Below are 107,456 nucleotides of genomic sequence, written 5' to 3'. Positions count from 1 at the left end.
CCAACCATTCAAGATTAATTGTCAGATTTAACAGAAGATCTCTTTGTTTCTTGGACCTAGAACAAGCATCTCTGTTTTGTCTGAGTTTAAAGTAAACTTTTCAGCCATCCACTTCCTTATGTCTGAAACACAGGCTTCTAGCGCAGGGAAATTTTGGGCTTCACCATGTTCATTGAAATGTACAGCTTGTGTCATCCGCATAGCATGAAAGTTAACATATGTTTTCGAATAACAAGAGGTAATCGAATAACAAGAGGAAAAATATATAGTGAAAACAATAGTGGTCCTAAAACGGAACCTTGAGGAACACCGAAATGTACAGTTGATTTGTCAGAGGACAAACCATTCACAGAGACAACTGATATCTTCCGACAGATAAGATCTAAATCAGCCAACTTGTCCGTGAGACAATTTGGGTTCAGTCTCTCCAAAAGAATGTGGTGATCGATGTGTCAAAGCACACAAGGTCTAGTAGCACGAGGACAGATGCAGAGCCTCGGTCTGACGCATTAAAAGGTCATTACCGACTTCACAAGTGCAGTCTCAGTGCATGATGGTCTAAAACCAGACTAAGCATTTCGTATACATTTTGTCTTCAGAAGGCATGAGTCTGCCAACAGCTTTTCAATTTTTTTGAGAGAATGGAAGATTCGATATGCCGATAGTTTTTATATTTTCCGGGTCAAGGTTTGGCTTTTTCAAGAGAGGCTTTATTACTGCCACTTTTAGTGAGTTTGGTACACATCCGGTGGATATAGAGCCGTTTATAGTTCAACATAGGAGGCCAAGCACATGAAGCAGCTCTTTCAGAGTTTTAGTGAATAGGATCCAGTATGCATTGAAGGTTAGAGGCCATGATTATTTCATCATTGTGTCAAAGATATAGTCTAAAACACTAAGTGTCTCTCCCGATCCCAGGCCTGGCAGAGCTGTGCAGATCCAGGACAGCTAAGCCCTGGAGGAATACGCAGATTTAAAGAGGAGTCCGTAATTTGCTTTCTAATGATCATGATCTTTTCCTCAAAGAAGTTCATGAATTTATTACTGCTGAAGTGAAAGCCATCCTCTCTAGGAATGCTGCTTTTTAGTTAGCTTGCAACAGTATAAAAATAAATTTTGGATTGTTTCATTTTCCTCAATTAAGTTGAAAAGTAGGATGATCGAGCAGCAGTGAGGGTCTCTTCGATACTGCACGGTACTGTCTTTCCAAGCTAGTCGGAAGACTAGCTTGATGCTCCTGGTTGGGGTCTGAGCAGATTATTTGTTGCGATTGCAAACGTAATAAAATGGTGGTCCGATAGTCCAGGATTATGAGGAAAAACATTAAGATCTACAACATTTATTCCATGGGACAAAACTAGTCCAGAGTATGACTGTGGCAGTGAGTAGGTCCAGAGACATGTTGGACAAAACCCACTGAGTCGATGATGGCTCCGAAAGCCTTTTGGAGTGGGTCTGTGGACTCTCCATATGAATATTAAAATCACCAAAAATTTGAATATGATCTGCTATGACTACAAGGTCCGATAGGAATTCAGGGAACTCAGAGAGGAACGCTGTATATGGCCCAGGAGGCCTGTAAACAGTAGCTATAAAAAGTGATTGAGTAGGCTGCATAGATTTCATGACTAGAAGCTCAAAAGACGAAAAAGTCATTTTTTGGGGGTAAATTGAAATTTGCTATCGTAAATGTTAGCAACACCTCCGCCTTTGCGGGATGCACGGGGGATATGGTCACTAGTGTAACCAGGAGGTGAGGCCTCATTTAACACAGTAAATTCATCAGGCTTAAGCCATGTTTCAGTCAGGCCAATCACATCAAGATTATGATCAGTGATTAGTGCTCCCTGTCATGTACTGCATGGGGAGTCAGGGATACTGAGAAAAGGCTCTGCCTACCTGCCAGGTCTAGTGGGTCGATGACTAGCTGTGACGGCAAGGTCATGCCTTCTACAGTCAGACCTGAAAAATTGTTGTCGCACAACTGGTCCAAGCACACCAAGACAGTCTGGAAGAGGGCACGACTAAACCTATCCCCCTCAGGAGACTGAAAAAATTTGGCATGAGTTCTCAGATCCTTGAAAGGTTCTACAGCTGCACCACGAGAGCATCCTAACTGGTTGCATCACTGCCTGGTATGGCAACTGCTCGGCTCCAACCGCAAGGCACCACAGAGGGTAGTGCGTGCAGCCATGTACATCACTGGGGCCAAGCTTCCTGCCATCCAGGCCCTCTATACCAGGCGGTGTCAGAGAAAGGCCTTAAAAATTGTTAAAGACTCAGCCACCCTAGTCATAGACTTCTCTCTGCTACCTCACGGCAAGCGGTACCGGAGCGCCAAGTCTAGGTCCAAGAGGCTTCCAAACAGCTTCTACCCCCAAGCCATAAGACTACTGAACAGCTAATCAAATGGCTACACAGACTATTTGCATTGCCCCCCCCCGACTCTGTACCGGTACCCCCTGTATAAAGCCTCTTTATTGTTATTTTACTGCTGCTCTTTAATTATTTGTTACTTAATTTCTTCTTTTTCTTTAGGTATTTTTCTTAAAACTGCATTGTTGGTAAGGGCTTGTAAGTAAGCATTTCACTGTAAGGTCTACACCTGTTGTATTCGGCGCATGTGACAAATAAAATATGATTTTGAACTAAGAATTCTCATACTGAAGAGCACAATTACAACAATAACAAACCACTGAATAGCATTACAGAATATTATTCAGCCATTAGCCCATCCAACCACCTCAGAATGTATTACAGAAAAATTATTCAACAGCTATCTGCACTCACTAATTTAGTTTAGTTTATTAATTCGACCATTTAAAAAAACAAGCACACATAAAACTTAAAAGCCATACATGCACATGAATAAAATCATTGAGGATAACACACAATAAAGTCTGGGACTTATTTCCATTGTGGTCCTCTTGAGACAAGATGGCTATACAAGATCGAACACAGTATGGCAGTGAAATATAAAACAAAAAACATAAAAGAACATCTATCTCATCATTCCAGTTACATCATAGGGGTTATTCATATGGGCACAGAGGACAACAAACATATTTTTACTTTATTTTTAAAGCTGTCCAGAGAGGACGTTGTTTTTATAGGCAGAGGCAACTCATTCCATTCTGAGGCTCCAGTATACAAGAAAGTACCTTTCCAGCATTACTCTTGAACCTGTATAAGCACACATCAGCAACACCTGATCTGTGCTGTGATTGTGTGCATCCCTAACACGAGGAAAGTAATCACTTAAATATCTGGGCGCAGGACCATAAATACTCCTGTAAACAAACCTAGTCTAATCTGGGACAACCTAGCCTCAACAGGCAGCCAGTTTTAGTTCCTGAAAGCAGCTCCTGCCTATGTGAGTACGTGGACTCACCTTCAATACTACCCTGATCAACTTATTCTGGGCTATCTGGAGCTTCCCCTTCATAAGTTTAGATAAGCCTCCAAACTAGGAAGTACTACCATAGTACATAGTAATGTGGGACAAGGCTGTCGTACTACTACCACGACCAACTAATAATAACCAAGGCTGCCAAAAGACACCAAGAACTGCGTTATTAAGCCTTTCTATAACAAAGGCCAAAAGCTGCCGAGCCAATAGACCACTGGGCATAAACCTCCCAGTCCGCAGACACAAAACAATGCCCTGGCCAGACAGTCAGGACCACAGTGACACCCGTAGCTATCTGAGATGTCTGCACGCATGGCCACAAATAGAAGCTAATTGCTGCTGAGACATCAYCTGAAGCAACAGATTATTTTTAGGGGCTGTTCAGTGGAGRGAGAGATCTGATCCCAGACCAGAGRAGARGAAGGYGAAGGAAGGGAATTGATGGAYKTTTGTGGAAGGGGATTTGTCAGGGATCAGGGAGAAGCGGAGTGGGGAACACAGTGGGCCCATGTGCACAGCTGAGACAGCCACACATCGCAGCCACATCAGCCTGACATCMGCCTGACTACTCCCTTCAGCACCAATCACCTCACTAAGTTCCTGTCGTCACCGAATTGGGCTGGAATCGGAAAACATCTCCACATGTCCTGCTGCTGTGCCAGTACAAATGAACCCATTTTGACATCAGTGTCTTTGTTCTCTGCATATTTCTCCCAGTAAAATAACCTCATCTGTGCTGTATAAAGCATAGCATTATTATTATATATCTTATCTAMGGCTTCTATTTCTATGTTCTAGAACATGTTCAGTGTCTCCAGCCTTGAGTTATGGCAACAACATCAGGTGATATAATTAAGCAATAAGGCCAGAGGGGGTGTGGTATATGGCCAATATACCACGGCTAAGGGCTGTTCTTATGCACGACGCAACGCAGATTGCCTGGACACAGCCCGTAGCTGTGGTATATTGGTGATATACCACAAACCCGAGGTGCCTTATTGCTTTTATAAACTGGTTACCAACGTAATTCATATTTTTTTGTCATACCCGTGGTATACTTAAGTGATAATGCCCGAGAAGCCGGTGTTTGGAGGATTAGGCCCAAGACAAAGTCGAGGGCCGGCAAACCGTGCCAATATCATCCAAATAACGGCTTCTCYGGCATTATCACTTAAGTATACCACGGGTGTGTTACTTAGATGAATTTATTCATTCTGTATCTATGGACGCTACCCAGTCGTTCGTTCTAAATGCCATACTGGCTGGCAGCGTTCTTATCCCTTGCTTGCTAGCTAGCCAACTACGACTAACTTACAGCCACGTCAAACGGTGCAGCCAGAATAACAACACTGTAGCTGCATTTGCATAAGCTGTTTTCTAGTGACATTTATTTGGATACATCCATAACAATGAGCTAATGAGGTGCGATTTCACCTAGCATAGAAAATGTGGTCTCTATGTCAGGACACTGTTGTTCAGGAGCTAGCCAATCACTGAAGCTGGAAAGACTGCAAACTAACTGCACTTCGTTTCGTTTGGCCTGTTTTCTATTGATATTTATATATCCATAAAAATGATACTGATTCATGATTTCGACTGGCTGAGAAAAGCTGCCTGCCTGTCTGTCTCATCCCGACTCCTGACACGACCATTACTATGCGACAGCTGGAGATATATTGATATTGAATATTGAAACATTGCTGCAAATGTCAGAGACAGACAGAAAGGTTTATACAAATCTCCACTGTTGAAAACTAAATGTTAGTCTAAAAGAAATGTGAGAAAATGTCTAAATGCTTTTGATAACAGAGATCAAGTTTATAAATTGCCTGGCTTGGCTGATAAGATAGTGGATTGCAGTCAGATGGAACAGAGTGAATAGGCATTTTAACATCATAGATTTAGCCYGTGGTAACTTGTGGAATAGACACTGGCTTGAATGCGGTTTTAACCAATCAGCATTCAGGATTAGACCCACCCGTTGTATAAGGTCTGATATACCATGGCTTTCAGCCAATCAGCATTCAGTGCTCAAACCACCTCGTTTATAATTGGATTGTGATCACAGTAGCATTTCGAATTGGATGAGGTACCCATGAGGAGAGATGGTTTCCTGTCATAGCAGATAGCTGTAGTACATGGAGTAGAAGAAAGATGACGTCGCCACATTCTGTCACATGTACATCTGTCAACTCAACTACTCCAAATGGCCCAGAGGCTGAGGCACTACAATGTACACGCTAACTCCACAATCCACACTAGCCTCTAATCTACAAACATCAGAATCCTCCTAAATTTAACAAAAATTGTTGGCGTAATCAGATTAATTCATGGTGGGTTTTAATTGGTTGCTGTCAAGAAATACCAGGCTTAGGAGATACGTRGTCAGTAGAGATCCATAACTTATCAAAAGCTGATTAAAACGACGCATCCTCCACTCATCTGTGCTAGTGAAGAACACGCACGGAACTGTGTGTGTGTAGTTGACAGGATTGTGGCATTTAATTGTGAATGTGTGTGTGTCGGTGTGAGATGAGAATCATACGCAAAAGACATGGAAGGAACTATGACCCTTTCAAGGTAGGATGACATCTCTGTACCTCACAAGTAGCCTAATGCGGCTACATTTGAACACGCAAGAGGGGTGACTAACTATGGTGTTAACACTATAACACCAGCAGTATATCACACACAGGCTTTTTATTGATGCATTGTATTTTACCAGGCAGATCAATTAAAAACCAATTCTTATTTACAATGAAGGCCTGATGTAACATATTTATCTTCAACCATCCATGAGTTCTACTGGAGTAGACTACACGGTGCCAGCTGGTGGTGATCCATGGTAGTGGTACAACCATCACGACTGGGTGAGTAAGATGAATTGTTGCACTCTTGCAGTAGCCTAAGCCATAGAGATCTAAATCTGAGAGGTCCCTCTCCAGCAATGCTCCTCCTGTCTTTTCAGCAGTACTGTAAATGTGAGATGGAGTGACGGCCCAGTGTAATAATGGGTCCTGACAGCTGAACAGAACCGCATAGCCTTGGCTGAGAGCACCCTGTGTTGTGTAACCAGCCCATTGTTACCACTCTGGACAGTCAGCGCCATTAACATTCATAGGAATCAAAATGAGCCAGTCAGCCAGGGCCATGGACAACTGTTGGCTCCTTATGTGCAGCAAGCAACAGGGCTGGCGAGATAGGATGAGGGATGTAAACAGAAAGACACATGGGCAAAGAAGGAAGGCTTTGAGCCAGAAAGATAGAGACAACAGCTGAAGATAATTTAGTCAAATTTGTTTTTTTCTTTACAAAAAAAAGTATAAAAAATACACAGACAGCACAGGTAAAGGCCCGTAAAGCTGTTCCATTTGAGTTGGACTGTGTGCTCTGCTCAGTTCAGGTTCATTCTGTGTGTGCCCTGTTCGCAGCAGAACATCACTGGAGGCAAATGGAGGAACAGCCACTCCAGAGAGGAGAGAATGGAGAAGAGAATGATGAGAGGAGCTTTAGTCTATTTGACTGACCACTGGAAATGGAAACAGATCAGCTGACACAGAACACTGCAGKTTCACACCTTGAAGACTATTTTGGCACATCAGCTATATCGGTTGTCACACCCTCATAAACACTTCTACATTCTAAAACAGAGCTGCGTGTGAGAGAATTATTTTAGGCTCAATCTGTGAAGTCACAGGTTCTGACAAGCATTTCGCTACACTCGCAATAACATCTGCTTTATTGGTATGTGACCAATAAAATGTGATTTGAAGACCACAGGACCAATCCATAGTTAGAATACCTTATTCACAGTTCAGCCAAATAAGATTAATTGGCCCAAATGTATGTATGAACCCAGTGGGTATGTAAAGTGTGTGGAATGGCTGTATTACCTCTGTGTAAATGAATATTTACTGTGTGGGAATGTGTGTGTAATAGCATAATGAGTAGAGGTTCACTTCATATGGAACAAACACCCAGGGCATCCCCAGTGGCCCACTGCCCTGCTGTTACCMCTATCATCCAGGACATTCACATGACTGAATAGTACCCAGGTGCTTTCAGAGGGGAGCCCCATCTCCCTGTGATGTCAGTGTGGACTGTTGACGTTCTTTCCACACTAATCAGATGGAATGATTTATTCATAATCATGATAGCATAGTAAACATTGAAAGCACTGACAGTTAAACCCAAGGCCTCTCGCACAGCATGCACATACCCAACCCCAGTGTTCGCTTCACACAGACACTAAAACATTCTTATTTTTTAATCCTTTAAATATATTTTAATATAAAACAAGCCCACATATGATGAATCGACCATGTTGAGAACTGCCCCTCCCTCCCCTGTTCTGTAGTCCTGTGTTGAGTTGGAGATAGAGCCTCAGCTGGGAAGGGCCTTTATGCACTGGCCTCTTTTCTTAACTGTTCACACTCTCTTTCACGGACATAGAAGTACCTGTTCTGGAGCCGGAGGGAGATAACTTCACAAAGCAAATGAACAACCAACCTCCAAGACAAACAAAAAAAGATTTCTTTAAAAAAAAGGAATAAAAACAGAATAGTCTGAGTGGAGGAGTAGGTTCTGGAGGCTGAGGGGATCTGGAGTTCTGTATACTGGAGGCACTTTGGCACAGAGCCAAGGCCCCAAGCAAGGCCCCACACAGGAGGGTGAGGGACAGACAGCATGCAGCACCACACTACCAACCAACACAGAGATACAGGAATGATCATGGCACAGAGAGAGAGAGGAGAGATTGAGAGCACCTGACAAACATGTGGAGGAAAAGGCCAGCCTCCCCATTATCATCACGTTTTGGAGAAGAAAATCAGAAAAGCGTTTGAGGAGGCGACAACGCCACAGTGGAGAGACTGGGAGAACAGGAGGAGGAAGGGGGTAGAGGGAGGCTGATGGACTGGACAGAGGAGGAAGACAACCAGCTGACAGAAAGCTATACATCACATACACAGGACTTCAGTTCCTTTCTTTCAGAAGAGTAGAGGGGGAAGGTTACACAGGGGAGGGTTCACTACAGTCCCAGAGGAAAACCGGTGCAGGTCAAGTATCAGGTAGGGTGTGGCCCGCAGGCAGATGAGTTCCGGTCCTGCTCCAGTTAGTTTCCCCCAGCCTGGACGCTCCCTCCCTCCCTCCGCTCTAGTCTGCCGTGTCTTCCCTCCCTGCCCCTCACAGGTAGAGCTCCTTGGCTCTGATATGCGACAGCTTGTCTCTCAGCATGCGGAAGGAGGGCCGCAGCCCCACGTCCAGGGTCCAGCACTGCTTCATGACGTCGTAAACCACCACCGGGCAGCCGTCGGGGGCGTCCATCTTGTAACCCTTCTCCACCCGCGGCACCACCTCCTTCAGGGGCTGAGGAGCAGAGACTGTCTCTTATACAAATCTAGATGTGTATAAGAGCATCTTGTAACCCTTCTCCACCCGCGGCACCACCTCCTTCAGGGGCTGAGGAGCAGAGAGGAGGGCGTTATCAACCCAACCACTTTACTAGTACGTTCTAACATCCTTCCCTGTCTGAACAGTGGCGTCAACCTATCTGCCTGTGCACAAGCTTCACAGATATTAAATGATATGAAATACATCACTCATCAAGATAGACATTTTTTCCTTGCATTGGAGAAGGCAATACAGATAAAGCTGCTGCCCCCTGCTGGAGTCACCTCACAATGTCATACTTACAATTCTGGGGTAAGGCACACGCCCAAAGGAGTAGATCTCCCATAGCAGGATACCATAACTCCACACGTCTGACTTAGTGGAGAACCTCTGTGGAGGGAGCAGAAAGAGGTCAACTACACAAGACACCACAGACACAAAGACAGAGCTTAGGCTACACTATTTAAACATCCTCCCATCTACACTCCCTCCTTCGTCCAATCCCCTCTTTTTCAACCCTCACCTTCTCTCGCAGGGCTTCGGGGGAGGTCCATTTGACGGGCAGTTTGGCAGTGTCCTGTGTGGACGAGGCCTCCTTGGTCAGACCAAAGTCGCTGACCTTGGCGATGTTGTCGTCAGACACCAGRACGTTCCGGGCCGCCAGGTCTCTGTGCACAAAGTTATTGGCCTCCAGGTATTCCATGGCTTCACATACGTCACTGCACAGCAGATGTGAGAGACAGATAAAGAGAGAAACAATGTATCACTCAGCTAAGACAAATAACTCATTTCATTGTAGATAAGTGATACCAATAGCCATTTAAAATACTTTGGTTTCTGGCATCCTCTCCAGGGAAATCACATTATAATTGAATAAAGAAATCCAATACTGCAGAACTTCCTGAGGATGACTTACAGTGAGAATTTGAGTAAACAGTCTCCTCCCAGCACGGTCCGTCCTCGAGAACGGAGGTAGTCCACTAGACTGCCCTGTGGTGGGGGGAGAGAGGGATGGCTGTCAAACTGGGCAGTAGGAACAGACCCCATCATAAAGGGACAGTGGACTCCAGCCCACGGCCTAGATAGAGTAGTCCATGGTACAGCAATAGACTAGACTGAAGTACCTTGGCCATGTACTCTGTGACGATGTAGAGACTGCCCCTCTCCTCTACGATCACCCCCAGCAGCTGAACCAGGTTGTTGTGCCTCAATTGCCTGCAGGGAAGAGAGAGGGTTTTTAGTGACATAGCAACACACTAAGGTATACAGACACAGAAACACAGTCATAAGGTAGAGAAAGTGGTTAAGACCATAAAAACAGAATGGTTGAGACTTACGTCATGACGGAGGCCTCAGCGATGAATGCCTGGGCCGTGGCGTCGTGTTTGATGCACTTCACTGCCACCTTGGTCCCTCTGTAGTCCCCCACCATCACATCTGAACAGATACATAGAGATGTAACACTGGACAACGACACACAGACCTCACACGGGGATGGAAAGAGACGCTTCTTTATCAGCACTGGTCTCAGTTAGGGTCTTTACCTCCAAACTCCCCTTTGCCAATGGTCTGGATGAGCTTGAGTTCCTTTCTGTTCAAGGCCCAGCCGCCTGTGGAGCAGCAACAGAGAGAAAGTCAGACTCTGGTTCCAGCAGAACTAATGAAACATCATTCTTCCCCAGACAGAGCAAAGCACAAGTTTAAAGACTTACTGCTAATTCAAGTGATTAAGCCCAGGTTTCCTGTACTACAGAAGATGAAGACAGACTGAGTCACTGTGTATTCTTACAGACCAAGAGTGACTCAGAATGTAAACACAAGGTTAGTAAAGTGTTCTTACTCCTGGAGAATTCATCCTGGGCGGCCACCGTTCCCTCCATCAGCTTTGGCTTGATGAGTCTGGTACAGAGGCCGTCAGCGTCTTTAGTGTAGTGCTGAATGGAGATAGGCGAGAGAGAACATGGTGAGTTGGATAGTGTGTATATTAACAGGTTCTGCATAGTCACACTGAGGAGGTAGAACTGCATGTCAACCATATGTCAAAGACCAGACAACAAAGTGCGGGACTCAAGGGTCTCAGCAGTCTGGGGTGAAAAGGATGCTGGGATTGGAGGGCTAGAGGGGACTCTGCTAATTAACAGGAGAAGCATGGGAACTGTGTTTGGTGGTGAGGGATCACTAACCACACCTTCACTTTAGATACACTCACATAATCCTGTCGACACCGACTGATCTACATGTGATCAGGTTAACCAGTCAAACACACCGGCCATCTTTTTGACCTATGATTAGTTTGTTAATCAATGGAGAAGCACCCAGTCATTGAGTGTAATCTGACTGCCACTGTCTGTTTTACATGTGAGTAGCATTCACAACCACCAGAGGGCAGCATGGTATAGGAACTATTGCCTCTGTACAAGCTACTAAACAAATATATTCATGTCAACACTGTATTTGAGCTTTAAAAGACCCATTATCAAATTAACAATTTTTTTCTGCATATTTGCAGTCATGAAACCAAGGTTATATAACTGATAATTGGACAATACAAAAATACTCAATGTGCCTGAATACACACTTGAATCTCCACACATAAGTACCCACCATCCATAACAACCCAAGTACTTAACATGTGATTGACTAATCCCTTAAATGCAACAGTGTTTGATTTCCATTATGTGGTTAACACCACAAATCCCACTGGATGTGGGTCTATTGACAGGGAAGGACAACTTGTGTGGAGCCTGTTGTGACAGGCCAGTGGAGAGTAAGGGGAAAAAGAATGAGCTAGAAATCACAAGAATGTGAGAAATACAGTCACAGGCGCAATATTAGAGAAAGAGAGCGAGCGAGATTTGACGATTACCGATTGTTAAGAAAACCTGAAATAGCCATGCCTGATTAATCGGTCGACCTCTACTTACGATATAGCATCATGATACTTAGGTGCCGATTCTGTATGTATTGTGATTTGATACTGCAATTTTGTTTGCTTTTTGATGTTCCAAACATATAGCTCACTATATGTCTGCTGCAGAGAGACAAGAGAGCATGAGAWAAGGAGTTTTGATCAGTCAGGGAAATAAAAGTGCTGAAAACATGTTGGCTCCCTATTTAAACAWGGCAGYACAAGCTATAGGATGAAAAATAAAAAGGTACAGCCGACTAGCGCTTGCTAACGTGATCTCAAATCCATACTTGGAGAAAAAATAATATTGATTTCTCCCCGATCAATAACCTCCACCCCCTTTGCCTTCTCTAACTATGTGACTAAGCGTCATTGACGAGTACCTTACCACCATACAGGATAGGCAGAGTGGGAGGGATTAGCCTAAACAGTAAGAAATAGGGAGCGTTTGGGACTGACAGGCTGACACCGCCTTACCTCCACCAGCTGCATGAGGTTCTGGAAGAACTCCTCCTCGTCGATGCTGAGCTTGCCGTTGTGGTAGATGATGCGGTAGTGCTCAACCTTGCCGTCACAGCTGACACACAGGGTGTAGTCCCCGGGGTAGTTGGTGCTCTCCCTCGCCAGGAACAGACCAGTCTCTGGGGGGTAGAGGAGGCGCTCTGCCTGCTCCCGCGTTATCTTACCATGGAACCATCTGGAGATGGACACGAGGAGGAGAGGAGAGAGGGGGAGGGACAGGACACAGAGATAGGGCCTTAATGGACTACAGAAAATTACCATACCAAGGTCATCAAAATACATAAAAGGGCAAAAAAAGAATMTATAAGTAGAGGGGAGATCTACTCATTATTGCAAGTGTGCAATGTTGGCGATGTAACACGCATACAAAGCCCTGTATTAAAAGAGTTAATAAACAGTCAGCCATAGACAAGGTAAAGGGGACAACAGCAGTAGATCAGCATAATGTAAGGCAGTGGCATTTCTAGGCAGTTGTGCTTAGAGCAGTGGAGTGAGCCTGTCTGTGTCTCAAGGAGCCAGTGAGAAAGTGCCTTGGCGTAAACAGGAAACGCAGACACAGAAAAACACACATGGGCAGGCAGAGTCGGAAACTGACACAGGCTCTGCAATAACAGGAAAATTCAAAGCAGCTCAGGGCAGGCAAGGTGCCAGGCAGGGCCTACCAGACCTTTCTATTCACAGAGAGGTGAGACCACACAGAGGAGAGAGGCTTTTAGAGAACAGCACAGTGTCTCTCATCCCCTCAGAACAGTCTATGAAACCTGCCCCCGGCTGACCGCAAGGCAAGCTGCAGGACACTGGACTTAGAAAGCTCTCTTAGGGAAAACACACGTGGTTCCCTTCTTTGTTTTTGCTCAAGCTATTAAACACGGCCTCCATCTCACCTCATGTACAAGATCTACAGGCTTCTACTGGATAAACTCCACCCCTTGCTTGGCTTTTTCCTTAAGATCATTCATCTCTTATCTGTAGTAGACCCGAACACAGAAGCAGTATGGAAACAGGAGCAGCATGAGGTCCACAGGGGTCTCTCTGGGGGCTGGTGAGTTAAGGGTAATCAAAGTTTGTAATTGATTTACACACTTCCCTTCCTCCCTCTGTTGCCCAGCATCAAGACAGACKGAGCAGGGCCTGTGCAAAGCGGCTTAACGCGGAGGGAGGATTGAGTTGATTAGATCAGCGGAGCTGCTTCTCCATGGACAGCAGCCTCCTTAACTCCCATTAATCTGAGAGCAGGCGCCAGTAAGCCAGCAGTCAGCCAAACACTGAGTAACCAACAGCCAAAACACAGGAGGAGCACACAGGACCTACCAGCCAAACATATGACCAACCAGTCAAACACAGGAGAAGCAACCATTCAGACTATTTAATGAGGAAGCAGGGCATGTAATATGCCATTTATATGTTTCAGTTTGTGCCATTCATTAGGGAGAACAGGCTGCTAGAATTAAGGGAGAAATCGAGTAAGGAAGGACAGTGGGGAAGGAGGTAGGAGAGAGAGACTGCAGTGAGCAGTGGACGGAGGCCTTTTGCCAGTCTTCTTTAGGGTGGTGCTGTAACCCCATCTCCCCAACAGAGTAGATTACCAGCAGGTGGCAGCAGTGAGCTGTGAGGTCAAAGAGCAGCATCTCTCAGGGTGTGGAGACCAACAGACACAAGAACACAGCTGACACTTAGTTATATAAGCCAACAGGGAGCGTTTTCCCCAAGACATCTGTTACCAATTCATAATAACATAACCCCCCTCGGACTCACACCACTAACCACTCCTCTCTGAGGGGATCCACAGGGCTGATGTATCATTGGCTGTATTTACAGAGTTTGCTCTCTTACAGCTGAAGGAGAGTATGAGGGCAGTGGACTCTGCCCAGTCCCTCCACTAGTGACCTCTACTTCTTAAGGACAGCAAACCCACTTACTCCCTCTAGTCAGTTCCCTGTCCAGTGGAGTAGCCTTGTCTTTGTCCTTCCTTGTAACACTTGACTGGTTACCCTTCACCACACTGCTTGAGCTTTCCTCTGCTCAGCTGGGCAGTTAAGCTCAGAAGATTGAGATGGTGGGGGGAGAGAGTCTGCAGTGTGTTGTGTGTCGTGTGTGTGTGTGTGTGTGTGTGTGTGTGTGTGTAGACAGAGAGAGCAGCACAACCTCAGTGTGGTTTTTTTTGGTCCAACACAATTTGAAAGTGCAGGATCAACTTGCAAGCCTTGTCCTGATGTCTGTGGTGTATCTGTGTGTGTCTGGTGTCTTAGTCTGTGCTGTGTGTAGTCTGTACTGGTGTGTGTGTGTCTGTCTGTGTCTGTCTGTGTGTGTGTCCTGTCTGCTTTCTCTGTCTGTTGTCTGTCTGTGTCTGTCTGTGTGTGTGTGTGTCTGTCTGTGTGTGTCTGTCTGTGTGTGTGTCTGTTCTGTGTGGTGTCTGTCTGTGTGTGTGTGTGTCTGTGTGTCTGTCTGTGTGTGTCTGTCTGTCTGTGTGGTGTTGTCTGTCTGTCTGTCTGTCTGTCTGTCTGTCTGTCTGTCTGTCTGTGTGTGTCTGTCTGTCTGTCTGTCTGTCTGTCTGTCTGTCTGTTGTGTGTGTCTGTGTGTGTGGTGTCTGTGTGTGTGTCTGTGTGTGTGTCTGTGTGTGTGTCTGGTGTGGTGTCCTGTGTGTCTGTCTGTCTGTCTGTCTGTGTGTGTCTGTCTGTCTGTCTGTCTGTCTGTGTCTGTCTGTCTGTGTGTGTTTGCCTGTCTGTGTGTGTCTGTCTGGTGTGTGCCTGTCTGTGTGTGTCTGTCTGTCTGTCTGTGTGTGTCTGTCTGTGTGTGCCTGTCTGTGGTGCTGTCTGTCTGTCTGTCCTGTCTGTCTGTGTGTGTCTGTCTGTGTGTCTGTCTGTGTGTCTGTCTGTGTGTCTGTCTGTGTGTCTGTCCTGTGTGTCTGTCTGTGGTGTCTGTCTGTCTGTGTGTGTGTCTGTCTGTGTGTGTGTCTGTCTGTGGTGTGTGTGTCTGTCCTGTGTGTGTGTCTGGTGGTGGTGTGGTCTGTGCTGTGTGTCTGTCTGTCTGTCTGTGTTGTGTGTGTGGTGTCTGTCTGTCTGTCTGTCTGTGTGTGTGTCTGTGTGTGTGTGTCTGTGTGTGGTGTGGTGTTGTGTTTGTGTCTGTGTGTCTGTCTGTGTGTGTCTGTCCTGTCTGTCCTGTCTGTGTCGTGTTCTGTGTGTGTGTCGTCGTGTGTCTGTGTGTGTGATGTCTGTGTGTGTCTGTCTGTGTGTGTCTAGTCTGTGTGTGTGTCCTGGTGTGTGCTGTCTGTGGTGCTGTCTGTGGTGTTGTCTGTCTGTGTGTGTGTCTGGTGGTGTGTGTCTGTGTGTGCTGTCTGTGTGTGTGTCTGTCTGTGTGATGTCTGTCGTGTGTGTCTGTCTGTGTGTGTGTGCTGTTGTCTGTCTTGTGTGGTGTCTGGATTGTGTGTGTCCTGTCTGTACTGTCGTGTGTCTGTCTGTCGCTGTCCTGGTGTCTGTGCTGTGTGTCTGTCTGTCTGTAGTTGTTGTCTGTCTGGTGTGTGTGTCTGTTTCTGTTGTCTGTTTGTCTGTTGTGTGTGTCGTTGTCTGTCTGTCTGTGTGTGTGTTCTGTCTGTGTGTGTGTCCTGTGTCTGGTGTGTTGTGTCTGTCTGTCTGTGTGTGTCTGTCTGTGTGTGTGTGGTCTGTCTGTGTGTGTGTCGTGTCTGTCTGTGTGTGTGTCTGTCTGTGTGTGTGTCTGTCTGTGTGTGTTGGGTGTCTGTTCTGTTCTGTTCTGTGTGTCTGTCTGTCTGTCTGTCTGTCTGTCTGTCTGTCTGTCTGTCTGTCTGTCTGTCTGTCTGTCTGTCTGTCTGTGTGTGTGTGTGTCTGTCTGTGTGTCTGTGTGTGTGTGTCTGTGTGTGTGTGTGTCTGTGTGTGTGTCTGTGTGTCTGTCTGTGTGTGTCTGTGTGTGTCTGTTCTGTCTGTGTCTGTCTGTGTGTGTCTGTCTGTGTTGTCTGTTGTGTCTGTCTGTTCTGTCCCTGTCTGTCTGTCTGTCTGTCTGTCTGTGTGTGTCCTGTCTGTGTGTGTCTGTCTGTGTGTGTTCTTGTCTGTGGTGTGTCTGTTCTGTGTGTGTCTGTCTGTCTGTCTGTGTGTCTGTCTGTGTATGTCTGTGTGGTGGTCTGTCTGGTGTGTGTGTCTGTCTGTGTGTTGCCTGTCTGATTTGTGTCTGTCTGTGTGCTGTCTGTGTGTGTGTCTGTCTGTGTGTCTGTCTGTGTGTGGTGTCTGTCTGTTGTGTAGTGCTGTGTTGTTCTGTGTGTGTGGTGTGTGTCTGTCTGTGTGTGTGTCTGTCTGTGTGTGTCTGTCTGTGTGTGTGGGTCTGTCTGTGTGTGTGTCCGGTCTGTGTGTGTGTCTGTCTGTGGTGTGTGTCTGTCTGTGTGTGTGTCTGTCTGTGTGTGTGTTGTCTGTGTGTTTTCTGTGTGTGTCTGTCTGTGTGTGCTGTCTGTGTATGTCTGTCTGTGTGAGTCGTCTGTGTGTGTCTGTCTGTGTGTGTCTGTCTGTGTGTCGTCTGTCTGTCTGTTGGTGTGTGTGTTGTCCCTGTCCTGTGTGGTGTGTGTGTCTGTCTGCGTGTGTCTGTGTCTGTCGCTGTGTCTGTCTGTCTGTGTGTGTCTGTCTGTCCCTGTGTGTCTTGTCTGTGTCTGTGTGTCCTGTCTGTCTGTGTCTGGTCTGTCTGTCTGTGTCTGTCTTGTGTCTGTCTGTGTCTGTGTGTGTCTTCTGTCTGTCGTCTGTCTGTGTCTGTCGTCTGTCTGCTGTTGTGTCTGTCTGTGTCCTGTCTGTGTCTGTCTGTCTGGTGTCTGTCGTGTCTGTGTCTGTCTGTCTGTCTGTGCTGTGTGCTGTCCTGTGTGTCTGTGTCTGTCTGTGTGTCTGTCTGTCTGTGTGTGTCTGCTTGTCTGTGTTGTCTGTCTGTCCTGTGTGTCTGTGTGTCTGTCTGTGGGGTGTCTGTCTGTGTCTGTCTGTGTGTCTGTCTGTGTGTCTGTCCTGTTCTGTGTGTCTGTTTGTCTGTGCTGTCTGTGTCTGTCTGTCTGTCTGTTCTGTGTCTGTCTGTGTCTGTCTGTCTGTCTGTCTGTGTCTGTCTGTGTGTCTGTCTGTTCTGTCTGTTGTCTGTTTGTCTGTCTGTGTGTGTCTGTCTGTCTGTCTGTCTGTGTCTGTCTGTGTCTGTCTGTCTGTTGTTGTCTGTCTGTGTGTGTCTGCTGATCTGTATGTGGTCTGTCTGTCGTCTGTCGGTGTCTGTCTGTGTCTTGTCTGTCTGTGTCTGTGCTGTCCTGTGTCTGTCTGTCTGATCTGTGTCTGGTTCTGTCTGTTGTGTCTGTCTGTGTGTGTTGTCCGTCTGTGGTGTCTGTGCGTCTGTCTGTGGTGTGTCTTGTCTGTCTGTGTGTGTCTGTCTGTCTGTGTGTCTTTGTCGTGTGTCTGTCTGTCTGTGTGTCTGTCTGTGTGGTGTCTTGTCTGTGTGCTGTCGTCTGTGTCCTGTCTGTGTGTCTGTCTGTCTGTGTGTGTGTCTGATCTGTTGTCTGTCTGTGATGTGGTCTGTCTGTGTTGCTGTCTGTGCTGTGTGTGTGTCCTGTGTGTTGTCTGTTTCTGTGGTTGTCTTCTGTGTGTCTGTTGTGTGTCTGTCTGTGTGGGTTGTTGTGTCTGTCTGTTGTGTGCTGTCTGTCTGTGTGTGTCTGTGCTGTCTGTGTGTGTCTGTCTGTCTGTGTGTGGTCCTGTGTGTTCTGTGTGTGTGTGTCTTGTGTGTGTCTGTCTGTGTGTGTGTTGTCTGTGGTGTGTGTCTCTGTCTTGTGTGTGTTGTGTCTGTCTGTTGTTGTTGTGTCTGTGTGTGTGTGTGGTGTGTGGTCTGTCGTGTGTGTGTCGCTGTCTGTTCTGTGTGTGTCTGTCTGTCTGTGTCTGTCTGTGTCTGTCTGTCTGTGTCTGTGTGTGTCTGTCTGTCTGTTGTCTGTCTGTTGGTCTTCGATGTGTCTGTCTGTAGTGTGTGTCTGTCATGTGTGTGTGTCTGTCTGTCTGTGTGTGGTGTCTGTGTGTGTGTCTGTCTGTGTGTGGTGTCTGTCTGATGTGTGTTGTCTGTGTCTGTGTGTCTGTCTGTGTGTCTGTCTGTGTGTCTGTCTGTGTCTGTCTGTGTCTGTCTGTGTTGTGTCTGTTGTGTCTGTCTGTGTCTGTCTGTGTCTGTCTGTCTGTCGTGTCTGTCTGTCTGTCTGTGTGTGTCTGTTGTCTGGTGTGTGTCTGTCCTGTGGGGTGTCTGTCTGTGGTGTCTGTCTGTGTGTGTGTCTGTGCTGTGTGTTGTCTGTCTGTGTGTGTCTGTCTGTGTGTGTCGTCTGGTGGGTGGGTGCTGCTGTGTGTGGTCCTGTGCCTGTGATTGACCGCACTCCTGGCCTCCAGTTTTATCATTTGCATAAATCTAATTTTTTCCTCTTTTGAAATAGCATAGCCCTTCAAAGAGACAGATTCAAATCGGCAGTGCCACTTAGCCCCACCCACATTGGCAGGCAGCCACCAGAGAGCAGACAGAAACAGAGAGAGGCGGTAAAAAAATAACAAATATTACCAACGTCTCCTGTCAGGCCTTTGTAACACCTCCCTTCTAAGGCACCATTTGTCCTACCTTTAATTATACAGTGAAACATGGGAACTTCTCACAGGTAAGGGCACATCTACGTGACAGAGCAGGCAAGGTACTTCCGGCGCCGAAAAGAGATGGCCGCCTCGCTTCGCTTTCCTTGGAAAATATGCAGTATTTGTTTTCTTATGTGTTATTTCTTACATCGGTACCCCAGGTAATCTTAGGTTTTATTACATACAGTCGGGAGGAACTACTGAATATACGATTAACGTAAACTCATCAATCGTTCCTACCAGGAATATGAACTTTCCCGAAACGGATCCAGTGTTTTGCCTTCCACCCAATAGACAAGGATCTGAATCCCAGCCGGCGACCCTGTGCGACGCCGAAAAAGGGGCAAAAACGAGGCGGTCTCGTGGTCAGGCTTCGAGAACGGGCACATCGCGCCTCCACTCCCTAGCATACTACTCGCCAATGTCCAGTCCTCTTGACAATAAGGTTGATGAAATCCGAGCACGGGTAGCATTCCAGAGAGACATCAGGGATTGCAACGTGCTCTGCTTCACGGAAACATGGCTAACTCAAGGGACGCTAACGGAGTCGGTGCAGCCAGCTGGTTTCTTCATGCATCGCGCCGACAGAAACAAACATCTTTCCGGTAAGAAGAGGGGCGGGGGGTATGCCTTATGATTAACGAGAAGTGGTGTGATCATCATAACAACACACAGGAACTCAAGTCATTCTGTTCACCTGATCTAGAACTCCTCACATATCAAATGTCGACCGCATTTATCTACCAAGGGAATTCTCTTCAATCATAATCAACAGCCGTATATATTCCCCCAAGCAGACACATCGATGGCCCTGAAACGAACTTTATCTGAATCTCTTTATAAACTGGAAACCACACACCCTGAGGCTGCAATTCATGCGTAGCTGGGGATTTTAACAAGGCTAATCTAAAAACAAAACTCCCTAAATTCTATCAGCATATCGATTGTGCTACCAGGGCTGGAAAACCCTAGATCATTGTTTATACTAATTTCCGCGACGCATATAAGGCCCTCCCCCGCCCCCCTTTCGGAAAAGCTGACCACGACTCCATTTTGTTGATTCCAGCCTACAAACAGAAAACTAAAACAAGCTCCCGCGCTCAGGGTCTGTTCAACGTTGGTCCGACCAATCTGAATCCACGCTTCAAGACTGTCGATCACGCGATTGGAATATGTTCCGCATCGCGTCCACAACAATATTGACGAATATGCTGATTCGGTGAGCGAGTTCATTAGGAAGTGCATTGACGATGTCGTACCCACAGCAACGATAAAAACATTCCCAAACCAGAACCGTGGATTGACGGCAGCATTCGCGTGAAACTGAAAGCGCGAACCACTGCCTTTAACCAGGGCAAGGTGACCGGAAGCATGACACGAATACAAACAGTGTAGCTATTCTCTCCGCAAGGCAATCAAACAGGCTAAGTCTCAGTACAAGAGACAAAATCGAGTCGCAATTCAACAGCTCAGACACAAGAGGTATGTGGCAGGGTCTACAGTCAATCACGGTATACAAAAGAAAACCAGCCCCGTCGCGGACCAGGATGTCTTGCTCCCAGACAGGCTAAACAACTTTTTTTGCCCGCTTTGAGGACAATACAGGTGCCACTGACACGGCCCCCTACCAAAACCTGCGGGTCTCCTTCATGAAGCCGAGGTGAGTAAAACATTTAAACGTGTTAACCCTCGCAAGGCTGCAGGCCCAGACGGCATTCCCAGCCGCGTCCTAGAGCATGCGCAGACCAGCTGGCTGTGTGGTTTACGGACATATTCAATCAATCCTTATCCCAGTCTGCTGTTCCCACATGCTTCAAGAGGGCCACCATTGTTCCTGTTCCCAAGAAGCTAGGTAACTGAGCTAAACGACTACCGCCCGTAGCACTCACTTCCGTCATCATGAAGTGCTTTGAGAGACTAGTCAAGGACCATATCACCTCCACCCTACCGGACACCCTAGACCCACTCCAATTTGCTTACGACCCAATAGGTCCACAGACGACGCAATCGCAACCACATGCACACTGCCCTAACCCATCTGGACAAGAGGATACCCATGTGAGAAATGCTGTTCATCGATTACAGCTCAGCATTTAACACCATAGTACCTCCAAACTCGTCATCAAGCTCGAGACCCTGGGTCTCGACCCCGCCCTGTGCAACTGGGTCCTGGACTTCCTGACGGGCCGCCCCAGGTGGTGAGGGTAGGTAACAACATCTCCACCCCGCTGATCCTCAACACTGGGGCCCCACAAGGGTGCGTTCTGAGCCCTCTCCTGTACTCCCTGTTCACCCACGACTGCGTGGCCATGCACGCCTCCAACTCAATCATCAAGTTTGCGGATGACACTAAAGTGGTAGGCTTGATTACCAACAACGACGAGACGGCCTACAGGGAGGAGGTGAGGGCCCTCGGAGTGTGGTGTCAGGAAATAACCTCACACTCAACGTCAACAAAACAAAGGAGATGATTGTGGATTCAGGAACAGCAGAGGGAGCACCCCCCTATCCACATCGACGGGTCAGTAGTGGAGAAGGTGGAAAGTTTAAGTTCCTCGGTGTACACATCACGGACAAACTGAATTGGTCCACCCACACAGACAGCGTTGTGAAGAAGGCGCAGCAGCGCCTCTTCAACCTCAGGAGGCTGAAGAAATTCGGCTTGTCACCAAAAGCACTCACAAACTTCTACAGATGCACAATCGAGAGCATCCTGTCGGCTGTATCACCGCCTGGTACGGCAACTGCTCCGCCCACAACTGTAAGGCTCTCCAGAGGGTAGTGAGGTCTGCAAGAACGCATCACACAGGGCAAACTACCTGCCTCCAGGACACCTACACCACCCGATGTCACAGGAAGGCCATAAAGATCATCAAGGACAACAACCACCCAAGCCATGCCTGTTCACCCCGCTATCATCCAGAAGGCGAGGTCAGTACAGGTGCATCAAAGCAGGGACCGAGAGACTGAAAACAGCTTCTATCTCAAGGCCATCAGACTGTTAACAGCCACCACTAACATTTAGCGGCCGCTGCCAACATACTGACTCAACTCCAGCCACTTTAAAAATGGGAATTGATGGAAATTATGTAAAAATGTACCACTAGCCACTTTAAACAATGCCACTTAATATAATGTTTACATACCCTACATTACCCATCTCATATGTATATACTGTACTCTATATCATCTACTGCATCTTGCATCGTTATGTAATACATGTACCACTAGCCACTTTAAACTATGCCACTTTATGTTTACATACCCTACAGTACTCATCTCATATGTATATACCGTACTCTATACCATCTACTGCATCTGCCATGCCGTTCTGTACAACCACTCATTCATATATTTTATGTACATATTCTTTATCCTTTACACTTGTGTGTGTGTTGTGTAAGGTAGTAGTTGTGGAATTGTTAGGTTAGATTACTGTTGGTTATTACTGCATTGTCGGAACTAGAAGCACAAGCATTTCGCTACACTCGCATTAACATCTGCTAACCATGTGTATGTGACTAATCAAATTTGATTTGATTTGATTTGAGGTACTGTCGTGTACTTACGGCATAAGACTGAGTTTTCCCCCTGACTTGACCCCTTCCCTTTTCTGGACGTAGTTAGCTGGGATGGTGCCCTCTCTGCCCACTGTGTTCTTCGCTTTGTACCAGTTGGGATCCTGAAATAGCAGCAGAAACACCCTTTAAATGTGGGTATGTCATTTTAGGTGAGAATTTAAAAAATGGGTCCAATCCTTAAGAGGTTTTAACACCGTTGTATAATACCTGTATAACTACACAAGTCCAGCACCATAACGATTTTACACTTACATTTCTACAGTATAGAAAGGTGAGCCTTGCTTACCCTGGTGACTCCAATTATGGTCAACACATCTCCTTTACAGAAAGGCAGGTCCTGTTCATTTGTCGACTGGAAGTTGTACTTGGCTACACACTCTGTGCCAGGCAACCATGGCACCTAGGTCACGAGTGAAGAGGAGATGTTATAAATGCTGAGATTATCTGTGACTACAGTAAAAGGTTAGTCATAGCTTTGACGAGTGAATTGCATTTATGTCGTCATTGACACTCTAGGGAGAAATTCAATTGCAATAGGGTTACAATAACACATTATTACAAGCATTTAAAAAGGTCTACTATTCAAATCTTAAATAAGCACGCACCGTTCAAAAAATGTAGAACTTAGAACAGATATAGCCCTTGGTTCACTCCAGACCTTACTGCCCTTGACCAGCACAAAAACATCCTGTGGCGTACTGCATTAGTATTGAATAGCCCCCGCGATATGCAACTTTTCAGGGAAGTTAGGAACCAATATACACAGGCAGTTAAGAAAGCAAAGGCTAGCTTTGTCAAYCAGAAATTTGCATCCTGTAGCATAAACTCCAAACAGTTCTGGGACACTAAAGTCCATGGCGAATAAGAGCACCTCCTCCCAGCTGCCCACTGCACTGAGTCTAGGAAACACTGTCACCACCGATAAATCTACAATCATGTTAATAAGCATTTTTCTACGGCTGGCCATGCTTTCCACCTGGCTACCCCTACCCCAGTCAACAGCTCTGCACCCCCCACAGCAACTTGCCCGAGCCTCCCCCATTTCTCCTTCATCCAAATCCAGATAGCTGATGTTCTTAAAGAGTTGCAAAATCTGGACCCCTACAAACCAGCTGGGCTAGACAATCTGGACCCTCTCTTTCTAAAATTATCCACCACAATTGTTGCAACACCTATTACTAGCCTGTTCAACCTCTCTTTCGTATCGTCAGATCCCTAAAGATTGGAAAGCTGCCGCGGTCATCCCCCTCTTCAAATGGGGTGACACTCTCGACCCAAACTGTTACAGAACTATATCTATCCTACCCTGCCTTTCTAAAAATTATTCGAAAGCCAAGTTAACAAACAGATCACCGACCATTTCGAATCCCACCGTACCTTCTCCGCTATGCAGTCTGGTTTCCGAGCTGGTCATAGGTGCACCTCAGCCACGCTCAAGGTCCTAAACGATATCATAACCGCCATCAATAAGAGACATTAACTGTGCAGCAGTCTTCATCGACCTGGCCAAGGTTTTCTACTCTGTCAATCACCGTATTCTTATCGGCAGATTAAACAGCCTTGGTTTCTCAAATGATTGCCTCGCCTGGTTCACCAAATACTTCTCAGATAGAGTTCAGTGTGTCAAATTGGAGGACCTGTTGTCTGGACCTCTGTCAGTCTATGTGGGTGCCACAGGGTTCAATTCTCGGGCCGACTCTTCTCTGTATACATCAATGATGTATCGCCAGCAGCTGTCTTGCTGCTGGTGATTCTCTGATCCACCTCTATGCAGACGACACCATTCTGCATACTTCTGGCCCTTCTTTGGACACTTAACAAACCTCCAGATGAGCTTCAATGCCATACAACACTCCTTCCYTAGCCTCCAACTGCTCTTAAATGCAAGTAAAACTAAATGCATGCTCTTCAACCGATAACTGCCCGCTCGTCTAGCATCACTACTCTGGATGGTTCTGACTTAGAATATGTGCACAATTACAAATACCTAGGTGTCTGGTTAGACTGTAAACTCTCCTTCCAGACTCACATCAAGCATCTCCAATCCAAATCTAGAATCGGCTTCCTATTTCGCAACAAAGCATCCTTCACTCATGCTGCCAAACATACCCTCGTAAAACTGACTATCCTACCGTTCCTAGACTTCGACGATGTCATTTACAAAATATCCTCCAACACTCTACTCAGCAAATTGGATGCAGTCTATCATAGTGCCATCCGTTTTGTCACCAAAGCCCCATATACTAACCACCACTGTGACCTGTATGCTCTCGTTGGCTGGCCCTRGCTTCATATTCGTCGCCAAACACCGCCAACGCTCCAGGTCATCTATAAGTCGTTGCTGGGTAAAGCCCCGCCGTATCTCAGCTCACTGGTCACCATAGCAGCACCCACCCGTAGCACGTGCTCCAGCAGGTATATTTCACTGGACACCCCCAAAGCCAATTCCTACTTTGGGCGCCTTTCCTTCCAGTTCTCTGCTGCTAATGACTGGAACGAATTGCAAAAATCACTGAAGCTGGAGACTCGTATCTCCCTCACTAACTTTAAGCATCAGCTGTCAGAGCAGCTTACAGTTCATAGCACTAAATATCCCACCCAACTACCTCATCCCCATATTGTTATTTATTTAGCTCCTTTGCACCCCAGTATTTCTACTTGCACATTCATCTTCTGCACATCTATCGCTCGTGTTTAATTGCTAAATTGTAATTATTTCACCGCTATGGCCTATTTATTGTCCTATACGCTATTTACAGAGGGGCTATGTACAGGCCACTATGGCTTATTTATTGCCTTACCTCCCTAATCTTACTTCATTTGCACACACTGTATATAGACTTTTCTATTGTGTTATTGACTGTACATTTGTTTATTCCATGTGTAACTGTTGTTTGTGTCGCAATGCTTTGCTTCATCTTGGCCAGGTCGCAGTTGTAAATGAGAACTTGTTCTCAACTGGCCTACCTGGTTAAATAAAGCTACGCTGGTTTGTCCTACACGCTGTTCAGACCATAAAGCATGTGGGACTATTCTTTAGGCATTAACTGAGGCTCCTACGTCTAACCGGTGGTGTTGTAGCAGCAGTGTTGTAAATAACATCTTCACAGGAGTCATGGTTGTATGTTATCAGTTAGAGGCAATGACAGTAAAAAAGCAGCGTGTGTGTGTGTGTGTGTGTGTGTGACACAAGGTGCGTCCAAAATGGCACCATATTCCCTGGAGGCTCTGGTCATAAGTAGTGCACTATATAGGGAATAGGGTGGGACGCAGCCACTATCCTCATATAACCTGGTGTATTCCTGAAGCAATGCTCTACGCACAGCTCTGTATGTCTGATATCGTTATCGGGACACACATCCCTCAATCATTTCCTGATAGGAGTCAAAGAGAGACGAGCGTCACAGAGGGAGCGATGTGAGAGTTATGTACTGTTGTGTGCCAAAGATTAAAATAATTTGGGTTGATAAGCAAATGTGAATATGGGGGATGCAAGGGGGTTGTAATCATGCCATGCGGCTGCTGGCAGATGAAAAGCAGAAGCACTAATGTCAGTCAGGAAATATGACACGTCTGAAAGGGGCACGGCACATTAGAATGTGTGTGTAAGTAGGCTGCGTGTGTGCATTAGTGATGCATGGGTTGACTCATAACCTGCAGTCCCTGTGGTTGTATCTGCAGGCGCGTTTAGGGTAATGACATATTGTGTGGATGAGGGGCGGGTGGGTTGAATAAAGAGAAAACAATACCTTCAACAAAAAAAAAGTATAATTCTTGTGCAACTAATATCAACAGGCTACACTGGTTCTCTTTCATTATTTTAGGCTGTCAGCCTGAGCTTTAGGGCCCAACTGTACGCGCGTCAAATCGCCTACACGCCAATCACAAAATGCTTTAGGGAACAGGCAGAGAAGGTTGGGAGTTTAATTCAGTAAGAGAAAAGCTGCGAAATGGAAAGCTGAAAATAAAGAGAAGCGAGGGACAGAAAAGTAATGTTTGGGAAAGCATTGGCGACATGGTAAGAGGATGATAGCAGTGTTCTGTGTGATGGCTCTGTACAAATTTGACAGTCACAAGACTGGGGACATCAAATAGGCCTATGGCACATCAAGGGAACTGTAGCCTATTGTTCAGATGGGTTAAATGGAAAATGAAATCTGGACACTATAACCTCTCATAGCCTTAATATTAACACCTGCAGAATTAAGCATTTCTTGCAGTAAAATGATAGACCAAATGTAAGCAACATTTTTACTCAGGAACAGGAGTGGAGAAATATGATTTCTTTCTTCCATCTAGAGAATGCAAATGCACAGTTAGATGGCACCTCTACATGCGGTATATTTGTTGGAATCATAAAAGCTGATAGTATTTCAACCACATAAGATTTCAGTTCTGCTTGGGTGCATATTTTATCAGAAACATGTTGGGTCGTTTTCATAGCTTTCTATTTCCTTACAACGGGTCAAACTTTGCACATATAATCTTCTGTTTTGAGTTTAAAATAAATCCCCCCACCCGGTCCCTAAACGTCTTCGCTCCGCAAAAGAAGCAGGGATGACAGAACTTTACCGATGTCAACTAGATTGAAGAATTCATTCTATCGAATGAATTTATGACAATATTATGGTGAGCAAGGATATATTTAGTCTTCTAGGGCAGTGATTCTCAACTGGTGGGTGGTTATAAGTGTCCCCAAATAAAACATCTAAAAATCTAATAGCTTAAGTAAATAAAAAAATACTCCAGTCTAAATGTAAACGACCATGTAGAAAGTGTGTAGAAATAATAATGAATTTACATTTTTTATAATTTAATCTCAGATGTTACTCTTCAATCACAGTATTTTCAATATAGAGCTATTAGCAGAACTATTGTGGTCTCAAACCTGTGAGTTTATTAACCATCATCAAGAATATGCGCAAAATGTTATTGGGTCTCTGATTTTCACCTATAGTCAGATGGGTTATTAGCAATTGCGAGCAGGGGTGAAAAAAACAGTTGACTTTCGCACTACTTGCATGTGCAGGTGTGTGTTCCTCTCACCTGGATCCCAGACATGGTAAAGGGGGTGGGGGAGGGAGGGGCAGCGGGTGAGGTGTCCTCAGGCAGGTGTCACTGATCAGCTGGTACCATCAGAGCTGCAGGACAACAGAAGAGAAGATAGTCTATCACCACAATGGAACAGAATGTATGCTCAGCCTGGTAGACAACCAAATGTGGTCTGGTCAGTAAGCAAAAGAGAACCAGATTCAAAATGTTACTCTGCTTAGTTCTGTTAAACAGCTTCAATCTGCAGTTTACTGTATGTCAACTCAGTCGCTGTGAATAAGCTTCACATGCAGAGGAAAAATAGCCTACTGTCACTACCTTGTTTTTCAACCAAGGTGCATGAACACTGGCACAACCTCATCTACTGCAARAGAATATGCTTAATGTGCTGTTATCGACTGCAATAATAGCCTATGTACTAGAATTAGTGAAATATAGGCTTTGCAGACTTTGCAGATAAGCATAGCTAAGCGCTAATAATTGTGCCTCTCCACGGTGACCTTCTGAGCGAGGTGAATGCATGAGATGTGATCCTCCCAAAGGAAATGAAGCCTCCCTCTGCTTGTTGTCCACTGCTCTGATCGCTAAAGCTAAACCCACCACTTTCTCAGCTCATCTGTGTCAGGCAAAGCTCTGTGCTGTGAGAGCTGAATGATCTGTATTGGCTGGAGGTAGCCTACCCTACAGTGTTTCTACCTACAGTAGACAGGCATTTCTGAGAGAGCAGTATGTAGGCTAGGCTACAGTATGCAGGGCTGTAAGAGAGCAGTATGGTCTGTATCAGCTGCATCTAGGCTACAGTAGTGAGCAGTATCAGCTGCATCTAGGCTACAGTAGTGAGCAGTATGATCTGTTTTGGCTGGATCTAGGATATAGTATGCAGGCAGAACACAGCCGATGCCGGGCCTGAAGCGTGTCTCTGTGCTCTGTCCCTGAGGATGAGAAAGAGGAGAGGCCAGAGAAAAGAGGAGGCACACAACAAGGCCATACGGTTCATGCTGCATCAGACAAAGGCACACACACAGCATGGTCAATTCACCACAGGAGGGCCAGTACAGTACCTCATCCACTGCCTCCCTCAACCTCATCCACTGCCTCCCTCAACCTCATCCACTGCCTCCCTCAACCTCATCCACTGCCTCTCACTTCAGACCAGCCGAGAACAGAAAGTGAGGGGGAATTGGAAGTGGCCGACTCGTATTTTCCGATGGCTTGGTGTGGTGGTGGGGGGGGTCGGAACTCCATAAATGTACTGTAGAGTTCTAGAACCATTCAATTATGCATGTCTCATCCATACAGCCACTACGGTGTATCAATGGCTCACAGCACAGCAGAGCACTGCTAGTCCTATATCCTGTGTTAAAACAGGAAGTTGGCTAATTGCAGACTGCTGCAGATCTGTATGCAAACTGACAGAGCCAAATATAGCAGCTCTGGTCTACCCAGAGGCCACCCACTTTTCTATTTGCCATTCTTAGTGTCAGTCAGTGCAAAGGGAAAGCATCACGCCAAAACCTGTTGTTTCTAAAAATAAATAAGCATCTCTAATCTAGCCTACTTCCATCGTCCTCTAAGAGGGACTGAATATCCTCCTTACTTCAGTGTCAGTCAGCGTATGTGAGTGAAACAGCCATATCATCCATGGCTGCTATAGTGCTGGTGAAAGGAGATGATTCAACACAGAGCCGGTGAGGAAACACAGGCAAGGTTTCTGAACCAAGGTAGGAAGGAGGATTACGTCTGAGAAATGAGCTCAACTCCAGCAGCAGTGCTGACGTACTGAGGTCAAAGACAGATGCTTAGCACCCACTCAGCAAGTCTAGTTCACTGAGGTGCCTACACACACACACAGCCATGTGAGTGATACTCTATACCTCCGAGCGCAATTTTCTCCTTTCCCACTCACTCATCCCTCCATTATTTCAGCTCTCGCAGGCTCCCTGCTGATATCGCTACCATGGAAACCCACAGTGATGTAACACACTATACAACCATGATAACTACCTCTTCATATAGCAGAACACTCCTTTCTCTGCTGAGTTCAATGAGTCATTAGGTGCTCCATTTAGGCTACGTTCACACTAGGTCTACATCAATCCATTCACACTAGGTCTACATCAATCCATTCACACTAGGTCTACATCAATCCATTCACAGAGCCAAGAAATACTGCTGAGAAAGCGACACCGTACTACAGACAACCAGAAATAAACATTTTACAAGCACAGTGCTCTGCTGAGCCATCTAGGTGGAAAAACTTTACGCCACTCTACAGTAAGTGTAAAAAAAACAAATTTCTGAAAGGAAAGCCATCAAACCTCTCAGTACTCTTCTCTCTAGCCAGATAGTGTTGAATGAACACGGACATCGATAGTATCCACAGCAAATCTATTATTTCTACCATGTCATGCTTATGTGTAGTCAACAAGCACTAAGCAAGTAGGTACTGTATATAGGAAACTATGCAGTATTTAGTTTTTTTACGTGTTATTTCTTACATTGGTACCCCAGGTAATCTTAGGGTTTATTACATACAGTCGGGAGGAACTARTGGATATAAGAGCAACGTCAACTCACCATCATTACGACCAGGAATACGACTTTCCCGAAGCGGTTCCTCTGTTTTGCCCACCACCCAGGACAATGGATCGGATCCCAGCCGGCGAACCAAAACAACGTCGCCGTAAAAGGGGCAGACGAAGCGGTCTTCTGGTCAGGCTCCGGAGACGGGCACATCGCGCACCGCTCCCGAGCATACTACTCGCCAATGTCCAGTCTCTTGACAACAAGGTTGATGAAATCCGAGCAAGGGTAGCATTCCAGAGAGACATAAGAGACTAACGTTCTTTGCTTCACGGAAACATGGCTCACTCGAGACACGCTATCGGAGTCGGTACAACCAGCTGGTTTCTTCACGCATCGCGCCGACAGAAACAAGCATCTTTCTGGTAAGAAGAGGGGTGGGGGGGTATGCCTTATGATTAACGAGACGTGGTATGATCATAACATACCGGAACTCAAGTCCTTCTGTTCACCTGACTTAAAATTCCTCACAATCAAATGTCGACCGCATTATCTACCAAGAGAATTCTCCTCGATTATAATCACAGCCGCATATATTCTCCCCCAAGCAGACACATCGACCAAGCCCTGAACGAAGTTTATTTGACTATGTAAACTGGAAACCACATATCCTGAGGCTGCATTCATTAGGCTGGGGATTTTAACAAGGCTCATCTGAAACAAGACTCCCTAAATTCTATCAGCATATCGATTGTGCTACCAGGGCTGGTAAAACCCTAGATCATTGTTATTCTAACTCCGCAACGCATATAAGGCCCTCCCCCGCCCTCCTTTGGAAAAGCTGACCACTACTCCATTTTGTTGCTCCCAGCTACAGACAGAGACTAAAACAGGAAGCTCCGCGCTCAGGTCCGACCAATCAGATTCCACGCTTCAAGATTGCGTCGATCACGTGGATTTGGATATGTTCCACACTGCGTCAAACAACAACATGACGAATACGCTGATTCGGTGAGCAAGTTTATAGCAAGTGCATCGGCGATGTCGTACCCACAGCAACTATTAAAACATTCCCGAACCAGAAACTGTGGATTGATGGCAGCATTCGCACGAAACTGAAAGCGCGAACCACTGTCTTTAACCAGGACAAGGTGACCGGAAACATGACTGAATACAAACAGTGTAGCTATTCCCTCCGCAAGGCAATCAAACAAGCTAAGCATCAGTATAGAGACAAAGTAGAGTCGCAATTCAACGGCTCAGACACAAGAGGTATGTGGCAGGGGCTACAGTCAATCACGGATACAAAAAGAAAACCAGCCCCGTCGCGGACCAGGATGTCTTGCTCCCAGACAGACTAAATAACTTTTTTTGCTCGCTTTGAAGACAATACAGTGCCACTGACACGGCCCGCTACCAAAACCTGTGGACTCTCCTTCACTGCAGCCGAAGTGAGTAAAACATTTAAACGTGTCAACCTCGCAAGGCTGCAGGCCCAGACGGCATCCCAAGCCATGTCCTCAGAGCATGCGCAGACCAGCTGGCTGGTGTGTTTACGACATATTCAATCAATCCTATCCCAGTCTGCTGTTCCCACATGCTTCAAGAGGGCCACCATGTTCCTGTTCCCAAGAAAGCTAAGGTAACTGAGCTAAACGACTACCACCCCGTAGCACTCACTTCCGTCATCATGAATGCTTTGAGAGACTAGTCAAGGACCATATCACCTCCACCCTACCTGACACCCTAGACCCACTCCAATTTGCTTTCCGCCCCAATAGGTCCACAGATGACACAATTGCAACCACACTGCACACTGCCCTAACCCATCTGAACAAGAGGAATACCTATGTGAGAATGCTGTTCATCGACTACAGCTCAGCATTTAACACCATAGTACCCTCCAAACTCGTCATCAAGCTCGAGACCCTGGGTCTCGACCCCTCCCTGTGCATCTGGGTACTGGACTTCCTGACGGGCCGCCCCCAGGTGGTGAGGGTAGGTAACATCTCCACCCAGCTGATCCTCAACACTGGGGCCCCACAAGGGTGCGTTCTTAGCCCTCTCCTGTACTCCCTGTTCACACACGACTGCGTGGCCATGCACGCCTCCAACTCAATCATCGAGTTTGCAGACGACACTACAGTGGTAGGCTTGATTACCAACAACGACGAGACGGCCTACAGGAAGGAGGTGAGGGCCCTCGGAGTGTGGTGTCAGGAAAATAACCTCACACTCAACGTCAACAAAACAAAGGAGATGATCGTGGACTTCAGGAAACAGCAGAGGGAGCACCACCCTATCCACATCGACGGGACAGTAGTGGAGTAGGTAGAAAGTTAAGTTCCTCTGCGTACACATCACGGACAAACTGAATTGGTCCACCCACACAGACAGCGTGGTGAAGAAGGCGCAGCAGCGCCTCTTCAACCTCAGGAGGCTGATGAAACTCGGCTCGTCACCAAAAGCACACAAACTTTTACAGATGCACAATCGAGAGTATCCTGTCGGGCTGTATCACCGCCTGGTACGGCAACTGCTCCGCCCACAACCTTAAGACTCTCCAGAGTGTAGTGAGGTCTGCACAACGCATCACCGGGTGCAATCTACCTGTCCTCCAGGACACCRACACCACCCGYTGTCACAGGAAGGCCATAAAGATCATCAAGGAAAACAACCACCCGAGCCACTGCCTGTTCACCCCGCTATCATCCAGAAAGCGAGGTCAGTACAGGTGCATCAAAGCAGGGACCGAGAGACTGAAAAACAGCTTCTATCTCAAGGCCATCAGACTGTTAAACAGCCATCACTAACATTGGAGTGGCTGCTGCCAACATACTGACTCAACTCCAGCCACTTTAATAATGGAAAAATTGATGTAATAAATGTATCACTAGCCACTTTAAACAATGCCACTTCATTTAATGTTTACATACATTACTCATCTCATATGTATATACTATACTCTATACCATCTACTGCATCTTGCCTATGCCATTCTGTACCATCACTCATTCATATATTTTTATGTACATATTCTTCATCCCTTTACACTTGTGTGTATAAGGTAGTTGTGAAATTTTTAGGTTAGATTACTCGTTGGTTATTACTGCATTGTCGGAACTAGAAGCACAAGCATTTCACTACACTCGCATTAACATCTGCTAAACATGTGTATGTGAGAAATAAAATTTGATTTGTTTGCCAGAAGAGCCTCCCCAGATGGATAGCATTGCTTTGGCTACATGTGAAGTCTTCTTCAGGTGGAGAGAGATCATTCTGCTTGTGCAGTCAGCGTGCTAATCAAATCAAATCAAATCTTATTGCTACGGATTGTTTTCCTGTGCTGGCTGAAGTCTCCATGCCTGCAGCTGGTCGGAAGTGAACAGTAATTCACACTTTCAAAAACAACCACACAATCATGATTATGCCTACAGTATGTAACAACTATGCCAGTGAGAGACAAAGAGTGTTGATATGTGCCACATCGTGAAAATTCTGAGTAGTAAGCTGATGTTTCTCAACAGCATATGCATGACAGGTTGCTCCAGGTAGAAATGGATGGTGCACAGAGGTGAGTTCACATTTCAGAACTCAACTATCTTACATGACCGGAGTGTCTGGCAGTGGTGGTCGGTGCCGTTCTAGATTAGGAAGGACTTCTTTTTTTACTGAGCATGGCCTTATTTCTATTAAAGCATATTGGCTGACTGTCCTTCATATTCCATATCAATGTAATATCAATAGGTTTAGGTTACTAAATGATCATCTAAATTTGCCCTTTACCCATCATGAGGTTGCTACAACGTAGCCTACAAATGAAAGTTCATAACATAGGTGKACAGGTCAAGAGACAAAATTGGAGTAATCAAGGTGAGGAGACATTGACACATTCAATACCGCCTTGAACACTCTTGCCTGCATCTAGCTGATATGGGGTGTAGTCAGTCGAAACAGTTGCAAAATGAAACAAAAACAAGTTTATTGGACAAATTCAGTTAGGTCCCTCCCAATTTAATTCCGTTTGTTTCCATTTAAGAAATATTTTGCAACAGAATTGAATACACCCCTGATTACTGTCACACACAGTTCACTTTCACAGCAGCCAAATACAGCATCATTACTATGCGCGTTGTACTGTATAATTCCTCCTTTCACCTTCGCTTGTAGCCTTCAGAGCACAAAACAACAGCAGTTTGTGACCTGGCACAAATACTTCTCCAAGCCAAACCGTCATACCATAACAAAACTGCTACACAGCCTAATTTTTATTTATTTTTATTATTWTWWAWWAWWWWWWTTWAWRSGMWWMSKAWWWTTTTTATCCATGGCAAAAAAAACTACACACTAAGKAGACCAAATTCTTTGGTCCTTTAAAAACCTGCTGTTTGTAAAATAGTGTGTTATAGGTTGGAAAATGACTTTGGATGACAATGTTTCCCTAAAGAAGTTAAATCCACTTAGTTTCCTTGCCACAATACTAATGATATCAAAACTGATATCATCCCAGCCCTAGTTGTAACCATATTAACTTTATAGTCAACCAAATAGAACTTACGTGTTAGTAATCCCACAGACCAATCACACAGTACAGTGTACTACAAGCAGTTACAAGGGCAGGCCCCGGTGGCAAAAAATAAAACCGAAAGCTTACCTTGGCCTCACTTGGAAGAGTTGCTGTGTTGGATAGCCTTAACCGGGCTATTATTGCCAGCAGCATACCACCCTGCATACCACTGCTGGCTTGCTTCTGAAGCTAAGCAGGGTTGGTCCTGGTCAGTCCCTGGATGGGAGACCAGGTGCTGCTGGAAGTGGTGTTGGAGGGCCAGTAGGAGGCACTCTTTCCTCTGGTCTAAACAAAGATCCCAATGCCCCAGGGCAGTGATTGGGGACACTGCTCTGTGTAGGGTGCCGTCTTTCGGATGGGACGTTAAACGGGTGTCCTGACTCTCTGAGGTCATTAAAGATCCCATGGCACTTATCGTAAGAGTAGGGGTGTTAACCCCGGTGTCCTGGCTAAATTCCCAATCTGGCCCTCAACCATCACGGTCACCTAATAATCCCCAGTTTACAATTGGCTCATTCATCCCCCTCCTCTCCCCTGTAACTATTCCCCAGGTTGTTGCTGCAAATGAGAACGTGTTCTCAGTCAACTTACCTGGTAAAATAACGGTAAAATAAAAATAAAAATAAATAAAAATAACCAGCTAGCGAACATAAATAGCATTCTTCTCTGGTTGTTGAGTAGCTTAAATTAATGAACTACTGCCCACAATTTACGCACTGTAGTGCTAGATAGCTATAGCTTATGCTTGCAGTACTAGATTCATTCTCTGATCCTTTGATTGGATGGACAAGATGTTAATTCATACTGCAAGGGGTCTGAGTGGCTGGACGACTTCCTAAAGTCATCATAATTACTGTGAAATTCTACGGAAGGGGATGAGAACCATGAGCCTACTAGTTGTTTTTTAAGTCAATGTACCCAGAGGACAGAAAATAGCTGACCTCCAGCTACACCATGGTGCTACCATAGAGGGTGCTGTTGAGGCTACTGTAGAAATTCTTGCAAAACAGTGTGTTTTAATCAATTATTTGGTGACATGTTGATGTTATGTTGGGAGGAGTTTCATGGTAGGCTCAGAGGTTGCAGGTGTGTTGGTGTGTGCTGGGCCTGTAGCACAGAGTTGCTATTGTAGAGTTTACTGGCAGCAAAGAAAGGTATGGGGAGAAATATGGAAATGTGACATACTAACTATGTAAATACAGAGCAACAGCTCACACTACAGTACACACATTCACAGCTCAGTGGAGTGGTCCGATGTAGACGAGACAAGTGCACAACCAATGACTCAAATGTTTAGTTTCTATTGATTAGCCTAACCACAACAAAAATCACAAGATAGTTAAACCTATGTTCTATGAAACATGATGTCATTGCATAGAGTATGGAAGTCACAAGTGCTATGCACACAAGTGAGATATCATTAGTCTCTTTGCACAGAGGCATAGTGTAAACAATCCTATGGTGAAAAGCACAGTAAGTCTAGTGTCATGACTTGTGTCCTCACAGCATCTACTTTCTACTAGCCTTAGCCTAACTGAGTGAGGAGAACTGAACATGGACCCTCCCCTGCAGAGTGGAAGTTTGAGGTATTGTGCTCTGTTTGGAGTGTTGGCGGTTCTAAAGTAGGGCTCAGACAGACTGTATCTGGCGGCTAAATTGCTGAAGTCAGACAAGGCCCAGCTGTCACGGTGTTGTCTGCTGCCGCTCTCCTACAGTCCCTAGCAGCAGGAACCAGGAAGTGGGCTACAATTAGTGCTAGCGCAGTGAGACACGATGTGCCCTGAGATAGAGCAGCCTGGCTCCCTGAGTCTAAAAAGCCCTTCTGTTCTTTTCATCTGTCTGCCCTAATCCTGTGTSCCGGTGCCCCAGCAGCACTGCAGAGCAGAGAGAACAGACAAATGGCACAACGTGGGCTCATGAGTCACATGGCACTTCCACGACAGGACCAGGTCAGCACCCCTACCACAGAGAAGACAGACAGGTGACTCCGAATATCTCACATGGCAATTTCTCTGGCAAAATAGTGTTTTAAATGCTGTCCCCATTACACCATTCAGTGCTGGCGAGCTTCCCTCGGGCTAGGTGTTTGTCAACATCTACATAAAAAGGCACCACAAGGGACACAATATACTAACAATTGGGTTAGTTTCCATCCAAAAATAGAATACACAAGCCTTTGATTGTGGGGAATACACAAAGCTAAAAAGTGGAACAAGTGCAACAGTGAGAAGAGAATGATTATATTTGAGTGAAGTGATCAGCCTAGATCTGGATTCCTCTGTTCAAGACGAACAGAGTCGATACGATATGTTTTGCAATTAAATAGTGCGATTTGATATCCAAACATATTGCTCACTGCTGCAGAGAAACCAGATACAACGTTTTGATCTGTCATGGAAATACAAGTGCTAAAAAGATGTTGGTTCCCCATTTTAAAATAATATGGAGAACAAGCTACAGGATTCAACACATAGTTTGAGGAGGTACAGCCGACTAACTTTACCTAGCGAAAAAAATCAAATATATATTTTATACAGTTGAAGTTAACATACACTTAGGTTGGAGTCATTAAAACTCGTTTTTCAACCACTCTTTCTTGTTAACAAACTATAGTTTTGGCAAGTCGGTTTGGACATCTACTTTGTGCATGACAAGTCATTTTTCCAACAATTGTTTACAGACAGATTATTTCACTGTATCACAATTCCAGTGGGTCAGAAGTTTACATACACTAAGTTGACTGTGCTTTTAAACAGCTTGGAAAATTCCAGAAAATGATGTCATGGCTTTAGAAGCTTCTGATAGGCTAATTGACATCATTTGAGTCAATTGCAGGTGTACCTGTGGATACATTTCAAGACATACCTTCAAACTCAGTGCCTCTTTGCTTGACATCATGGTAAAATCAAAAGAAATCAGCCAAGACCTCATAAAAAAAAAATTGTAGACCTCCACAAGGCTGGTTCATCCTTGGGAGCAATTTCCAAACAACTGAAGGTACCACGTTCATCTGTACAAACAATAATACGCAAGTATAAACACCATGGAACCACGCAGCTGTCATACCGCTCAGGATGGAGACGCGTTCTGTCTCCTAGAGATGAACGTACTTTGGTGCGAAAGGGAATATCAATCCCAGAACAGCAGCAAAGGACCTTGTGAAGGTTTGCAACTGTACTTGGGGACAAAGATCGTACTTTTTGGAGAAATGTCCTCTGGTCTGATGAAACAAAAATAGAACTGTTTGGTCATAATGACCATCGTTATGTTTGGAGGAAAAAGGGGGTTGCTTGCAAGCCGAAGAACACCATCCCAACCGTGAAGCACGGGGGTGGCAGCATCATGTTGTGGGTGTGCGTTGCTGCAGGAGGGACTGGTGCACTTCACAAAATAGATGGCATCATGAGGAAAGAAAATTATGTGGATATATTGAAGCAACATCAGTCAGGAAGCTAAAGCTTGGTCGCAAATGGGTCTTCCAAATGGACAATGACCCCAAGCATACTTCCAAAGTTGTGGCAAAATGGCTTAAGGACTAAGTCAAGCTATTGGAGTGGCCATCACAAAGCCCTGACCTCAAACCTATAGAACATTTGTGGGCAGAACTGAAAAAGCATGTGTGAGCAAGGAGGCCTACAAACCTGACTCAGTTACACCAGCTCTGTCAGGAGGAATGGGCCAAAATTCACCCAACTTATTGTGGGAAGCTTGTGGAAGGCTACCCGAAACATTTGACCCAAGTTAAACAATTTAAAAGGCAATGCTACCAAATACTAATTGAGTATATGTAAACTTCTGACCCACTGGGAATGTGATGAAAGAAATAAAAGCTGAAATAAATCATTCTCTCTACTATTATTCTGACATTTCACATTCTTAAAATAAAGTGGTGATCCTAACTGACCTAAGAGAGGGAATTTTTACTAGGATAAAATGTCAGGAATTGTGAGAATCTGAGTTTAAATGTATTTGGCTAAGGTGTATGTAAACTTCGACATCAACTGTACACACACACTTGGAGTCAAACTATCAATATAATCCAACATTGTGATGTGCAACTGTATATCAATCCCCCCGTCCCTAATAAATTACCCATCCTCTTTTCCATTTGTAGAAAAACATGGTGTAGAGTGAGTGTGTCAGAAAGTCTCACATGAAAGACAGGAAGGCAGCAGTACGCACTTGAGTATAGTACAGTATGTCATGCAGAAGACATGGAGGGTGTTGATCTGAGTGAATGTGTTGCCTATTTTGACAGCATAGTAATAGAAGGTGAAAGGCAGCAAGAATCCCCTTCCCTTCAGAAACTGCTGTTAGCAGCAGAGCCACAGCAGCTCTAGTAGCTGTGGTCTCAATCTCAGCACAGCAGGCAATTTGGTAATCTCATGCTATTTATAGCATCTGCATATCCAGGCAAAGTGAGACTGCATTCACTTTCATAATTGCATACATTAGGTGTGTGTGTGTGTGTGTACATACGTATGAGGGGATTCTCTCCACCCACAGGATGTCAGAGATGCCACAAAGGAAATTCTGGGGAAGGTGAGCAGACAGCTAGAAAAAAGAGGGAGGGGGGGGTAGAACCCCTAGTTGTCAAGCAGCATGGAGGCAGAGGGGAGGAGTGGATTGGAGTGATGAAGGAGTCCCTTGAACAGAGACAAATAGAGGCAGAAGGAGCTTGAACCATGAAAGCGGATTTGGGAGGCTGAGACCGTGTGAGAGTGAGTGAGAGTGTGAGCGAGTGAGAGAGAAATGACTGTGCTCAGTCCTGACAGCAGGTTACCGGCACTAGCAGCCAAATAGACTGCTTCTCTGTGTGTTTAAGACACTGCTGCAGTCTGCCTGCCTCAGTCAACGTGCCTCATTGCACTGCACAGCTCCCCACTCCATCTACAGGAGAAGCCAGAGTAATAGGTGACAAAGAGCCTCATCACACACAGCAATGAGAGGGTTCAGCAGAGCAGGGTCCTGGTACAACAACGCAAATCACTCATCTCCAACTGACAGACTGTGGCAGGGGAGAGTGAGGGAAGAAGAGTGACAGGAAATACAGAGGAGAGAACAGAGGAAGTGAGGAAGACGTACAGAGAAGAGAGGTTGTGGGGTGAAGGGCTGTCCCGTGCTGCTGTGGTAAAGGCTTCAGGTAGTGAGTGCATACATTGTTCTACTTTTCCGTACTGGTCCCATGGGAGTTGTTTCACTTGGACACTAAACATGAATAATGGAGCCACACCCCGCYGCCATCAGACTCTACTGTACACCAGCCAGCACTGCGAATAATCACACACACAGCTAGCCTGTGAATAATAAAACACAGACTTACATTAGCACCCTCCACAGAGACTCACATGCAAGCTCACACAGAGAGTGGAATTGAATTCTCTTCCTCATACATCCTCTAAAGATATAGGCTAGGCCCCTGATGAGACCAAAAAAGGCAATTGTGGTAGGCTACAATTCATGAATATCTTCTGATATTATCTTTGTCTCACAGAAAGAGATTATGTCAATAAAGATATTCAACAAATGAAAAGCAGAATAAATAAACAGCCTTCATTGTAATGAAGGCAACGAATTCTTGACAGGGAAATGAAAATGGTCATATGGTGCAGACATTAGGGTTTAGTGAGTGCAAGACTGCAAGTCCTCGAGCTCCAGGTCAGGACAGTGTGCTGAAGTGTGTTATAGCACCTCTAGTCTCTACATATGGCCTAGATTCACACAGCCCACATCAAGTCAGATCACACTCAACATACTGTCACACAGCCAGAAAGACACACACAAAAGATGTAGCCAGAACAGACACGCTGGCATCATATACTTTTATATTCAGTTATTTTCTTAACGACTTTGTATGAGCGGAGCTGTTTAGAGCTCATCTCAGAGGCAAACCATTCATCATTACTGATATAAAGAATCCTTCTCTCAATGACATTATTATACCACACAGGGCTGCATGCTGTCTCCCTCTCTCACATAGGTGCCAAGACGCCAAGCAACGTGTGGACAAGTCTTCATTAGAATCTCGCAGATGTCTCAATGCTCAAGGGTGTGAAGACACGAAGGGTTGGAGAAAACTTAAAACATGTCCAACAGTGGTAAAATTAAAGCCATCTTATCCTACGTCCACTGACTGCATTATAAAGTGACTAGAGTGGCAGGCAGAATTGATCCCATTAAGAGGAGTGTGCAGAGAGAAGAGGGATAGGTTACATGAGAGAGTCCCCTGATAGGCTGAGAAATGGAGTGTGTGCTGCACCAAGAGGCCTCTTTTTGTCTGACCTGCATAAAAAGAGGCCGTCAGAGATAAGAGGTGTGTGTGCCTGAAAATCTATGAGATCATAGGCCTAGTGAGAGATGCTTAGAGAGGATTTCTGCAAAGTAAACTGCAAATGCTTGCAGAGGCAGCAGTTGCAGGGAGCCCTGTGGAGCAGAGAGCATAGAGACAAGGCCAACTTGTTGTTTATGACTGAACAATAGCCTCACATACTGTGGGTGAAGATAACCTCATGCACAAACACTGGTCCAGACTTAAACTCAACATAAATACAGGCCATTGGCATTTCCATGTCTATGATGGAACCATAGCTAGACTGTTGTTAGCTATGTGCTTTGCAATGCATGACAGCTCAAGACAAAGCATTGCGGTTAGATCAAATTAGTCACATACACATGGTTAGCAGATGTTATTGRGAGTGTAGCGAAATGCTTATGCTTCTAGATCCGACAGTGCCGCAGCATCTACCAGGTAATATCAACAATTCCACAACAAAACCTAATACACACAATCTAATGTAATGGCGATTGCATCATCTGTGGACCTATTGGGGCGGTAAGCAAATTGAAATGGGTCGAGGGTGACAGGTAGGGTGGCGGTGATATGATCCTTGAATAGTTTCTCAAAGCACTTCATGATGACAGAAGTGAGTGTTATGAGGCAAAAGTCATATATCTCTACTACTCTCTCCCCTCTTTTCAAACATAAACAAACGGAACAAAACGGGATGGGCTCCTACCTGAATAGAAACTAGTTTTCATGGCAAAACATTTAACTGTTTGGACAAACGATAACACCCCAGCCAGGTCAGGCCCAGCAGATGTCAAAGTCCAGGGAAACATGAGCCATGGAGCGGGAGCAAAGAGTAGCATCGCATGGCAGAGGTTAGGGTGCTGGTAACCCTAGCCTACACAAATGTAGGATTCATTTAGGATAACCCTAAATCACAATATTGATCCATAGGTGAAAGGGATCTGGGTACATCCCACTGTGAGGACCTCTAATGCACTGTTCCATCTGAAACCATTCAACTAAGCTACATGAAGGCAGGAGCTACTCCTGAAGCATTTAAACACAAAATCTCACTGCCGATTGGTACTTATGACACTAGGAGGCCATTTCTTCTCTTGCTAGAACAAAAGTGGTACCACCTGCTGCGTGCCGACCCGATAGCAACGAACCTACGGATTCTACTTTTAGGATCGTAATGCTCGTCAGTGGCTAACAACTTGACGTTTGTGCTCTTTGATTGGCTCAAACTCCACATGGAAAGCCAAAATTWAATTAATTAATTTAAAAAAGGGCATTTTCACCGTACATCTACAGATGAGCCAGTCACACTTAATATGCAATGTAGGCCATAGGACGGTAGCTAGCTAAGTGCACAGACGCAATGCACAAAACACTATCTACTTCCTCCAAGCTAGCTAACCACTGTAGCTAGTATTGACATAATCAAATCACAATGGATTAGCTAGTTTCTATTAAAAACGTCTGCCCGTGTTAGCTAGCTACGGACACTGCACTGTTGTGCTAGCTAGTGAATATGCTAACATTAGCTAGTTATCTAAACATTCGCCTATGGGCTGGCAGTGGCAGTATGGGATTATGGAGAAAAAAAAAGCAACATTAGCGCAGATAGCTTGGAATCTAGACCATAAACACGGATAGGCATTGCCAAACAACGCTACTGCAACCTTCTGGTTTAGAGTATTTAAACAAGGCTGAGTGGCTGACGAATTCCAAGGTCTTTGCTGTGTGAACACAAAAAAGGGATTGACCGCCGACACTGTTCAGAGGTGCTAAGTACTGTCGGCAGGTAAACGTTTGACAATCCTACCAGTGCGTCTGAGCTTTAATACTCACCCAAACTCTACCCGAGTCCCTGCCTCACCACAATGAGGTTAATGCTGCAAAACAAACCAACCAACACCTAACAGGGTCAGAACATGCAGACTGATTGTCTGGTACATAACATTCCCCAGAGGCTCAGAGGAGTTGGTTGGGGAGGAACTAGCGATGGCAGGGGTTTATTTCCCCCAAAGCTGACCCTGATATAGTAACYCAAAGGCCTGGAGAGATGCAGCAGCTAGGCAGCCTGTCAGCAGAATGATGTGTGTGTAAAGAGCAGCGCAGCACTGTTCAGACTGGACATCAGCTCTCCATCCCAGCTAGGTGGCGTGTCCAATAACATACATAAACCACTACAAGAGCAGTGTCTGACAGTAGCTTCAGGAAATGAGTTGACTATCTTAGACACAGGAAACTGAATTGGCATACTCAAAATTGAAGACGTTCCAGGAGTTGAGTGTGAAGTAGTAACAATTACTGCAAATAGTAATTATAGCTATTTATGCAGTGTTAATGACACTGCTAGTTGACACTCAGTACCCCAGTCAAGGACTGGAGAGCTTTGAGAGAATTAAACTAGTGCTGCTTGTCTTAGTAATAAGGGTGATAACACAACATGGCTGTACAGTGGAAGGCTTTCACAAAGAACATGACCAGCCCCCCACCATAGCAGAGTAGTCTGAAAGATAGATACTGCAGACAAGCACATCACTAAGCATGCTCAGACTACCAGAGCAATCATCCTCCTTTACTATCAATCAATAGCTGATGCAAGTTCCTCTCGTTTTCCAGAAACCGTTCTCATGTCTGAGCTCTTGTCTTGGTACATCCTGATTGGCCAGCTAGCCCTTGGATGAGGGCTGCCTTGGGCCTGATTGAACTGCTGCTGAGTCAAACGTGCTACATCAAGTTCAGAGGTGACTTGCAAGCTGATAAAATCATTGAAATCTGCTTTCAGGAAGTAAACCTAGCCTATAACCTGCATAATTATCAAAGAGCTCAAAGAGGGTGTCAGGTAAAACTGTTAAGAGTTCATAAATCTAGACACTTGTAAGTGTCTACTGATCCATTGTTGAGAATTCCTGACTTTGATGCTGGTTGTTATTTGAAGTTAGCTTGTACAAGTTGGCCTAAATTCCATCAAACAGCAGATGAAAGTAGATMGCTTCCCCACTGAGACAGATGTATCATCTAGGACTTATCCCATGTTCCATACAAACAGGTCAGTCTCAACAACAGTATAGTTAGGCTATATGAGTCTACCCCCCACGGCCCTATCAGTTACATATCAACCAACATAATTTTCTCTCCCTTTCATTGAGGTCTCAAAATCCAAAGTTAGGCATCTACAATAGAGCTGCTCCTAGGGAAGTGCGGGGAAAGCAGGGAAACCACAGGCTAAAATACAGGACAGGCAAGCAGCATACATCTCTTCACAACACTTCCGGCTAACTAGGTGACCACAGGGCCAGCACAACCTCAGCCCTGTGTGGACAAGACAATGAGGGTCACATATTAATACCACATCCCCAAAAGAAATAGGCCAAACAGGCAAAGCCCCTCAATATGGCTGACGTGCAGGCTAGGCCTAGCTACTGACATGACATTTCTATGATATGCCCACTCCCAGATCAAATGCCATGATCAGAGTCTATGATGCCAAACAACGGTCAGTCCGTCATCCACCATCAATTTAACAGCCAGTCAGGTTAGCCAGCCACAGCAAGTCAGGTTAGTCAGCCACAGCCAGTCAGGTTAGCCAGCCACAGCCAGTCAGGTTAGCCAGCCACAGCCAGTCAGGTTAGCCAGCCACAGCCAGTCAGGTTAGTCAGCCACAGCCAGTCAGGTTAGCCAGCCACAGCCAGTCAGGTTAGCCAGCCACAGCCAGTCAGGTTAGCCAAGCCACAAGCCAGTCAGGTTAGCCAGCCACAGCCAGTCAGGTAGCCAGCCCACAGCCAGTCAGGTGAGTCGCCACAGCCAGTCAGGTTAGCCAGCCACAGCCAGTCAGCCACAGCCAGTCAGCCACAGCCAGTCAGCCACAGCCCAGTCAGGGTTAGTGCCAGCCACAAAAGCCAGTCAGGTTAGCCAGCCACAGCCAGTCAGTGGTTAGCCAGCCACAGCCAGTCAGGTTAGCCAGCCACAGCCAGTCAGGTTAGCCAGCCACAGCCAGTCAGGTTAGCCAGCCACAGCCAGTCAGGTTAGCCAGCCACAAGCCAGTCAGGTTAGCAGCCACAGCCAGTCAGGTTAGTTCAGCCACAGCCAGTCAGGTTAGTTCAGCCACAGCCAGTCAGGTTAGGTCAGCCACAGCCAGTCAGGTTAGCCAGCCACAGCCAGTCAGGTTAGCCAGCCACAGCCAGTCAGGTTAGGCCAGCCACAGCCAGCCAGTCAGCCACAGCCAGTCAGCCACAGCCAGTCAGGGTTAGTCAGCCACAGCCAGTCAGGTTAGCCAGCCACAGCCAGTCAGGTTAGCCAGCCACAGCCAGTCAGCCACAGCCAGTCAGCCACAGCCAGTCAGCCACAGCCAGTCAGGTTAGCCAGCCACAGCCAGTCAAATATGTAACAGTGTCTTGATGTGAGCTCTTCTGCATGGCTCAGTCTGGAGGAGGAAGTGACCTTCTGTTCCCATCGGCGCAACATTTATCTTTTGCTCATTAATTCAAATCAGCTCCCACAAACACAAAACCCTGACTGATGCCTTCCAAAGCCCAACATTTGAATAATTAACCATGGCCACCTGACCGTTCACACAACAGGGGGTTGTGCAATGGTGTTCTAAAAGAGGTTGAAAACATAGGAGTAAGTAAGGCATTCAGTGACTGAGCTTCAATCACCTCTCCTATAAATCTGTGTCTACTATATTGAGCTGTGGAATGTCTCTCGGTGCTGTCTTTAAAGCATCACTTCCTGTTGAGAGTGATTACTGAGATAAAAAAAGMTTTGGGTTGCAGCAGGTCTCAGACATGGCAGGCAGCGCTGCTGTCGGCTTGTCAAGTTAACAATGTCACCCTTCTCGGTGACACACACTGCGGTTGACCTGGGAAGGCAACAGTTACTGAAAGTAGTGGTGTGAATGTGATTCTTAGTCAGTAAACCTGTGTGTGTGTTAAAACGATAACCACATTCTACCAAAATCTGTGTAGAACCTTTTATAGAAGTAAAGAAGATGTGTGCTTTTACACACCAACGCAAACACTCAATCACACAAATAGCACCTTAGGCAGTTATTCTAATCTGGATTTTGGGTCAGATTGGTGTAAAATGATTCTCAGCAAGGAGTGAGTGTCTCACTGGGTATCAGTGTGTTTGTGTCAGGCCAGCAGCTGTGCTCTCCTTAGAAGTGTGAGGATCCCTGTGGCTGTCCAGCAGGCCCAGTAGCAGGAAATACATGCCCCTCTCAAGGAGCAGCCTGCCTGGCCAGCCGCTGCCCAGATGGAGATGCTCACCCACTGTGTTTGTGCCTCAGAGCTCCACCACAATGCCCCCATTCTGCTGGGCGGTAGGCAGGGCCGGAGGGGTCTCGCCCTCCCTGTGGGCCCCAACACAACACTGCTCCTTCCTTCCACAGCTGCTGGACAGAGAAGGAGACATAGGAGCAACAGAGGAAAAGAGAGAGCAGGGCTAATATGGCTCTCTGCCACCTCTACTCCCATGTTACATATAGAGACCACAGTGACAGGGTTGTTTTAATGACATAGAATAATATGAAGCTGAATGGCTACAAGGCCACACAAATAATTAGTGCAGTGCAGTACACTTATGGTGGTGCTACGAAAACGTGTTATGTTAGTATGACATCGTTCTGATTGGATAACTTAAACTGATCCTAGCATGATCCACCACATACAGAAGCCAGGGGTCAGAGTGCATGTCAACAAACACCATCTAGGCCTAGGCTACTTCTCTCGCCATCTTACTGCTAGATATTCAAGAAACAGAATGTAACTCAAATGCATGCCCCTGAAGTGCCTTGTTGAACGAGACAGCCGGGGGTGTGCGGCAATTTCTTTCCTTCCCAGCCTCTAACAACCCGCACAGGCACCGCTCAGACACACACACAACTAACCAACTCATTAACATCAAAACTACATTTCTCCTCTAAAAACAACTATGCCAAGCCAACTTAAACTGACTGAGGATGATGGAGGTAAAAGCAAATAAAAACAGGAACATCTAGGTACGCTAGTCTAGTGCCCACCAGATCATCTTAATGCCATTTTCAATTGAGGACTACACAAATCTACAAATGAAAACCAACATGCATTCCAGAGAGAAAAAAAAAAAACATTTGGGAGGAGAAAGAAAGAAATAGAAGGTGGCAACTGTTTAAAAGTCAGGGTCCTTGCCCTGTTGGACAGGCTTAAGATGTCTAATGAGTGTACAGCAGACAGAGCAGCCATCACCTCCCTTCCTGCTGAGTGTGTAAGCTGAAATACTAAATACTTCATAGAGACAAGGGAGAGCAGAAATGAGCTACAGCTGACACATCATCTTCTTCAGCCTGCCCTGCTCAGTGGCTAATGCAATCTACCATCAGTCAATCAATCCATCAGTCGATCAATACTGCAGAGTGAGCTATTAACAAAGAGCAGAGGAAGGTGTATTGGTGGTTTGGTGTGGTCATGCATTCCGTACCTGCATGGGTCTGCCTCAGTAGATGGGGTCTGTCGCTATCTCACTAGATAACCATGGTGCATGAATACTGGAACAAAGCGAAAGATAGACCGGTTGGTTGTTTTGGAACAAAACCGAGGAGTGTGCCAAACAGACAGCGTTGGCTTAGATTGTGGACAACGTGTATATTGTGTCCAAGGTTTATAAAATAAAATTACACCATGAGCCTTGTCTCTCAAATACATTGTTACAGTTGCTGGTTAGCTAGCTAGTGAATTTCGACCATATTAGCACTGACATAAAATGAGTTAAAACACCTCAAAACAAGACATGGTATCAATAAAGATGAAATGAGCCACTTACAATTCCCAAATGGTAGTTTGCTTGCAAGAATGACAATCTGGCCATCCAGAATCACAACACGCCGACTTCTGCCCCATGGAAGAGTGCACATCATTTTCATGACGTTGTCAGCTAACCTATCTATTCAGCAACTCTGGGTAGCAAAATGGAAGTTTGCTTGCAAACTTCTTAAACAGTGCCTTTTGACAACTGCCTTCATCAGGGTATCAGTAGATGGTCTGCTTGCCTTTACAGATAGAGATGAGAACAGCCCTGTCTTCAATTACTGCATACCAATTCTATAGCCTACCCTTATGCCCTAAGTGCATACTTGCTCACTTACCTTGAGTGCACAAGAGCAAACTTTGGGGTAATTGGGATGCAACCACTCACTCAGCCTCCATGTGCCAGTTGGACAACCCAACAAGGCAGCAGAAGGCCTAGCTCAGACAACATACAGAGCCCAAACATGTTGCAGTCTGGTTTCCAGGATCAACTCCTCCCGCCATCTTGATTACAGATTTTTCTTTAATGGAAAACCCAAAGCTACAGTATCTGCTACATTACACTTTGCACTTAATAACCAGATAGTGAAGATGGGGCATTTGTTAGGCAGAGAAGTGATTTTGTTTATTACTCCTCTATGATGCCAAAATTGTTCATGTGACATGTTACCATCCACGACCCCTGAAAAGTAAAACAAAATATTTAACACTGCATTCATTATAGGCTTTTGACACCTGCTTCTTTAAACATAACTGACAGCACATCATGCCAAGTACAACAATATTATGGTGCYCTGTCACATTCACAATATTATACTTCCAATGGCATGTAAGCTTACAGCCTAACTAATACCAGAAGAGACAACCAAAACAACTGGACATAACCAAATGCTCTAGCTTCTGATTACCGCTATGGCTCATAATGACAAAGACAAGGTTGTAGCTAAGTGTGGCAACAATGAGTTGAGGCTACATGGTTTCAGACAGGCATGCCACAGCACGCGATAACATGGGGTTACATTGCAACATTTGTAATGATAGGGACAACAATGTTAGAAAACGTGTTGACAGAGGATTGACTATCACAACATCCTCAATAAACCTAAATCACAACAATGAACAAATTGACAGATATTAGTCTGGAACACAGAACCATATTCACTCACAACAGTGTAACTACATTGAGCTGTGCACGAGGCCAGGCGATTAACAATACAATTCAGGCATGCAGTGACACATTTTTCCTTGCAGACAATAACATACCCACTTCCTGTTTTCGTTGTCGTTTTTGCTGAGCTGTCAGCGGCCAAAACACAAACAACCCGTCAAATAACCCTTTGGTTCCATCAACTGGCTGACCCTCCTGGTCGCGGCACCAGTCAGTCAATGTGACTGATCGAAGGAATAATTATGTAGCTAACTAATAGCACCGGTTAAATAGGTGGAGCCGTTGAACAATTCAAAACAACTTGGAATTACATCTAATAGATGTAGCCATAACGGTGGTAAGAAACTCAGTTCAAAAATACAAAACCGCCTAATATTTCAAAATATTCTCAAGCTTTCCTGTGCTGAGATGGTGTGCTGCATCACGGCGATAAAGACACTGCTTGAGTGTACAACAACTCACCGTAAGATATCGCTTTATGTCGACCAGATGTCTTTACAACTTAACGCGGCAGGCCATGAAGATGATGTCTGTTATTTCGAGCATCCAGTTTGTCTACCGTAAAAAGAAGAATATCCCAATTTGACGTTTGGACGCTCGCTCTATGCGGAGTTCGCACAGGCCTCGTAAATGAAATGGATGGCCTCCTCCTCCTTCCAACCAGCAGCAGTACGCATGCGCTAATTTATTGGCAGCAACACACAGGGAATTTCAGCTGACTGAAGAAGTGTGAGCTGTGAGCACGACCTTGTGGTCAAACCAGTGATGTGGAAGCAAAAAATAACATCTCCCTAACAAAATGCGGCCAAGTTGCAGTTAGCAGGAAAAAGATATCGAGAGAAGAATAGCTAATGGTATGGTCCTTCACTACTGATACGTCATTAACTTTTTTAAAACCATTTGAATGAAATGCCTGATCTTGTTAAATGTTCTCCAAGGCAATATCAATTCTGATGATTTCACCACCTTTGCATGCATTAATCTCAAAGCTGCCAGCACTAAGCATAATTAAAAATGTATGGCTTTCCCATTAGAAATGTAAAAAGAGAAACAGAGGCAAACTTTTGACATCATCCCAGCACAGCACAGTCTACATTGTAGCTTCATCAGGTTGTGGCTACTTAGAACCAACCATCTGGTGGACAACCTGTGAAAATGCATCTTCAGTACCCCGCCATACAAATAATATGTGAACACAAATCTGACACAAACATGAAGAGTAGCCACATGTCCATTTAATAAACTAAAACACTGTACATTTGCTGCAGCTTCATAAAAAGTGTGACTTGGAGTGTGTATAGTAATTGTTAAAGTTTTCCCCCCAAAACAAAATTGTAGCTGTGGTCTGTGGGATCGGCATAGCAAATAAAATAATAAGTGTGCTCTCAAGATTCAATTCCTACAAAAGTAGTGCATGTGGCACATTTTGCCCCCTCTATTTTCTATATAAAAATGGATGAAGTGGTCTTTATTACAACAAACAGGTCAACAGAAATTGAAATGGAAGTGTGTTGAAAAAATGAAGCCCTTTAAAAAATTGAATATTTTCTATGCAGTGTCACATTTAATGTTTATCAGTCATTAATTCTCAAGCTTGATCTCAGTATACAGAACAGTGTCAACTTGGACCAGACCTGCACACAGTTACAAATACTTGTGGTGTAACATGCTAAATCTGCCTTGCTGAAATTCCTTTATGATAAAGGAGAACGTTTATTATTACAGTTTACACACCAATTCCTCCAAAAATAAACTTAAGGAAACAAAAGAAGAGAAAAACCTGATGAAATCTGTAATGATATGATCAAACAAAAATGGTTTAGTTCCTCCATCATGACATCATGAGATTAGCCACTATCCCATTGCTAGCTACCACGAGGACACTTCCCAAAAACAATTACTGTAAGTCCTTAAGAAAATGACTGTAATTAGCTGTGTGAAAACATGGCCTCTTTTCTGGCAAATCTTTTGTAACAATATGACCATAAATCACTTAAAAATACATCTGTCTGGGCTGGAGTGTCACAACGCAAGATCATAATTTCCAGAGGGAAATATTTCTGAAAGTAGCACTTTTAGGTGACACAAAATCTCCTGTAAGACTTCTCACCTCAGCATCCATAACTCTCTGGCARCACATGCAGGAACAGGCTGACAACTGCAGCAGCCTCAAGGAGCCCAACAACTAGGCTAAAATACATGTTTTGGATGCTTTATAAAGATACATTGTGTTGTTCTATTCTCACATCATAACATGTTATGTAGATACTTGCAGTATCTGTAGTTGGCACCTGCAGTGAGATGGCATACATTTACAAAAATAGGCTACATACACTTGTAATAGGTGAGAAGTGACATTGTTGAGCAACACAGCATTATTGAGCAACTTTATCAGAGATAAACAAAAACAAATGAGTCCTATCAGCTAGAACACAATTGGCAACAGATGCCATTGATTCACTGTATTACATGACCTTGAAATGGAGCAACATGAGCTGTATGCACTATTAACAATAGTCTGATTTAGTCGTTTGGAAATGTAGAGCAGAGCAGATACACAAGACAGTACTTCCAAGTCATATGAATGTTTGCAAAGTTGTAACCCAATCAATTCAGATCAATCCTCATTGACTACCCATGAAAATAAACATGTGCAAACACACCAATAATTGGATTTAGAATTTWAAAAAAGAATGAAATACAGTTTAAGAAAGCAGTCAGCCTCTATGCCCTTGGAGAAACATAGCCAAACCTAAATCTAACCCATTCACAAAAGCTCCCTAAAACACAATGTCTGCACTCCATACTAAGACCATACTAAAATGCACCGAGTGTTTGCAAAAATTGCTAATCGTTTGCAAACATAACTCAGACATCCTGGCCAGTACGTGACCAAACAGGTCTGTAATTACAGATCTGTTTACACAACCACCGAACGTCTCACACAAATCCGAGTCTGGCTCAAGCGCATTTAAAGATCCACTTTCAAAATGATTGCAAAAAAATTATATCCGAGTCTTATCTACCGTGGCCCATCTGTTTAGCTGCACATCCAAGGCTTGTGTTCGGAATTGAAATGGCATATTGCCTATACAAATGAAATACAAACCCAATCCTATCAGAAAGTAAATTAAATGGTACAATGGCTACTACTAGGAAAACTAACTTTACATTTTTGTTTCTTGACAAATGCTGTAATACTAAGTGTAAACTAAATGGTACTGCTTGGCAAATTACATGTTTACAAAACCTGAAGCAAGAACACAGTCACGGCAGCAGAGGTAGAGCATGTGTACCTTTCTACTGTGTATAGCTACTTAACAGATACATATGCATACCCTTGTAAACTATTATAAGACTGTATGTGGCCTTATCTGACAGGTGTCAAACAAAGATATGATTTCATTAGAGAAGTGTAAAAGACAGAAACTATTTGTTTGTATGGTAACACAAATACACTGAAACAAAAGTGTTGAGCACCACTTTACATCTTTCATTGCAGTGTTGTTAAAAATATAGCCCAGATGCCGCTTAGAAAATATATGCATTCAAACAAATCCAAAACATCTTCCCTATTTATCAAAAACAGACAAATTCTTAAACATTTTCTTCTTAGATAAAGAAAAGAGGACAAACCAATGTGTTTGTTCCGAGTTGATACCAGTGCTAGCTAAATACACATTTCAATTGAAATTCGCTACAATCGATGTTGATCAAAAAGTGGCATTTAAGAAAAACACACCAATTGAATTTTGTGAGAATAAGGGCATTTCAAATAAATATCTCCAATTCAGATCATAGGGTTTATCCCAGAGAGGCGAGAGACATTGAGCTCTGCTGTGGGGCACTGGGTCAGCCAGGTTCTGTGGTCTCCAGTCCACACAATCTACAGTAGGAAACAGGAAGTATGTCTCAGGCCCAGGGCTGGTCACACGGTCAGGGTTCATAGATAGAGACTGACTCATAGTGGTTAGTCAGCTCTCTGTAAACATAACATACTCAGACTAGCTGATAGAGGGCAATACACACACATAGCCCTTATCACAAAGCCCAACGGGACAGGAAGCCCTCCTCTTGGAGCTTTACCCTTCTCCCGTGGCACGTCACGGCACGCAATACACTCCCAGGGGTCAACCGGGAGCAAAGGAAAAACATATACCAACCAGCAATACAATTAAGTGCCAATTCTGAAATCCCCCCACAACCTTTTTTCAGTAACTGTACACATCACCCTCTAAGGCGGCCTTCTGTATTTCACTAGAATGACAACACAATCCTGTGCACAGCCAGGGCTGGTAGGTTGTAGCAGGTCCTGCTATGTAGAGTGTAAAGGAATAARGAATTTGCAGCCGAAGGGTGAATGGTAGTTGATGCCCACTTCCTGGAACACCTGCTTCGGCACCCCGATATCACACAGGTAGACCCTAGCCTCTCCACCATCCAGAGGCAGGGGCAGGCCCAAAGACAGGGTCCACTTGGCCTCCACGGCCTGCTTCTGGCCACTCACTGGAGGGTCAATGCTGAGCACCGGAGCCCTGTTCTGGTTGGCCCAGTCCGCAGCCGCCAGGTACCAGGCCTGGTCCCTCAGGACGCCGTTCTCATGGCAGTCCAGACAGTTGATGACCAGGTCCACTGGGCTGACCGGCAGGTCTGGGAGGAGAGAGAGGGACAGAGATCAGGGTTTGAACTGAAAGCTTCTGAGTAGCTAGACCTCCAGCAGAGGGCAACATCGTTTCAGTGTACCGCTGTTAAAAGCAGACAAGCAGCACAGATTTTAGTGTCTAGCTAATTTTGCCTTATGTGTCTAACTATAGTGAATGGAAATATAAATGCAACATGTAAAGTGTTGGTCCCATGTTTCATGAGCTGAAAAAAAAGATTCCAGAAATGTTCCATATGCAAAAAAGCTTATTTATCTCAAATTTTGAGCACACATTTGTTTACATCCCCGTTAGATTGCATTTCTCCTTTGCCAAGAAAATCCATCCACCTGACAGGTGTGGCATATCAAGAAGCTTATTAAACAGCATGATCATTACACAGCTGCACCTTGTGCTGGGGACAATAAAAGGCCACTAAAATGTTGTCACACAACACAATGCCACAGATGTCAAGTTGAGGGAATGTGCTATTGGCATGCTCACTGCAGGAATGTCCACCAGAGCTGTTAACAGAGAATGTAATGTTAATCTCTCTACTATAAACTGCCTCAAATATGTTTTAGTGAATCTGGCATGTGGATGAGTTGTTTGCTGATGTCAACGTTGTAAACAGAATGCTTCATGGTGGCGGTGGGCTTATGATATGGGCAGACATAAGCTACGGACAACGAACACAACAGCATTTTATCGATGGCAATTGGAATGTCCAGAGTTACCGTGACAAGATACTGAGTCCCATTGTCGTGCCATTCATCCGCCGCCATCACCTCATGTTTCAGCATGATAATGCACAGTCCCATGTCCCAAGGATCTGTACACAATTCCTGGAAGCTGAAAATGCCCCACTTCTTCCATGGCCTGCATACTCAGACAGGTCACCCATGTTTGGGATGCTCCGGACCAGTCATATGAAATCCATAGATTAGGGCCTAATGAAGTTATTTCAATGAACTGATTGATTTATATAAACTGAAAAATCTTTTAAATTGTTGCATGTTGTATTTATATATTTGTTCAGTATACAAGAGGGAAGTGTCTACTCTAGATTAGAAAACAATGGTATTTTTATACAGCTCATGCTAACAAAAGAACACACTACAAGGAAGTGGATTCACCATCTTCACAATCTACAGTCCATTTACCTTTCCATCTACAGTCTCATCACATCTAATGATTTCAAAAGCTGATAATATCTGTGAACAGAGAACAAATKTGTTAGTCAGGATAAGTCGGTACCTTTGATGCTGGCCACCTGCTTGCCGCTGGTCTTGCTGTAGAGGGCGAGCTCGTTGGTGATGGACTCCTGCATCTTGACGAAGTTGGGAAGGAAGAGGATGACCTCCACCTCGTGGTTGGCCAGGTGCCGTCCACAGCTGATGCCCTGGGCCCCCTGGACATGGGGGCCACACAGCAGGGCCACKGTGGGACGCTGGTGATTATTCTTAGGTGTCAGCCTGGGGACATCCAAGAGACATATGTGATTTGTTTGTTGTCTTAATTTGATTTCTCTTATATTCTTTTATTCTTAATACAAATTGTACAAGCCAAGGCCTGGGATATGCGATTACTGGTGGATTAGACAAACTTTATTGTCCTCATTGAGATAATTAATTGTGCAGAATACAATCATGACTGATCTGAACATCATGATCTGCAGTTTCCACACACAGCAAACAAAGGAGCATTATCATCACCTCAGGACTGCATGGGTAATACACTGGTTGTTGTGCAAGGGTTTCCCTTTCTTATAAAAACACAACTCTTCAACTACAGCATAAAAACCAGAGGAAGCCTTTATCTGCAATCATTGTAATCAAGGTCAGTGGAGCATTGTGTCCTATGTCGATCATAAACACCTCACACGTTCAATAGGCTGCTACACCTTTCCATGCAAAGTATTGGCTTTTCTGTCATGATTAACTGCTAAAGCCACTGTCTATTCATCATAAATATGGCGTTTGCATTGACTCCTTCACACGCACAAAGACAAAAGCCTAAAGCAGAGGGGAAATTGGAAGATTCACAGCCTGTCAGACATTCTTGACTTAACAGGGAGAATGATTTTTAAATACACTAGATGACAAACAGGGGGGCGCTGTTTTGAAGCCACCGCGCTTCCATTTTGATGCTCCCCAACCATTGTAAATTTTAAAATGTTTTAATGTCTTTGCAACTCTGCCTAGAAGGCCAGCATCCCCGAGTCGCCACTTCACTGTTGACGTTGAGCCTGGTGTTTTGAGGGTACTATTTTTGCTCTAGGGAACTCAACTAGTCTAAAGGCGGGCAGTTTTATTGCTTCTTTAATCAGAACAACAGTTTTCAGCTGTGCTAACATAATTGCAAAAGGGTTTTCTAATGATTAATTAGCCTTTTAAAATTATAAACTTGGATTAGCTAACACAACGTGCCATTGGAACACAGGAGTGATGGTTGCTGATAATGGGCCTCTGTAGGCCAATGTAGTATTCCATAAAAAATCTGCCGTTTCCAGCTACAATAGTCATTTACAACATTAACAATGTCTACACTGTATTTCTGATCAACTTGATGTTATTTTAATGGACAACATTTTTTGCTTTTCTTTCAAAAACAAGGACATTTCTAAGTGACCCCACACTTTTGAATATCCAGGAAAACAGAAGTTAAGTAAATAATTCTAAAACCATTCCAAAAATACAATAATGATGCCAATTTGCTAGATAAAGAATGCACAAATATTGTTTCTCACACAAGTTTATTGTTGCCCACACAAACATCCCTTATTTATATATGTTTGGTTGTAGGCCCAACTCTTTCAACAACATTTCTGAGTACATTTCTGAGTACTCCATAGGTTTTCACTTCCCGGGAATGACCAATTCTGACAAAACGGATAGCTCAGGTCCTTCCCTGCTCAAAGCTGTGCTAACTGCATCCTGTGTCGCATGTCGACGTCTCCTCAAAGTTGTAGCAGGTCATCCGTTGTTGGTGGTGGCACTTCAGGGAGTCTTGGATCATCTGATCTCAGTATCATTCCCCTTGGTAGCCCCAATCAAGAGCCCAGTGTTCTCAACACTGCTCTCTGAAGTTCTGGGCTGTAGTCCTGTGCAGTTTTCAATGTGTAGACACTCCACCTTCAAGACTTGTTATTGTAGAGTCTCCTTTAGCTGAATGATAGAATAATATTTGGTGAGTATTTTGTCTATGGATTTTCATTACCATCAGTACATAACTGTAGCGTGCAACTACAGGCTACAAAACTCTAGATCATCTTTACTCCACACACAAAAACACCTACAATGCCCTCCCTCGCCCTCCCTTCAGCAAATCAGACCATAACTATATCCTCCTGCTTCCTGCTTAAAATATTTTTTGCAAGACCTGCCACATCCAACGAGCGTCAGAGCCGGTGTAGTAGGATTCGATCTTCGTCCTGTATTGACAATTTGCCTGTTTGATGATTCGCCAGAGGGCGTAGAGGGATTTCTTATAAACTTCAGGGTTAGTGTACCGCTCCTGGAAAGCGGCAGCTCTAGCCTTTAGCTCAGTGCGGATGTTGCCTGTAATCCTTGGCTTCTAGCTGGGATATGTACYTACAGTCACTGTGGGGACGTCATCATCAATGCACTTAATGAAGCCGGTGACTGATGTGGTAAACTCCTCAATGTCATCGGATGAGTCCCAGAACCTATTCCAGTCCAAAGTGCTGGCGAAACWGTCCTGTAGCTTAGCATCCGCTTCATCTGTGCACTTTTGTACTGAGCGGCCTCTGTGCATTGGTACTTCGTGTTTGAGTTCTTGCATGTCAGCAGGAATCAGGAGGATAGAGTTATGATCAGATTTGACAAATGGAAGGCGAGGAAGAGCTTTGTATGCGTCTTGGTGTCTGGAGTAAATGGTGATTTCGAGTTTTGCGCCTCTAGTTGCACATGTGATTGGTAGAAATGAGGTAAGATGGCAACTCCCATCCTCGGGGGCCTGATTGGTTTCACACTTTCCTCCAGCCCTATAATAATCACACCGGATTCAACAAATTGTATTCTAAAATAAGGACCATGATTAGTTGATTATTGGAGTCAGTTGAGTCAGCTGGGGTTGGGGCAAAAGTGTGTCACCAATCAAGACCCCGAGGACTGGAGTTGCCCAACCCTGACCTAGATAGACAACCAATAAAACATTTCCTATCAATCCCAATTTGAAATATGATTTGACCATTTCACAACTATGAAAGAATTGCCTTTGATAACCATCAATCTTAGATATTCAGAGTAAATACATTAATTGGAGAAGTAGGCTATTAGACAGAATGAGGACTTAATGTTTCCAGTCATTTCATGTAATGTCATGTTACAGTCTTATACACTCAATACATGTGTATATTTTGGGCTGTCTGTTTACATCTCAGCCAGACAGCTCAAACGGGAAATAACATAGTAACATCTCTATGTAGTAGGATAATGTTGGACTATAATGTCATCAATAATCAAAGTAAATCCTGTGCAGTTCATTTTCCTAAACAGCTTAGCTAGATAAATGCATAGCATTAAAATATGTTACTTTGTTATTACTGTTCTTAGCTAGCTAGGGGAAAAATGATGGAACAGACATGGTCAAAAATATTTAGCTAAAGTCTATGCTTACCGATCTGATTCTGCTCCAATACTCAACAATGGTGGGGCTGGAAACAGGCTTGCTAGGTGTTGATGTCGATTTATTCCTTTCATGACTTAAAAATTATATTTCAGGTTCAAAGATATTTTTGAGAGCTTTGACGTCAAGCAATGAAGTCCAGTTCAGATAGAACAGCCAACAGACAAAACTAGCTAGTTTTAGATTGTTGTGTTGTACAACAGCTGACTAAAGACAGGGCATTCAGATCAAGAAGAAGAGACGTGCAGTTGACACCGTTTCGTCAGTGAATCTTGGAAAATCCAGCCGACGACATGACAGGTTCTAAAACTAGACCCTTCAGATCAAACAAACCGTTGCATTGTGTCTCAACTTGTGTATCTGAAATGAACTTTATGATCATGGCTACTCCGTGCCAGTAGAGTAGTGTGTGAAATAGCTAGCTAGCTAATATCACAGCGTGACTTTCAGACCACAGAAATATAACACAAGGTCAAGTGACGTTATACACATAAATTAGGTAGCTAGTTAGGACTAACTAGTGAAGCTAAATGTTATATTCAAATGAAAAAATAAAAAATGTCAAGGTCAGCAAATAAGCTGCACAAGCTAATACAAACTATTGGATGTGTGGCTTGACAACAATCAAAACAAGCAAACCAAAATAAACACTTGCATACATATTTACAACTAAATATCAAAACCATAATTTCACTTTATATCTAGAAAGATGTATTATCTACCTAGCAATGTCTTACATTTTCAGCAGAAAAAATGCAAACTGTGTCAGTTTTGAATCGCTTCAGCTCTCATTGTTCTCTCCACTAAGTGAACGCAAATCCGAGGTTTACTCTAGTCTTGGCCCGGGCTCTATCATTTTTCCTTTTCTCCTTCAGGCAGGCTAAAGGTGCAATATTGATATGATTGCATCACATTGGATGACCACTAGCGACTTATTCAAGCTTTTGAAAAAATAAAAATAAAATCCATTCATTCCTATGGAGGATTGCTTCTTCTGAGGACAGKCAATATGTCCGACCGGTGGCTTCAAAACCTCTCATCGGCCAATACATAGCATCCGGAATCCAGAGTTTAATTGATCAGTGCCTTACAGGGAGGTTAATTGCCTGTTTAAAACACCTTACTACAGTATATCACCACGGCAACAATACAAGAAACTATGAAAAATTGACAAAAATAGGAGGACAAAGGCATGTTCGTATAACCCTGGGTCGTGTTCATTAGGGCACACCGTAGCAAAACGCCTTGGAACTGAAAACAAAAACGAACACTTCTTATCGGGCAAGTTCAGATATTGTAGTACCTCCCCATTTCGAACCATTTTCTTTAGTTTCGTGCCTATTGAACACAACTCTGGTATCAATAAAGCCTGTTGCATGTGATGTGATGTTACCACAGTAGAGGACGCCCACCCAGCCACTCACCGGTTGGGGCCCCCCAGTAGAGTGAGGGCCATCTGGCTGGCACACACACCAGTCATCTCCAGCCTCCGCTCCAGAGACAGGCCATGCCGCTCCGCTGAGGCCAGAAGACACTTGTGAAGCTCGTAGGACACACTGGGGACAACCAGGCCAGAGTCTACAGTCAGAGGAGCGAGAGAGACAACAGGGGAAAATAAACATGTATTAGTTGTTATTGTGCTAGATTATAATATATGTAGCTATGAGAAGAGAGAGATTGGAAGTTTTAAAAAAAAGTTCCAGATTTTCCCCCAAAATATATGGAAATGGTACTAAAAATAGAACTGAAACACAGTGTGACTAGACATTATCAAAAGGAACTACATGGCCTAATTCACCAACAGCATGAACTTTCATGATGAGGACACACGTATATACACACACACACACACACACACACACACACACAGGAACTCAACGAGTAGAAGTTCTTGAATAAGCAGAACATCCCCTCACGCGAGGAGCCAGTTCCCTTGGGAAAGCCTCTTCCCTTGACCTGATCTCTTTCCAATCACGGAGGGAAGATTCCCTCCTTCCTCTCTCATTTGTCACTGTTGTCCGCCGCAACAAAGAGAGTGTCATATTTTGTAAAGGGCTGCCAAACATGAGGATGCAAACTGAACTGCCTCTCCTAGCTATCCCCTGCGGTCTTCTGGAGGGGCTGGGTTCACACGCTCCAGCTCATCCCTGCTGAGCTCCCTCAGCATCCCCATAACCAGAGCTTTTAGCTGAGAAAGACAACGGCGGCAGCCCCCCGGTCTCACACACACTACCGCCACACCTCACAGAGGACTCCACCAAAACATAAGGGTACCATGACAAAGGGGAAACTTGAAAACAGGTGGTTAAAGGTGTACTTGTTGGTACACCCATGTGCCAATGAAGATGGCTAGTGTATGTGGGAGTGTTGCAGCTTGACTTGAGTGAATACTCAGTTCCAGGACCACCCACACACACACACTCATTCAAGGTTTTTCTTTATTTGTACTATTTTCTACATTGTAGAATAATAGTGGAGATATCAAAACTATGAATTAGCAAACATTTCTAAAAACCTGTTTTTGCTTTGTCATTGTGGGGTATTGTGTGTAGACTGATGAGGGGGAAAATATATTTGATCCGTTTTAGAATAAGGCTGTAACGTAACAAAATGTGGAAAAAGTCAGTTTACATACACCTTAGCCAAATATATTTGAACTCAGTTTCTCACAATTCCTGACATTTAATCCCAGTAAAAACACTGTRTTAGGTCAGTTAGGATCACCACTTTATATTAAGAATGTGAAATGTCAGAATAATAGTAGAGAGAATGATTAATTTCAGCTTTTATTTCTTTCATCACATTCCCAGTGGGTCAGAACTTTACATACAATCAATTAGTATTTGGTAGCATTGCCTTTTAAATTGTTTAACTTGGGTCAAACGTTTCAGGTAGCCTTCCAACAATAAGTTGGGTGAATTTTGGCCCATTCCTCCTGYCAGAGCTGGTGTAACTGAGTCAGGTTTGTAGGCCTCCTTGCTCACACATGCTTTTTCAGTTCTGCCCACAAATGTTCTATAGGATTGAGGTCAGGGCTTTGTGATGACCACTCCAATACCTTGACTTTGTTGTCCTTAAGKCATTTTGCCACAACTTTGGAAATATGCGTGGGGTCATTGTCCATTTGGAAGACCCATTTGCGACCAAGCTTTAACTTCCTGACTGATGTCTTGAGATGTTGCTTCAATATATCAACATAATTTCCTTCATCATGATGCCATCTATTTTGTGAAGTGCYCCAGTCCCTCCTGCAGCAAAGCACCCGCACAACATGATGCTCCCACCCCTGTGCTTCACGGTTGGGATGGTGTTCTTCAGCTTGTAAGCCTCCCCCTTTTTCCTCCAAACATGATGGTCATTATGGCCAAACAGTTGTATTTTTGTTTCATCAGACCAGAGGACATTTCTCCAAAAGGTACTATCTTTGTCCCCATGTGCAGTTGCAAACCGTAGTCTGGTATCTTTATGGCAGTTTTGGAGCCGTGGCTTCTTCCTTGCTGAGCAGCCTTTCAGGTTATGTCGATATAGGACTCGTTTTACTGTGGAAATAGATACTTTTGTACCTGTTTCCTCCAGCATCTTCACAACGTCCTTTGCTGTTGTTCTGGGATTGATTTGCACTTTCCCACCAAAGTACGTTCATCTCTAGGAGACAGAACGCGTCTCCTTCCTGAGCGGTATGATGGCTGCGTGGTCCCATGGTGTTTATACTTGCGTACTATTGTTTGTACAGATGAACGTGGTACCTTCAGYCGTGTGGAAATTGCTCCCAAGGATGAACCAGACGTGTGGAGGTTTACAAAAAAATTGAGGTATTGGGCTGATTTCTTTTGATTTTCCCATGATGTCAAGCAAAGAGGCACTGAGTTTGAAGGTAGGCCTTGAAATACATCCACAGGTACACCTCCAACTGACTCAAATTATGTCAATTAGCCTGTTAGAAACTTCTAACGCCGTGACATCATTTTCTGGAATTTTCCAAGCTGTTTAAAGGCACAATCAACTTAGTGTATGTAAACTTCTGACCCACTGGAATTGTGATACAGGGAATTATAAGTGAAATAATCTGTCTGTAAACAATTGTTGGAAAAATGACTTGTGTCATGCACAAAGTAGATGTCCTAACCGGCTTGCAAAAACTACAGTTTTTGCAACTATAAATTTGTGGAGTGGTTGAAAAACAAGTTTTAATGACTCCAATCTAAGTGTATGTAAACTTCCGACTTCAACTGTATATCTATCTCTCTACTCCTCAGGTCTGTGTGTCAACACAGTAGAGGATATCTCGGAAAGACCAGCCCAGGGAACATGGTTCCTAGGTACTGCCACAACCATGTCATTGTTCTGGTAGATGCTCACGGAACCCTTTAAAGAGCCCTGTGCTAATCTCTACCTTTAGCCCATGGCACATTAGACTAGAGAGCAATCAAAGACTAGCTGGAGGGGCTGCGCGGCTCAATATCCCTTTGATAGTGAAGCAGGTAAGACCTTAACAGGCTGTTCCAAAGCGCTGGCCTGGCATTTGAGTGCTCAGCATGGCCTCCCTCCTCATGTATTATGTGCATGCAGGCACGCATGCAGCTATCAGAAACACACAGGCATATCACTCAAGGCAGAACACACGCAGTGTGACATGCAAGTAAACACACACCTGCAAACAGCAGATAGATGGATGTCGTGCCTGGGTGAAATMAACCTTATCTCTTCCCTGTTCGTATCTCCACATCCCTCCCACTGTTCCAGTACAAAGACAGGTAATATGTTACAGTTTGGTGGGATAAACCCAGTCTACTCTGCTGCACCGTTCCTCGGACAATCACGTGAGCGATAAGCACACAGCAAAGTTAACTGCTCCTTGTCATGCAACCTGCCACTGAGGAGAGGGAAAGGGAGAGGTGGGAGTTGCACTATGATCTAATTGRTTTTTGACCATCCCCCCAGCTAGGTGTGTTTGTAAGAAATTCCCCTGCTACAGCCCCCCACCCCGATCCTGTGTACTATCTCACACACACACGCACAATGCTCAACCTGCTCAACTGGGTAGCCAGGAGCACGCAGCGGCAGTAAAATAAAGTTAAGTTGAGCGATTTGGCGGGTCATGTTTCGGAGGACGCACGACTCGACCTTCGCCTCTCCCGAGCCCGTTGGGGAGTTGCAGCGATGAGACAAGATTGAAATTGGGGAGAAAAAGGGGGTACAAAAATGTAAATAAAAGTTCCATTTGCTCTCATGCCACCGGACCAGGGGAATCAATAGTTGTGAATAACACTTGTCCTCAGCTCTCGCTCCCTCTTCTGTCACTCTCTCCATCAAAGGTAGTTTACAGGGCAGTGATTTGATTTGTTCTGTGGCTTTAGTGTGTTTACAGTGAAGAGATTTGAGTACATGTGTAGCAGTGGATGCTGCTGAGGGGAGGAAGGCTCATAATAATGGCTGGAATGGAGCAAACAGAATGTGTTCGATGTTGTTGATACCTTTCCACTTTTTCCATTCCAGCCATTACCACGTGCCCGTCCTCCCCAATTAAGGTGCCAACGTGTAGATGAGGAGTGGTTTAACACACATAGGAATTAGCAAAGGAGAGTAGACCTGTGCCTTTTCCACCGAAACGGAATAATAAGGCCAATGATGCACCACATAATAGCCCTTACAGACTTGTCTACGTGCAGACAGACAATATGTTATCCCAACGCCAAACATTTGTTTTCCTAGCCCCTTTTCTGTTGTCTCATGTTGTTGATTTAAATGTTTACAGTGGATAGGAATGGATTCAGGTGAGAGCAGCCTGGAGTAGGGTAAGGGTTTGTTCCACATGTAGTGTGGTTGCATCCCAAATGGCACCCTATTCCCTATGGGCCCTTAGCAAAAGTAGTGCACTATATAGGGAATGGGGTGCCATTTGAGTGGTAATCTGTGTGTGACTATGAGAGGTGCTGTTTATGTAAAGCTCAGAGCGGTCTGATAATTACAAGGTACAGAGGATGGGGCTTAGCATGACAGCATTCAGGCAGAGGTAGCAGACCTGCCCAGCCCGTTCGGTAAAAAGAGAAAAGCGTCCACATTCAGCTCCCAGTTCTCAGCACCAGGGGCAAGGCTTTTAATGGCCGCCTGGCCCGCATTGTCATCATAGTCACCGCACTGCTGCCGCCATGATAACGCTGGCTGGCGGCCATGTTAGGCTACTTAGAAAAAAGTGACAATGTCATAACCCTTTCTAAGAACTGTTGCAAATTTCACATACCTGTATGTCGGTACAGTATGTACTGTAGTGTAGCGGGCTATTTGAGGCTAGGGCTCACATTCATGTAGTGAGTCATTTCATGTAGTGATTTAAGTTATCCAGCGAGGTGTATCAGTGTAGTATCTTRGTCTGGGAGTATTTAGTCAGCTGGCAACAGAAGCACAACACTCCTATCTCCATGGGTGCAGAGAATGCATTCTATGACTAATAACGGTGGTATTGGCATCGCTATCCTTTTTCCCTAATGAGAGAGCGAGCATGTGTGTGTGCGTGTGTGTGTGTGAGCGTGTGTGTTCTTGTGTTCCACTTAGACCTATATCACTTTATGCCAACACCAGAAACCAGATTTGACTGGTACTGATCCCCTATCCCTACAGAGTAGTGATTGGTCCAGCAGAGCCAGAGTGATAGGTGTTGCTCTTCTTGTCACACCTTGGAATCCAGGCCAGGGGCCTAGCATAGTGTGCCATTCACTTATCTCCTGTATGAAACCAATTATGTAACACACTTATAAAGAGTGTTGTTGAGGTGTGGGAGAGCGGCTCCTCTTCCCAGAGACGGACTGGGACTGCATGGTGTGGTGGGGCAGTGAGCTCAAAGCTCAAAAGTCACCTGCTGCCTCAATCAAAAGAGTAACCAGAGTTGGATCCCAGCCAGCCCAGCACATTGCGGAAGTGGGAGGTGGCCCTCTCTGGCCAATAGGAGACAGTCAAACCCACACCCAGCAAAGCGTTTCAGTGTTGCGTCACAGAAGCACAAGAGGTAGGCCTACATTAGACCCACACTGTCACTCTGAGAACTTATACTATTTCTGTCTAAAGTCAACACTGACATGGAGGGGAATTCAACTAGTTTCCAAAGTAAACACTACAATCATTTTCCCCGGTCCACAAGACACGCATGCAACAGAAAACATCCTGAGGGTAGAACTTGTTGTGTCGGTCATCAATTCTTTTAATTTTCACCAGATACAGAGTCAAAAAATATATATTTTTAATGGTAATTCCCCATTCTCTGGTTGAATGGGTCACCAATCTACAGAGGTTTTCCCATCTTTGAGCTACATGAAAAACATTTGAGTATCTTAAAGGAGAGAAAAACAAACAAGAGTCTGTATGGACAGAGAAGAATAGCTCATTAGAGCTGTGTGTGTGTGTACGGTGGGTGTGTCACTCCTTAGGGAGAAGCCAGCAGTGATTACTGAGAGGGAGAGGCTCAGCCTCTTCACCGCACGCTGCACACGGGCTGGGCTGTGACCGGAACCTATCTCTCTCCCCCATCACATCTCCAGCCTGATGGGCTTCACTGAGAATACCGACACTGTTGTAATTCCTCACAGTTGCGTCCTATTAGTTTTTTTGTTTTTTTTCTTGCTTGTTGGTTTAAGGCCTATTTTAGAGCTGTACACAATGTCCTGTCTCTCCACTAGTCTGGCTCGCTTAGCCAAACCAATGGGTCTACTGTAGCCTCAATAGATCCAGTGGCTGAGGTGAGAGACACTCAGGGCCTAAGGGCACTGGCAGGCAGGCCTCTGGAAGTGAATGTGTGATGACAGATGTGAATGGAGAGTGCTCTATCTGTCTAACCCTCAGGGCAGCAGGTAAGTGGATGTGTGATATATATGTGAATGGAGGAGGGTGCTCTCTCTCTCTCTGTGAATGAATCCAATGGAGGGTGTTGTGTTCTCTCTCTCTCTTACCAGTGCAGTACTCCTTGCCCCCGTGTTGTGGGACCGTGATCTGCCGGTAGACGACTGGTTTGACCTCCAGGATGTTCTCGTCGTGACGGTAACGTGTGGGTGTACCGCGTTCGCCACCGGGCGTACCACGGGAACGTGCCCCATTGCAATCTGTGCCGTCAATCTGCGAGAACACGGCTGCCTTGTCGAACAGTGCCAGGTTCGCCTCAAAGTCAAAGTCTGTGTCCAGACCCTCGTCCATGTCAGCACCAAAACACTCGTCGTCCCTGAGCCTCATCTGCCCTCCACCTCCTCCTACTCCGTTCTTCACTCCGTTCTTCTTCGGCGTGGCCTGGTTTGGCCCTCGGTTACTAGATGATGCTGGAGGACCTGAAGAACATAAATCAAGACATTAGAAGGACGATTTATTCCGATTTCTTTTTACAGTACATATATTTATCTAACCTTTATTTAACTAGGCAAGTCAGTTAAGAACAAATTCTTATTTACAATGACGGCCTAGGAACAGTGGGTTAACTGCCTTGTTCAGGGGCAGAACGACAGATGTTAACCTTGTCAGCTCAGAGATTCAATGTAGCAACCTTTCGGTTACTGGCCCAACGCTCTAACCACCAGGCTACCTGCCACCCCTATAGCCTGACTAGCAATTATGGTGCACAAGCCCAAAATCCCAGTTAAGAGGGTAATATTTCAGACTGGAGACCATTAWTCTCTGTCAGGACTCCAGTCTGCTCTCTATGGCGTCCTCAATACTGATCTTATCCTATGGCTGTATCAGGAGCCACAGTTATATAACAAGCAACATCAATAGCACATTAATAACACAGGCTAGTAGTTTTCTATCAACACACAATCCTCAACACACAACGTTTAGATACATGCATGGCGCACTAACAAATCAAAAAGAACCAACTGGAACAAAAAATAACTGGAAAAACCGGGTGTTCAACCCTCACCGTGATGAGGTCTCACGCTAACCTAGAGAGAGAGAGAGAGGCACAGCCGCACGCAAGTGTCACTTTGACAGCTAGGTACTTTAGGCTATCACGCAAGATACACACCAAGACTCTCAGTCAAGTCACGTACACACTACTGTTGTCACAATGGCGTTGTCACCCGATCACACCGACTGATCTGAGACCTGCTACTATATCAATGTGTTTGACAATGGAGGGGAGTGAGGGACTGCTTAAAAACAAAAATCTGTTCATATGTGTGCATTAGCTTTTCAACATAGGCAAACATTTTACAATGATGTATAATTACCTACAGTATAATTACCTACAGGTCTATTGTAAATCTCAGTGAATCAGATGCCTGAATGCACTGGGCAATGCTCCAAGTCAAGCAGAGAATAATGAACACCAAGTTAGTACTAGTGTCTGATAGAATTGATGTGAAAATGTGGAGAGGTGTAAGAATATTAGGTTCAATAAAGGCTGAGATATTTGAACAAAACATGAACTTGAGCCATGTGAAAAATCATTGACTGAAACTACACGGTTAACTACATTTCAAAGAATGATTAAACATGACCCATATTTAAGTTACACACATTACAAGCAAATGTTGGCAAATACTCTTACAGAAAAATGAATCACTATGACACCGGTGAGATAAACACACAGGAGCTAAACTGGAGTGAGTGACAGCGTGTGAGGCTTGTCAACATGTTGCTGTGTTGTGTGGAGGGAAATGTGTTCACATGCAAGGTAAGAAGACTGACAAAAGGAAAACAATGTCAGCCGCAACAACTCCCTCTGTGTGTGTGTGACAGTCCAATTTTTGTATTTAACCTTTATTTAACTAGGCAAGTCAGTTAAGAACAAATTCTTATTTTCAATGACGGCCTAGGAACAGTGGGTTAACTGCCTTGTTCAGGGGCAGAACGACAGATTTTTACCWTGTCAGCTCGGGGATTCAATCTTGCAACCTTTTGGTTACTGGCCCAACGCTCTAACCATTAGGCTACCTGCCGCCCCAATCAAGAACAGGAAGGAAGAGCTTTACTGTACACTTAATGTATGTACCAGGGGCACAGGAAAAACAAAGGACTAAGCTGATAGCATGTATAGGAACATTTTTATATGCAAAAACTAAATTAAAAAGCAATTTTTCCCCCCAATTATACTCTTAACAAGGTCTGTTTGGATCCAAGATAATCCACTCGATTTGCAGAGGACTATGCATCCTTCATTTCATTCCTACATTCCCATCCTAAATCTCCCAGCAAGATTAATGTCAGATAATTAGAAATCATTTGTATAGCCCATGATCTTGTATAAGTAGTCCGTAACCCCACCTCCCTTTCGTTCTATGGCCCCCTGCTAAGGGGCTGGTTAGGGGCATGGCATTGCGTGTGAAAGGGTTAGCCCAACCCTTGCCACTCAGCACTTTGGTCTCATGCAATTTGTGCATTAGCTCCCTTGGCTGTTGGCCCAAGAATCTGGAGATTAAAATAAAAAATCCAAAAGGTAAACAGTGCTTCCACAATTGATATGGCCTGGCCCCTTCCAAGCGCACTGCCACTGGGACAACATGGCTTCCTGTGTGGGGGGGGTCCTGTGCTGAGCAGGAGAGAGGGAGGGAGAGGAGACGGAGAACAGAAGGGCACTAAGGCACGTAAGCCAGGCCTTGCATAACCTCCTCTTTAGGAGCAGACACAGCGAGGGGGGAATGTTTATTGATCTTAGTCACACACGTATTGTAAAGAGGAACTTTGGTACAAGCCTTTAGCACGCTATGGGAATCTGGGGAAGTCACAGCATTGCAAACAGTGCCTGGCTGCTTCCACGCWCAGTAAGTAGTAACCTGGTGACACCATAGACTAGAGGAAAGGACACCGGTTCACCAGACAGACAGAAATAAACTAGACTGATTAAGCAGACTACTACGTAGTAGTTATTTTAAAAGGGTTGCTGCTTTATGGGTTGTGGTTATTATACCTGGCAGAAATGATTAAAAAAGTATTCTCATAGTACATCAGAGGTTAATAATTTACTAAAACATGTGCCAAAACACTGCAGAGATTTGTGTGTCTGATAAACAGAAATAACAGAGCAGGGACCAAACAAAAGAAACAGAAGCCCTTAATGTATGAARYTGCCGGTCAGGTAAAACATTGTGTAACCTTTCCCTTCCTACCCACAGAGCCTAGGTGTCTCTCAGAAAAGACAAGTGCATAAATGCTACTATGATCAAAAACAGAAAAAATGCCAGGTGAAGCAATGTGTTGGCTTGGCTTCAATGACTGCTGACAAACTGTGCAGAGCCTAGAGATTAGGGAGTGGATTTACATGTGACACTGATACTTGTAGTTTCACATTTCCTCCTGTCACTGAATAAGGAAAAGATCAACAATGAGAACTTTCTGCTCTATAATCACAGTCAGATAGCGGGAAATATGTTCATGACTGTGCTTAAACTGTCTTATGTAAACATGTCATAATTGAGAAATAGCCTCGTTCCCAATGTGACAATGTGTTGAGTGTACTTTCTAAATGGGACTAACTGTTACGGTTTACACCAAATTCAATGAGTAAACACATGAAGGGGCTAAATACAGTGCAYGTCAAATGTATTAGCCTACATCTAGCACTCATAAGCAACAGAGGCAGAGATAAAAAGTTATGTAGTCATTGAGTGTGATGGTTAAATAAAAAGGTTAAATAAATGGTGTAAGATTCTAATGCAATACATAGCGCATTCAGAAAGTACTCAGACCCCTTAACTTTTCCCACATTTTGTTACGTTACTAGGGCTGTGGCGGTCACGAAATTTCGTCAACCAGTGATTGTCAAGCAAGTAACTGGTCGGTCTCATGGTAATTGACCATTAATTAAACACATTTGGCATCTCCTGGCTTCCACCCACAGCCTACAAGCCACCAATGCAGACCTTTGGAACATCTATATTACAAAAGGTCTAATAAATTCATGTAATATAGCATACACCATCACAATAAATATATTATTTATTTTAGACAGGTCTAAAGAAGCATGATATGAAGAAAATGTAGTCTATTTCAGAAGAACAGAATAGCACACTGAGTTGTCCTTATGTTAGGCCTTGATCTGGCTATGCCAAATAGCTGTGGACTACACTAGTTAATTTAGCAACTAGATTTGCTTAGAATTCTGTGGCATTATTTTATAGTATGAAGAATACAATTGAACAAAGTATAAATATAAATATTTTCTCCAAACAATTTGAGGGAGTGCGCACATGCAGTTATTCTGTGTTGAGCGGTTAACAAAGCAATAGTTATTCCTATATGCTTAATTTAGAGTTATTAAATGTAACTTTAGTTGTTCTACAAACGTTGGGCTATATGTTTAGATTTTTAATACATTGTAAGACTGCATGATGCGACAAGGAGTAGGCATAACGAACAGCAAAAGCACGAGCCTATGTCAATCTACTATCCCCCATAGTACAAAAGTCAACCTATTCTATTCTGTGTGAGAAATAAATATAGTAAGCGAGTCTATAGGCCTAGCATACAGAAAGCTGATGGGATCCTCCTCTTTTAAGTAGAGGCCATCACTCTGTTTTCTCACGCAATTGCATAGSCTATCAAAATGTTGCGCAACATGAGCTCATGGCCTCTAATGAAGTGTTTGATTGGATTTTCGAATACATTTGCATCGATGTCAGAGTGATTAGAGGGACAATAAAGTGCTGAGTACCAGGTAGTTAGCAAGTTTGGTAGGCTACTAATGACCATCAGCAGCATTAGAGCTTGGAGAAGCCTAATTACCATGACTCGTGAACGTCGGTGTGACGGTAATACGGTCACCGCAACAGCCATATATGTTACAGCCTTATTCTAAAATGGATAACATAATTTGTTTTCATCATCAATCTACACACAATACCCCATAACGACAAAGCAAAAACTATTTTTTTGCACATTATAAATAAAAAACTGAAATATACCATTTACATAAGTATTCAGACCCTTTACTCACCGATTACCAATTACAGCCTCAAGTCTTCTTGGGTATGACGCTACAAGCTTGGTACACCTGTATTTGGGGAGTTTCTTCCATTCTTCTCTGCAGATCCTCTAAAGCTCTGTCAGGTTGGATGGGGAGCATTGCTGCACAGCTATTTTCAGGTCTCTCCAGTGATGTTTGATCGGGTTCAAGTCCAGGCTCTGGCTGGGCCATTCAAGAACATTCAGAGACTTGTCTCGAAGCCACTCCTGCGTTGTCTTGGCTGTGTGCTTAGGGTCGTTGGAAGGTGAACATGCACCCCAGTCTGAGGTCCTGAGTGCTCTGGAGCAGGTTTTCTTCCAAGATTTGTCTGTACTTTGCTCTGTTCATCTTTTCCTCAATCCTGACTAGTCTCCCAGTCACTGACGCGGAAAAACATGCTTCACCGTAGGGATGGTGCCAGGTTTCCTCTAGAAGTGACGATTGAAATTCAGGCCAAAGAGTTCACTCTTGGTTTCTTCAGGCCAGAGAGTTTTGTTTCTCATGGTCTGAGTCCTTTATGTGCCTTTTGGCAAACTCCTAGCGGGCTGTCATGTGCCTTTTACTGAGGAGTGGCTTCCGTCTGGCCACTCTACCATAAAGGCCTGATTGGTGGAGTGCTGCAGAGATGGTTGTCCTTCTGGAGGTTTCTCCCATCTCCACAGAGGAACTCTGGAGCTCTATCAGAGTGACCATCGGGCTCTTGGTCACCTCCCTGACCAAGGCCCTTCACCGATTGCTCAGTTTAGACGGTGGGGAGATCAATGGAAACAGGATGCACCGGAGCTCAATTTCGAGTCTCATAGCAAAGGGTCTGAATACTTAAAAAAAGGTATCTGTTTTTTATTTTTAATACATTTGCAAAAATTTCTAAAAACCTGTTTTTGCTTTGGCATTATGGGGTATTGTGTCTAGATTGATGAGGAAAATTTTGATTTTAATACATTTTYTAATAAGGCTGTAACGTAACAAAATGTGTAAAAAGTCAAGGGGTATGAATACTTTCCAATTGCACTGTACATAAGAAGGCAGGCTGTGGCCATTGTAGAACACACTGAAGAAGCCCATGGCCTATTCAAATGCACTCAGTGTGGCTTCTGGAGAACTGCTGATAGAAGATGGTGTTCCACTACCACTGTATAAAAAGTCCCCCAGTACCTGAATGTTACCTGGTTGCAAGGCATCGGGGCCTTGCAACCAGTTTGAAAAATAAAACTCCCAAACTAGTCCTCTCATCTCACCTTTGCGTAAAATGGTAATAGGAGCGGTGGTGGAATGGGTGTTGTTGGCAGGGTAACCACCTCTGCTATTCTGACCACTCTGCCCTGAAGATTTGACGCCTGGATCAGACAAGACCCCCTGTCCAGCACTGGCTCTGCTGCCACCACTTTGAGTTTGGATATCCAGGAATTTGAGCTCTTTGATGTCCATAGCACTGCACAGAATGTACACATTTACATGTTAGACATGTTAACAGCAAATTGCTTAAAACAAATAAGTAGGCCCCTATGTATAGTGAAATAACTAGAGCAATGCACATAATGTAACTAGTATGTCTGTAGCCTGAGTCTCAGATCTGTTTGTGCCGTCTTGCCAAATGCCATCTCCTATGTCATTGTCACCGCAAATTATTTCCTGAAATCTGTGACGCAGGCTAATCTTTCTGTACTTCACCATGTGAAAGCCTTACCTGAAGGTGACCTCAGGGACAGGGCACCTGACCCCATTGTGGAAAGGTTGTCTAAGAGAGATGGTCTGACTAGTCTGGTCCACAGATGACACTTCTCCCTGGTACATGCCCAGGGTTGGTCCACAGTTTATTGACACCAGACTGCCCAACCAGTCTGCAGCCATTCTCTCTGGATCTAGGCATATATGGAAGACAGAAAACAACTTCACAAATACGTCACAGCTTTCTGATCAATGTGACATTTATGGTGTAAAACTGTTCTGTTTGAGCTACAAAACAAGTTGGATGATATGTATAAAGTGAAAGCAGAGGGAGCCTTTGTCAGATCTAGGAAGAAGTGGCTAGAGGGTGAACAAAATGAATCTTATTTTTTCAGGTTAGAAAAATACCACTCTAAAAAGAATACAATTCAACAATTAAATATTAATCTATCTAAATTAATCTAACTTTAGTTGCAACTTCTACAGGAATTTATATAYTTCTAAGTATTGTGAGGATTCTTCAACTCTTTTCTTTGACTCTCTGGGGGATGTGAAATTAATTGGGGAGGCTGAGAGGGAACAGTGTGATGACCCTATTATAGTTGAAGAGATCATTTATTCTAATGAACACCTTCAAAATAATTAGTCTCCTGGGATTGATGGTATATCTGCTGAGGTTTACAAAACTTTTTCTCAACAGTTGGCCCCATTTCTGTTGGAGGTCTTTTCTGAAAGCATTACAAATAATTCTCTCTCTCCCAGTTTGACTCAAGGTCTGATTACATTAATACCTAAGCCCAAAAAAGACTTGCTTCTACTCAATAATTGGCATCCAATCTGTCTGCTCAATTATGACTACAAAATATTAGCCTCTATACTTGCAAAAAGAATGAAGGAAGTATTGGACTCAATTAAAGAAGAGACCCAATCTGGCTTCATGAGGAATAGACATATCTAATAATATCCGACTGGTGTTAGACCTTATTGACCATTCTGATTTAATCTTCGAAGATCGTTTTATTGTCGTCTTAGACTTTTAGAAAGCCTTTGATATAGTGGAACTGAGTTTATATTTCTCGCCCTTGAGAAATTTTGTTTTGGGGAAATATTTTGTAATACTATTATTACTCTTTATATGAATGGGAACAGTTCAATTAAATTAAAGCATGGCACTTCTCCTAGATTTGAAAAGAGGAATTAGGCAAGGTTGCCCAATTTCACCTTACCTCTTCCTGCTTGCAACCCAACTTCTTACAAGAGCTGTTAAACCAGCAATATAAAAGGGATCTCTATTGCTGACAGAGATATTATCATAAGTCAACTTGCAGATGACAGAACCCTCTTTTTGAAAGATGCTGACCAGATTCCTAGAGCAGTCGACGTGATAAATATATTTTCCAAAGCATCTGGTCTTTGCCTAAACCTTAATAAGTGTGAATTGTTTGCTGTTAAAGTCTGTGTGATACCCTCTATACGCAATATTCCAGTCAAGGAAAAAGTAACATACCTTGGGATTACCATATCTAAGGATCAACAGGAAATATGCTCATTAAATTTTAAACCTATTATTGAGAAAAAAAGAAAAGAAACTTGAACCATTGGTTGCAGAGGGATTTATCCTTGAAAGCTCCGAGTATTGCTTTCTAAAGCTGAAGGTATCGCCAGACTTTCTTATGCAGCCCAGTCCCTATATCTTGACAACAAAATAGGTAAAGCGGTTGACCAGGTGCTTTTCAACTTCATCTGGAAAAATCGTACACATTATATTAGGAAATCTGTCGTTATGAACTCATATGAATATGGTGGTCTCAATTGTTTTGATTTTACTACTTTTGAATAATACTTTTAAGGTAAATTGGGCACAAAAAAAATTAAGAATACAACTATCGGTGTAAAACAGTCTAAGGACTTAGTTACAGGTCTAAAATATGAGTTCCATTGGCTATACAATTGGCTAACAGCGGGGGTTAACCACAGCCCTTTGTAAATTACTACTAGCTACCTAACGTTAACTGGCTACTCACTCATCACTTACCTACTCTGGCAATTACGTCGTTAGCTAGCTAACTAGGAAACAAGCTGGCAATGTAGCTGTCAAATACCCTAGTTAGCCATCACTGTGTTAAATCGGTATCTAGTTAGCTAACCAAATAACGCAACTAGCTAGCTGTTCCATTCGAAAAGATGGCTAGCTAACGCTACCTAGCTAACTAAATAGCTAGCTACTGCCAAATTGCTGTGAACGCTAACGTTAACTAGATAACGTTAGCGTAGCTAAATCAGAGATCATGGCTAACGTCGGTTATTAATATATGCATCCTCTCCACCCTTTTGTTATTCATTAAACACTGTCAGGTAAAATTTAAAATTATATACCTTGTTTTTGTGTATGATATAGTTTTTTTGTGATGAGTTTGCTAACAACACTTTCTGAACTCGAAGAATTTGTGTTGTTTCCTGGTCACAACGTCACTTCCTTCGCTTTCCCCACCTGCGTTCATTGATTGTTTATGCAGGGGGCACCAATGAGGCCACATGATAAAAAGTTAAGGCATTATTTACAATGCCAACAAAGGTTGTTTTAAATCATTGCACCAATGGCAAGTTTATAGCTTATTTACTCATGAAAACGTGCTCAGTTTGTGTGCTGATTGTTTTGTAGTAGAAGTCCAAGTCTTGTACACAGGTAAGTGATGATATCCAACCCTATCTTATCTAGCTAGTAGTGTTACAGATTTACTCTGATCAGCCAAATACCGACGTCCTCTCCTAATGATTGGCCTGTGCATATTAGCTTGTGAATGCATGCATGGGTTGCCAATGAGATAGGCCAACACACTCAAGAAAAGAGAGCACAAGTTCATTGATTTTCAGCTTTTATTTCAGTAGCTACCTAGATAGCTACCAACAACACAATGCATCGTGTATACAGTTGGGGTTTTAGTTTACAAGAGTCCTTCGTTACATTATAAAATGTTGACATTTATAACACAGTCAGTAATACATACGTATTTTGGTATCCTGATAGTCATACAAAGCCACCACAATATATACACATTTTAGGCACATTTCAAAAAAGGACTTTCCAAAATACATCTAGGCTTAAAAATGTACACAAACAATCAATCACATGTTGGTGGGATACAAATGTCCACATTTCACTGATTTATTCAGTGGAATAAAAATATCTAGCTTAGAATTGGGAGGATACATCCATTCAACTCTGTCTGTGACCACCTGAACAATAACTCAAAAGTACGAGAACAGGCACTTTATCATGTAGATTGTAACATTTTTGCCTCAAAATTCTGTAGCAAAATATTATACCCAAACATGGAACTAAAAAACAATGCCCTTTAAAACCCCACCATGGGTTTATGTGTATGTTTTATAGATTGATCCTCTTTAAAGCGATCTGATACAGTATATGAGCTGTGATCAAGGCAAGAGGAGCAGTAAAACACGATGACGTAGACAAAAAGGCAGCTAAACAGCTATAGTCTCTCCTGATATCTCCTGAAGCAACACCTGACAAACTCTAGTAGGCCCTGTGGTATGCTGGTCATAGAAACTAATCAACTCTATGAGTTTGTGAAGGTCCTTTATCCAATACAACAATGTTTGGAATCCCCCTACATACCATTTCAGATTATAATTTTATCGATTTCAAATTGTCTACAATTTGACTCAGTTTTCCTTCACTGTTAATTCTCCTATGAATCAAGAGAGGTGTCAAGCCCAGTCTTTCCTAGAGAGAAAATGTACCCTCTGGCTTTTAAATCTGAACTCAGCTCATGCCATCAAGTATGTAGGGCTAACTATAAATCAGTTATTGTGATGTTGAGAATCATAAATGTGACCATAGCCCTCACTCCTCCTGCCCCCATGGCCGCAGGCTAGCCTTCAGCTGACAGCGCTTGTGCTTCATGGTGAGGCCGTACTCTGGGGTCATGTCCAGTGGGTGCCCAGGTTTCTCCTGGAAGCGCAGCCTTTGGAGCAGGATAGCCAAGAAGAGGTAGACCTCGTTGCGACCGATGGCCTCACCGATGCAGCGGCGCTTGCCCATGCCAAATACGAGCACCTTCTCCCCCTCCAGCTTGTTAAGTTCTGTGCCATCAGCACTCAGGAAACGGTCAGGGTTGAATAAAGAAGGCTCCTTCCACAGCTCCCTGAAGAGCACAGAGGTAACAATTTACATTAGGTTTGTGTTATACCTGTGTAGTAACACGGTAATTACTACAGTAACAACACTGTTGTTGCATAGTAATAGGGTTGAGAAGTTTTAGTTTAAAAATACTACTCACGGGTCATGGTTGACCTGCCACTGGTTGATAAAGACACAGGTGTCCTTGGGAATGAAGTAGCCATTGAGGGATGTATCCTTGATCGTGCTAAAAAAATATTGACAATACCAGTCAGACCATGCCATATGTGTCTATAATGTGTAACTGATATTGTAAATGTCTGTTTGGCTAATATTGTAAATTTGTGTTTTGAGCAGGTGCAAGTGCAACTCACCAGTGTGGGATGGTGAACGGCAGGAAGGAAGAGTGCCGGAAGATCTCCAGGATGAAGGCTTCCAGCAGAGGTAAGTTGGTTTTGTCTGAGAGACGGGGAGTGCGATTCATTCCCACCTTTTCCGCTGTTGGAAGGACAATAGAGAACATTGGATATCAAAAAAGAATGGGATGGGTAGTGACAGGTCAGTAATCATGACTCCATAGAATTACATATAGAACTGATTTATAGGATCTCTCTGTGGATGACTAATTTAATTTAGGGAACAGAACTATCGTTTAAAACCAGCAAGGTTCAACTTACTCAGTTCCTGATACAGTCTTTCCTGGATCTCTGGGTAAGCCACAAGGTACACAACAGCCCATGACAGAGCTGTGCTGATGGTGTCAAAACCTTGAGAGGGAGACAGAAGCCGCATTGCATAATTAAAACATCTTACAAATGTAAAATGTTTTCAATGATATGGAGTGACTCAGCATAACTGTTGCGTTATTTTTACTCAACTCACCTGCCCCAAACAGATCATTGACAATGCCCACAATCTTCTCATCAGAAACCTGGATGTTGGCGTTCTCATCTAGTTTCCTGTCCTCACAGTGGTCAATGAGGGAGTCAGTGATGTCACGGATGTTGTCCTGAAAACAGAACAATGTACAATCAGTATCACAGACAACAAATAGATCAAACATGGAATGAAACATGTAACATTTTTGAAACATGATGCAATGTATTATTTACCTTGTCATAGCTTTCATAYTGCTCACTGACAATCTTCTGCACAAAGGTGTTGAAACGGTCATTGATATCCATAAACCTTTTCATGGTGCGGTTGGGCAGGTAACGAAGGATGGGAATGAAGTCTGCAGGGTTGCCGCTGCCCACCACCTGTCCAAACTCATCACTCAAGTTCACCAAGCCCAACAGCTCCTGGTCATCATGGCTGTAGCGCCGGCCGAAGCACATTCCACAGATGACGTTGGCCACCGATACGACAATATGGCGGAAGGGGTCAAAGCTGCCACTGACATCCATGACGGAGGTCAGCTGTTTTACCAAGTACTCTCCCTCCTTGCAGACGTGCTCCTCCAGGGCACAGGAGTACTCTGGGGTCGATCCCTCCAGGGTGGCGAAAGAACGGAGGGCGCTCATAGCTAGCTTGCGGCGGGCGCGCCACACCCCAGCCTTGTCGGTGCTGAAGGCCAAGCTCTTGCCGTCGTTGATGAACTTGAAGCTGTATAGATCGGGCCTCCCGGCGAAGTCTTCCCCTTGCTTGATAAGAGCCTGGCGGACTGTCTCGCTGCCACTCAGAACAACCACAGGCCGCATCCCTATTTGGATCTGGAAGACTGAGCCGTAGCGCTCGCTCATGGCAGTCAGGCTGAGGTGAGGGTTGTTGTGCACCTCCAGCACATTCCCGATGATGGGCAGGGGCTTTGGTCCTGGGAGCCGTTTTAGTCCCTCTGGGATCTCTGTGTGCTTGTACTTCATGAGCATGTACACCAGGCATAGTGATACTATGGCAACCAGCCCCTCAGACACAGAGACTGAGCCGATAATGGGTAGTATCATGAGAACCATTTTTATATGTTTTTTTTAGTGGCTTCTGCACAATCTGTAAGGAGAGGTACATGTTTGTGATTAATAGTGAGCGAGAAATATACTCCAGCTGAGTAATGAACATTGCTCGAAAACATTGTTCAAAAATTGCATTGGGGTAATTACGCACGAGTGGTCCCATACTGACTGCATGCTTTACGCATACAGGCCCATGTACTTTACGCATGTTGCACTCACACTTTTCACGCTTTTGCAAGCCACCCTACTCTACCAGTCTTGTACCATTAAACATAGGCTACATAAAAGGCTGTATAGTATAAAAAATGTTTTAAAGCCCTTAACTGTTACATTGCCTACACGTACGTAGATTTWTTTCGAATAGATTATACTAAAAAGAAGACTCAAGAATAAATGGTACAAGATAACAGTATATAATGCATTTTGTAGCTTGTTATATTGTAAAAAATAAACTTTAAAAAACAGTACTAATATTATGTGCAAACTAGTTAATAAATGTTATTTTGACACTTCATTCACAACAAAAAGACACCTGCTATTCCAACATACGTTTACTTGTTCTTAAGTTAAATGTAAATATATTACATGCAAAATTTGTCATTTTTATTACCTTCCGTTATGAGCCAAATGAGCCGTCTTGCAGGAAGATCGAAGAAGTTTGCAGGTGAGGTTATATTTATAGAAAGCTTTTTCTCTTGCTATAAGAGAACTCCGTTTCTCAGTACTTAAAAGTAAGAATGGGAACTTCTTTTATAGAGCGCTTCTCAGCTCCATTGGCTGATGTCTGAGTGACGTAACCTATCTCCCTCTCTTGGCTTGCCAGCAGCAGCGGCTGTCTGAAGGAGAGGTGTAATAAAATATCAAGCGGAAACATCAATGAGTAGTGTATATATATATATATACAGTTGAAGTCGGAAGTTTACATACACTTAGGTTGGAGTCATTAAAACTCGTTTTTCAACCTCTCCACAAATTTCTTGTTAACAAACTATAGTTTTGGCAAGTCGGTTAAGGCATCTACTTTGTGCATGACACAAGTAATTTTTCCGAAAATTGTTTACAAACAGATTATTTGATTTATAATTCACTGTATCACAATTCCAGTGGGTCAGAAGTTTACATACACTAAATTGACTGTGCTTTTAAACAGCTTGAACAATTCCAGAAAATTATGTCATGGTTTTAGAAGCTTCTGATAGGCTAATTGACATAATTTGAGTCAATTGGAGGTGTACCTGTGGATGTATTTCAAGGTCTACCTTCAAACTCAGTGCCTCTTTGCTTGACATCATGGGAAAATCAAAAGAAATCAGCCCAAGACCTCAGAAAATAAATTGGAGACCTCCACAAGTCTGGCTCATCCTTGGAAGCAATTTCCAAATGCCTGAAGGTACTATGTTCATCTTTACAAACAATAGTACAGAAGTATAAACACCATGGGACCACGCAGCCGTCATACCGCTCAGGAAGGAGACGCATTCTGTCTCCTAGAGATGAACGTACTTTGGTGCGAAAAGTGCAAATCAATCCCAGAACAACAGCAAAGGACCTTGTGAAGATGCTGGAGGAAACAGGTACAAAAGTATCTATTTCCACAGTAAAACGAGTCCTATATCGACATAACCTGAAAGGCCGCTCAGCAAGGAAGAACCACTTGCTCCAAAACCGCATAAAAAAGCCAGACTACGGTTTGCAACTGCCACATGGGGAAAAGATCATACTTTTTGGAGAAATGTCCTCTGTTCTGATGAAACAAAAATAGAACGTTTGGCCATAATGATGGGGGGGGCCATGTATTGTTGGAGGATAAAGGAGGAGGCTTGCAAGCTGAAGAACACCATCCTAAACGTAATCACGGTTGTGGCAGCATCATTTGTGTGGGTGCTTTGCTGCAGGAGGGACTGGTGCACTTCACCAAATAGATGGCATCATGAGGAAAGAAAATTATGTGGATATATTGAAGCAACATCTCAAGACATCAGTCAGGAGTTAAAGCTTGTTCACAAATGGGTCTTCCAAATGGACAATGACCCAAGCATACTTCCAAAGTTTTGGCAAAATGGCTTAAGGACAACAAAAGTCAAGGTATTGGAGTGGCCATCACAAAGCCCTGACCTCAATCCCATAGAAAATGTGTGTCAGAACTGAAAAAGCATGTGCGAGCAAGGAGGCTACAAACCTGACTCAGTTACACTAGCTCTGTCAGGAGGAATGGGCCAAAATTCACCAAACTTATTGTGGGAGCTTGTAGAAGGCTACCCGAAACGTTTGAAACAAGTTAAACAATTTAAAGGCAATGCTACCAAATACTAATTGAGTGTATGTAAAATTCTGACCCACTGGGAATGTGATGAAAGAAATAAAAGCTGAAATTAATAATTCTCTCTACTATTATTCTGACATTTCACATTCTTAAAATAAAGTGGTGATCCTKACTGACCTAAGACAGGGAATGTTTACTAGGTTTAAATGTCAGGAATTGTGAAAAACTGAGTTTAAATGTATTTGGCTGAGGTGTATGTAAACTTCCGACTTCAACTGTATATATATATATATAATGTAAGCTTGCCTTTACTATAAAAAGAAACGTCTAAGGAGTAAGATATTTTTTTCTATGAGTGCATGCTTTCTCTGATATATCAGTGATGGGCCCTATTGAAAAAATATATACATACAATTTCATATAGTTTGTTATAAAAACATTTTAGAATGTCTAACCATAGAGAAATTCAATAGACTGCATGTTTAATTCTCGAACAAGTCATTCTCAGTAGGCTATTCCACGTTCATATGATTTTAAAACATGTATTTTTATTTTTACATTTTTAGATTTGATTTTAGGTTTATATCAGAATGATTGGATGAGAATCTTTTCAGATGTTCATTAGCCTGTTGGAGGGAGTTATAAAACACACTATACAGAAGAAGCCAGTCAGGTAAGAGGAATACAGGACCCATTGATTTGTGGAATGATCACCAATGATATTTGCAATTGAAGTAGAGCATGTTAAATGTGTTATTGTGTAATAACAATACAATAATACAATCAGCCTAACTTTTAATCATAATATATCATCATAATCATTAGCACAACCATGTAGATGTAGACCTATAATCACTATCATACCTATTCATCATACTACACATCTTACTTATAATGTTATAGATGTGGTAATTATATTTGTTTTTTTTGTTTTATTTATTTGTTTAGGTCTAAATATTTATATGTATTTTATTTGTTATTTTTTCCATTAATGTTAGGGTATTGGGCCTAATATTGCAGGCTATGGTAGGCAGTAGGCTAATAAGCCATATTGAAAAAAGGCAATTCATCCACTCCTTATCAACATGTTATGAACTATTTATCTTAAAAGTATATGGAACATATGAATGAAAACAATTATATAAAGCACATTGTATAAGGATGACAGTACTTTGGGCCTGATCCAAATATTTATTCTCAATGATCTATTGAACATGAACTCTTCCACAACTAATTTAAGGACACAAGCTTAATCACTTTGGGCCCACAATATTTTCAAAAATAAATTTACCATCAGTGTCTAATCTGTTTCCAGTGGTATTCCTTTTTACATGTTATTATTAGCAAACATCAACATTTCCTCTTTAAATACTTGTTACATAAATTAATTAACAGGACATTGTTACGCATTAGTTATTAAGTCATAAACCCTTTGGCAATCTTTCCTTTAGGCCTACTCATTGCAACAGATTTCGATAGCGTGCAAAGGTGTAGCCTATCCCAAGCGGGAGAACGTACAGCCCCGAAGTACTTTTAATCAAGAGACTCATCTTTGACAGTTTGTTAAATCTCACTCAACCTGTCAACAGTATAACGGTGGTGCATATAAGGACAATGGGAAGACGTGTGTGTCTTATTAACTTATAGGACACAAATGTAGCCTACTTATCAAGTGTGTCATGGAGGATAAAACATTCGATTGAGATAAGAGACTATATTGTCTTGTCTGCTTGTGTAAGCTATCCAAAGTGTTTGACTTCGGATCCCTGTTGTGTTAATCAATATCCCAATTGGAACTTACTCAAAGGTAAGTTATATGTATTAAAACCTAGAATAGAGTCTTCTAGACCTCACCATCTACAACACACCATTCTGAGCGGGGTCTGTTTTGAAACAAGTCGTGATAAAAACTGGCAAATGCCATCGCGTGCGTGTACCTGTTAGCAGTCAAGTTAAAGATTGGCCAAGTTGCGTGAGAGCGTTTTGGCCAAGCCCTCGCCTCCCCCAGCCCTTGGTTAAGGATGCTGGGGTGTGGGGGTGGGGGAGTATTCTGTCAGCACTGCAGGGGTGAAAGGGTGAATGAGTTCATTACCCTTACAGTCTCTCTTCTTTTAGGAAATGTACATCCTATTCCAGATAGCCCACTGACAGTGAATATATATCGACTCTGCACAGCAATACGAGGGATTTCCAACATAGTTGGACCATGGACTGAAACATTCTCAGCGGTAATGAGCCTATCGACTGAAAAGGACCTATATAGATTGCATATAAGCACCATTGATATAGAACGCTTTATGGTTATGGACAACATGCACACAATCTGTTCTTCAGAATTAAATGATCTAATTTCAACAACGTATGTTGGATGCATATACGACTTTCCTGTTAACCAGCATCATATTAGGCTGGCTGTTAGCCAATATGCTTTGATTGATAAACAAAACTTGTTGCTGAGAAATCTCACTCGACTAAATCCTAACTTACTATCCACGTGCGTAATTAGACATTTAACCAAATCTCCTATCAGTGCAGGATTTACGCGCAGACATGCGTTTTTATGCACGCATATCTCTATCATTGGGGCCACAATGACCTGTCCACATACAAATAAACACGCTGAAATGGTTTACCATTGGCTTGTAGGCATACGCCATAGAAAAGGCAAGGATGTTTTAATTAAGTTTTTATTGAAGACAATTATGGTTAATTAGGATATATTTTAAGCATTCACTGATCTCTTTGTTGTTTTATTTTAGTTGTTTTCTATATCATAATTTTCAACAGGTAAATGGCTTTATATTAATTGTCTTTTGTCTACTTGACAATATGCCTCTATATTTTGTCTTGCGGTATGCCTGTATTTCAACTTCCAAGACCTAATGTGTTAAACATTCGGTTCGGGGTTAACTGTAGGACTGTATTATTCACAATGAGTTAACTTTATTGCTCAATTTAAATAATTAGCATAATTCAACTTGAAGATATCTCAAGACATTTAAGTGCACATTTCAGTGTACGAATGTGTGGCTATTAGACAGCGTCGCCGTTAGTTTCCTAAATAGTTAAACATTTGGATGATCATTCCTGGAATCCTGGATTACAACTAGTAGGCAACCCAAAATGTGCAGACTTTGAGGAAAGTGAAGTGTCACTCCAAAGCCAAGATAAAAGACGCCAACGTGTAATTGAAATTGTGAAAAACAATAGACTAATTTACCACTGCTTGAGGCATATGAACACTATAATAATATAGYGAGACGCTCTTAATCGCTTTTTTCCCCCCGAGATAGGCCTACACACCGTATTATTGCCATGGTCAATATGATGGATAATGCCAGTCGCTGGGCTTTCGCCCACCCGCCGCCCGCCCGTGCGCCTCAGCGCTACGTCCCTGCTCCTGCAGTTCGCGTGAGAAAGCGGAGCTCCCGCACGGAGGGGTGGGCTTGGTCTTCGGGACAATCCTAAATCTGCTTGGTCAGTCACGCGAAGGCAGCAGCCCCTGGAAAGACACAAGGGTCTTAAACGCTGSAGAACAAAGAGCGCAGGACGTGAGACTTTTTCTTGGTCACGGAGGTGCACATATTCGCGCGCTATAGCTTCTGTAAATGCGAGGATCTTGGGCTTTGGAGTCATGCGATCTACCACTCAGGCTTCACGCAGGCATGTAACTGGCTGGCTGAAGTCAACTGCCTAAATCCACCAAATACCAATTGACTTGCATAGTCACGGTAATGTCAACCATGGCAGGTACCTTCGCGTATGAACTTGGAAACCATTTTATGACATTTCGAAGAGCTGCTTAAAAACAAAGTAAAGTTCTCCAAATGAGATTGTTCACTGGCACAGCATGACACAGTCCAAGGCTGATTTATTAAGCATAAACATAAAGTATATAATCACACTAAGCATTACGCACAGCGTTGTGAGAGGAGAGGGAGACGATAGCGTGAGAGGCCATGGGACGGACATTCCATACAGGTCCAGCATTTAACGTAAACATCAGGATCACACTCGTTTGAAATAGGCTTCTGTTCATATGGCTATGGTCTAACACGCCACTCCCTGCTCAGCATTAGTGACTTGCTCAATGACCTCCAACAGTTTGTATGACCTCTCGTTGCAACGCAGGTTCGGTTATCTAACAATCACAGTTGCAAATACATGGAATTAAATTCAAATATTTTTTTTTTGGTCACATACATATATTTATGTTATTGCGGTTGTAGCGAGATGCTTGTGTTCCTAGCTCCAACAGTGCAGTAGTATCTAACAATTCACAACAATACACATAAATCTAAAAGTAAAATAATGGAATTAAGAAATATATAAATATTCGATCAAGCAATGTCGGAGTGGCATTGACTAAAATACAGTAGAATATAATACAGTATATCCTGTACATATGAGATGAGTAAAGCAGTATGTAAACATTATTTAAACATTATTAAAGTGACTAGTGTTCTATTATTAAAGTGGCCAGTGATTCCAAGTCTATAGGGCAGCCATTGAGGACAATAACGTGACAAATATCAATAGGAAATGTTCAAGTAGTCTGTTATTTAGTCACGTTAGGGTCACACACATACATCCATGATGTCCATTTACAGAGCTCACATCATAACCAAAACACTGTTTAGCCCACAGCAAATTGAAATTCCCTTGAAGAATCTCCCTTTCTGAGTAATGACTGTAAAGGCAGCTGAAGTCTTCAGTCCTTTGGCACGCAACAACCAAACACCTGTCACACACCTTCAAACCAGGTATGTGTGTGTGTGAGTGTGAGGGAATTTTTCGTGAGTGGGTTTGCATGTGTGTGAGGGCGTGTGGTTGTGTGTGAATGTTATGGAGGAGGTCAACTAACCCCTGTACACAGACTGGTAGTTAGAGCAATTAACCACTCAGGTGACAGGTCAGATTGGTGCACTCATCTCTCAGTCTTTTATTCTAGTCTGTAAACACCAGACAGAACAGTCTGTGCTACCAGAGGTTTGGAAGTGTCTTCTTTGAACTCTCAGCAAAATAAAACATGCATGAACAGAGACAGGAGGGGAGAGAGAGACAATATCACCATTGTTCATACACATAATGCCAAAGCACACAACACTTATTTATTAACATGTTATTACTTTTTATACTATGTTATTACTGTGTTTTGTTATCATGTTATTACTGTGTTATTACCACTTTTGTTATTACCAATTCTATGGAGTAACGTAAACCCCTAGGGCAGTACTTGTTACCCTGAAAAAGCTAATGACACCTCCTACTATGCAGATGTTTTAGGTTTTAGGGATGATCATCTGAGAGGGTTTGCCTCCGTCTTTTCTTTTGACTTGAAGACAGCCCAAACTCTAAGAAGGAAGAATGTGTAGTTATTTTTAAGTGCGGGGAGCGATGCATCGATCAGTGGGAAATCAGCCGTGTGGCTGAGTTGGTAGAGCACAGTACTTGCAAAGCAAGGGTTGTGTGTTCGATTCCCATGGGGACCAACACCAAAAATAAAAAAACGGGTACAAAAAAATATATGCACTCACTACTGTAAGTCACTCTGGATAAACTAGGACAACCATCTCAGTAACAGGTGCAGTAAGTACAAATACTAACAGATTGGATTAGTTTATAAAATGTATGTTATTTATCTTTGTGTAGCATAAGTTTAATCAACCAATCAATGTGCATGCTAAAATACAGACATTGAAACAAACATTTCTGAAAATCAACTTGCAATAGAGCATGCTGGGAAATATGATAATGATGGGTGTGTTTTTGAGTGTTTTACTCCACACAGATAAAAATGACAATCACACTCAACTCTGTTTATTAATACCAACACAGGGTTCTTTTACACTACTGAGTGTTGAATGTAACTCCTGAATCAACACTAGACATTTTACACTGAAAAATCAACACTAGGTAAAACTGGCCAATTTGCTGTGTACCATACTATACATTGCTGGTTCACTCATACTCCCTTCTATTCTCCTACTTTCTGCTCAATAAATTCACAGAAAATACTAATTTGAAAAACAGAAATCATGGCAAAGATATCAACTATGTCAGTACTGTATATGTAAAATGATTAAGGGAATACCAGATACAGTACATGCATAAATATTCCCATATACAGTTAAAACTATTCTCACAGCTATCTTTTAAAACTTAGCTGATTACTCAAACTCCTGATGTTAAAGTTTAAACTCTGAGGTAAACATTATTGCTCAGGCACAATTTAAAATAAAGATAGAAAAAATACAATAAAATAGCTTCTACAGATTCAGAAGGGTTCTATGTAGAACCCTTCTTGCTTTCCAAAGAATCACCAAAGAACCCTTTCTTCCAAAATCGGCTCTTAGGATGAAAACTGTTCTAGGTTGAACTCTTTGCCTAACAAAGAACTCTTCTCTTCCAAAAAGGGTTCATTCTTCAGATAAAAAGGGTTCTTGGAAGAACCCTATCCATCTACAAATAACCCCTTTGGAACCTTTTTTTCTAAGAATTTAGGTCATGACACTACTCATGAATGTGTGACTGTGACCTCATACAAACCCCCTCTGGCTTGAGTAAGTCAACACGCAATCACTTACACTATACACAAACTGTAATTGAGCAACATTCTGTCTCGCTCGCTCCCGCGACCGGCTCGAAGTGCACACACAGGAATGCTGGGGTTCGGAACAGGGAGAGGAGGGGTCCGGTCCCCATATTGTATCACCTTCCCCTCACTGATTGGTGTGAACACCACATTAGTAACTGAGCGAACAGTCCCGGTCTCTCTCTGTCCATAAGCAAGCCAAAGTTAAAAATACTCACCGGGAAAAACAATAGTTGCGTGCGGAAATATCTCGGTCATCCATCTTTCTGTCACGCACGAAGCTGCCATGCGCCTTTTTTACGCTGACTCAAACTGGGAGCGAAAAAATAAGAGGACATATCATAAAGAAATGAAAATATGAAACGCGTGTACAAAGACAGACATACAACCACATAATGAAAGAAGATATGGATATGCTTGACACGCAAAACGAGCCATGCGTGAAACAAATTAACCTCGTCTGCCACGCTCCAATTCTCTCAGCGGGCTTCGCAGGCTACGGAGCGGGTTGACAGCACATTTACGGGTTAATCATTGTGCCACAGACCCGGCATTGCGTGCAGACTGTGTTTGCTCTGGCTGTGCCAAGGGTCGCGAGGTTGTGTACAGAGAGAGCAGGGGAGGCATCAGCCAACCTCGCGGGTCACCCCTTTTATCAAAACAGTCACCGACCGTTTTTTGAGAAGCACGCTACTGTTGTGTAAATAGAAAAGTTTGCAGAGATTGGCCAGACTCAAATGTGGATTTCTTCTATAGAAACTAGTGCATCATAATGCATATTTCAATCCGTGTTTGGCCATAAAACAAACTGACATTAAAAATTGACCAGAACATCGTAAGATATTGAAGTAGGTCTACAGAAAGATCTCCCTACATTCTTCAATTGTGTTTCATTGTGTTTTTTGTATAAATAGCAACAAAAAGGGATATTTCTAATAAACAAATAGATTAACTAATGTTAGAAGCACAAATGCTCAATATGCCTAATATTTGTAGTATTAGGCCTACACTTTAAGTGTTAATATTTGTCAAGGTCTCTGACATGTGCAGATTTACTCTCACAAAAAATGTACTCAATTACCTAGAATAATTTCAACATTCTTGCTTTGCCAAAAGAGTGATACTACAGAGACAGGATGGTCAAAACAATCTCTTGTCTGAGTTGTTTCATCTTGTGTGCATTCTGTTAGTCTGTGGGACGGTGTGTGGAAGAGAGAGTGTTGTGTTGTGGCCAGGCATCTATCTGCACCATGCAGTGTTTTTCTTGGACAGCACAGAAGACTTATCCCCAGGGCCCTGTTGAGTAATGGACTGAACCCGGTTCAAGCACAACAATACCTTTCACCCTACTGAGACAGGATGTCTGACACCACTGGCTACTGAATGGGTGGATGTGTGCGAGCAGCCTACACACTCATACACGTGTGTTATCACTGCAATGACTGTTGGGTGACTCGCAATGTTGTTGTAGATTAATCTCTGCACCCACAACCAAATAAGTCACGAGAGACTAGGTCTAGCTCTACTTGTCAAAGGGATCAATCAGTAATGATGTGTGCTATGGAACATTTCCTATAGCAAGAGGCAGCGGTATCAAAGTGACTAAGTCCATCATTAAGGCCATCATCACGCAGTCAGTCTTCTGAGTCATTGCATGTGGTTTAATAGTATTGTGTATTGTGTCAGAACCCCTGACATCCGTTATACTGTGGCTGGGGCTGCAGCTTTCCTCTATGGGTCCCCCAACACCAGCTCTGAGGATGTGYCCKCAGGGTGAGCAGCTATAGATTGCAGTAACGTTAGATATAGGAGGAGTCCTGACAATAGTCCTGACTGTTATCATCAGRAATATGAGTTTATTGTTTTYCTGATTKTTTTCTKACRTCACACAAYCYTTTTGTGATAGTTTTTCACTGCTTTCCYGTTACCGCTTGTYAAATTCAACACTCATTTTGCCCCTCACTCACACCTCTCGGTTTCATATGTTTCTGATCCAAAGTTTTCTCATAACCGCTGTGGTTTGTGGTCCTTCGCCCGGCTTACTCTGTTTAACTTGTTGTGAACAAACAAGGTACAACATACAATATGTTTATAGGTTCAGCTTTAGCATTAATTGAACTTAAATTAAATTTACATTTACCATTGTAACCCATGTAATTGTGACACACACACATCATGACATCACATTTTATTTTCCACATTTAGCCTTTGTAGGAGGTGCAATGTGGGAGATCTGTGTGTGAGGATGTAAGAGGGAAATTAACTGAAAAGGTAAATATCTTCTTTGCGTGAGGAGGCCTGGTCTCTCAGGTACTACACACCATATGTAGTGCTGAAAGTCATTGTGTGCCAAGGCTTTATCTTTTAATCAGTTGTGTTCACCACCAGTTAATCATTTGTGCATGCCAAGACTTAGAAACATTGGATTCATTACACGCAGAGGGAAAATTGAAGCTTAATGACCTGATAGGTGCTAATGCTGTGTGTGATTACAAAACTGCACAGGTCCGGACAATCATGTGGTTTACTTGGGAAGGGTTTTCTTTGACAATATTCCTGATCTCAACTGATCACGTGCATGTTGGGTTGACACTTTCTTTATATCTTTCTGTGTATGCTCAGATTTTTTTTTTTTGCATAATTGTGTGGGAGAAAAAAAGATTGGGAGAGAGACAGAGAGAGAGATAAAGACAGAGAGAGTGTGTGAGAGAGAGTGATATTGACTGCAGTGCAGTCGCTGTCCTGCCTGTGCTGTGTGAAGGAGAAGCTATAATCCGGTGGCCTGTGAGCCTCTACCGCCCCACACAGCAGGAGATTAAAGATGCTGACTGTGATAAGGAACCACCAAGGAGACACAGCACCGCGGGTCACGACCTCTGAGGGCACCATGCCACAAGGCCAATGGTACACATGGCGATGGAGCAATACCCAGCCTTTACTGAGTGTTTGTGTGTGTGTGTTCCTGTGTGTGTGTTTATGTATGGTAGCTGATGTAGGTATGTGTATGCGTGTGAGAGGAAGGGAGTGACAGTCAGAAAGTGGTAAACATATAGACTCTCCCTGCTTTGGTGTGCTTGTGTATGCCCATGGGTGTTACCTGTCCTGAATAAACAACTGTCCCCGCAGGGCCCTGGTGTTCCCCATCCACCCACCCCACCTCAGCTCTCTGACTCAGGGGCTACAAGGCAAGCATCCCAAACAGAAAAACAACCTCCACCTCCTCCTCCTCCAGTAGCTTATACAGTAACATATACAGGGAGGCAACGTTATGTTTGTCTGTCTAACTAACTGCTTGGCACCATCCCCTCACTTTACCCCCTGCAGGCCTCCTGCTCCTGAGAGGAGATGAATACACTCAGTCAAACCAGTGTTCTCTGTCCTGGCCCTGTATCAACCCGCTGAAGAATGGCAGCAAATCAGTAGTTTGATTATATAAAGTAAAAGTAAGTATCGTTGTTATGTTTAGTTAGTTAACGACTGACTGAGGGATGGGCCGTATGGAGGAACATGATAGGTGCAGGGCAGAGCGTACCCCTTTATAATGGTTACAGGGCAGAGTAAACCCCCTTTAAATACACTGTAGTATAGATATGTGATTAGGTATCTATTGTGATGGAGTAGAAAGCCCCTGGACTCTCAGTTCTCAGATGTTGCCTTCCAGTGTCCCATCAAACTGGGCTACAAATCAATCTGCCAACAGCCCTATTACTTTGCCTGTCAGGTGTGAACAGTTTATTCCCATTTGATTCTCAGCCAGCTCCCAACCGCCACCTACCAAATAAAAGCAGCTGTAATTATAACACTTGCAAAAAAATAAATGCCCATGTGCTACTGTTCAGCCTCAGCTTGCCTGGGGATACTGTGACATTTGTTTTTGCTTTCTTCTCTTCTTTCCACCCTCTCTCCCTTTCCCCCCCCCCCCCCTCTCTCTCTCCAGCCACAGGAGGGGCATGCATGGTACGTAGGTACGTAGTAGTGTTAAATCCTGCATGCAGGACAAGATGGTACAGGAGTTATGGGCAGGAAATATCAGAGTGGCATGCACAGACATACCCCTCTCTGTTCTCAGTGTTCTCTGCTTGTTTTCGCTTTTGTCAGATTTTATGAGGGTTGCAAGATTGGAGTAAAAAGCTGATTTGGCTGTTTTTTTTGTGGTATTGATGAAGGTATTTGTTTGGGGAATGGGGATACATTTTCATGATGGGAAATGAATTAATTAATATATGTGGGGAAACAGAAGACCTGCAAAAATTCCCTGGTGCAACTGTATGCTATTTGCAACTATAACGAGTCTGGACTATGATCAATTAAGCCATATCAATGCAGTTAAACAGGTTAATGTAAAATAATGAATTATGTTGCCTTACACTTATGGCACTTCCAAGGCCGTTTCATGATGATTATTACGGTCGTGTCAATCATGTTATATACTTAGGCTATTGTAACACGACATATGCCAGCATTGTAGGCCCTACTGTCTCTGCCCAGAGGCCTACTTTCATGGCAACAGCTGTTAGAGCTCACTTTGCCACGTATGAGCGCTGGTTAGAGCCTGTTGCAGATATCACTCTCTTCCGCTGTGTTGGTGGCAGCGTTGGAATCACATCCAGCTCACATCTAGTTATGTGATCTAGCGGTGGGAAGCATTCTGTTTTTCAACATTGTGTTGGGTGTAATTACATTGATATATCTAGTGAACAATGAATAAGCAGCAATGGGCGTGACGGATAGAAGTAGTCACTACAGGTGTGATCAAGCCTTACATCAAAGTTGCCTGAAGCTGAATGATAAGTGCTCTGCCCTGACCAGTTATTCAGAAGAACATCCTCTGTGACTGTCTAATTTGCCAGTGTGGACCCAAAACAAACACATTCTACACATTGACAAATTACCTGTTTAAAGTGTTATTACAACCATGGTGTTCTGTTGTTACTGAAGCATATACATCTAATAACCTGACAATGATCCACATCATATGGGTAGACAAATAATGTAAGTGTGTTATCCTTTTTTTAGGATGCAAACCAATAATATGAATCACTGTTGATCCATCCTGTTCTGATCTAATGAGATGGATATAAGATATTCTAGGCCTAGAATCGAGACCTTTTCCAGTCATGAAGGACAAAGCTAGGCCCCTCTTGGTTCTCATTGGCGAAGACTGAAGTCAAGTTAGGGCAGTGGTGGAAAAAGTACCCATTTTTCATACTTGAGTAAAAGTAAAGATACCTTCATAGAAAATGACTCAAGTAAAAGTGAAAGTCACCCAGTAAAATACTACTTGAGTAAAAGTCTAAAAGTATTTGGTTTTAAATATACCTAAGTATAAAAAGTAAATGCAATTGCTAAAATATACTTGAGTAAAAGTATAAATTATTTAAAATTCCTTATATTAATGTAACGTCTGCTTCCAACTCACACTCTCAAACACATAGATCCCCTGAACGCAGCTCACTTTCCAGCCCACTTTCCAGCTCACACTCTCAAACACATAGATCCCCTGAACGCAGCTCACTCTCCAGATCCCAATCACCTGAATTCTGATCACGTGTTCACACACCTGTATGTCATTATCACACACTATTTAGTTTAGTTCTTTGCACCCCGTCATTGTGAGGTATTGTTTGTTTTGTGACACACTTATATTCGGAGATCTGTTTCCCATAATTTAATCCTCCCGTGTATGATAGTTTTTGCCTGCCTCACTAACGATGCCTTTTGCCTATTCCCTGCCTGTACCTTAGCCTATCGGATTTCCTGTTATCTATTGCCTGATCACCCGGACGACGTTACTAGCCCTTTCCCTGCCTGTACTGTTGCCTTTTTGGACCCCCTGTGTATGGCTTTCTGCCTGCCCCTGGACCCAGCTACCTGCCTCCTCCTGTGGTCCTTTACAAAAAACACTTCCGGCGCCGAAAAGAGATGGCTGCCTCGCTTCATGTTCCTTGGAAAATATGCAGTATTTTGTTTTTTTACGTGTTATTTCTTACATCGGTACCCCGGGTAATCTTAGGTTTCATTACATACAGTCGGGAGGAACTACTGAATATACGATTAACGTCAACTCATCATCGTTCCTACCAAGGAATTTATCATTTTCGCGAAAACGTGATCCAGTGGTTTGCCTTCCACACAATACAATGGATCTGATCCCAGCCGGCGACCCTGTGCACGCCGAAAAAGGGGAAAACGTGGCGGTCTCGTGGTCAGCTTCGGAGACGGGACATCGCGCTCCACTCCCTAGCATACTACTCGCCAATGTCCAGTCTCTTGACAATAAGGTTGATGAAATCCGAGCACGGGTAGCATTCCAGAGAGACATCAGGGATTGCAACGTGCTCTGCTTCACGGAAACATGGCTAACTCAAGGGACGCTAACGGAGTCGGTGCAGCCAGCTGGTTTCTTCATGCATCGCGCCGACAGAAACAAACATCTTTCCGGGAAGAAGAGGGCGGCGGGGGTATGCCTTATGATTAACGAGAAGTGGTGTGATCATCATAACAACACACAAGAACTCAAGTCGTTCTGTTCACCTGATCTAGAACTCCTCACAATCAAATGTCGACCGCATTATCTACCAAGGGATTCTCGTCAATCTAATCACAGCCGTATACATTCCCCCCCAAGCAGACACATCGATGGCCCTGAACGAACTTTATCTGACTCTTTGTAAACTGGAAACCACACACCCTGAGGCTGCATTCATCGTAGCTGGGGATTTTAACAAGGCCAATCTAAAAACAAAACTCCCTAAATTCTATCAGCATATCGATTGTGCTACCAGGGCTGGAAAAACACTAGACCATTGTTATACAATTTCCGCGATGCTTATAAGGCCCTCCCCCCCCCCTTTCGGAAAAGCTGACCACGACTCCATTTTGTTGATTCCAGCCTTCAAACAAACAAGCTCCCGCGCTCAGGTCTGTTCAACGCTGGTCCGACCAATCTGAATCCACGCTTCAAGACTGCTTCGATCACGCGGATTGGAATATGTTCCGCATCGCGTCCAACAACAATATTGACGAATATGCTGATTCGGTGAGCGAGTTCATTAGGAAGTGCATTGACGATGTCGTACCCACAGGCAGCGATAAAAACATTCCCAAACCAGAAACCTGTATGACGGCAGCATTCGCGTGAAACTGAAAGCGCGAACCACTGCTTTAACCAGGGCAAGGTGACCGGAAGCATGACCGAATACAAACAGTGTAGCTATTCTCTCCGCAAGGCAATCAAACAGGCTAAGTCTCAGTACAGAGACAAAATCGAGTCGAAATTCAACAGCTCAGACACAAGAGGTATGTGGCAGGGTCTACAGTCAATCACGGATTACAAAAAGAAAACCAGCCCCGTCGAGGACCAGGATGTCTTGCTCCCAGACAGGCTAAACAACTTTTTTGCCCGCTTTGAGGACAATACAGTGCCACTGACACGGCCCCCTACCAAAACCTGCGGGCTCTCCTTCACTGCAGCCGAGGTGAGTAAAACATTTAAACGTGTTAACCCTCGCAAGGCTGCAGGCCCAGACGGCATTCCCAGCCGCGTCCTCAGAGCATGCGCAGACCAGCTGGCTGGTGTGTTTACGGACATATTCAATCAATCCTTATCCCAGTCTGCTGTTCCCACATGCTTCAAGAGGGCCACCATTGTTCCTGTTCCCAAGAAAGCTAAGGTAACTGAGCTAAACGACTACCGCCCCGTAGCACTCACTTCCGTCATCATGAAGTGCTTTGAGAGACTAGTCAAGGACCATATCACCTCCACCCTACCGGACACCCTAGACCCACTCCAATTTGCTTACCGACCCAATAGGTCCACAGACGACGCAATCGCAACCACACTGCACACTGCCCTAACCCATCTGGACAAGAGAATACCCATGTGAGAATGCTGTTCATCGATTACAGCTCAGCATTTAACACCATAGTACCCTCCAAACTCGTCATCAAGCTCGAGACCCTGGGTCTCGACCCCGCCCTGTGCAACTGGGTCCTGGACTTCCTGACGGGCCGCCCCCAGGTGGTGAGGGTAGGTACACACATCTCCACCCGCTGATCCTCAACACTGGGGCCCACAAGGGTGCGTCTGAGCCCTCTCCTGTACTCCCTGTTCACCCACGACTGCGTGGCCATGCACGCCTCCAACTCAATCATCAAGTTTGCGGATGACACTACAGTGGTAGGCTTGATCACCAACAACGACGAGACGGCCTACAGGGAGGAGGTGAGGGCCCTCGGAGTGTGTGTGCAGAGAAATAACCTCATACTCAACGTCAACAAAACAAAGGAGATGATTGTGGACTTCAGGAAACAGCAGAGGGAGCACCCCCCTATCCACATCGACGGGTCAGTAGTGGAGAAGGTGGAAAGTTTTAAGTTCCTCGGTGTACACATCACGGACAAACTGAATTGGTCCACCCACACAGACAGCGTTGTGAAGAAGGCGCAGTAGCGCTCTTTCAACCTCAGGAGGCTGAAGAAATTCGGCTTGTCACCAAAAGCACTCACAAACTTCTACAGATGCACAATCGAGAGCATCCTGTCGGGCTGTATCACCGCCTGGTACGGCAACTGCTCCGCCCACAACCGAAGGCTCTCCAGAGGGTAGTGAGGTCTGCAGAACGCATCACCAGGGGCAAACTACCTGCCCTCCAGGACACTACACCACCCGATGTCACAGGAAGGCCATTAAAGATCATCAAGGACAACAACCACCCAAGCCACTGCCTGTTCACCCCGCTATCATCCAGAAGGCGAGGTCAGTACAGGTGCATCAAAGCAAGGACGAGAGACTGAAAAACAGCTTCTATCTCAAGGCCATCAGACTGTTAAACAGCCACCACTAACATTTAGCGGCTGCCAACATACTGACTCAACTCCAGCCACTTTAAAAATGGGAATTGATGGAAATTATGTAAAAATGTACCACTAGCCACTTTAAGCAATGCCACTTAATACTATGTTTACATACCCTACATTACCCATCTCATATGTCAAATATAGCTGTTACTCTATATCATCTACTGCATCTTGCCATCTTTATGCAATACATGTACCACTAGCCACTTTAAACTGCCACTTTATGTTTACATACCCTACAGTACTCATCTCATACGTATATACCGTACTCTATACCATCTACTGCATCTGCCATGCCGTTCTGTACCACCACTCATTCATACATCTTTATGTACATATTCTTTATCCCTTTACACTTGTGTGTGTGTGTAAGGTAGTGTGGAATTGTTAGGTTAGATTACTGTTGGTTATTACTGCATTGTCGGAACTAGAAGCACAAGCATTTCGCTACACTCGCATTAACATCTGCTAACCATGTGTATGTGACTAATAAAATTTGATTTGATTTGATTTGAAATAAACACCTACTGCGCCCTGCGCTTGAAACCAGCTCTCTGTCTCCCATCGTGTTCATTACAATTAAGCTAACCAGACGGCACAATTTTTTATTTTACATTTACGGATAGCCAGGGGCATACTCCAACACTCAGACATAATTTACAAACTAAGCATTTGTGTTTCGTGAGTCCACCAAATAAGAGGCTATAGGGATGACCAGGGATGTTATCTTGATTAGTGCGTGAATTGGACAATTTTCCTGTCTTGCTAAGCATTCAAAATGTAAGGAGTACTTTTGGGTGTCAGAGAAAATGTTTGGAGTAAAAAGTACATAATCTTCTTTAGGAATGTAGTAAAGTGAAAGTGAAAGTCAAAAATATAAATAGTAAAGTACAGATACCCCAAAAAACTACTTAAGTAGTACTTTAAAGTATTTTTACTTAACTGAGTTAGGCGTTATATGTCAGACTCTCTTATTCCACTTTGCCCAACATGTTATACACCAGAGGTTGTAAATATACCCTTTTTAAAGTGATATAACTAGTATCATTATTACAGTGCCTTAAATAAGCAAACACGTTTGGTGTTCGCCAAAGGCATGTGGGAGACTGCCCAAACATATGGAAGAAGGTACTCTGGTCAGATGAGACTAAAATTGAGCCTTTTGGCCATCAAGGAAAATTATAGTTCTGGCCCAAACCCAACACCTCTCATCACCCCGAGAACACCATCATGCCATTTTTCATCGGCAGGGAATGGGAAACTAGTCAGAATTGAGGGAATGATGGATGGCACTAAATACAGGGACATTCTTGAGGGGAAACCTGTTTCAGTCTTCCAAAGATTGGAGATTGGGATAGAGGTTCACCTTCCAGCAGGACAATGACCCTAAGCATACTGCTAAAGCAACAGTCTGATGATTTAAGGGGAAACATTTAAATGTCTTGGAATGGCCTAGTCTAAGCCCAGACCTCAATCCAATTGAGAATCTGTAGTATGATTTAAAGATTGCTGTACACCAGCGGAACCCATCCAACTTGAAGGAGCTGGAGCAGTTTTGCCTTGAAGAATGGGCAAAAATCCCAGTGGCTAGATGTGCCAAGCTTTTAGAGACATACCCCGAGAGACTTGCAGCTGTAATTGCTGCAAAAGGTGGCTCTACAAAGTATTGACTTTGGGGGGGGGGGTGAATAGTTATGCACGCTCAAGTTTTCTGTTTTTGTCGTATTTCTTGTTTGTTTCACAATAAAACATATCTTCAAAGTGGTAGGTATGTTGTGTAAATCAAATGATACAACCCCCCCCAAAAATAAATTTTAATTCCAGGTTGTTATGCAACAAAATAGGAAAAATGCCACGGGGGGTGAATACTTTCGCAAGCCACTGTATAGGGCTGTGAAACCCATAGCCGAATGGCCTCAGACTGACCATTTCTCACTGGAAATTCCTGCTGACATTGGACAGCCCTGTCCATTTATTTATAGTAGTGTGTTGATTAATTATTGCTTTCTTCAGTGGAAATACAGAATATGTATAAAATAAAATTCAAAATATACCAAAGCTAAATCAAGCAGAGATTTATGACTATTTAATCATGTTAATCATTACTGAAACATGCAAACTGCAAACATTTAACCAGTTAAAGATAATGAATACAGGCTGAATCCCATCCGGCTGTGATTGGGAGTCCCATAGGGTGCCGCACAATTGGCCCAGCATCGTCCAGATTTGGCCGGGGTAGGCCGTCATTGTAATTAAGAATTTTTCTTAACTGACTTGCCTAGTTAAATAAAAAATAAAAAAACATGACAACTATGTACAAATATGTTATTAAAAATAATTAATACAAAAGTCAAGAGTTTGCTACAACATCAGTACAAACAAAGTGAGTGTGTGTATATGTGTGTAGGTGTTTGTGTGTGTATATTATGGTGTGTATTATAATTTCCCATCATAAAAATGTATCCCCGTTCCCTAATAAAATACCTTCATTGTACCACAAAAAAACAAACTGGCAACCCTCATAAAATTAGAAATAGCCTTGTATGAAATGCATTATGAAAGAAAATTGGGTAATGTAGGCTCCACGAAATTTGAAATGCATTATGAAGAAAATCGTGTAGGCCTACTGTTGCCAACACGAAAAAAGGGCCTCTCTGACTACTAGTTCACCAGCATCCCAAAGTATTAACCGAAAACAAGAATATAAAATAGCATTGGCATTAATAAAACAAAAAAACAACTTGTAGCTACTATTATATTTTGATTATTACGTTGACAACCTGGTTGATTAACAATATTGGGTTGTTAACATGTTTTTTTTAAATATATATATAAATAAATGTGGGACACCATTGCCCATCATGCATTGCTCTAACAGCTATCAAAAGATTGATCCGAAATTTGCCCCCCCCCAAATTATTTTCCTACGAATTAAGACTTACACATTTTTTGTCTTTTCACACGAATTAAGCCACACAAAAACACACAAAATCTGCTGAAATACTTTGTCATGATGTGGCCCATTTTTATGGGTGTAGATCGTGGCTTCCCCCTCTCTCACTCTCTCCTACAACCAGGTTCTATTATCTCAGGTCATAAATTCCTGGCGGAGACTCTCTCCCCCTTTTCATGCAGAGAGAGAGACCACAGAGTGAACAAAGGATTTCACGTGGCCAAACTCCTAAATCCCCAGAATGGGAAAATTAAACTATATGTCCACTTGTGAGAATGTGGGAAGGGTCCGTGGACACTTAAGGGACAGTTATGTTGAATGTGTTTCATTTGGTGACCTCACGAAGGACAGGAAACACACAAAACTATATCTATGAACGTGTACATTTCTCAATTATGATGTTTGCATCTAATTCTTGTATAAAATGAATGAGTAAAGATTAAACAATTTGTAAAATGATGTAATGTGACGTTAAACCTTTAATATGAGAGAATTGTATTCCCTTTAAAGTTTAACTAAGTCATTGGCCCATCCCAGTGAGCACAGACATGATTAGGCATCATTGAACAGTCCTCTTCTACTGTTACGAATAAAAGCCCCTCCTAAGAAAATCCTCTTCAGACTAAGCAAACCCACAACGTGAGCTGTGATTGCGAATAGTTAAGACCATGCATAGCTCGGTGTAAGCTGAGGTGGCACAGGTTTGCGTACCAAGACTAAGTAAACCCACAGCGTGAGCTGTGATTGCGAATAGTTAAGACCACAAAAACCTCAGTGTAAGCTAAGGTTGCAATGGTTGTTGAATTCCTAACCATACCACGTGGAGCATTGGCTACACGGCTGGAAATGGTTCAACTCTGAGACTATTGATCCCTACAGATTAAGAGCAAATCTTGGATACTAATTACTAGTCTGCAGCTGGAAATTATGTAAACCTGTGATGCGAATACCGACAACCGCCTAAACATCTATACTATGCGAACTTTTCTGAATGGTACTCTGAAGTATCCTTTCTAACCATGAAAGACTTTGATCTTCAGGGAAACAGAAAGAGAGAGCGACTCGGATGAACTCTCCAGCAGACGGACCGGATTCCAACAGAGAAGACAACAATGACATACACCATAAATATGTACTTCAATTATTCTCGAATGAGCGGCCATTCATGTGCGAAGGATTAGCATTTCAATGTATCTAATTATAGACTGTGTAATGAATCCATTTTGTCTTTCCCGCTCTTTCTCAGTCCACACCCCCTTCCCTTTACCCACCAAGCCGCCATATTGGTTTAGCCCACTAGGGAATATTCCCTATCATTGTTGGTAACCAATATCTACTGTTTGTTTGTTTATGCATTTCTGTGATTATTTAGTTAGTTAGTAAATAAATGATTAGGCCAATTGGTGTATGGATGATTTATAGTAAAGGCTGGTGTAACGGTTCTCGTCTGGTGAAGGAGAAGAGGACCAAAATGCAGCGTGGTAAGTGTTCGTCATAATTTAATTGAAAACAGAACACTACACAAAATAACAACGAGGAGAAAACGAAACAGTTCTGCAAGGTGAACAGACACTACACAGAAAATATAACAACATAGAAAAAAGAACATAGACTACCCACCCTAACTCACGCCCTAACCAACCTAACACAAAGACATAACAAAGGAACTAAGGTCAGAACGTGACAGCTGGGTTCGTGCAGATAACCAATCATTTATGACGTTCAGATGAGACTGACGTGAGGTAAAGAATAATTCATTAATAGAAGACTAATTGATCAGATATTACAATATCTGAAGAGTTATATTCTGAAGATTCTAACTTGTAATCTGAAGAATTTCCGTGTTGCCCCCGACTTCCGAGTTAATTACATTTACATGATTAGTTTAATCACATAATAATAATGACAGAGAATTGATTTGAGAAAAATAACAGTCTTCACCTTTAATGATGCCAAAGGCACGACAACGTTTTGTATATATTTGCACAAATCAAGTGTGTGATTGTGTTGAACTGGGAAGAGGAGAGTGTGGGGAGAGGAGAGTGGTGGAAGGAGAGAGGAGAGTGGTGGAATGAGAGAGGAGAGTGGGTAGAAGGAGAGAGGAAAGTGATGGAGGGAGAGGAGAGTGGTGGAGGGAGAGGAGAGGAGAGTGGGGAAGGAGAGAGAGTGGTGGAGGGTGAGAGGAGTGGTGGGGGAGAGGAGAGAAGTAGGGAGAGGAGAAGTGGTGGAAAAAGAGGAGAGGAGGTGGGAAGGAGAGGAGGAGGAGGATGGAAGGGTGAGAAGAGTTGTGGAGGAGTAAGGAGGAGAGTAGGTAGGGGGAGAGAGAGTTGTGGAAGGAGAAAGGAGAGTGATGTAGGAGAGGAGAGGTGGTGAAGGGAGAGGAGAGGAGAATGAGGTAGGAGGAGATGAGTGGTGGAAAGGAGAGTGATGAAGGAAGGAGAGGAGTGGTGGGAGGAGAGGAGGATGTGGGGAAGGAGAGGGATGAAGGGAGGAGATGGTCAAGGGGAGGAGAGTGGCGGAGGGAGAGGAGGTGGTGGAGGGAGGAAATTGGGGTGAGAGGAAAGGTGAGGAGAGCTGGTGAAGATAGAGTAGTGAAAGTAGTGGAGGAGAGGAGTAGGAGAGCGGTGTGGGAGAGGAGAGATAAGTAGGGGGAGAGGAGAAGTGTGGGTAAAAAGAGGAGAGGAGAGTGGTGGAAGGAGAGGAGAGGGGTGGAGGGTAGAAGGGTTGGAGGAGAGGAAGAGTAAGTAGGGGGAGAGGAGAGTTGTGGAAGGAGAGAGAGGTGATGTAGGAGAGGAGAGGGTGGGGAAGAGAGAGGAGAATAGTAGGAGGAGATGAGTGGTGGAAGGAGAGTGATGAGGAAGGGAGAGGAGGGTGGTGGAGGGAGAGTGAGAGTGGTGGGGGAAGAGGAGAGGGATGGAAGGAGAGAAGAGTGGTCAAGGGAGAGGAGAGATGGCGGAGGGAGAGGAGAGTGGTGGAGGGAGAGAAAGTGGTGGGGTGAGGAGGGTAAGTAGTGGAGGGAGAGGAAGCGTGGAGGGAGAGGAGAGTGGTGGAGGGTGTGAAGAGTGGTGGAGGAGAGAAGAGTGGTGGGGGAAAGGAGAGTAGTGAGGGAGAGGAGAGAGAGAGCGGTGGAGGCGAGAGGAGTGGTGGATGGAGGAGAGGAGAGTGGTGGAGGGAGTGGAGAGTGGTCAAGGGAGAGGAGAGGTGGGGGGGAGTGAGAGTGGGTCAAGGGAGAGGAGAGTTGGTGTGAGGAGGAGGAGAGTGTGGAGGGAGAGGGAGTGGTGGAGAGGAAGATGGTGGAAGGAGAGAGAGAAGTGATGGAGGAGAGGAGGAGTGGTGGAGGGTGAGAAGAGTGGTGGGGGGAAGGAGAGTAGTAGAGGGGAGAGGAGAGTGCGGTGGAAGGAGAGAGGAGAGTGATGGAGGAGAGGAGAGTAGTAGGAGGAGGGAGAGTGGTGATGGAGGGAGAAGGGTGGGGGAGAGGAGAATAGTAGGGAAGGAGGATGGTGAAGAAAGGAGTAGAGATGAGTGGAGGAGGGAGAGGAGGGGAGGAGAGGAGAGGGGTGGAGGGAGAGAAGGTGGTGGGGGAGAGGGAGAGTGGAGGGAGAGGAGAGTGATGGCGGGAGAGGAGAGTGGTGGAGGAGAGGAGAGTGGTCAAGGGAGAGGAGAGTGGTGGAGGGGGAGAGAGTAGTGGAGGGAGAGGAGAGTGGTGGAGGGAAAGGAGAGTGGTCAAGGGAGAGGGAGTAGGTGGAGGGAGAGGAGAGTGGTCAAGGGAGAGGAGAGTGGTTTTGAGGGGAGGAGAGTAGTGGATGGAGAGGAGAGTGGTGGAGGGAAGGAGATGTAGAGAGTAGTGTCAAGGAAAGAGGCGAGATTTGACTTTTTCAATTAATATTATAATTATATTTTTTAATAAATATTATACATTATTAAAAATATATAATAATATGTAAACCCATTCATTTTTTTATTATCTTTACTCTGCTCTGCTATCCACCTTAATAATGATGCGGACCTTATCTAAAACGCACTACTCGCCGTCTTTCCAGGGAATGACGTCATATACTATACAATGCCGTAAGACGATGAACCGGCACGAGGATAACCTCTCACAGATCGCCCGCTATAGCTCATGCACTATCGCATTGTAGTCATAAATGTAAACATATCCGTACACATTGCTATATATACGGTCAATGGTGAGCGAGATATCGAGCGGAATGTGTGATGGGGTGGGAGCGAGAGATGGAGACAAAAGAGACTTTCTTTGCGTCTGACGAATCAGAACGGGGCAACAGTTTATTAAAATCAAAGGCAAGCAACATGAAGAACCACAGACGATTGCGGACCAGATTAGGAGCCATGAAATGGGGATGTGCACCTTTCGTGCGTATAAACCAGAACGCTGAGCGGCCTCGTGATGACTGTATGCGTGTCTACTCCGCCATGTCCCTTGTCCTTTTCAGTTTCCGAACGCCTCGCTTGCCTCCCGTGTCTTCGACATACCACCCCATGAAAGAATAAATCTAAATTATACCCCACTGATATACTCCTTTGCCATTCAAAGTCCGACGCGTAATAGTATCTTTCTCTTACACTAACCACCGACGTAAATTCTAAAACAAATAATTTCCTATGTTATAGGTTACGCCATTCTTATCAGCATTAAGAATACTCTTCCTTTCCTTCTCCTTAACTATTTGCACCATCCATTTTGACGTAAAACGCCAAAGAACCTTGACAATAACCCGTAACGCTTGATTCGCATAAACAGAAGATACAAAAGCCATTAGGATCACTAACTACTTAATCTTGTAATGACAATTTCAACCTGGTCCCAATCCCTGTTCCCCAGCGTGTCCCCGGCCGCGGGCGTTCCAGCAGCTGGTTAAACACGTTCAGCTGTCACGGCCATCTCCTGATAACACCCTTGTATGCTGCCCAAATCTTTATTTGTGATAATCAAACAGGCTTGAAGTATTAGCACAACAACTACACACACCACCAAAAATACACATTCAGCGGCCAAGACGAAAATAATGTAAGAAGGATGAGCTCCAGATGAATCACATCATGTGAATAAACCATATATGCTGTGCAGGATGCGACAGTCACACAGCAAGGGGAGCCCAAGGCCAGTCTCCTGCTTGACCATGATGGACAGGTGCAGCGGAGTGAGGAGAACCAGGTACAATACGTAGAGAAAGGAATAGGGGCCGTCAGGGTGCCACAGTGAGATGAGAAAATATCGACGGACTGTAGAGCCTGCGAATGAGGAAACGGGTATACTTGCCTAGACACAAGGAACTGAGTAGCCGAGTCAAAAGGCAAAAGGACAAGAGTCAAGAACCCGTCAGTGCGATATCGTCATGAAGGAAAGTAAGGCCGAACGATGGCAAACAATTAGAATGTGTGACCAAAGGTGGAATAGATACACCCAAACAGGAAAACGCAAGAAAGAAGAGGCGTCGCGGACCGCGCAATCGCGAGGTTGGGCAGGGAAATGCAAAAGCGTGTATGTTGAGGAGAAGCGCCGGTCCAGCGATACCACACGCGACAAGCTCTTCTGCCCGGTCCCCTGCGGAAAATAAAATCCGCACCGCTGATCCTTCCCTGATGAAACGCTTTGAACGAGTACTGAAAAGCACTGTGGGACATCTTCGGGTACAACATGACGTTCAGCGCAGCACGGACCGCCTTCAGCCTATCCCACGCAACGCTCCGAGCTCTAGTCGTCTGATCGAGTCTTACCACTGACCATCCCCATCTTCTCCCCTTGCTTAAACTTTCATGTGGACCAGCTATGTTTGGTGTATAATGGAGGGGAGAAAGAGAGAGAGAAGAGATGACGAGGAGAAGAGAGAGAGAGGAGGAGAGAGAGAGAGAGAGAGAGAGAGAGAGAGAGAGAGAGAGAGAGAGAGAGAGAAAGAGAGAGAGAGAGAGAGCAGTGAGTAAATGGACAGGTATGCTACATTACATGATGATTCCTCTAGCATGAGTAATAGCCAGGACCATGACTAACACTGCCATTGAACAGTCCACAAAATAATGCTTAGCTGTGACTAATGCTAAGCTGTGGTATAAGGTAGCCCATAAAAGAGATGGAAGTGAGTTGAATTACAGTGATTATGATGATAATAATAATCAAGCGATTCTGATGTGATACAGGACTTGTGGATTTCCAGGTTAGGAGGAGGGGTACAAGAGGCGATCAGTATTTCAGCTTATACCGCCTTCTTGTTATTTGTCTCTACTTTGAATGGGTAATGGGCGATTCCCAAAATATTTTTGGTATCTCAGCTTGTTTTGGCACAGTAAATTTATTGGGAGGACGGATGTTAAACATGTTTTCTACATTTGTATCACAAACACATTTTTTGAAAATCATAATGAAATTGGCAATTTTAGGCCCTCTAAGCTCAAGACCAAGATGTTGTCTGTATCATGTACAGTTCACAGATCATAGGGTCTTACAGGAGGCATGTATAGGTCTAAAAAGGGCCCGAAATGGCCACTTTCATCATGATTTTCTAAAAATGGTTTGTGATACAAATGTAAAAAGCATTTCAAACATCCTTCCTCCCAAATAAGTTTTTATGTGAGAATTGCCAGAACAATCTGAGAAGAACCAAAAATATTTTCTGCTCCCGCTGGCATGGAATCACTGGCATGGAATCACCCTAAAATGGTTTTACAGGATGTACTGCAACACAATCCCCATTAAACGTATGGTTACTTGACTTATGTCAGTGTTTCTTACTGTCTCACTGTTATCTGCAGAAACTCAATGATGTTTCATGCCTTCAGGCTTGTAAATCATACCTGACACGTAGTACAGGAATGCTCCTGATATGCACCATTTTGTCTGTGTACTTTATGCTCTTTTGTCAATGTAGTTACTCAGACTTAGAATGTGTGTGGTCTGTGTTCCAATTTACAAGTGCTTCAAAGTCAGTACTGACTAAACAACCTCAGGGAGACTCCCATTCACTGAAGAGGCTAACTTTTGTGAATGACAATGGCATCTCTTTTTCGCTCTCTCTTTCCTCCCTCTAACCACCTTAGCCCAGCTGCAAGTCAGGTTGAGAAGTACTACAGTGGTTGGGTTCATCTCAGGAACAGGGAATTGTGTGAAGCTACAAGTTCATGTTCATGTCCAGCAGATAGGAGAGAAGAGAGATGGAAGAGGAACTCTCTCTCTCTCGCTCGCACGCACGCACACACACACAAGTACGAAAACGCCATTGCCTGCTTAAAGCTTACCTGCAACCCAGGAACGTGCTGTCTTGAGCGAGCATCTTGGAGCTGCATCTTACGCCACTGTATCACCTATCCATCATTACACGTACCTCAGAGGGCAGGAGAGTGCATGTGAGGGAGAGAGAGACGGAAAGAGAGAGAGAGAAGAAGGGTGCATGTTCAGGGGGAGAGAATGTGTTTAAGTGTGTGTGTTTCCAAGAAATATCAGATAAAGATCTCCTATATTGTGTGACGCTTCATTGATCTCAATGCAACCTGAGATAGCCTCCACATCAGGATGAAGTGGAAGTGCTCGGTGAATTCTGGAAATGTATCTCAGATGAAAGTCAACATGAAAGGATTACAGTCACTCACATAGAAGCTTCTGACATTTTTCCAAGACCACAGCCCACTGGTTGAATCACTGTTGTTTCCACGTCATTTCAACCCAAAAAAATCTATCTCATGATGTTGAATTATCGTGGAAAACTGATTGAATTTGAAAAAAGTCAGCAACGTAAGGGAATTTTATCTTTTTTCCACCCAACTTTTAACTTAAAACCAATGACCTGGTGAATTTGATAACTCAAAGTGAAGTTGACAACTCACCCAAATGTAAATCAAAACTAGATGTTGAACTGACGTCTGTTCCCATTGGGAGGCTTGTTCTTTGGTTGGTCTGTTGCCATCGGTCTATTGCCATCGGTCTATTGCCATCGGTCTGTTGCCATCGGTCTGTTGCCATCGGTCTATTGCCATCGGTCT

At 43.9% G+C, this 107,456-nt stretch overlaps 3 protein-coding genes and 2 long non-coding RNA genes across 9 annotated transcripts; 1 reads left to right on the top strand and 4 right to left on the bottom strand.

Annotated features, from left to right (window-relative positions):
* Positions 1-7,533: 7,533 nt before the first annotated feature.
* Positions 7,534-49,479, bottom strand: LOC111974519 (tyrosine-protein kinase CSK). 5 transcript variants are annotated; one of them, XM_024002264.2, is made up of 15 exons: positions 49,284-49,479; positions 47,328-48,335; positions 46,139-46,260; positions 27,472-27,566; positions 22,712-22,825; positions 22,414-22,526; positions 12,186-12,405; positions 10,641-10,734; positions 10,345-10,410; positions 10,138-10,237; positions 9,925-10,015; positions 9,717-9,790; positions 9,324-9,519; positions 9,104-9,190; positions 7,534-8,776 (listed from the first exon to the last, which is right to left on the bottom strand). In XM_024002264.2, exons 4-15 carry the CDS (start codon positions 27,484-27,486, stop codon positions 8,594-8,596), a joined length of 1,353 nt encoding a protein of 450 aa, XP_023858032.1. In that variant the 5' UTR covers positions 27,487-27,566; positions 46,139-46,260; positions 47,328-48,335; positions 49,284-49,479; the 3' UTR covers positions 7,534-8,593. The 5 variants fall into 5 exon arrangements, with proteins under 5 accessions (XP_023858032.1, XP_023858033.1, XP_070303434.1 ...); XM_024002265.2 differs by lacking the exon at positions 47,328-48,335; XM_070447333.1 differs by lacking the exons at positions 46,139-46,260; positions 47,328-48,335 and adding an exon at positions 30,055-30,422.
* Positions 49,480-50,041: 562 nt separating this feature from the next.
* On the bottom strand, positions 50,042-75,204 carry LOC111974057 (enhancer of mRNA-decapping protein 3). Its single transcript, XM_024001569.2, has 7 exons — positions 75,075-75,204; positions 72,718-72,892; positions 72,269-72,462; positions 66,052-66,420; positions 59,536-59,689; positions 54,719-54,936; positions 50,042-53,471 (listed from the first exon to the last, which is right to left on the bottom strand). Exons 2-7 carry the CDS (start codon positions 72,879-72,881, stop codon positions 53,137-53,139), a joined length of 1,434 nt encoding a protein of 477 aa, XP_023857337.1. The 5' UTR covers positions 72,882-72,892; positions 75,075-75,204; the 3' UTR covers positions 50,042-53,136.
* Positions 75,205-75,853: 649 nt separating this feature from the next.
* Positions 75,854-79,517, bottom strand: LOC111974124 (cytochrome P450 1A1). Its single transcript, XM_024001708.2, has 7 exons — positions 79,402-79,517; positions 77,955-78,828; positions 77,725-77,851; positions 77,520-77,609; positions 77,217-77,340; positions 77,003-77,089; positions 75,854-76,867 (listed from the first exon to the last, which is right to left on the bottom strand). The coding sequence occupies exons 2-7, from the start codon at positions 78,792-78,794 to the stop codon at positions 76,567-76,569; spliced, it is 1,569 nt and encodes a 522-aa protein (XP_023857476.1). The 5' UTR covers positions 78,795-78,828; positions 79,402-79,517; the 3' UTR covers positions 75,854-76,566.
* Positions 79,518-84,908: 5,391 nt separating this feature from the next.
* Positions 84,909-88,296, bottom strand: LOC139028847 (uncharacterized). Its single transcript, XR_011481088.1, has 2 exons — positions 88,105-88,296; positions 84,909-87,961 (listed from the first exon to the last, which is right to left on the bottom strand). It is a non-coding gene; the product is annotated as an uncharacterized lncRNA (long non-coding RNA).
* On the top strand, positions 85,168-93,717 carry LOC111975076 (uncharacterized). Its single transcript, XR_002878763.2, has 5 exons — positions 85,168-85,817; positions 89,855-89,920; positions 90,776-90,834; positions 90,974-91,092; positions 91,587-93,717. It is a non-coding gene; the product is annotated as an uncharacterized lncRNA (long non-coding RNA).
* The last annotated feature ends 13,739 nt before the right edge of the window (positions 93,718-107,456 follow it).

This window comes from Salvelinus sp. IW2-2015, linkage group LG15 (assembly GCF_002910315.2).
Source record: "Salvelinus sp. IW2-2015 linkage group LG15, ASM291031v2, whole genome shotgun sequence".
NCBI classification, from domain to species: domain Eukaryota; kingdom Metazoa; phylum Chordata; class Actinopteri; order Salmoniformes; family Salmonidae; genus Salvelinus; species Salvelinus sp. IW2-2015.
This window is presented reverse-complemented; position numbering and strand designations above follow the sequence as displayed.